Source organism: Fundulus heteroclitus, chromosome 23 (genome assembly GCF_011125445.2).
Source record: "Fundulus heteroclitus isolate FHET01 chromosome 23, MU-UCD_Fhet_4.1, whole genome shotgun sequence".
NCBI lineage: Eukaryota > Metazoa > Chordata > Actinopteri > Cyprinodontiformes > Fundulidae > Fundulus > Fundulus heteroclitus.
This window is the reverse complement of record NC_046383.1, coordinates 34,492,157-34,631,668: the sequence shown is the minus strand read 5'-3', so window position 1 is coordinate 34,631,668 and position 139,512 is coordinate 34,492,157. Positions and strand designations below refer to the sequence as shown.

General features: G+C 43.0%; 9 protein-coding genes and 2 non-coding genes across 19 annotated transcripts in view; 8 read left to right on the top strand and 3 right to left on the bottom strand.

Moving 5' to 3' along the window:
* Positions 1-729: 729 nt before the first annotated feature.
* LOC105924508 (P2Y purinoceptor 14-like) lies at positions 730-2,963 on the bottom strand. Its single transcript, XM_036127403.1, has 3 exons — positions 2,888-2,963; positions 2,529-2,788; positions 730-1,389 (listed from the first exon to the last, which is right to left on the bottom strand). Exons 1-3 carry the CDS (start codon positions 2,957-2,959, stop codon positions 774-776), a joined length of 948 nt encoding a protein of 315 aa, XP_035983296.1. The 5' UTR covers positions 2,960-2,963; the 3' UTR covers positions 730-773.
* Positions 2,964-13,589: 10,626 nt separating this feature from the next.
* Positions 13,590-19,564, bottom strand: LOC118557487. Its single transcript, XM_036127604.1, has 5 exons — positions 18,951-19,564; positions 18,396-18,497; positions 18,140-18,239; positions 16,258-16,362; positions 13,590-15,076 (listed from the first exon to the last, which is right to left on the bottom strand). The coding sequence occupies exons 1-5, from the start codon at positions 19,127-19,129 to the stop codon at positions 14,612-14,614; spliced, it is 951 nt and encodes a 316-aa protein (XP_035983497.1). The 5' UTR covers positions 19,130-19,564; the 3' UTR covers positions 13,590-14,611.
* Positions 19,565-20,679: 1,115 nt separating this feature from the next.
* LOC118557488 (coiled-coil domain-containing protein 106-like) lies at positions 20,680-25,199 on the top strand. Of its 2 annotated transcripts, XM_036127606.1 has the most exons (5): positions 20,680-20,773; positions 21,070-21,242; positions 22,815-23,006; positions 23,726-23,893; positions 24,766-25,199. In XM_036127606.1, exons 2-5 carry the CDS (start codon positions 21,074-21,076, stop codon positions 25,077-25,079), a joined length of 843 nt encoding a protein of 280 aa, XP_035983499.1. In that variant the 5' UTR covers positions 20,680-20,773; positions 21,070-21,073; the 3' UTR covers positions 25,080-25,199. The 2 variants fall into 2 exon arrangements, with proteins under 2 accessions (XP_035983499.1, XP_035983498.1); XM_036127605.1 differs by lacking the exon at positions 20,680-20,773 and having other exon boundaries at positions 21,026-21,242.
* Positions 25,200-35,538: 10,339 nt separating this feature from the next.
* On the bottom strand, positions 35,539-43,902 carry LOC105923628 (P2Y purinoceptor 14). Its single transcript, XM_012859604.3, has 3 exons — positions 43,662-43,902; positions 39,174-39,433; positions 35,539-37,144 (listed from the first exon to the last, which is right to left on the bottom strand). The coding sequence occupies exons 1-3, from the start codon at positions 43,755-43,757 to the stop codon at positions 36,532-36,534; spliced, it is 969 nt and encodes a 322-aa protein (XP_012715058.2). The 5' UTR covers positions 43,758-43,902; the 3' UTR covers positions 35,539-36,531.
* A 16,682-nt stretch (positions 43,903-60,584) lies between these two features.
* On the top strand, positions 60,585-71,820 carry LOC105922440 (kunitz-type serine protease inhibitor 6). Of its 2 annotated transcripts, XM_036127093.1 has the most exons (10): positions 60,585-61,105; positions 64,845-65,015; positions 67,359-67,428; positions 67,474-67,535; positions 67,700-67,723; positions 68,037-68,198; positions 68,286-68,501; positions 68,834-68,878; positions 69,769-69,877; positions 69,984-71,820. In XM_036127093.1, the coding sequence occupies exons 1-10, from the start codon at positions 60,685-60,687 to the stop codon at positions 70,069-70,071; spliced, it is 1,368 nt and encodes a 455-aa protein (XP_035982986.1). In that variant the 5' UTR covers positions 60,585-60,684; the 3' UTR covers positions 70,072-71,820. The 2 variants fall into 2 exon arrangements, with proteins under 2 accessions (XP_035982986.1, XP_012713786.2); XM_012858332.3 differs by having other exon boundaries at positions 67,359-67,535.
* Positions 71,821-78,499: 6,679 nt separating this feature from the next.
* atg16l1 (ATG16 autophagy related 16-like 1 (S. cerevisiae)) lies at positions 78,500-90,081 on the top strand. 4 transcript variants are annotated; one of them, XM_021314061.2, is made up of 20 exons: positions 78,500-78,650; positions 79,428-79,539; positions 79,624-79,717; positions 79,800-79,902; positions 82,384-82,457; positions 82,534-82,603; positions 84,303-84,484; positions 84,561-84,626; positions 84,701-84,787; positions 84,896-84,952; positions 85,168-85,270; positions 87,342-87,447; positions 88,134-88,204; positions 88,296-88,367; positions 88,483-88,603; positions 88,730-88,835; positions 88,936-89,085; positions 89,193-89,240; positions 89,319-89,420; positions 89,500-90,081. In XM_021314061.2, the coding sequence occupies exons 2-20, from the start codon at positions 79,434-79,436 to the stop codon at positions 89,591-89,593; spliced, it is 1,812 nt and encodes a 603-aa protein (XP_021169736.2). In that variant the 5' UTR covers positions 78,500-78,650; positions 79,428-79,433; the 3' UTR covers positions 89,594-90,081. The 4 variants fall into 4 exon arrangements, with proteins under 4 accessions (XP_021169736.2, XP_021169734.2, XP_012713787.2 ...); XM_021314059.2 differs by having other exon boundaries at positions 85,165-85,270; XM_012858333.3 differs by having other exon boundaries at positions 84,893-84,952; positions 85,165-85,270.
* LOC118557579 lies at positions 83,943-84,225 on the top strand. Its single transcript, XR_004927932.1, has one exon.
* On the top strand, positions 87,499-87,778 carry LOC118557580. The gene has a single exon (XR_004927933.1).
* A 5,796-nt stretch (positions 90,082-95,877) lies between the features above and the next one.
* On the top strand, positions 95,878-103,823 carry LOC105922443 (S-arrestin). Of its 2 annotated transcripts, none has more exons than XM_012858334.3 (16): positions 95,878-95,983; positions 97,164-97,231; positions 97,331-97,391; positions 98,867-98,911; positions 99,133-99,332; positions 99,655-99,714; positions 99,814-99,881; positions 99,958-100,093; positions 100,668-100,752; positions 101,909-101,981; positions 102,069-102,206; positions 102,289-102,366; positions 103,011-103,025; positions 103,104-103,156; positions 103,309-103,318; positions 103,452-103,823. In XM_012858334.3, exons 2-16 carry the CDS (start codon positions 97,184-97,186, stop codon positions 103,543-103,545), a joined length of 1,164 nt encoding a protein of 387 aa, XP_012713788.2. In that variant the 5' UTR covers positions 95,878-95,983; positions 97,164-97,183; the 3' UTR covers positions 103,546-103,823. The 2 variants fall into 2 exon arrangements, with proteins under 2 accessions (XP_012713788.2, XP_021169733.2); XM_021314058.2 differs by lacking the exon at positions 95,878-95,983 and adding an exon at positions 96,123-96,257.
* Positions 103,824-106,508: 2,685 nt separating this feature from the next.
* On the top strand, positions 106,509-133,873 carry LOC105921278 (diacylglycerol kinase delta). 3 transcript variants are annotated; one of them, XM_036127789.1, is made up of 31 exons: positions 106,509-106,689; positions 110,911-111,021; positions 111,129-111,209; positions 119,817-119,921; positions 119,996-120,128; positions 120,206-120,312; positions 121,276-121,401; positions 121,479-121,581; positions 121,670-121,832; positions 121,933-122,041; positions 122,113-122,252; positions 122,338-122,422; positions 123,338-123,432; positions 123,516-123,615; positions 124,366-124,666; positions 125,552-125,716; positions 125,789-125,917; positions 125,997-126,072; positions 126,147-126,257; positions 127,383-127,479; positions 127,558-127,665; positions 128,083-128,196; positions 129,059-129,193; positions 129,272-129,420; positions 130,681-130,786; positions 130,912-131,004; positions 131,080-131,199; positions 131,307-131,424; positions 131,553-131,683; positions 133,536-133,635; positions 133,749-133,873. In XM_036127789.1, the coding sequence occupies exons 1-30, from the start codon at positions 106,552-106,554 to the stop codon at positions 133,623-133,625; spliced, it is 3,639 nt and encodes a 1,212-aa protein (XP_035983682.1). In that variant the 5' UTR covers positions 106,509-106,551; the 3' UTR covers positions 133,626-133,635; positions 133,749-133,873. The 3 variants fall into 3 exon arrangements, with proteins under 3 accessions (XP_035983682.1, XP_035983681.1, XP_035983683.1); XM_036127788.1 differs by lacking the exons at positions 106,509-106,689; positions 110,911-111,021 and having other exon boundaries at positions 111,112-111,209; positions 131,083-131,199; XM_036127790.1 differs by lacking the exons at positions 106,509-106,689; positions 110,911-111,021; positions 111,129-111,209 and adding an exon at positions 112,945-113,047.
* A 3,663-nt stretch (positions 133,874-137,536) lies between these two features.
* Positions 137,537-139,512, top strand: part of LOC105921271 (coagulation factor IX) — a 10,157-nt gene continuing 8,181 nt past the window's right edge. The window contains exons 1-2 of the mRNA XM_012856976.3: positions 137,537-137,647; positions 137,864-138,036. Of these exons, the coding sequence (XP_012712430.2) occupies positions 137,581-137,647; positions 137,864-138,036 (240 nt within the window). The 5' untranslated portion in view covers positions 137,537-137,580. The remainder of the gene's footprint in view (positions 137,648-137,863; positions 138,037-139,512) is intronic.

Below are 139,512 nucleotides of genomic sequence, written 5' to 3'. Positions count from 1 at the left end.
TAGGGGTAGTTCACAATTCTCATAATTTTCAAAACTGAAAGTCTGATCATGAATAACTATGGGTTACTCAGTATGAGAGAAATATTAAATGATTGAACATTGATGTTGCTCTTGTATTATGCATAAAACACTGTCTACTAGGTAGAAAACAAACCTAAAATATTTTTGTTAGTAAATTTTTATATTTGTAGAAAAGCTGTCATTTATTCCATATATATGCATAGTTTTCTGTTAGAGCTCTTTCCCCTTGTTGTCCTAATATCAAATTCAAATTCGGCTTTATTAAATATTAAATGACTATACTGGAATTTAATTGCACAACACAGGAAATATTTTCATGCAGCAGTGACTAAGCTCAGAATTCTTCAGGAAGATGGCTGCTAGTCCTAAAAGTGTTTCTGTATGACTCTAGGCTGTGTTTGTGATTACACTTGTGATCGTTTAAGAAGGAAGTTGAACTCCCTCGTAGACTATAGCAAAGTCAGCTCAGACTGTATTTTTTTTTGGTCTTACATAGCGTCTGGATCCTATGGCTGCTGTTTGATGCATATTCCAGCATCGTATTGGAAGCACTTTGGCGCCACCTAACAGTCTGAGTTATGACCATTTATACTTAAGTACCTAAATCTGTATATATTGCGTGTACTGTTATGCAATGAACAGTCAAAAAGTCATGAGTTGAATCTGAATCAAACTGGACCGATGGTTCCCGTGGCTGTTGTGGAGGCCTCTAGGACCTGGGAGCTCACGCTGATCAGCTGATCCCGCCTACTCTACCTTGCATCTGAAGTAGAGGTGTTTCTGTTGCCTTTGGTGCTGAATATTTGTTTCAGGTTAAGCTGAGCCCTAAACTCCTTGCAAAGAAAAACGTAAATAAGAGGATCCAGACAGATATTAAACACTGATAAAAACGCAGCCACCTCCTTCCCATAGTACAAAACCACTGAACATCGTCCTCCCAATAAGTAGTATGGAAGTCGAATAACGTGATAAGGAACAAAGCAAAAGCAGAAGACGCTGACCAACACCAACATGTTCCTGCGAGACTTCACCAGCTTCTTGGAGTTGGAGGAGCCCAGCTGCCTCTGCTGGATCTGCTGCACCCTGCGTGAGGTGCTGTAGTAGAAGAAGACCAGAGAGCAGAGCACCAGCAGGAAGGAGATGGCAGCAGAAGCATGCATCACCCCATACAGTTTTTGTACGTGTTCATTTAGCAGAAGATAACAGGTGCTGTGATCAGGAAGAGCAGTTTTATGGGTGATCAGCATCAGGATGCTGTATGATGTCGTTATGGTCAGGAGAACAACCCAGGTGGTGATCGAGATGATGTGGCTGGCTTTGGCAGTCATCAGGAAGTGAGTTCCTGAAGAATAAAAGATCTTCATGTACCTGTGAGGAAGGACAAATGTTCAGCAAAAACTTGTTTCAATTATTTTCATCATCATTTCATGATTTCTTAACTGTCTGACGTTCTTCAGAATTAAATACATTAAGACTTAAAAAAGTAAATACAGTCTTTTATGCCTTGGCAGATGGTTGCCTATGCTGAGCGTTGCTCTGGCTCTGCTGGACATTTCTTCCTGTTAAAAGGGTGTTATTCCTTTCTACTGTTGCCACATGCTTCATCAGGAGGAAGATGGAGCCAAGGATGGACAGACTGGTTGAAACTTTGAAGTAATGAGGGAGCTGCTCTCATCTGCAATGGTGAAGAAGAAGCTAAGGTGGAGGGAGAGCTATCGGTGTACTGTTCCACATATATTCTGACCATCACCCCAAGATATAGATAATGATTCATAGAACCGGATCTTGGATGCAAGCAGCTGAAATGAACTTCCTCCATGGTTTAGCCTGTTACTGTGAGAGCAGTCTCAGTCAATGTGCTGTTGAAGATTCTCAGTCATCCAGATCATGATCAATCCAAAAAAGGTTACAAAATAAAACAACTGGACTCCTGAAGCTGAAGACATTTCACATCCCATCCAGGAAGTTTTCTTATTTCAAAATGTCTGGAGTAGCTTTATAGACCTGCTGACGAGGCCAAAATGTTCACATTTTGGACAGAGAAGACAGGTGGTTTGAGAGAGGGATGAAGGAAGCCATTTAGGGCTAAGGTCTCAACTTTCAAAAACTTACAACACAGCAAGAGGTTTGATTCCTGCCAAGTTTCATCCCAATTCACATCTCCATGCAGGTGAGCCAGGCTAACATGCAAATCTATGCTCTAACGAGGCCTCATGAGCCGGTCTATAAAGCTTTGTTTGGATTCCTAAACTAGACTTAAGGTAACCGAAGTGTGAGATTTGGCTCTAATAAAATCCTTGACATTTTACTTGGTTTTGTGTACATCTATGCTCCCAACTGACGGATACTCTCAATGCAATAAAACATGTTTTTTTAAGTCAATATCCTTGAACACACTCTTATTTTTTTATCCTTCCATCCAGTTTTATCAATTTCCAAATAATGTGGGACCTATGCTTTAAACTTAGTCTGAATTATTTGCCAGGCTGGTAATTGAGGTCTGGTACCTGTTAGCTGCGATGTAGCCCATAAACAGGATGCTGGCAAACATGTTGAGGAACCTTAGAGGAGCTCCAAAGCTGCAGTAGACCATATGAATGGTGAGCGATGTGCTGGTGTAGTGGATGATACGCAGCGGGAGGCTAAGACAGAGTAAAAAGTCTGCAGCTGTCAGATGTTTCAGGTAGATCATCCAGCTCTTGGAAACTTGTCCATGAGCTCCACGGCAGTGAAACCACAAGGTGAAGCTGTTGAGGATCAAGCCCACCTGCAGAGAAAATCATGGTGTGAGTAGATGATCAGACCAAAACTCTGAAAGTTTTTTTCCTGAAATCAGGACAGTACAACCTGAAGACTAGATGCTCACCAGAAACAGCAGACTGTAGCCCAGTACTAGGAAAGGGTGGGATTCTTTTTCCACTGGATTACATCTGGTCATGTTCTGGTCGTGTACTGAAGAATTAACATTATCCATGTTTCTGCAAGTTTATAATAATTAGGTCAGACAAATCACATGGATGGATGGATGGAGAGTGTCTTTTCTTGTCTTGCCATGAAATATCAGTTGGATTTAAGTCTGGACTATGACAAAGCCATTCTAACGCATGAAGATCTAAACCAGGGATTACCAACCTTTTTGAAACACGTGAGTGAAGTTGCCCCCCCCCCCCCCACACACATTCTTCAAATCTAACAAAATTAGTGTCAAACGTTTGTGCTACGTTTATGCAGCAGAAGATTCCGTTTCTAAGATATTTACAAAGGTTTCCAGGGGTCACCAAAGGTCAGCCAGCTTTTCTTGAAATCAGATTGGTGTCAATCAACTTTATTTTTGTGCAGCAATGTTAATTTTAATTATTTTATTTTAATTGTTTTCAGAGATCACTAAGTTATAAGATCATAAAACAAACCATTATGTGTGTGTGAGAGCAGAAAAGGTTTGCTTGCGTGGAAACAACATTTGCTTTATGAGAAACATGTTTCTATTGTAGTCCTAAGCATTTCCCAGGTTATTAAAAAAAAAAAACTAAAGCTGGAACCCATCGGCCGCAGGTACCTCACGGGCGCAAAAACTCAGGAGCGCAGGATCCCTTGTCGGCGCAGGAACCAAGAGGACGCGAGGAAGGCGTCGGAAACCATGAGCGCAGGACCCTTGAGAGTGCCAGAACCTTTAAGAGCGCCGGAACCAGACGAACCAGAGGTGGGCATCGCAGAACAGCGACCCCGGGGAGACAAACCAGAGGCGAGGCGTCGTAGCACAGCGACCCAGGCGAGAGGAATCCAGAGTCCTGCCAGCTCCTGCACCAAGCTCTGTGTGTGACTGAGTTCATCCTTTGACCGGTTCGTTCTGTCATGATTTGTCTTGGATGAACCCAGAACACAGCACACACAGAGCTAGTTTCCAGAGTTTATTGAAGCAGCAAGAAGTGGATTACGAAAGCCAGAGTCATTTACCAGACAGAGGTTGCAGGGATACAGGAACTGGCAGACAGGAACAGGACAGGCATTGCTGTTCAGAGGACTGGAGACGAACCAGTGACTATGGACAAACTGAGGTGAGTTCTTATAGAGGTGTGAGCAGGTGGAATAAGTCCAAGGTTGATTGCAGCCTGACAGGTGTTCCCAATCAGGGCTGCACTGGGGAAGGAGCAAGAAAAGTTCAGAATGCTGCCTTCAGGCTGCATCATGACATAAAGGATTTAATTTCTAGATTTTAATTTTCAGTTTGATAAACCATGGTTTTTGGACTTTTTTCAAAGCTAAAAATAATTTTGGTCAAATTTGCACAAACATTTTATACCAATTTTGTGTATATATATATATATATATAATTTCAGTCACCACCTTCCCTTTGATTATTTCCACCTGTCACTGGTTATTAGCACTCTGCTCTGTTCACCTCCTTACTTAAACCTGTTTGAGTTCACTCCACTTTGCCAGATCATTTTTCCGTGCCTTGGGGTAAGTCAGATCCTGCATGTTTTTCTGTTTGCCTGCTTGTCTGCCTGCCCGCCTGTAACCTATCCTGTTCTGAGTCTGACTGTTTCCTGGAAAATTTGACCTGTTCTGCCTTTTTGTTATTAAGCCAGCCTGACTCCTGACCAGTTTAATTTTAGGTTGTCAGCTGTGGACTGTTTTTGAGTTCTGGACTTTGACTTTCCATTTTTTGTCTTGGTGCCCATTTTTGGTTTCTGTCTGTCAAGCTTTTGTTAATAAATCGCCTTTTATTTCAACCTCTGCTTGTCTGGCTGAATTCAGGGTCCTCTGTGTCTGATTCCTGACAAAATCAGATTGAAAGATGGTTGCTAGTCCTGCTCCTCTTCCCATAGATCTGGGAATGTGAAAATTTAAATAATTGGAGGGAGTTGACGCATTTATACTAATGTAGTCATCTTGTAGCCAGGTTTCTGTGAGACAAAACAAATCAATCTGATTATCAGAAATCAATTCATTAACTAACAAAGTCTTTGGAGGGAGCGACCTTATATTTAATAAACCACATTTAATTGTTTTTATTTTTTGGTTCAAGTTGAGTCATATTGATTTTTATTAGATTTTTATGATTTGTTCCTTTTAGATCCGTTTTTGATCTGTTAAGTTTTGGCCGTGGGAAAGACACCGTCTCAATAAGATAATGGGTGGGTAACAGTACGGAAGCTGCAGAGAGGTGTGTTAAACTACGGCTCTGCTTCCTGGTCTGGACCCTGGGTTGTCAGCATTTAGGAGAACTAATAAATCCGGCCAGATTCCTAGAAAGAAGAGCTGCACCATCCAAAGTGGGATGGATGCCGTCTCTCCTGATCAGACCAGGTTTTCCCCAGAAAGTTTGCCAGTTATCAATATAGCCCACGTCGTTTTCAGGACACCACCTAGACAACCAGTGGTTGAATGACGACATGCGGCTAAACATGTCATCACTACTCAGATCAGGCAGGGGACCTGAGAAAATTACAGAGTCCGACATTGTTTTAGCAAACTCACACACCGAAGCAACACCAACTTTAGTGACCTCTGATCGGCGTGACCGCGTGTCATTACCGCCAGCGTGAATAACAATCTTACTGTATTTACGCTTATCCTTAGCCAGCAGTATCAGGTAGGATTTGATGTCGCCCGTTCTGGTCCCTGGTGTCTCTAGTGCCATGTTTCTGACTATAGAGCTGCCAAACGTGAAGTGCAGCAACAGCGAACATGTTTTAAACATGCGTATGAATCATTTCAAGACTTTTCTACTCATACCCACAAAGTTGAATTTGTGTCCACAGCACAGAATGTTTCAGATTTATACTCACATAAAAATAATCCTAGTCACACATATTACAGCATAATTTCTTCTTAGAATTTTTGTATGATATTTTTATTGACATACAAATATGAATGTGAATTGTTAAAATCATACATCGTTTTAACAGCGTTCTTACTCCATAGAACACCTAAAACAAGCAGGACAATTCCTGAGGACCAAGGTTAAAAATGCATAGCCACGTTATTTTACTTTTTGTTTATTTATACGTAAGAAGCTCACTCTGTTTGCATATAAAGTTTTTATGAAAGATTATTACATCCTGCTGGCATAGTTGTTATTTTTGTGTTTTATGCTTTGTTTTTGATCAAGTTGTTGGTAAATAATAACCTGACTCCGCCAGATAGATTTGCTCCGCATATCCATCTGGAAACCTTCCGTTGAAGTAATTTTGGGAAGGGGCGAAAATACTGGTTAGCTGATTGGCCTATGTTGGTGATAGACGGGCCAAATAAACCAATCAGATCAACGAAGCATATGACGTACTCGTCAACATGCTTCGTCGTCGCTCGTAACAGAGCGACGACGAAAACACAACCACAAGCCAAGCTACTCTTGCTGCTGCAGGTAAAGGCTCGTTAGCTCAGCAAAGAAATACTCTGTAATTCCGATAAAACTTGCTCGATAGCCACGCTAACGCTAGTTTCATCGGCTGAAGCCGCCATGTTCTTTAGACTGAGCTGTCGCGCTTCTCATTGCGTCACACCTCAACCCGCCTCAAAGCCAACGCTGATTGGACGTTCGTTTGGTGAACGGCTCCAAATTTTCCTTAACGGAGAGTAGCCAGACTGATCTGCGAGTGAAACCTTGAAAGCTCGCGAGATCAGAATGGTCTCACGAGGCTAGGTAAATAAAGCCTTTCGTGTTTATTTATCGTATTTATTTTAACGGAAGTACGTGCTGCGCCTGTGCAGCAGGGGTTAAAACAAGGAAGCGGGTAATGGCTGTCATCATCTCTTGGTGAAACAATGCAGAAAGATCCAGTATCCAGTGAAAAAACATGCAAAAAAACATTACCAAGAGGGAAAAGCCTAGAACGTCTCTGGAAATACATTCTGAACATTGGTGTTCACTGAAGCGGACGCTAAACCCAGTGTTGTATAGTAACGGAGTAAAAATACTTCACTACTCTACTTAAGTATATTTTGGAGTACTTTATACTTTCCTCGAGTATAAAATTTTTTGATAAATTTCACTTTTACTTCACTATATTTCTGAATTTAATTGCATACTTTTACTCCGATAAATTTTCAATGTTTGGTTTACTTACTCATTACAAAAAAAGCGAGAGGGAGAGAGAGAGAAACGCAAGTGTTTTGACCCCACCTACTGATAACGTCACAGGTGTATCTATTAGCAGGTTTACCACTTCCTGTAGGTTTACTAAGCCTGGTTTATCACTCAACTATGTTCGTAGTATACAACCCCTGGTCTAAATGTTGCCTGCACTTGGTTGTGTACAGTTTTAAAGTGCTTAGCACTGACCTTACTTGAAGAAGGAAAACTGAAGGCTTATATGAAGGTTTTATTTTCTGTCTAAACTTGGCCTACATTTCTCCTGCATTTAGTTGTGTATATTATTTTAAGTGAATTTGACCTTTTGCAAGTTTACCAAAAAATGAAAAATATAATTCAAACTGCATTTGCCTTGTTTTACTTTTTACTTATACATTTCATTACATTATTTGAGAGGTACCTATACTTTTACTTGACTCTGAGATTTCAGTACTTTTCACAACACTGGCTAAACCTGCCGAGGCTCAGATGTGACGCAGAGTTGACTGAGTAAATGTTCTGATATGAGACTGTTAAAGTTGCTGTAGATCGGTTTATTTATTTAATAACGTTCTTCATCACGCTGAGCTGCTGCTTTACTGTAAGGCATTGCAGAGTTTCAGGCTCGTTCTAGTATTATTTAATATTGTTTTATTAATTAAGCAAACCGGCATCATGATAGTTATGCAATACTACAAGTAAATGGCGCCACGTCTATTTACATTTGTTAATCGTGCAAATTATCTTTCGGCTCAAAAAGGACTATCAAAACACTATCAAGATGGAGGCTTGGTGTATATAACCTTATTTCATCACGCTCAAATGGATTTTGGTGTTTTTATAAGCATACTACATGGCTTTATACCTTTAGAGACCCCTGTTCTCTGTTATGTTCTCCTAGAACTCTTAGTCAGAGTGTGTTCTTTGGAGAGCTTCCTCAGCTTTTAAAGCAGATCAACAATGGTCTTGGAATAATGAATAATTAATGTTATAAAACTTATTCATACCCCCGTCAGATAAAATAATTAAATTATACATATAATAACTAATTACATACATCATTATCCATAATTTTTGTAAATGTTTAATGTATATTTTCACTGGATTGTATGAAATCAATTATTTATTCATTAATTCATTCATTCATTCATTTATAATCTTTAAACATTAAAAATACATCAAAGAAAATCTGGAAAACCTGAAGCAGGATCTATTTTTATCTGCAGGTACTTACAGCTGAGTTTGGTCTTTTACAGCTTTACAACCTGAAGCTTCATAGCTCTTCCCGTCGATACGAGGTCTCCTCAGGAGATAACAGTCTAGAGAAACTGTCTAACAAAGACGGGTGATTTTCAGACATATGTAATGAGGTCAGCTGGGTATTTTCACACTGCCCTTATATGTTCCCTTCTTCAGAAAACCTAAGCAATAACCACCCTCCCCTTTATTCCTCTGATTGGTTCGTGCGATCTGAGGCTTTTTTAAAGCTGATTTATAATTACAGCTACCATTATTGCTGCTACTTCTTCTTACTTTAAATGTAAAGTATTTACCAGCAGGGCAGTCAGAACCTGTCAAATGTGTTGAAGATGAAGTATTCTTATAACCTCTCATGTGCTCCTTTATTTAGCATAATTTAGATTTTGTAGTGTGTCTTACATCTTAATGCAAAACACTTTTTGAGTCCTTGTGACGTTTTTAAAATGTAACCATTGTTCCCTGACCAGATTATTGATCCCTAATTGGTTGCCTGATTACAGTCCTAGGCTGTGAATAAGCAGTCCATTTGCACAGTATGCTGTCAAGCAGGGCTAGAAGTGAACTTAAAGGTCCAGAAGGCAAAGCAAAGGTACAAGCAGCACATCAAGGACCACTTCAGCAGCAACAATCCATGTGACATGTGGAGAGGCATCAGAAACATCACAGACTACAAGCTCAGTAACGACCGGCTCTCCCTGACACCTTAAACAGCTTCTTTGACTCTTCAAGCTGCAGGGAGCCTAAACATCTCCCCCAGTCAGAGGAGCACCATCAGCCTCTCCTCCTGCAGCTCCACCAGGTGGCCTCTTCCCTGAAGAAGGTCAACACCAACAAGGCTGCAAGTCCAGACAAGGTGTCAGCTAGCAGGATTCTTTCTGGACATCTTCATCCTCTCCCTGCAGCTCTCCACGGTTCCTGCCTGTCTGAAATCCTCCGTTATCATTTCTGTCCCCAAGAAACCAACCATCTCCTGCCTCAGTGACTATCGTCCCATCGCTCTGACCACCGTCATCATGAAGAGCTTCCAGAGGAATTCTCGAGAGAAAGGATCTGATCCACTAGGTGGTGCCACCAGATTCCTTCATCAGATTTATTAGAAACATTTCTCTTTCTTTTTCAAATTATCATCAAATTATGAGGAAACTCTCACAGTTTGGTGCAAATAAATAAAACAACCCTTAGTGAGTTTAAATATTGTGCTTTGGGTAATGGCGTGGTGGTGGTGACAGGCGAGAGCCAGATGAGGATATATTCAGAGATGTGAGAAAAAACAAGCTGCTGAAAAGTTTTGAGGAACTGGGTAAAAACTATTTTTATCACAGATTAGTTTCCTGCAATGAGATGCAGGTGTTTTTCTTCTTGGAGATTAACCTCTGGTCACCATCGTTACACAGAACGTTTTAGGAACAGCGAGAACGTTTCCAGCCAAAACTCTGCACAGTCCAGGAGAGGAAGGACCTAGCACGGGTGTTGAGGACAGCACAGGGGATTGAGGGATGCCGTCTGCAGGATCTAGACTCGGTTTATGCAGAACGAGTCCAAAGAAGGGCCAGACACATCTCCACTGATCCCCCCACCCAGGAAATGTGCTGTTTGCCCCTCTCCAATCAGGTAAAAGCTGCAGATCCTCAAATCCAAAACAAATAAACTTAGAAACAGCTTCTTCCTCAGAGCTGTGAGGGCTCTGAGGAAGATGGGAGACGGCAGTCCAACGCTTTAAAATCACCCCACTGTAAATAGTCTGTCATACGCTAATGTTATTGCCTATTTGTGCATTATTTACTCAGAATATCTAAATGCACATTTCTGTAAATCATCATAAAGTCATCATTGTTCAATAAGAACATTATTACCTCATTATTTGTTAACTGTGACTCATGAAAGACAACTAGTTCATACAAACTTTTAAATCTTCATCTTTTAAAAAAAATATGTCTTTTGAACTCTATAATGGAGAAAAAACACTGTAACCTTGTTCATTGCCTGTTTGTTTGTCTTTTATGTGTACTCTTAGCCGGAGTGGCCAAAAAGAAATGTCACCACAGTAAGACGCGGTGACAATAAACAATCTTTGAATCTTTTTCTAGGTGGTGAGCTGTAACTGCCTTGCAGCCGTTGGAAACCAGAACAAACTAACAAAGTAAATCATAAGGAAACCGCCTCACAGCAGGATCCCTGGCAGTCGAAGGAATGCGACGAATGGCTGTGTTCCTTTGGCACATAAGGCTTCAGTCAACCCCCCCCTCCCCCCGTCCATCAAAATGATTGATTGATTGATTGATTGGTTGATTGATTTATGTTGTATTTATGTAATGAGTAGTGCTGCAGAAGCCGATAATCCGCCGAACACAGCATATGTTTTTAAAAGGTTTATTGAGAAGATGAGCTGTGGAAGAAAGAGGCACCTGTTCATCGCAGGCAGGTGAACAGGTGAGCGGAGTTGGCAGTAATTAGTGCAGCAGGTGGAGCTGATCAGGTGCCGAGTGGTGGCAGGTAGGTGACTGAGCTGACTGGGTGGTGACTAGGGGCTGAGGGGAATGGAAACAAATCAGTCAGGAAATGTACAAACAAAAACAAACAGAAACCTGAATCATGACAGTGTAGATAAACATAGATGTTACACTCACACACATTGTAAATGCTTCTGATGCCAATGCTGAAGACACAGTGGTTTTTGCCAGTGTTGTATTGTAATGAAGTAAAAATACTTCACTACTGTACTTAAGTATATTTTGGAGTACTTTATACTTTTCTCAAGTATAAATTTTTTTGATAAATTTTACTTTTACTTCACTATATTTCTGAACTTAATTGCATACTTTTACTCCAATACATTTTCAATGTTTGGTTTAGTTACTAAAGAGAGAGAGAGACTCACGCACGCAAGTATTTTGACACCACCTACTGATTGATTGCGACAAAGTCTGGACTTGCCTGGGCTTGTTCATCACCACCAACAGGATAAGAAGCTGGTTCAGTGGTAAAGCAGGTTAAATTAAGCTCGTGGTATAGGTAAAGCATCTAATAGCAGAGAGTCCTAATTTTCTTAACTAAATGATACCTGCAATCACAGGTGTATCTATCAGCAAGTTTACCACTTCCTGTAGGTTAACTATCACTTTATCACTTAACCATGTTCTTAGTATACACCCCATTTGCCTGCACTTGGTTGTGTACAATTTTAAAGTGCATAGCACTGACCTTACTTGAAGAAGGAAAACTGAAAGCTTACAAAAAGGTTGTATTTTCTGTCTAAACTTGGTCTAAATTTCTCCTGCACTTGGCTGTTTATATTATTTTAAGAGAGTTTGACTTTCAAAGTTTACCAAAATCTAAAAAATGTCATTCAAACAGCATTTGCTTTGTTTTACTTTTTACTTATACTTTTTTTTACATTACTTGAGTACATCTATATTTACAGTAATTTTCATACTTAAGTACAAGACATTTCAGATACTTTAAGACTTTAACTCAAGTACCATTTCAGTCAGTGTCTTGGACTTTTACCAAAGTCATGTTTTGGAGAGGTACCTATACTTTTACTTGACTCTGAGATTTCAGTACTTTATACAACACTGGTTTTTGCTGAGCGCTAACATTTGCCTGCTAGCATTTGTTGTTGTTTTTTTTGTTGTTTTTTTGTTTTTTTTTTTACTTTAGAGTTGAGCTGTATTTCAGATTTCTGGGTTACAGGCTGAAAATGAAGCAGAGAGAAAAAAGATCAACTTTGCAGTTTCATCAGCTTCAGATCAAAACTCCATGGAGCCACTAAATGCAGCTTAGTTTTCATTTGATCCTCATTGGTCCACAGAGACAAACAATATCCGACACTAAATCACGGACATGATCAGATAAACAGGATCAACATCTCTAAGGTCAGAGTTCATCATCAGGATCCAGTCTCTTTAAAGTCAAACTACTGCAGCTTCAACCTCTGGATCATCAGGACAGCTCAGCTTCTCTCTTCTACTAAGATCATCAGGTCCACCTCAGAGTTTTCAGTTAGTCTGGACTCTTTACAAGATCCTCCAGCTGCTGAACATCTGACTCCTTCAGGTTGTTGTACCACAGGTTCAGTTCTGTCAGATGGGATGGGTTGGACTTCAGCGCCGATACCAGATGATCACAGCTGATCTTTGACAAACTGCAGTTCCACAATCTCAGTGTCTGTAGTTTGCAGAGGGGAGTCTGGAGGAAACCACAGAGCTCCTTCACTCCACAATCTTTCAGGTGTTTGTTCTCACTCAGGTTCAGTTCTGTCAGATGGGACGGGTTGGACGTCAGCGCCGATACCAGATAATCACAGCTGATCTCTGACAAACTGCAGCTCCACAATCTCAGCTTCTTTACTTTACAGAATGGAGTCTCCAGGATCTCACAGAGACGCTTCATCTCAGAGTCTCCAGTGGTTCTTCGTTCATAGATCTGATCTATTTCCAGGTCAGTCATGGAGGAGTTGGACTTCAGAGCTGAGGCCACAACTTCACAGTCAGTGAGAGACTACAGCCCACTAGTCAAGCCTTTCTGCAGTTCCTCACAGCTGGAACCAGTCTCAGTCGTCCTGCTGCTGATGCGTTGTACTTCTCCAGGTCCAACTCATCCAGAACCTCCTTTGACATCTGCAGCATGTAGGCCAGAGCTGAGCACTGGATCTCTGAGAGCTTCTCTGATCTGTTCTCTGATTTCAGGAACTGTTGGATCTCCTGATAAACTGAGAGGTCCTTCATCTCCATCTGACAGTGGAAGATGTTGATGCTTCTGTCAGGAGAGATTTCATCAGTGTTCATCTTCTTCAGGTTGTTGATGACTTTCTGGATGGTTCCTGGACTGTTCTCTGTCTGACCCAGCAGGCCTCCTAAGAGTCTCTGGTTGGACTCCACAGAGAGGCCATGAAGAAAGCGAGCAAACAGGTCCAGGTGGCCATTTTCACTTCTGAGGGATTTCTCCATGATTCTCCTCAGGAAGTCCTCCAGAGATGGTTTACTGTATTTTTGTCCCAGGAAGTTCTTCATCACCTGTGTGTTCCTGCTGGTGAAGTAGTGGAACATGGGTAACACTTTATTTGAAGGGGTGTACATAAGACTGACATTACACTGTCATAAACATGACATAACACCTGTTATGAACATAAATGACTCTTTATGAATGTTAAGGACTGTTGTCATTAATTGTCATTCGGTAAATTATGACACTATTAAAGGAAAGTTGACATTGTTTAAAATGTCTTTGTTATGACAACTTGACATTAACAGAGACAAAAATGTCTTTGTTATGACAACTTTACATAAACCCAAAACTCATAACCCATCATAAATATGTCATGACAGATCTAATTATAAACCTTTAAAAAGTTATTGTTATGCATGTTTTTACATTAAATTACACTGTCATATGTGTTTGTTCTTAACTTTGGCTATCATGAGACCATTTAAATTGTTTTATAAAAATGTCTCCTTATAGGACTAGTTATAAAGATGTCATTAAGCATTTATATCCTGTCAAATGCCTTAATAAAATAGTCAAGAAAATGTTCCCTTACCTCAAGTAAAGTGAAACATATAGGACTAGTTATAAAGATGTCATTAAGTGTTTATATCCTGTCAAATGCCTTAATAAAATAGTCAAGAAAATGTTCCCTTACCTCAAGTAAAGTGAAACATATAGGACTAGTTATAAAGATGTCATTAAGTGTTTATATCCTGTCAAATGCCTTAATAAAATAGTCAAGAAAATGTTCCCTTACCTCAAGTAAAGTGAAACATATAGGACTAGTTATAAAGATGTCATTAAGTGTTTATATCCTGTCAAATGCCTTAATAAAATAGTCAAGAAAATGTTCCCTTACCTCAAGTAAAGTGAAACATATAGGACTAGTTATAAAGATGTCATTAAGCGTTATTATGCTGTCAAAAAGTTTAATAACATAGTGCAATACCTTCCTAGACCTTTAAAACTATTTATTACACTGATAAATGCTTTTAAATACTGTAATAAAACCAATCCACAAGTAAACACAAACACTTTCTTTTATTTGCTTTGAACAATACTATTATTTTTTCTTCCTCCAACAGAGAGTTCAATTTTTAGCAATGTTTCAGCACAAACTTCAGTACAAAAAAGAAAAAGTTGTTCTTCTTCAAACAGAAGGATCAACTTCTTGTTCAGTAAACTTTATTTCTGAAATACTAATTAAAACAACTGAAAAAACAATTACTTCTTTAACAAAGTTGTTTCAAAAGTCATAGTCTATATTTACTTGAGATATTGTTTAACATCATGGAAAATTCTGCCCAAGACACCATTATAATGACAGACACCTAACCAGTGGTGCCACTCTATCATTTTGAGGTGACTCTGTAGTGTCTCAGGAGTTCGATTGCCTCTATGACGCCATATTTCCAACTTGTAATTCTGCCATGCACGCTCAATGTGTTGAGTATGAGCACCAGTGACTGGGTCGACAAAGTTTTTTTTATGGCAGACAGAGTACTGGTGATATCCATACTGGGAAAGCTGACCCCTGTAGGCACGCCATTCATCTGTTAGGATAGATGTCCTAGGTCTGATATGTCGTCGTATTTGGCGTGTAAGGGTTTGCCTTGAGCGGTCCTTGACCAGTTTCAGAATGGGTTTTCTAGAATTTTCATCAACCTCCAGCATCCCGAAGACCCACTGGCGTTTGCGATGCCATGTTTTGCCACATCTGCCACGATGGTACTGAAAGGTAATGCAAAGGAGACAAATACTTAAAATTACATAAAAAGAGGGAACATCTCCCAATCCAGTGTTTATCCTACCATTTTATAAGGGGGCACCCTGCCAAAAAAATCGATGGCCACCCCCAAGAAGGTCAGGGAATATTGTAAATTAATATAGGTCTGTAGAGGAACATGGTTAATTTAATCATAATTAGCTGTTCTAAATTGTGCCAGATCGCATCCGGAGCAATTTCTATCTCTAGGCTCACACAAGGTAGACATTAATCCGCCAACAGGTACAAGGAGAGCTTAATTTTACAAGTGTATACCCAGTGCCAGGCACGGTGGTTACCTGCTGTAGAAAATTTAGGAATTTGTCACAAAAAAATTGAGTTGCGTAAAACTATCAAGGGTAAAACGTCTTGTGTTTGGGTTCAGAACATCCAGGTGTAAGGAAGCTTTGTGTTTCTCCTAAGCTAAGATGTCCCTCATACTTTCAGCTCAGTCACCTGGGTTTGCACGCAGGTAAAGTCACACTATCGCCATTGGAGACAACACACTGAGTTCCAAAAATGTTTTATCACTTGGGCTGGGAGCGCAGGATCCAAAAGGATAAATGTGTGCTTATCTACAACAGAAAAGGACACATTTGTGTATTTTATGTCGTTCCCCGGTTAACTCAATAAACTGAGAATATTTAATATAAGTATGACTCGATTATTATCAACATTAATGCTCAATACAGGACATTGTCAACAACTAAACGCCTCTATAGGCATGGTTCCACTGGCTCGAACTGGCCGTGCACAGCAGGAGTCCGCTCACTCCCAAGTATCTCAGGAGTGTTTTTTTTCCAGGCCTTTCTGCCTTGCTCAAGAGTGGGGTCAGTGTGTCCTGGCCTGAGAGAAGTTTTGAGTGAATGCCCTTTTTTTCAGAGATTGGCTGCAGGAAGTGGAGAAATTAGGTTTTCTCCACGGAAGTCCAGAAGAATTGAAGACCAACATATAATAATATGGACCACTATGAACAGAGTGGGGCAAATCCAAATATGTTTTTTTTTTTTATCATGAAAACCATGAACCATTCCTGAAGGGTAAAAATAAGCATTAGGAAATCGGAGTGTTTAAATTTATTTTCACAAAATGTATATCTGGTTATGTAAAAGGTTAAATTAGACCTGCATAAAGAATTACAATTTACCTTTCGTTTGTGAGCAAATTTGCTCTCATCAATAACAACGAAGCGATGACGACCACCAATTTTCATTCCTCTCTTCCTCAGGCGAACAACAGCAGCCATGCACACCTTCAAATGTAAAAAAAATACATCAACAAGTTGACTTGTAATATTGCCTAACAATGATATTTGATAAATATAATGTATTCACAGGTTTAGGGAAAAAGTGTCTTTGTATGTGCATTTCTACATACTAACTATCAATGTATGCCCAATACAAGTGTCACTGAGTGAACCTAGAACTGGGATATAAATTGATTTTAACGCTTAATTCAAATTTGCAAATTTGCCATTTATGAAGGTTTAATTTTTTGAAAATCAAGAGTCTTTTTTTTTTTTTTTTTTTTTTGCCAATCCACTCCATGGCCCTCCCTCCCTCCATCTACCGATAGATAGAAAGTGTAAATTGTTTTGGTAAAAGCTTGCATTGTTGAATATATGTTTAGGAAAGTATACTGTGGAAATAAGCCATCAGGAAGTCCACAAAATGCGGCAAAAGTCTTCAGCTAATCCAAAATGCTGCAGCAAGAGTTCTGATAAAAATCAACAAGAGGGATCATATTTCTCCAATTTAAGCTTCCCTTCATTGGCTTCCTGTTAAATCAAGAACAGATTTTAAAATTCTTCTTCTAAAGCCCTTAATAATCAAGCTCCATCATATATCAGAGCTCTGATTACCCCGTATGTTCCTAACAGAGCACTTCGCTCTCAGACTGCAGGTTTGCTGGTGGTTCCTAGAGTCTCTAAAAGTAGAATGGGAGGCAGATCCTTTAGCTATCAGGCTCCTCTCCTGTGGAACCAACTCCCATATTGGTCTGACGTTCTGTTAAACTGTGACATCATCCAGGGAAGACAGATCACCCGCTACTACCATCTAATGTAGATCAGATTACTGGATCAATGTGTGCTTCTGTGCTTTTTTGTCTCTCTTGTTGTGTCTCTGTTCTGTCTTCTGTAACCCCAGTCGGTCGAGGCAGATGACCGTTCATACTGAGCCCGGTTCTGCTGGAGGTTTTTCCTTCCCGTTAATGGGGAGTTTTTCTTTCCGCTGTTGCTTCATGCTTGCTCAGTATGAGGGATTGCTGCAAAGCCATGTACAATGTAGACGACTCTCCCTGTAGCTCTACGCTTCTCCAGGAGTGAATGATGCTTGTCGGGACTTTGAAGCAATCAACTGGTTCCCTTATATAGGAAATTTTTGACCAATAATATGATTGATTTTGATTTTGTAAAGTGAATTGGCGCTATATAAATAAAATCGAATTGAATTGAAAATACTCAAAAGATGAAACTTTTTTTACCCTAAACATTAGCAAACCTAAGGGTTTCTGCTGTATGTAATTGATCATGGCGCTGCCACACAAAAATAAAAGCTGCTTCACCTTCAGAATCAATTCAAAAATGTTAAAATAATGTAAAGCATAAGATATAGCATAACTATATCATATGGTGTAAGTTTTGTGAAGAGAAAAAATATTGCACTATTAGTCACAATGCAGGCACTTATCTTTGTTCAAGCAGAACCTTCTATTTATTTTAGCCTTATTTTAAGGTTTACTCTTCAAGCCCAATAGGGAAATCCATTTTGGTTTGTTAATGGGGTTTTTTGTCAGATAAATTATGTGACTGATTTCTTAGTTTTATCTACTTTTTAAGGAAAAAAATCTATTAAAATTATGTATCACAGATTTTATTTTTAAGCCATATCACTCAGCACTAAGTGAACTAAATACATGTGTAGTACTATTGAATTCAACTATACATTTTGACTTCAATCAATTAAATTAGATTTTTTTTAACATCAAATGAATAACAGTAACAGATGAATAATAATTAATGCAAAAACCTTTCTTAGAATTGTTGTCATTCTTGTGAGTGTCTTGGAACTTGCTGCTATTCCCTCTGAGATCATGGTTAGTTGTTTCAGTTGCAAACCTTGTGAAAACCTGAAGAAAAAGACATTAAGTAACATAAGTGAAATGGAAATGTACTATCTTAATGATAAAGACATGGCCTGCTATTGACTTAAGACTTACAAAAACGAATGTACATTTTTTTTCATTGTTTTATGTATTTTATTATCAATAAAATGTAAACTGTACCTTAACATGAACTCAAGCCATTTTGCCAAAGGGGTGTGAGACTTTGTGAATATGGACCCATTACGCACTGATAATGGGTTGCTTTTGTGATGCTTACATACCCTAATGGGAGAAAAAAGGAAAAACCCGGATCAAGGTTACATAACAGCTAACGTTTTGCTGTACGAGAAAGCCAAGTTAACTTTGCTAGAGCACTGATCATACAGTTTGTTTTGCGCTATTCCTTTTAAGCTGTATTACAAAATTTGTACCAACTAGCTAATTGCTAAGTTTACAGTTACTATAAACTCAGAAAGCCTGAGTTCTTTTAAATCAAGATTAAAAACACATTTGTTTAAAATTGCCTTCAACTGTCCTAGTTAACTGAATCACCACTTTTTTGTTCTATTTTCTTTCTATATTTTATTCCTACTTGCTCTTATTCTGTTTTATTTTGCTATATTTTAATCATGTAAAGCACTTTGCATTGTCTTTGTACTGAATTGTGCTATATAAATAAATTTGCCTTGCCTTGCCTTGCCTTGCCTATAATGTTAGATCAAAGCTTCTGCTTACCAACGCAGCCCATCGTTGCGATCGCATTTCATAAGTTTCATTCTTCGATTGCATTTTGCACAATTCATCTTCCTCTTCAGAATACCACATCGCTGCATCCATTTCACTATTCGTCTTTTGTTTTTCTTTGTATCAGGACGCCTAATATTTTTAAGAAGTCCGCGTAACAATCGTGTCATTTCTACAGCCTGCGATCATTCAGCCCGGTATTTTTATTTTTTTATTTTTTTTTTGTCAGCCCGGTATTTTGGGTTAGGACCCGAATAAACTTCTTCTGGGCGCTCTTTTACGTTGCCAGACAGTAAAGCGACCCCATCTGTTTATGTTAACATTACAGACAAACAACACATTAGACAATATTCAACATTTACCGTTACGATTATGTAAGAAAAAATTTAAAACAACACCAACAAAACTTTTTAAAGTATTTATAGGAAAAATGCATTTACAATTAAGAACAACTCAAATGGTAATACATTATTGTATATACTTAGCAGTGATCCAGATCAAACAACATTAGAGACTATAAAACCATGCTGGGAAAAATAAATAAAGCGAGGTTGGATAATCAATAAGAAGTTAAAAGAACACAAATAAGTAACGAAACCATAAATTCAATGGTAACATTAACACAGATTCCACTATGGATTTTAACAGATGCAAAAGTAGATTTAGCATTTATGGACCAAAAATAAATTAATAAAGATAAAAAGGAAAAAGAAGTCATATTCAATTCATATATACTGCAGGAATACATACAGTAAATTGTTGTAAAGATATTGACAGATACATCAGAAAACTCTGCTGGCAACATAGGAAAAGCAAGTGTTGTACCAAAAGTGCAAAGAAATCAAATCAATAAGGGACTATCAGTATACACGGGAGATTTTTTATCCATTCTATTAGCATTGCAGTGGATAGAGTCCTAAAACCATTAAAAGCATTGGTAAGTTTGGATTCAAGTTCAGCACTTATACGTTTAAAGCAAAGTCACTCAGAAAGCAGACAAGACATTTTAGTTTAAATACAGCATTCGTTGTTCAGAATTCAGATGATGGAATTATTTTTTTTAATGGGTACCAGCAGCCATTGAAGGCCAAAATGGCAACAACAAAGGAAAAATAATTTTAGTGTAATTACAAGAAAATCAGAGGCAAGAAGTGTAGTCAAACAAATAAATAAATAAAAAGTGACAAAATGAATGAAAAGAAGCAAAAAAGAGTAGATTGTATTATATGATTCAATATGATACAATCAAGAGAAATTAGTACAGGACAGAGAAACAGGAGGGAGGATAAATTAATAACATAATTAACGTTTGGTCACACAGGACTTAATTATATATTGCATATATTCATTTTAAAAAAGAAACATTATGGGAAGATGTCAACATTGTGCAGATATTGTTATATTAGCATGTGGGAGATATGAAAAAGAAAGAAGATGGATGATAGAAGACCTTGGAAAGATTCAAGAAAAAAATAATGTAATAATTATATTGCTGAAAGATTAAGACAGTAAAAGTATCATAATTTGATTACATTTTTTAAAGCCACAAAGGTGGGTAATGAAATTTGAGGATAGCAAGAAATTAAATAGAATTCACTGATAATCATTCTGTGCCCCACACCATGTCGGTAGATGGCGGTAGTGCGCACATGGTGTTTTTTTTGCAAACCGCCAAAAAAAAACTCCACGAAGAAGAACACCACCTTCGTCTTGTGTGCCTGCCTAATGTAAGCTAGAAGAAACGACTGGACCAGACCATATTTTACTTGCGGTGTAAAAGGGAATAGAGGTAACTCCCCAGATAAATATAAAAGGTAGGCTTATGCTTAATATTTAATTACATCTTTTAAGAAAAAACAGTTTTCGTTCTATGTAAAGTTGATTTCAGCTAGCTTTCAGTTAACGTTAGCTAAATTCAACTAACTCTTTATCTGGAACATTAGTCCTTAATATTGTACACATTCTAGAAATTCTGGCATTTATATTTTTTCTCAAATTTAAATCTAGCAAACAATAAACTAACAGGTCAAAGTTACGTTTTGTGTGTTTTACTAAAGCAACTTAACTGATGTCACATGCTGCTTGTGTTCTTTTTTTGTGCCAATTTTAGCGAGATGGAGACTCGTTTTGGCAAAAAGACACGCGATGGGGGGGTACAGGACTCTGTCGAAGAAGTGCAAGAGGTTGTGAAGGAGGCTTTCGTGGACAAGCCACAAGATTTAGAACTTGCCTCCGTTGGTCGAAAGCCAAAGAAGCAAATGAAATATTCCCCAAGGAAATTGTGTAAGTTACTTTTGGTGTACTATTTTCTCTGGAAGGGTGTGAAATTTACTCATCCCACCAGCCCAGTTAATACAAAAGTTAAATTTTAGGCTGCTAAAGGTTTTTAATTTGTCTGTAAACTATGTCATCTGATGTTCAATCTGTTTATTTAGTAACGCTTCAATGTCTTAAGGCCTTTTGAGAGCATATTTTTGCCTGAAGATTTTTTTTATTTCATAGTGGTGTTATAACACCATCTAAAATGTTTCAGTTAAGCATTATACATCCATTTTTCATTGATAAGCTTATTTGTCAGTATGTAGAAATGTACATATAAAGTCATTTCTGGTTCAGCGAATACTTTTGTGAAGTTAAATAAGTTAAATCTTATTGTGTAAATGTATCACTATCTGTGCAATTACGCACAATAAACCTTCATAAAGGACTGTTGCTTTGCTGATTTTTATCTTATTTATAGCCTTTTTCTTACAGATTCATGCTAGCGTATCAAGTTAAACCAAGCTAATATCTTGTCGTCTAACAGTTTTTTTAATCCGCATTCTGTACTCTGATTGGGGAACTTTGCGTCACATTACCAGGACGCATCGGTCACTGATTTTTATCCGTTTTCTATACGGTTTTGGAGGGCAAACCACTATGTTAATGGTATCAGTGGAAAATCTAAGATCTCACGTTTTGGATTAAAAAAAAGGAAATTAGTAGGTATTATGGATTAAGAGATACACCCAAAAATGTACAGTAGCCCTTGAAGGTTTAATAAGCCTCTTGCAAACATACGTAAGCCATTGTATTTGTTTTTAAATATTTTATGAAGGCATATTAAGTGACAAAAATACACATCTTGTAGGGCTGGAAGATATGGCTCAAAAATAAGATTGATTTTTATTCTCCCTTAAATTTCTTAATAAAAATTGAGAAGGCCATGAATTACCTTCAAAAGCTGACTTTTATTTGAATTCTAAGTGCAACTAAATCCAACCTGTGAAACATTGTGGAAAAACAATAATTTGTAGGCCCTGCCACTGAAAAGGATTAAACATAACACACTTAATGTGTACAGATAGTGTTATTATACATTAAGCTAGTTTTTTTAGTTATTAGTGTACATCTAAGAACAAAAAATCATGACCTGATCTTACTGTGAACTATGAAAGCCCAATAAGTACGATGATCAAAAAAGACAGATTTTCCTAAAAGCAAATCTTAAACAGAAAATTTCATTTTTCAGAAAATAAATATATCACCCAGCCCTACTTTCTTATAACCTCACGTGCCTTCGATCTAAACAATAAATGTTATCTTCTAAATAGAAGCATTAGTAGTCTATATCAACTTCAACAAATCTTTGATCAGAATAGTTTAATTCAGCTCCAGTAATCATGATACTTGTGCTAACAAAGACAGATTTAATTTTGATACTTATATTGTTTTTTTATGACAACCATTTAAGTTCTTACTGCCCATTTATTTGCATGTACAGTAAACAGCAAGGGGCATTTTTTAGATGGAATTTAAATAAAAAGTTTTAATTAATATTAAAATCAAATGTATTTACCCAATACATATTTCCAGGGTCACCAACGGGGGCAGTGGAGTTGACCAAACTGAAACAACAAGCAAAGATGGATAGACAGAAGATTGATCACCTTGAGGACCGCATTAAATACCTGGAGGAGGCCAACAGGGAGCTGAAAAAGGACAAAGACTTCCTTCTTACACAAATTAAGGAAGCCACTGTGGCACCTGCATCTAGCAGCAAGTCAGGTACAACGGTCATAAAATCAATAGAAAAATAGTATGGATTTTGAAGTGTAGAGTGACATGGTTATGCTCACTGTGAGACGTTGTACATAGTGCACCAAAAAGCTATTATTTTATAGTCATAGGAAACCAAGCATTTAAGGTGCAGACGTCCACCTCAAACCAAGATGACTCACATGTAATTTTAATAATACCCCTTTAAGTAACCTGGCTCTGGCCAGATGGATGTAGTTCCGCCGACCTTCACACGGCTCCACACATCCATCAGGACTTGCTGCTATTGTGATGGATTTCCATAACCCATGAAATGGATGGACCAATCATATTTGCCGCTTGGGATTTGTGACATATGTCTGAGTAGCAACCTTTTGGATTCAGGCAAAGGCGGCTCGCAGTTTACGGAATTTTCTGGATTGTCAGGCACACTTAAAATCATTACATTTTCTTCAAAAATTATGGTACACATTTTTAATCTTGTGCACCTTATGATTACCATAGTTCTTGTGCTTACTTACTGATATCGTGTGGTACAATGCACTCAAAATTCTGTCGAAATATGTAAGTACGGCTTTGTCTATTGTGTAACCAATGTTTCCAATGGCATGAGGTTCCAGTGGTATTCTGGTTTGATTTCAAAAGTAACCAAGGACTTACAGAATACTACAGTGTGAGCACCTTCTCTTAAACCTTTACTAATAGACCTCTCTCTTCTCCACCTCCAGGCTCTAGAGAGATTGCTCAGGTTCCTCTATCTTCAACATCTACTACCCCCTCCTCTTCTTCCACAGACTTAAGCTCCTCATCATCTTCAGAGGAAGAGGAAAAAAAGAAGAAGAAAAAGAAGACCAAAAAGTCCAAGAAACACTCTGATTCGTACAGCCGTTCAAGAAGTAAGCACAGCCAATTTGTGTAGCTTCAATATGTTTACATATCCGATATTTATACAATCCACACTCTGACTGGTCATGTTGCATTTTATCCATCTTTCACAACAATCTCATGGCTCCAACTACACATCCACACACAGTAGTAGAAGTTAGTGCTTCATAAAATACTGTTCATACAGCAGTATGATGAATTAATTTATTGGTAGTATGAATGGCCAACTAAAAAATTATTGATTTGAGCAAAAACAAAATCAAGCATCAAGACCTACAGTGTGAACGTAGCCTAATATGCCACTTTAAATTTTTTTTTAATTTTCCTTCCACAGGACATGTGTATAATGCATTGTCTGTTCTGGTCTCTTACTGGCTTCAATGTTTGCGATGCTGCTCTTTTGTCAAGATAAAATACAAAATTCTGTGCTCAGTTTTGGGAACCCTGGGAACTGTCATCTGATAGGCTCAGGAACCATGAAGTAAACAATGGCTAGGAGAAAAGGAGCAAACTTGACAAAAACATTGTGAATGGAGAGGACCAGTGTTTTTATTACTTCCATCCTAGGTCACAAATGAGAATGATTTAGGTTGATTTTATAGTAAATACTTACTTATAGCTTTTTTCACTGTCTAAAACTGAAGATACAGAGCAACTTTTTAAACAATGGTGCTCAGTAATATTGCCGTCAGTGGTATTGAGTAAAGGTTACTGGCCGGGCTGAGTGATATGGCCTAAAACCATTTTTGCAAAAATTGGATAATTTCCCAATTACCCCCAACCAACTGCTCCAAAAAAAAAAAAAAAACTCCAACAAACCATGCCTAAAGTGGATGCTGTTATTGTTTTTTTTGTTTATTTATTCATGTTTTTTTTTTTTAAGTGACCACAGTGGATGGAGTTATCAACCGCTATGAGAGTGCCCTGAAGAGATTCACTAAGTTTGGATCTATGAAAAAGGCCTTCAACAAGATTAAAGTTGACCGCAACACCATTGCGAGGACAGCTGTTATTGCTGAGCTTGCAATAACCTTTCCTGACACCTTCAAGGAGCTGCTCCCAGGAAACCACAATAATGAGAAGATCTCCCAGTTTGCAGAGCGTTGTAGGAATGCTATAACAAAAGAGATGGCTGAAACCATCACAGCAAAAAAAAGAAGTGGAAAACTCCTCCCAATAATGTACAAGTACACTTAGACTATTACTTTTAAACAACTTGTTTTTTTTTTGTTTTTTGTTTTGTTGAGTTGTGTGTTTAGTTTTTTTTATTTGTATTTCAGAAGTAAAATCTGCTGAACAAGAAGTTGCACCCTCTGTTTGGGGAAGTGTTATAAGAATTATTATTCTGAAGTCACTATGGCCTCACACCACTCGGACAGAGGAGGCCTGGAGACCTGATGTCTGTGTATAAGATCCACTGTTTTCTGATTGCAAGGCCAAATGCTGCAGCTGCTGAGGGATACTGATTGTTTACGATAGACTGTCTTTGTTTTGTCTCATGGGAACGCCACGGTGCAGTATTAGGGGAAGCCCGAAAGCGAGGCAGGAGAGACAGGGCAGACAGAGACTGCAGCGGAACCGTGGGGTGCGATTACTTTCCATCTATGTGAATCTGCTCTGTTTCTCAATAAAAGTGCTGGAACGTTATACCACCGTCTCGTCATTTAGTAAAGATGGGAACTCAGTTACTATTGTTTAATATTCCACCCAAAACTCCCACAACAATTTGGCGTAAACGAACAAGATCTCCGACCGACGAGCGAGGGAGTCCGGGGACAGGAGCTGCTTTGGCCGGCCCGGAGAGGTTATCCGGCCTCTGGTACCCCGAATGGATTTTCAAGGGATGTGGAGGAGCTCCTGGTCTCGGAGCGTCTCTGGGCGTCGGCGCGAAGATCCGAACCTTTCTTTCATGAGACGGTAAGGGGATTATTTTCCAGCTCTTTTAAAAACAAACGCAATTGGTCAAAAAATGCTTGCAAGCTTTTAAATTTTAAACCCCATTTTAAAGTATACCTCAAGAAATTTTGAAATTTAAAACTGTAAACCTAAAAGGTAGTAAGTAAAAGCCGGTAGAAATAATGAATTATATTTAATCCTTAAGGCAAATAAAACAGGGTTCGCAATACCGAACGGTGACTAAGGTTTAAACATTAAACTAAAATTCAAAATTTAATTAGAATACGTTTTCAGCTGAAATACGGACTTTCCCACAAGGGGGAAGGAGGGGCAGAGTGATTTTCACCTGGAGAACAGGTGACCGGCTGAGCAGTTTGCAGCTGGTCCATTAAAGTCCTCTTGTCTTGGGTTTGTGCAAGAGGCTGTCCACTTCTGTTGTGGATGAAAGCGGCAGGGATGCTTAAGTCCTTGACTGTTGCGAAGACGTTTGCAGCTTTGATAAGTGGGGACCCCGACCATTATACCAAAAAGGCGACCATCGGATGTGAGGCCTTTCATTTAGTTGGTCGATCGTGCTAAGGACGAGTAAAAAATAATAAAAAACACAAAAAAAGGATAAAATAAATAAAAACAAACAAAAAAAAAAGTCTGGAAGCGGAAGAGTCAGTGTAATGGGTCAAAGGCAGAGTTTTTCAGGGTCCAGCCTTGCCCCAGGGTGAGACGTTCGATTTCATGCTGAAAAACGTAGGGGCCCAGACGCATGACATGCATAAATGATTTGAAATGATTTGATTAAACATGCAGATTTCTCACATAGGGATTATTATTATTACTATTATTTTATTTTATTGCAGTACTGCTACTAAATAATAAAAATAAAATTAAGAGAAAAAAGAAAAGCGATAAAAACAAGGAAACGGAAACGAAACTAAAAAGGCGTTGCACCGGGGAAGCGTTTACGTGGGGACCGATTAGGCACTTCCGTTGTGGATAAAATTGGTCTGAACTGCTAATAGCGACGTATAACTTTCAAAAATGGGTAAGCGTCCAAGTGTCTGCGAGACACAGAGTTGTATCCTTGCGGGACTGAAGCGTAAAACCGCGTGTGGACGAAACATCGGGGGGTCGTAACCAGCGCACGCTCTCCACCTTTTAAACTAAGCGGGAACTTAACGCGTTGAAAACATCTTTCGGCGTTGACGTTTAAAAATTATGAAAAACTATTTAAGATGGTGAAAAAGCAGGCCTGCACGTGTTTGTCTGTCTGAATGTCATCGTTTGTATGTAACCGTACGTGTGTATGTATCTATGTAACTAAACGTTCGTCTGTGTGAATTAATTCGGGGTTAAAATTAATGTTCATGGTTTCAGAATGTTCATTTGTTTTGGGAGAACTGCAGCTCCGTAATTCAAATGACATTTTAAGCATGGACTATGTTAACAATAGAGGTACAGTAAAAGAGAGATTTAAATAACAAAGTTTGTTTTTTAACATTAAATATCAGGACCAAATTAAATTTATACACGGAGAGATTAACATGGCTTGAACGGAAATATTTCAGCTTTGTTAGAAATTGGAAATAAGCGTTACATAAGCTTGTTAAGTTTACTGTTTTACAAATTTAGGCTGAGATCCTATCACTTGTTTTTTAGCCCTAAAGTAATTTAAAATTACTGAGATCTCATTGCTTATAATAATAATGATTCATCACAAACCAGTCCAGTTGAAAGAAGTTTAGATATACAAGATTTTTGATTTAAATAGATGAGGGAAAACTGTGCTTTGAACAAACTGTATGGAACTAAATATGGTTGCTTTTCTAAGGGTTTTCTATTCATTTATTTTATTTATTTTTTACTTGGAATTTGAATGCAACTAATGAGAAATTTTTGAAAAGCGTCAAAATATCAGAAGGCCACGTTACACGCGTCAACAGTTACAAAATCATCTGATATTATTAGTTATGCTGAGCTGAGGCGAACCTCAGAGGGACAGTATAACCTGAGAAGGACAATAGATATGATAAACAAATCTGACCATGATGTAAACATCTGAATGTTTATGGCGAGGCTGGGTCTGTGTGTTCTGGCCTGGGGCACGAAAACTATGTCAGAGGGGAAAAAATAAAATAAAGCCAGTTTCTGTAGGGGTTAAATTTTAATTCTAATCTTGGTTTGTTTTGGGTAGCCTTCTCAATGTGCTGAATTATGGGAGAAAAAAAAATTATGGGGAAAACTCATTTATAGAGAAACACTAGAAGCTCAAAAACTAAAAGGGAACAATCATTTAAAGTTTCACCCTTGACCAATTAAGATTGAAAAGGTATATATGAATAAAAGTATTACTAACAGCAAATACACATGGTCAAAGGACCAGAAGGATATCAAAAAGGTTTGTAAGAAGTCAAAAACCTATGTCATATTGGAAAAGACATAATTGTGCTCCTTGGAAAACAATTTTGTTTTAGTTTTTTTGTTTTCTTTCTTTTGGAGGTGTTTTGAACAAAGTTTCAAGGGAAAGGGGAAGAATAGAAACCTTCCCAGGATCAGAAAAAAAAGGGAAAAACATCACGTTAAAGGGACACTAAGGGGACCAGGGTTTTAACTGCATGCTATTAACACTCTTGTTTTTTCTCTGAGTTATTGCTTTCAGATTAAAGGAGACGCCACCTTTTCTGCCAACAGAACACTCTGAAAAGACAGTGCTAGCAGTGCGGTAAGGAGTTATAATCAGATTTGGACACTAAATTATACTTACTTTTAACCAAGTTATGCCAGATCTTCCAGCAGGAAAGGTGGTGTCTTAAAAATGTTTGTTGCTTTCTGCTATTAACAGCTCTATCTTTCTGCTTCTTTTCTTTGCAAAGAAACCTGGTCAATATGATGGGATTGTGCTAACATAGAGATTTAGTCTCATTTTAGACATTCTCAGATGCGAGAGAATGCAGAAACAGTGCCGCAGTGCCATGGGGGCTGATCCTTGGGACAAGGACTAGAGGTGATGTCATTGACTTCAGCCTGATCCAGTTTTGAGTTTTATTTTGTCAGAGACAAAGTTTGATTTATTTTTTATCCTTTTGTTTCTTTTATGTTTGTCATGTTAGAGGGAACACTGTAGTTAAAATGTTTGTGACTGTTTTGCTGTAATTTCTTTTCAACCTATGGAGCGTTTTCTTTGGCAAAAAATGCTGGCAGAATTCATTCTGTTTGCAGGCGTGAGGACTGGAGGATGGACTGTTGAAGGGAAGGAGAATGTTGTGCTTAAGTCAGACATTGGACTGAAAATGGACAATGAAGGACTATGACTGAGGCATCGGACAACCTTCGACAACAAACACAGATGAGTTCTGCAGACACAACTTCATGCATTTCACTTCAGATTTTGTTGTACACAATTAAAACAAAACACACATTACAAAACATAAAGATTATGTAAAGGTGAAAACTTTTAAAGAAGCACCTTGATGGAATCATGGATCAACTTAATAAATTAAGTGGGTTTATATCAACAGTTAAATAAATAAATGAATTAATTAGTTTTCACTATATAAGTAGAGTAATCTGAACTTTTAAATAGCATTTCATTTAATGAACATCTTAGAGTAAGCTGATTTCTGCTATTCTGGCAGGCTTCAATAAAACGCAAAGAAAAGGTTACTGGCTAAAATGGGAAATTTTAATGACACATCCTACTAACTAACATGGGTAAATTTAGGATTAAAGCATCAGGGTACAATGGTTACAATATTTATGGGGATTTAATATCTTTCAACTAGAACACAAATAACTCAAAAGTCTTTTTAACCAGTTAACCTGTTAACCTGAGGGGTTTTAGATCAGGATAATTTAATGGTTATCGTCTTACATACAGAAAATAAGTAAGATTATTTTAATTAGATTAAATTATGGGGACATTTTGGATCTGGTCAGGATGGTTGGGGGGCTGTGATGATAAAAGGGTAACAGCTTGAAGGATATCAATGAATGAAGGTTTTCTCTGAGGAACATTAAAGCAGCAAAGACACCCCACATTGGAACTCCTGTTTTGAACGGGACATAAGGTGAGATCCTTACAATGAGAGACGTTCCACACAGGGGGGTGTGGAGACCCCTGGGGCATGGCACCCAGGGACGAGCTGCTGTGGACTTGACACAGCTGGTGGAACCAGAGAGACGACGAGGTGGTCCCACAGGTTACCTGACACCTAACACTGACTGTAAAGGGTTCTGGGTTTTCAGGGTTGCTGAAAACAGAAAGCTTCAGAGAACCTTAACCTTTCCTGACCAGGCACTCAGAATACATAGATCATAGATCAGATTGCAGAGGCCTAGACAAATAGGAACGCAGAGACGCGTTCATCCAACAACTTCTTAATCAAAGTTCTTAATCCTCAGTTTAAGAAAATAAATAATCACAATGTACACAATGTAAGGTTTACTTTATTTTAGGATTAATTTGGGAACTAATTCTGATTTGCTTAAGTAGCTTTAGTTGTTCTACAATGTTAGAGCGTTTTCAAAAGCTCCTGTTCTCTCTCATTGTTTTGTGTTGTAGAACCTTGGCATCCTTGAACAGTAGCAGCATGGTATAAATATTTTGTCTTTTCTGTGCAGAACAGCACCTCGCTTTCTTTAAAAAAAAAAAAAAAAAAAAAAGAGGGAGAGAGGGAAAAGGCTTTCACATGGAAAGGCTTTCTTTTTCTCAGTTGGGTTTTCAAAATAATTGGGAAATGACATGAAACGAATATGTTGATGAAATTGTGTTGCAGAGAACTTCAACTGTCAGACAACAACAGTTAAGACACACATTGAAAGCATTCTGTTAAGAATTATTATGAATTTACTGCAGATACATTTGAACTTAAAGATTACTCTTTTAACTAATAATTAAATTGCAGAATTCTGAAAGCTAAATAATTGTGCACAGAAATATCTTGAATGTGAAAGTGCTTGGAGAATGTATTAATAAATGACACATGAATGGGGTTTTGATAAGAACACTAATTACACCTTGTTTCTGTTCTCTAGTGGGAACAAGGACTCGTGTCTGCAGACCATCTTCACAAAGTGTTTTATTAGAGAGAAATGCAAAATAAAATGCTCAGTGCCCATCCAGAACTGAACACTTATTACCATCCAGCTCAATCGTCCAGCCTGCGTGGAGGAACCAGAAGAGGACTGGGGATGAAGAAGCCAGAGAACTCTGATTCCTTATTCTTCAACGGGAGGAGTTGCCTGAAGAGACCCTAAGCGCAATTAGATTATTTTCTGCCTTGTGCCTGAATGGCCTGAAGGCTTCTTAACTTTGCGTTCTTGACGTTTCAGACTCTTCTCATATTGTGTTGCTGTTTGTTTAACTGCTCTGTTCCACTGACTCACATGTTTGATTTTTTTGTGTTATGAGATCTACACTTTAATGTTACATCATGTTGATCAATATGGGGTAAAAAATGGAAACTGTTTGCTTCAGACACACAAGGATCTATGGTTTATGCACCTTTTGATTTGATATAGGAAGAACCAGGATCGGATTGGCTCTAAAGATCCTTTAATATTAGCTGGTAATGATAACACTTAGATTCAATACAGGGGTTTCAGGCTCAGATTGGCCGAGAGCGTGATTTCACCTGGGGTCACATCAGTTTTTATCATCTTTTAGATAGGATGAATTTTTCTGATGACAAAGACCCAGCCTGCCCTCTGATGCCCCTCAGTGGTACTCCTGGATTTGTAAGGTATGAAAGTCATGGATGATTGTCCATGGGAATGGTAAATGGAGAACCAAGTAAGGGGTTTTACAGGGTGGGTGAAGAGTAGACGGATTCGACCTTGGTTATTGAACAGGGTTTAGCTTACCATAGTCTAATGTAATTTTAAAATAATGTGCGCATAGGTACCTAAAACAGGCCTTACCTAATTAGATGAATCCTAAATTGTAGATGAAAGCTAAACCTTTGATCTTGTGTGTTAAAGCTCTATGAAGCATTCATGTTGATCTGTATTAAAAGTTCCAGCACTGCCCAGTTCCAACACGGGAACCCTTTGGGTCCCACTTTACGAGTTTACAGAAATGGTTCCTCTGTGCTTTGTTCACATTTTCAAGTGATGGGTCATCTTGTTTTGTCTTGATGCTGACGACGCCATCATCAAAAAAAAAAAAAAAAAAAAGAGAGGAATGTTATAAGAATTATTATTCTGAAGTCACTATGGCCTCACACCACTCGGACAGAGGAGGCCTGGAGAACTGATGTCTGTGTATAAGATCCACTGTTTTCTGATTGCAAGGCCAAATGCTGCAGCTGCTGAGGGATACTGATTGTTTACGATAGACTGTCTTTGTTTTGTCTCATGGGAACGCCACGGTGCAGTATTAGGGGAAGCCCGAAAGCGAGGCAGGAGAGACAGGGCAGACAGAGACTGCAGCGGAACCGTGGGGTGCGATTACTTTCCATCTATGTGAATCTGCTCTGTTTCTCAATAAAAGTGCTGGAACGTTATACCACCGTCTCGTCATTTAGTAAAGATGGGAACTCAGTTACTATTGTTTAATATTCCACCCAAAACTCCCACAACAGGAAGAACAACTTTTTCTTTTTTGTTAAAAGTACTGAAGGTTTGTGCTCAAACACGGCCAGAAATTGAACCCTCTGTTGGAGGAAGAAAAAAATTGTTCAAAGCAAATAAAAGAAAGTGTTTGTGTTTACTTGTGGATTGGTTTTATTATGGTATAATTTATTATGGTATAATATTAAAAGCATTTATGAGTGTAATAACTCAGGACATCCTTTTTTCAAGTGTAAGTAGTTTTAAAGGTCTAGGAAGAGATTACACTAACAATTTTATTAAACTTTTTGACAGCATAATAACGCTTAATGACATCTTTATAACTAGTCCTATATGTTTCACTTTACTTGAGGTAAGGGAACATTTTCTTGACTATTTTATTAAGGCATTTGACAGGATATAAACACTTAATGACATCTTTATAACTAGTCCTATATGTTTCACTTTACTTGAGGTAAGGGAACATTTTCTTGACTATTTTATTAAGGCATTTGACAGGATATAAATGCTTAATGACATCTGTATAACTAGTCCTATAAGGAGACATTTTTATAAAACAATTTAAATGGTCTCATGATAGCCAAAGTTAAGAACAAACACATATGACAGTGTAATTTAATGTAAAAACATGCATAACAATAACTTTTTAAAGGTTTATAATTAGATCTGTCATGACATATTTATGATGGGTTATGAGCTTTGGGTTTATGTAAAGTTGTCATAACAAAGACATTTTTGTCTCTGTTAATGTCAAGTTGTCATAACAAAGACATTTTTGTCTCTGTTAATGTCAAGTTGTCATAACAAAGACATTTTAAACAATGTCAACTTTCCTTTAATAGTGTCATAAATTACCGAATGACAATTAATGACAACAGTCCTTAACATTCATAAAGAGTCATTTATGTTCATAACAGGTGTTATGTCATGTTTATGACAGTGTAATGTCAGTCTTATGTACACCCCTTCAAATAAAGTGTTACCGGAACATGTAGACTGCAGCCAGAAACTCCTGAATGCTCAGATGAACAAAGCAGTAGACTGCTTTTTGGAAGATCATGCTCTCTCTCTCTTGAAGATCTCTGTACAAACTCCTGAGTACACCGATGCCTCTGTGACATCCAAACCACACTGCTGCAGGTCTTCTTGGTAGAACATGATGTTTCCTTTCTCCAGATGTTCCAACGCCAGCCTCCCCAGCTTCAGGAGAACTTCCCTGTCAGCCTCCATCAGCTCCTGTGGACTCCTCCCATGTCCTTCATGGTACTTGTTCTTCTTCCGCCTGGTCTGGACCAGCAGGAATGAGAGTACATGTCAATCATGGTCTTGGGCAGCTCTCCTCTCTGCTCTGTGGTCAACATGTTCTCCAGAACCGTAGCAGTGATCCAGCAGAAGACTGGGATTCCACACATGATGTGGAGGCTCCTGGAGGTCTTGATGTGGGAGATGATTCTGCTGGACAGCTCTTCATCACTGAACCTCCTCCTGAAGTACTCCTCCTTCTGGGCGTCAGTGAAGCCTCGTACCTCTGTTACCCTGGCAACACATGAAGGAGGGATCTGATTGGCCGCTGCAGGTCTGAAAGTGATCCAGACCAGAGTCGAGGGAAGCAGGTTCCCCTTGATGAGGTTTGTCAGCAGAACGTTGACTGATGACTTCTGTGTGAAGTCCAGAGAAAGTCTGCTTTCATCCAGGCTATCAAAGATGAAGAGAAGTTTGTGGCGAGCCAGCTGCTCGGCTGGGAGCTTCTGGAGGGTTGGATGGAGAACATGGAGCAGCATTTGTAGCTTTAATAATTTCAGTGGCTACGTATTACAGTAGGTTGAGTAAGGGACTAGAATAAACAGAAGCTGGCTGAACATGACGGAGATGTCTTTATCCGGGTACAAACTGAACCACTGAAAGGTGCATGAAAGCAGCGCTGGCAGCGGAGCGATGAGCTGCAGGTTGTGAAACTGTTGCTGTTGCTTTATCTTTAACCACCATGAGCTCCGCTGTGTCTTCCTGTGGTCTGTCTGTTCAGCACTTTACTCTAAAATAAAACAAGGTGCCATGACATCACTGTATAAACTTTTTCATTTAGTTGATATGTATGCATATGTAAATTCTCTAAATAATTGTATAAAAAAGAATAACATCAGCTTGTCGTTTTGTCAGGCCAAATGTTCCTCCTCAGTTGGTTGGATGTGCAGCTCTACCAAGTTGACTTCAGTCTGATTGGCTACAACCATTGTAACTACCACACCTCTGTTTCTACATGTTTTATCTGTATTTGTAGATTATTTTTGTGAAGGTTCATTAGAGAGCACTGGGGTGTCAGAGTGTGCTTGTGTTGGATTAGCGATAAATCTATCCAGCACAAGTGTAGGAGAAAATAGAAAGAAAAGAGCATGGACACAAAGGTTTAAGAAAAGAAGCAAAACCAAGAGGAAAATAAGTATTTTCCTAATTCCTTACTTTGTACTTAGCCAATGAGGAATTTCGTATGGTTTTATGTTTTAGAAATAAATTTATTTGCTAACTGTCTTTATTTTAATCAAGCTAATTTTTGTATTGTCTGTATTTTTAGTTTTACCGGTGTGTTTAAATCTACTGTATACCAATATGGATTCAATAAATTCATCAGTTGAGAAAGCCACATGTGTCTGTCGGTACCTGGAGGAGCTATCACCACATTTCAAACATTTGTCGTCATGGCCCCTTTAACAGAAAACTATGGTGAATAAACAGGTAAGGCCAAATGAACAGAACTAAGAACAGTCAGGTCAGAAAATAAGACTAAACTACTTAAATCACAATGAACAGAAAACTGACTAAGGACAGGAACTGAGTCTACAGATACTAAACAATACTAAAAATGTGCAAAACATAAACACAACTGTACGATCCCCAGGAATGTAAAAGTGATCCTGACATTTTATGGAATAGATATAATAGAACAGAATTACCTTTATTGTCTCACAATGTGGAACTCTGCATGGCATGAATGTGGCAAAAAACAGTAAACAGAAGATACCATACACACACACACAAGATTAATATGAAAAAAGCAAAATTTAATTTAAGGTATGCTGTACAGTAGAAGAGAAAGCCTTATCAGACGGGTGGGATACTGTGGAATTGTTAATATATAATAAGGCATATTCAAATAAATATGAACCTGATGGAGTGAAAGAGGCATGACGGTTATTATAAGTTTATTTGATAGGGACAGAACAAAAACATTGTAGGTTTCTGATGTGAGAGAAGATGCAGAGGATAAGGTTTGATGGAGACAGATGAGTCTCATTAAAGTGTCTCCAGTCCCACGGTAAGACAAGGAAATAACTCTAACTCGTTTGAATGTTTTCCCTAAATGTCATCCCTTTCCCACGCATGTTCAAAATAACAGCATTGTGTTTTAAAAAGTGATTAAAATGAGGAGTTTTTATTTCCATAAACGCATTAGGAACTCAGCACACCCTGTTCCAAATTTAAAACATGAAGGTTTGTATCATGTTTGTTCTCACTCAACATAAAGAGAGGAAAATGAAATATAATAGTAGCATATTCGTTTACATTCGTTGACAAGATCAAGCATTGACTGTATGAACTGAAAAGTTCACAGTCAGGCCGACCGTAACGGGTCTGGACAAATAGACTCAGCTTCTTTCCGATCGCTCTATCCATTAATCACAAAACAAAATTAATCATTAATATATTGAACATATTTATTCCTGTGCAATAAATGAAGAAGGTTCTGTGCAATTAACCAAACACACTAAGTGAAATTAATTGCTTCGCATCATGTTTACAATCATAACTGCACCTGCACTGATGCTGCTACTGTGTGTATATATCTGTTTATATGATTGTTTTTGAGGTTTAATTTATGACAGTATTTCTTTTTATGCTTGTTGTAATTTGCACCAAAGGGAGTAGCATCCTGTACAATGACAATAAGGCCTATTCTATTATATTCTATTTCTGTTAACAGCTTCAAGAATAATTTCAGTCGATCATCCTCCCATTGTCTGCAATCTTTCTATGTCGACTTTAGGCCTCCAGCCTTAAAGAAGCGCAGCCTGTTTGTTCACAGAACGACTGAGCTGCTCTACCGCTGTTTTCAACGCGTCCGCTTTTAATTCACGACTTAATTAAGGAGGATGAGCAGATGTACGTCAGCCCTGCTGGGTCCGTCGGGTTTCTTCTACATCACTTCTGATGAGATGCTTGAGCTGTCTTTTGGGGTGGAGAACATCTGCAGCAGGTTCAGCTGCGCTCTGAAGTCCTTGCAAAGAAAAACGTAAATAAGAGGATCCAGACAGATGTTAAAAACTGATATTAAGACAGTCGCCTCCTTCAAGTAGTACAGCACCACTGAGCACTGTCCTCGCAGTACGATGTATGGAAGTCGAACCAGGTGATAAGGAACAAAGCAAACGCAGAAGACGCCGCCCAGGACCAGCATGTTCCTGCGAGACTTCAGCAGCTTGTTGGAGTTGGAGGAGCCCAGCCGCCTCTGCTGGACCTGCTGCACCCTGCGAGAGGTGCTGTAGTAGAAGAAGACCAGAGAGCCGAGCACCAGCAGGAAGATGACAAAAGCAGAGGCGTGAATGACCGTGTAGAACAGTTTGGCCGGTCCGCTGAGCAGAACATCACAGGTGGTGGAAGCAGGAGGAGGTTTGCTGGTGTCCAGCGTCAGAATGATGTAAACAATTATGGGGAGCAGGAAGAAACCCCACGTGATGGCCGAGATGAGACGGGCGGCTGGCACGGTCATCAGGAAGGAAGCCCTCGAAGGTTGAAAGATCCTCATGTACCTGATGAATACAGAAGTAGTCAGATATGTTTCATTTGAAAGGTTTTAACAACGTGAACCTCTTCTAATTATAGTAAAAGTCACGCTAACACAGTATCTTATTAACCTGCTGTGACATTGTTTCTCCAAGCAAACGTTTTACACTCTCCAGTGTTTTCTGATTCTAAATAAGGACCACTAAATTGCATGGACAGTGGGTAAGACGTGTAAAATGGATTTGAATGAGTTAAGTGTGTCCACCACTGGCAGTCTGGAAGCTGCTGGAGGAGGAAGATCAAATCCTTCACATGATCTTTCCAGACACCCAGGATGCACAAAACAGCTTTTAATCAATGGAGAATTTCAGCCATTAAACTTTTTCTTAGGGCCAATATTAATTAGTAGAAAAACTAACTAATCAGATTAATCCCCGTTTATTATTAGTCTACGGTGGTCATGTCAAATGTGAAAGCTGAGCAGAGCTTCTCCAGCCCTCTTGACAAATCAGCACATTCCTTAAAGCCTCGCTCCGTTACTAATCTGGGGTCTGCTAGTTAGCAATCTCTACTTCCTGCTTATTACAGCAACGTCACGGTATGACGGCCCAACGCTTTGTTGCACCAAATTTGCTCGGAATTTGCAGGAGAATTGGATGAAAACACAGCTAGTAACAGCATATCGTAGCTAACCTTTCTTAGTATGCGTTTCAGTTCTTCATTTTCACATTTAAATAATTCAGCTGGGGTCTATATAAAGTGTTATTGGAACGCTTTGGTCTGAATTCCTCGTTATTGTTGCCGTCTATTTAAATGCAGGTGAGGCACTTCATACCCCCCCACCCCCACCCCCCGGGTCTAAAAGAGCTTCTTCTATTCTTGTTTCTGTCAGATTCTGTTCCTGTTTTAGTCAGCTTCTGTTCATTATGATTATGGCCGCTCTGTTAGACCTTTATTGTCTGCCTGTCCTTAGTTTAGTTTGGCTATTCCCTCCTGTCTGGCTGTTTTTGTTTTCCTGTTAGATTCAGTCCTCCCTCTCCCACTTTCAGTTCATGGCCTTCCTCTCCTGCCTAATTGCTTACCCCTCTCACCTGTGTAATTTACTCCATCGACCGTCTCCTCCCTGATGTATTCTGTCTGCTTACCCAGTTGTCCTCCATCACACTACCAGGTTCTGGCTGCTCTCCTGTCTGTCGTGTTCCTGTGTTTCTTGCCTACCTGTAATCTTCATTTCTTATTTAAACAGACTACCATTCTCTAGAAGATGCAGCAAACCCATCAAACTGGACGGTAAGCGATCACCCCGTGGTCCAGCCACTTCTACTGAACGGCCGCATCGCCTCAGCCTGCAGTCGGCTTTTACTGAGCCGTGCTGAGGACCTGTTTTACCCAGGTATGATTGGGCGGCGGGAGGAAGTTGGGGTAGCTGGAGAGGATTTACACATGCACAACCAGAACATGAAAACTCTTGGCAAATATTTCCCTGGCTGGGATTTAAACCCAGGAGCTTCTTCGCCAAGGCAACAATGCTAACAATGCTAACAGCTGAGCCACCACACAATCCCAGGGCTGAATACGATTCTTGTGAATTAGTGTAAAGTTGTTTCTTTGCACCTTTCCAGAGAACCAGCTGATAATCAACTACAGAACACCTATGATTAATGGTTGCATATGTTCCTCAGCTTTCTGCTACAGTCTGCATCCTTTCCATCCCACCTTCACTCCTGCATAAGTGTTGATCTAGTTTAACTCCTGCAGCTGAGGAAGCAGCTGATCTGGAGCTGGAAATCCAGTCCCTCAGCTCAGGTCTACATTTCACTCAGAGAATCTGAAGTAATAACCCGTTTTGTTCTAAATGCCTGAAAAAGGGTTTCCTGAACGGCTCTACCTGTGTCTGAGCTCATGAAGTTTTGGTTAAAACCTTCTCTGAAACAGACATACTGGAAGGAGATGAGGTTTTGGAGGTCTTCTGGGTTTTTTAAGGAATTAGGGGCCAGGTTTTAGCCAGAATTTTCTACGGGCTGGGTTTTAAAATGGTCATGGAAGGTTTTGTACCTGCTGGCGGCGATGTAGCCCATGAGCAGGATGCTGGTGTACATGTTGAGGTAGAAGATGGCCGCTCCAAAGGTGCAGTAGAACTGGTGGACAGTGTCGTGGCTGCCTGCGTAGTCAGCGATGCGGAGGGGGAGTCCAAGGCACAGCAGGAAGTCAGCAATGGTCAGGTTCTTCAGGTAGATCATCCAGCTCTTAGAGTTGTTTATTTCAGCTCGACAGAAGTGGAACCACAAGGTGAAGCTGTTGAGGATCATACCCGCCTACATGGGGAACATCAGGAGATCAAACGTTACGTTCCCGGTCAGACCAATGCACCTTCCTCAGGAACTAATAACCTCTGTGCTCCATCAGCAGTGTGTCATACTTTGTGATTACATATTCTGTAAAGTAGTGTTAAAAAAATCAAGAAAATTATCTCTGGAACCAAATAAAGAGATTTATTTTCAGCGCTGATGAGCCTGTTTTGCAGTAACTTCATTTTAGCTAAACTCCATTTCGGATCCAGCAGGGCTCCATAGTAGATCCTCCAATGCTGACTATAAACGAGTGAGGCCTTTGCTCAGATGAGCATCTGTATTTTCTCTCGACCACGTCTTCAGCTATTGTTCTTCTATATGCACTACAAAAAAAGAACTAAAAGTAAGTATTATTTTCTTGAAATTAGCGTATTTTACCTTGATTTGAGCACTTAAATAACTCTATTTGCCAATGGAATGAGTATATTTACCCCTAAAATAAGTTAGTTAAATACCTTGCACCTGAAATAAGATAATGGAGAATAATTGTTCCTATTTTTAGTGCAAAAATGTTTATTCTATTGGCAAATAGTCGTATATACCTGCTTAAATCAAGGAAAAATACACTAATTTCAAGAAATTTGTACTTACTTCTGGTTCCCTTTTTTCAGTGTGTTCTTTAGTACAGGCTGTTCTGCTGGAGAACATCCCCTGAAACCAGCTGACACAACCGCCAGTGACTCATTCCTGATGGTGATAATGCAGCTTAAAGAAAGGTGGAAACTAACCACTTCCTCAATGTGGACAAAACCAAGGAGGTGATTTTAGCCCCAGATGGGGCCAACACTTTTAAGTTCATCACCCAGCAGGTCAGCACCATCGTATCGCTCTACAGATACTCAGCCTGCTGGACATAAATGAGAACATCTACAGCAGCATCGTCTACGGCAGTATGTATAAAAAATTAAATTACATTTAGCATATACAAAATTGATTTTCTAGTGTGATGGTTTATGCTAATTCATCTGTTTAGGGACGATGTGGCACAGAGGTTTGGGAGTTTGTCTTGCAATTGGCGGGTTGCTGGTTCAATCCCCTGCACTGACTGTCTCTGTCGTTGTGTCCTTGGGCAAGACACTTCACCCACATTGCCTTCTGGCGGTGGTCAGAGGGCCTGGTGGCGCCGGTGCATAGCAGCCTCGCCTCTGTCAGTCTGCCGCAGGGCAGCTGTAGTTACTAACATAGCTCCCCACCGTGAATGTGTGACTGAACTGAAGTGTGAAGCGCTTTAGAGGTCGTCAAGACTAGTTAAAGCGCTGTACAAGCCCTTTACCATGTTTTATTAAAATTGATCAAATGAAAAAAAATACAAAAACTGATCAAAGTCAAGTTGTATGCATCACAAAAAAGTTAGTTGCTGCTAACAGGTGTTGAGTTAACTTATCTTATTGTGCCAGAGACTCCGCTGCTCCTACTCGATGCCTCGTGTCAGCTGACCAGCTGCTCTTAGAGGCACCGAGCTCTAAAAGGAAGCTCAAAGAGGACAGAGCTTTTAGTGTAGCTGCTCTAAGTCTATGGAATGATTTTCCTCTCAAAATTAGATGAGTCCCTTCTCTGTCCATTTTTAAAACTCTTAAAATGCATTTTTATTCCTTGGCCTTTGACACAACATGAGACTAGTTTTTACTCTGTTTTATTGATTCTATTATTGTTTTTAACATTTCATCTTTTTATGTGTGCAGCACTTTGTCACAGCTGTGGTTGTTTTACAGTGCTTTATAAATAAATAAAGTACATCTCTCCCAGAGTTATCGGTATGTGACCATTGGAGATGTGAGCGCTTCTCTCATCTACCAATTCTTCGACAAAGAGCCCAACCCGCATCAGTCTTTGTCCGAGGATCCTGGACGCAGCACATTTTAATGTTCGTGTTTGCTTCATGGTGAACATGGATTGATCTGTTCAGCTGCTCGGTGAAATCACTTTTGCAGGAACCAATCATAGAGACCCACATCAGTCAAGAAACGCAGTCCGGTGGGGTCTTACACTTACAGCCCCAGGGCCTCTACTCTTCTTTGCTCTCTACCATTATCTTGTTGTTTTTTTAAGTACTGCTGCATCTCTCTATCGGTGAACTTTTGAAAACACTTCAAGCTTTACCTGTATGGCCAAGATTGGATCAAGGACACCTGGACAGAACCGGCCACCCAGCAGCTGAAGACAATCAGGATGACAGAGACTGCTGAGATAAAAGCCGAGCCTTCACTCTGGGCTGCTGTACTGCGGGTGCTGTATGCCTCTGCCTGTGAACTTTGCTGACAGGACATTTTGCCTGTGACTGATTTGAATTGCCGTGTCTTGACTTGGACTTTGCTTATGATCTTTAGGGAACTTTTTTTTTACTTGTGTTGAAGACTTGTTGGCTTACACCTTTAAGGAGAGACTTTTTGTTGTACTTAAAGCGTTTGCAAACTTCTGAGCGTTTCTGTATTGTTTTATTTTCGAGAATAAAATGTAAACTTATTATTTTTAAACAATCTTTCTTTTTTCCTTGTCTTTTATGTTGCACCTTTTAATGAGCCGGGTGTAAGTCCCACTGTGGAACGAATTCTAAACAATAACTGGCTTCCTAGAGTTATTGAATAAGGAAACGGTGCAGTGCTGAAATTCCAACACTTTGAGAAACAGAGCAGAGATCACATAGATGGAAAGTAATCGCACCCCACTGTCCTGTTGCAGTCTGCATCTGCCTGTTTCTGCCCCTCCTCGCTTTCAGCTCTCCCTAATACTACACAGTGGCCTTGGCATGAGACCAGTGGCGGCTGGCCCATAGGGGGCGGTCGGGCGCTGCCCTCCCTAGATGTGGAGGGGAAAAGTCGAAATATATATAGATTTTAAAAGTATTATTAATGTCAGTTTTCACTTAATAGTACGTGGCTACATGTAATAAGAATTATTAAAACACTTATACTGATTGACTCTATTATTTAACAGTGCATTTCCACCAACAGAACGTATCATTTCTCTTCTTCTACACTTGTGGGGCTGTCACTCAAGGAGCCCTACAAGTGTAGCGAAATAACCAATCGTATACTGTTGCTAGGGAAGATTTATAAATATTTGGCCAATAAGCATCGCCAAAATGAATGGGTTTGGGGCTACTGCAGTCGTAGCCCTAGCTGCACAGTGACAGGTGCACTTCACGCGTGACGTCACGAGCTACATCCGCGCTAAATCCGGGTCACGGTGGTCGGCAAACACAGCACTGTTTTCGCTTACCAGCGTGACAAAACGGGTGCATTAGAACGTACTTTTAGTTTATTTTTGGAATCTAAACAATGCCTACGACTTGCTGTGCTGCCGGTTGCACACAGAGGCATTCCAAATCGTCGGATGTACGTTTCTGTCGTTTAGGACGAAGAAAGAAGAAAGAAATGGATAATTTCAACGAAAAGATGCAGGCAGACAATCGCAATCGACTGTGGGAGCCATCATACCATGACAGAATTTGCAGTCTACACTTCATCTCCGGTAAATACAACTTAATTTTGCTCTAGTCATTGTTCTACTTAAATCATTATATAAATAAAAAATGAGGATATATATTTAAGTCAAGACGTAAATGTTCGTTTTGTAATAATATACGTAAATGTACAATGTATGCAAACCCTCTGGCATGAGTCTGAAAAGGATTAATAAGACAAAACCACCAAAATAATCCTCTGTGAACAATGTTTTTTACTAATTAAATGCTTATTGTGGAATCGTTGTAATTTTCCGACTTTTAATTTAAATGCATGTACTGGGTTAGGCAGGGAAATCTATTGGCCAGCCCCACCAAGATTTTTTTTCACCAGCCGCCACTGCATGAGACAAAACAAAGACAATCTATCCTAGACAATCATCATCCCGCATAGTAGCTACACAGCATTTGGCTTTGCAATCAGCAGGCCCGAGTGGCATAAGGCCATAGTGACTTCAGAATAATATTCCCATAACACCCACCAACAGATAAAATGTTTTCGCTGGTATGAAGATCTGTCCATCTGAAGAGAGAGACGGTCAACTCTGGCTAGGAGTACTACTGGTATGCAGTCATGTGGAAAACAAGGTTCCTGTGTGGTCTAAACTACTTTCTTATTTAGAGTGAGATTTGTCTGGAAAGAGTGAGAAGATGAGAAAGAAAGGGAAGGGCATGACACTTAAGCCGGATGTGTGAGAATTTTACCCCCTGCAGAGTTGAGAGACTCACCAGAAACACCAGGCTGTAGATAAATATGAAGCCAGGAAGAGAGGACCTGCTGATCGGATCACAGAGCGTCTGGTTGGTGGAGCCATTGGACGTCATCGTTGATTATTCTGGTTCAGATATGTTTAATCCAACCACGCTGAGCAGAAACGAAATATCATCATGTCCTTCTCGCCGCTCTAGCTTCTGGGTTCTAATGCCAAAGATAAGCACAGATGTGAGATAGAACAGCCAGCCTGCAGCAAGCCAGTTGCTTCCTGTGCGTGATAACAAAGTGAGTCTGCAAAAGATGAGCAGCAAGACTGCCCAGCAGTGTTTGTCATTATCACAGTTTATACAAGATCTTCCGCATCGGCTATTTTTGTTCAATAGGTTGAAACCACAGAACAAGCTTCTACCCACAGCAGGACGCCAAACAGTACCCACTGCATGGGCGTGTTTAGCTGTCAGACAGAGGGACACTGATGGCTTTATTTTGTTTACAGATGAACTATTCAAATGATCCAAACCCAACGCACCATAAAAAAAATGAAACACGGCTCAGGTGATGTTCCTGCTAGTGTACAGAGCTGATCCCAGCTCAGCTTCGTCACATCCAAACTGTCTGCAGAACCTTCACAAAACTCACAGTACATGCATGTCGACCCAAGGAGCTGAAACTCCTGGAAAATAAAAATCCCCAATGACTAAAACTGAAGCTGGAAACAGCGACACGCTCACCTGAATCTGCAGGGAACCCTACCTGCAGCACTCACCTGCCTGCCAGCCTCAGGCGTTCTCCAACTGTCCTTCAGTCTCTGGCTCCATCAGCAGATGCTCTCTGCAGCATTTGCAAGTCAAACTCAAAACCAGCCGACAGGAACCAAATCTAAAAGCCCTCATTAAAACACGCTGAGTTTGACTCTATATTAACCAGAATATGGGATGTTCCCACGTCCAAGAACATTGAGGAAGGCAGACCACTAAAGCCATTTGAAATTTGATATCAGCTCTAGATGACAAAAATAAAATTTTTAAATGATGATTTAATTTCTGAAGAGAAAAATCAACCAGACCCTTTGAGAGAAAGCGTCCGCTTCCTTTTTTAAAAAATCATAAATTTATAGTAATTAGGCAAAACGCTGAATGAGTTAAAAGTTGTCAGAAACATTCATATTCCATTTGTTCATTTAAACCCCTGAACTCACGGGAAATAGTTGTCAACTTGCTATCATCAATCCTGCTTTTCAGCCTCTGTTGATGACTTTGTAAAATAATTTTTGTTTTTACTAGTGTTGCGCCGATGCCATTTTTTGGCCCCGATACCGATACCTGGCTGTGCAGTATCGGCCGATACCAATTCCATCTGTTTGAAACTGATGGGTGTGCATATATGAAGAACTGCATACTACTTAGGGTAGTAGAACTTTTTATTGCCTACCTGGAATGGGTGACAATAGTTGGATAAACATTTGGCTCTCAAAGGCCAAAATAGTGCAACATTCATGAGCTTATATAACATGTATTTTACTAGTCGGGAGAGAGAAGGCTGCGTTCAAGTGACATACAAACATCAAAATGGTAACGGTGCCTATTTGTTGGTACTCGCCAATACCGATACCACCATTTTAGTGCTGGATCGGAGCCCCACCCCATACTGGTATCGGTATCGTTGCAACACTAGTTTTTACTTGCAGGGTTGAAATTGACCAGAGACAGACCACAGTTCTGTCTGGGAGAAGATACAGGTGGAGCAAAAACTCCAGGTTCACTGTGGGAAAAAGGAGATTCTTCACACTTGTGATCCTGATGGAAAGAAATCTCACTTTCTTTGACTTTTCTTTTTCCTTCATTCAATTCAATTCAATTCAATTTTATTTATATAGCGCCAAATCATGAAACATGTCATCTCAAGGCACTTTACAAAGTCAAGTTCAATCATATTATACAGATTTGGTCAGATTATACAGATTGGTCAAAAATGTCCTATATAAGGAAACCAGTTGATTGCATCAAAGTCCCGACAAGCAGCAGTCACTCCTGGGGAACCGTAGAGCCACAGGGAGAGTCATCTGCATTGTCCATGGCTTTGCTGCAATCCCTCATACTGAGCAAGCATGAAGCGACAGTGGGAAGAAAAACCACCCATTAACGGGAAGGAAAAACCTCCGGCAGAACCGGGCTCAGTATGAACGGTCATCTACCTCGACCGACTGGGGGTTACAGAAGACAGAACAGAGACACAACAAGAGAAACAAAAAAGCACAGAAGCACACATTGATCTAGTAATCTGTTCTACATTAGATGGAAGTAGCGGGTGAGCCGTCTTCTCTGGATGATGTCACAGTTAACAGAACGCCAGACCAGGTGTACCTACTATGAAGAAAAAGAGAGAGAGCAAAAGTTAAAAGCTGAAATTACGACAGTCATTTCAATGTAATACAATGCAAAACTGGAGAACAGTAGAAATCAGTAGAGTGAGAAAATTAGACCCTGATGTCCTCCAGCAGCCTAGGCCTATCACAGCACAACTATAGAGATAGCTCAGGGTATGAGCCACTCTAACTATAAGCTTTGTCAAAAAGGAAAGTTTTAACATTAGTCTTAAAGATAGATTCTCATCCATCAAGTCCTGCAAAGACTGCAGATTTGTTTTGTGATTTTTACAAATAAAATTCACAGAATAAGAACTGTTTTCTTACTATTTGGCTCCGCTTCTAGTAGCCTTATGTAAAAAATCTTGCTGTTATTTTTGACTAAGACATGTAATTTAAATCCCATAATAAACAGGTTTCCAGAGTTTCCTTTTTTCCCTTCCATAATATTGCCAAAATTATAAACATTCTGTCCCGGGGTGATGCTGAAAAGCTAGTCCGCCTCCTGTACTAGTCCTCTCCTGTGGAAATAACTATGGAGCCAGAAGGGTCTCAATATGTGATTCATACATCCACAGCTCTGGACTTTAAACTTCACTGCATTTGTCTGATTTTTCAGACTCTTCCTGCCGTCTCAGGATTCACACAAGCATTTTTTTAAACTGAGAATGCTTTGCAACCAATCAGAAGCCTCCCTTGTATAAGCCAATCACAGGAAAGTACTCCACGTGGGGTGACTTACTCATAAGCCAATCACATTCAACCTGTTCAGGAAGCGCGTAGTGTGAGCACAATGCGCTTTCAGACCTCAGCACAGATTCTGACAACGTCAGTGGAGCGGTAGGTAAAACATATAACTTGATATGCTTAGCTTGTTTTCTGCTTGCTATGATACTTTGTTTTATTATTAATTTTAATTGGTTTATTAGTGCAACTGCAGCATAGTTCCTAAGGGATTCAGAGAAAGAGTTTATTGTCAGGCTTCAGCGGGCAGCAGCCGTTTTTCTCCCTCTCTCTCTGCAGGTGGTTCCTAATGAGCAGCAGGTCTCCGCCTTCACCCTCCGGCCTCGAAAGCCGCCTCTCTGCTCCCTTCAAGTCGCTCTGGATCCGCCCGCAGCGCTCCTTGGTCTCTGAGCTCCCAACGTCCTAACTCCGCGGGCTTCTTCCGTCTGACCTCCAGCCGGCCAGCAGTGATTCCCTCTGAGCTCTCATCGACCTCGCCGTTACCTTCTTCCTATGTGTCCTGACGATTCGCCTCTGGCGCCCCTGTCCCGCAAGCCAGTATCTCTCTGGCGGATAGCGCGGTGAAGTTGGATATTAAAGCTCCGCGTAATCAGTGGGATCTCGCTGATCCGGCTGAGGGACCCCGATTTCGGCCAGTGTCTCTCAGCTGCTCCCAACTGAGAGACACTCCCAACTTTTGTCTTGTGTGTGTGTGGATTTTTTTTGTGCATTTGTGGATTTTTGTGTGCTTGCATGAATCGAGCTGTGCATGCGTGGATCTTGTCTTGAACATCTTGTCCTGTGCATGTATGAATCAAATATTGTAACGTTTCTGGCACTGGAGCTGCTGATTGCAATCAGCACACCTGTGTTTTTCTCCACCCTGGCTGCTTAAAAGCTCTGCTCCTCGCAGCCTCCAGTGCCAGAACGTCTCTAGCCATACTGTGAGCGCTTCCAGCCTTCTTTTGAATTCCTGTCTGCCTCTCGACCTGTTTTTGCCTCTGTTTTTGGAAACCTGTCTGCCCCTTTGGATTTGTCTGCCTGCCTGGGTCCTGCCTGTCAGCCTCAGAGAACTGGACTGCCTCTCCGTGTTTCTGACCCCAGCCTGTCCGTGAGTAAACGAGTTCGCCTGCCCCCTGTCTGTCTGTGCTTTCTGGATTTTGACCTGGACCTGGACCTGGACGCTATGTTGGATTCTCCCTTGGAAACCGCTGCCTGGATTAAACGGATTTCCCCTTGACAAGACCCGGACCGGACCTGGACAAAGAGCCCTGGATAACCCCCTCTCGGACGCCATCGACATAAGGAGTCAGAGTTCTGCCCTCAGCACGTCCAGGTTAGTGACCCTACTTCTCTCTCACCTACCTGTCAATATCTGCTGGTCACTAACCTGCGACTCTGCCTTCAGGAGCGGCCAGTCGCAGAGTGCGAGCCGAGCCAGGGGACCGCGCCGCCAGCGTCAAATAAAGACTGTTAAAGTTTTGTACTCACTTGTTTTCGGGTATTTCTTGGGTCCTCCTAAATCCATTACAAATATGTGTATTTGTGAATATTGAGACCCTTCTGGCTCCATACCAACTCCCAGTTTTGGTCCGTGAGGCAGACACCCCGTCTACTTTTAAGACTAATCTTAAAACGTTCCTTTGACAAAGCTTCTAGTCAGAGTGGCTCATGTTGCCCTGAGCTACCTCTGTAGTTATGCTGCTATAGGCTTAGGCTGCTGGAGGACATCAGGGTCTATTTCTCTCACTCTGCTGAGTTCTCCTACTGCTCTCCAATTTGCATTGTTTGTTGTTATTCCAGATTTTAACTTTTTGTTCTCTGTCATCTTTCTCTTCATAGAAGGTACACCTGGTCTGGTGTTCTGTTAGCTGTGACATCATCAGGGGAGGCAGATCATCCTCTATTACCATCTAACATAGAAAGTACTCCTGGGTCAAAGTGAGCTTCTGAGCTTTCTGTGTCTCTGCTCTGTCTTCTCTAACATAGAAAGTACTCCTAGGTCAATGTGAGCTTCTGTGCTTTCTGTGTCTCTGCTCTGTCTTCTCTAAGCCCCAGTGGGTGGAGGCAGATGAGCGTTCACACTGAGCCTGGTTCTGGTTCTGCTGGAGGTTCTCCTCCCTGTTAAAGGGGAGTTTTCCTCTCCACTGTCGCTTCATGCATGCTCAGTATGAGGGATTGCTGCAAAGCCATCAACAATGCAGACGACTGTCCACTGTGGCTCTACGCTCTTTCAGGAGGAGTGAATGCTGCTTGGAGAGACTTGATGCAACCTGCTGGGTTTCCTTAGAGAGGAAACTTTCTCACCAACCTGGAGGATCTGATGGAAGCTGACTTTGGAAAGAGACTTGAGATGACATGTATCATGATTAGGCGTTTATATAAATAAAATTCAATTGAATTATTTCTTCTGTGCCTCCAGAATTATTAGTGCATCTACATAAGGAGTCTTCAGCCCTGGTGCTCAGGACCCACTGTCCAGCATGTTTGAGGTGTTTCCCTTTCTCCACACACCTGACCTGAATTAATGGGTGATTAACAGGCCTCTTTAGCTTTTAATGGCTGCTGAGGGGGTTGTGGAATGACTTGATTCAGGTGCAGCTCCATTGTCTCTCTGTTTCAGTTTGAACGTCCGGTGGAAAGGAAATATGAACAAAGAAAACCCTTTGAGAAAGTCACTGATTGATGCTGACTATGATGAAACCTTACAGGAAGTAACAAAATTAGACCAAATCAAGAAGTGTCATAGCATAACACACCTTAATGAATCTGGCATGCTTTGATTTGGATAGACGTTCTTCTGGATTCTGTTTTCCTCTGAGTCCTCCTTTGTTTCGGTCCGAGTCAGCAGAACTTTCCGGGAGGTGAACACCGGATCAGGTCCTCTTTTTAGATGTCAGTCATTATGAAAAGTGGATTTAAATCATGGATGTTTTAAACTCAGAGAGCGAGGACCTGATCATCTGAGCATGCTAGCAGGTGCAAAGGTTCAAGTGGTTTTGGGTCTGAATAGTTAACAGAACCAAGTTGAGACTGATTTTTGTGAACGTGAGCTGCAGGTTATGAAACTTCATCATTTGCATCCACCTTTAGCTCTGATGCGGTCTCGCTGCTCTCTTGGTCTTTTTCTAAATGAAGAGGCTGCTGTAACACTGATGGTTTGTAGCTTTTACTCCTGAGCGGCCTCAACTTGTTCGCTCATAACGTCGGGTAGTAAAATGACTCGTAACTAATTTAATATCATGCTACAACATCCAGACTCACATCTGCACCCCCGCCCTCCTGCATGCTGGCAGATGTCAGCTAGTGGTTATACAACTACAGCCGCTTGTGATCGTCTCACCTCAGATGTAAAGAACGTTTTTTTGTTTGTTGTTTTTTTAGTCCAGAACTGCGTACAAAGAAAAACAACCAGAAAACAGGATCAGGTGATGAGGAACAAAGCAAAAGCAGAACGTACTGACCTGCGTTACTTCTCAAGGTTCTCAGAGTTGGAGGAGCCCATCTGCTTGTGTGGCATGATAAGGAGGTGTGTGTGTGTAGGGGGGGGGGGGTTACAGGAAGTGGAACGACTTGCATGACCTAAAAAAGGCACCTGAGAGAGAAAGTGGTTTGATGATGGAGCTGATGACATTTACTTTGATTCATGCAACTGCTTCACATGAGCTTGGGTCCTTATTTCTAACAGAGACAGGTTGCAGGACTGAAACGACCTGAACTTTATTACATGTGTAGTAAGTCGTTGTTTAACTGGAAAGTAAAAAATAAAATCAGGACGACAATTAGAGGATTTAATTAATAGTGAAGTATCTGAGACTGGTTTACCTGTAGTGTTTTAGTGTCATTTGAGTGCTAGTCCAATTGATTAGGTTATGTTTAATGGCATTTTGTCTGTTTGAAACACAGATTTTATCCATTCACTAATTTATTCATAATTAGACTCATAAATTGATGCTGGACTGCCACCTGATGTAAGTCTGCCTTCACAGAACCACAAACAGATCCGCAGCAGAAGGTGATGATTTCCAGGTGCAATGATTTCTGTCGTCTTTATTTAATGAACAAAAACTATATTTCAACCACTGTTTGACACAATAAATCCTGGCTGCACTGGTACTGAGACGTCCATTTCACAAGGAAATCATAAAAAAGAAACGGGAAAGTTATAATGAAAGGGACTCGTGTCCCAAAGGTAACACGAGTGATGAAAAAAAAATAAGTAATGGACCCCTGAGGTACACCAAAACAAAGGGGGGCTGAAGGAGAAGACCATTTCCTGATAGATACACAGAAATATCTCTTTCTGTGTGTCTATGGGTTTAAAGACTTAAACTACTACAAGTTTACAGAATGGGCTGAAGTTGATTAAAATACAACATTTCCAACATTTTGTAACCTGTTATTATTCTGGTGTTTCTTATACAACACGGTGTGCAGCACAATACAGGCAAATGTTAAGGGCACCATAGTCTACAGGGGTGCCACAAAATCAGGGGGAAATAACTAATTTATTACTTAAAATAGAAAAGCTAAGATTCAAATGTAAAGCAATGCACACTTATATTGCTTCGGTGTTGTCATATGGTGTCATCGATGATTTAAGTTGGAGAAAATGTAGAAAAGTACAACTGCTGCAGGAGTAGGAGGAAGCTTGTTTTATGGCACCAGTGGCTGCAGTGTTAAAAAATCACCACTAGATGTCGCTAGAATACCTTGCATAGACGTGTTTAAGAATTTTATTTAGTTTCTGTATATTATCTTATTATGTTATTGCATAGTGTAAATCTAGCTAATTGTGTGCAAATCGTGTGGTTATTTAAATATTATGTTTGATGCTGATTGTAATATCTGTAATAATAATAATTATTATTATAATAATAATAATAATAATTATTATTATTATTATTATTCACTACTTCTGGAATTTTTCTTTCATTATAAAAGGTATTTATATTGTTTTATTTATTTTTTTAGAATTTATTAAATATGTAAATTGGGTGACATGTTAGCTTATAAATCAAAGACGGTGGTAAAAACAACGGTTTTAAATTTTCTTTTGTACGCCTCCTTTATTCTCCGTGTCCTTGTGCTAATAGGCGTGGTCTGCACTAGTCTGTAGGAGTGGAGGATGTCCTATGAAAATAGACAGTCTAAAATGTTAAAATACTTCCTTTCAATCTGATGATGGAACAGGCCGAAACTGATGAGGAACAAAACAGCACATTTATGGAAAAGAGACTAAAACAAGTTGTGTATTCCAACCTGCATGACATAATCTTTCAAGACTCTTTGCGCTATATTAATATAGTTTAATTAAATTGAAATCATTGACAGTTATTATTGTAGGTAAGAGCTCACAGTAACAACCACAGGAATCTAACTGACAACATCTGAACATGCGTCAAGGTATCTGATAAGTGCTATAGACAGGAGTTTATGTTATAAGAGAAATGAAGAGAAACTCCATTCTGCAGCATAAAGTGATGAAGACAAGAGCAGAACGACAGAAGAAGCACAAAAAGATTCAAAGATTCTTTATTGTTGGTGCGCGTTTTTGGCCACTCCAGCTAAGAGAACACATGAGAAGGACAAGCAAACAAACAAAACAGGCAAAGAACAAGGGTTACAGTAGGAGCCTGAATTTATATCTTGTGATTTTCTTGGTAGGCATTATGATTAATGTTATGTTTTTGTTTTTCTTGCTAAATTTACTTTTCTTCAAATTATTGGATATTATTGGTAATTCGTATTAATTTTGGGAATTTGTATATCTAGCTATTGTGGTTATTTTGTTATTATTTTCATTACTTCTTTGGTTTAAGGCTCTATACGTGTCACTTTTTATGGATGTCATGGGAGTTTTATTGTGGGTAGCCCACAGAGTAGAGCCAAATGTTTTTTTTTAACTCTGTCGCCCTTATCCTTTGTTTGTATGTATGGCACCTTTTTCTATCTACTCACTAAAAGTTTTAAAAATGCATTAACGTCTCCATGGATTTTTTTTGGATGAATCATCTGGACAAATTGTGTTGGAAATGTTGAGCGCGTAGCGAGTCAGGTTCACTTATTTTTGAACTCTACAGTAACAGTGCTTAAAAAATATTAAATAATGAAAAAGATGAAGTTTCAAAAGTTTATATGAACTAGTTGTCCTTCATGAGTCACAGATAACAGATAATAACGTAATAAAGTGCTTATTGTGCAATGATGATTTGAGGCTTCATTTATAGAAATGTGCATTTAGATATTCTGAGATAATAGTCTGCAATTAGGCAATAGCATTAAAGTGATTGTAACGTATGATAGCAAAATGAGACATTAAGTCTTATTTTGTTACGTCTGTACCTAATGATAATGATTGCATTTTGCTCAGCTGCTGGTGTGGCTCCTGATATTTTCACTAAACCTGCTCAAAAAAGCTGAAACTTGACAAGCCTGTGGGATATAAAACAAATCTTATTAAAGTTAGACGTTAAAAACGGGGGGGAAATGTTAAATATATGTTGACCCTAATTAGTACAGTAAAAGATCCTGCTAGGGTGTCAATGTTAACATTTAGCTGTGTTGTTTCTCTGCTGGTGTGTGTGCCCTGACGTCGTCATTTTGAAAGTATTTAGGCTGCGGGTCAGGCTCAGTGCTGAGACGACAATATTAATCACAACGTGACTTTTCCTCGTGGTTCACTGAGTAATGGAGCTGCGTGCATATTTCTCTGACTTTCCAGCCCTTGTGACGGCAGCGCAACACCGTGGCGTTTGGGTGGTTTACAAATGACAAAGTTCTGACTGTTCTAGAGTCGCACACTGATAAGAATGTAGATTTTATTTGAAAATGTATTGAAATATTGTTGCTCTGGCAATATATAGAATAATAGTGCCAAAGATGTTGAAAGTGCATTTCAATCCCTATTTAAAATGTTTGTTAAAACCGACATATATTAGCGACTCATAAATACTGGACTTAATTGATCATTTTCAAATGAATATAAAATTATTCTGTGTTATCCATTTCCACATAAAGTGTTGATGTCCATTCATAATGACAAAATGAGTTCTGACCAAATGTGTTTTGTTAGCAAAATTGGTGTCATGTGGTAGAACACTATGTATATAATGTATATTTTTGATCAGGCAATAATTTGGACAAGCTGGGGATGTAATGGACCAATCCCAACTGGGGATTTACAGAAGAATCTCTGAAGAGATTCACCTTTTTGTTTATTTGTAAAAAAAACTATGACTCTGACATCACCGAAAGCGCTCAATGTTTGATGTTTTACAATGTTACTAATTACGATTAAATATGTCTTACAGAATTTACTTATTCTAAAAAAAAATCCTTCCTACCATGTAGCTAATTACGAGCTAACTACAGGCTAAGCTAGCTGTTTAATTTTGCTAATTATCTTAACGGATCAGAATGACATATTTCTAAGTCACACATATGAACCACCTTTAAATCGTGTCCCATTTACTCCATTTTACACTCGATCATTATGTGGTCATACTGTAATTATTCTTGGCAGAAACGTCCAACAAGGAGAAGATACACAAGCACGGGGGGGAAACTGAGCGTAGAACCTGTCAGGAGAGATGAAGTGCTTAGAAAAAGTAAAACAGTTTTCACAGGACAGACATGGCAATATGAGAGGTTCACAGTCTGGGCCACAGCAGCATCATGATATGATGACTACTGGTGCTGCTGTTACTTTTGATGGTAAAGCTCGAAAGTCTTTAACAGCTGTGAATATCCCTCCTTCTAAGCAGACAATGCTGAGAAACGCACAAAATGCAGAAAAATAAATCATGCCGCTGCAAAACCCAGCAGGGACGGTTCTGAAGCAGCTTTCAGATTACTAGTTCTGTTTACTTCACAAGACACCAGAATGTTCCCCTTATCTCACCTAACGTCTGCGTCCTGAACATGTCGAGCTGGCCTGAGAGCAGACGTCTGCTATCTGGTGAGCAAGAACCGATTCTGTGTGATATCTGACCAACATGATACCAATATCTGCTCTGGAAAGATTATTAGGCCTGTTCCACTTAAAATCTGACGTTGAATTTCTGCCTCAAAAACATGTTAAACCAACTTCAAGGAAATACTTTTTTTTTCTACTCAGAAAGGAAAACTGCTCAAGGTACTGGATTTGTTAATATTTATTGTTTGAACTCGACACTTTCATAATTGAGGTAACCCAATTTTATTTATAAGCACAAATATAGACAGCATTGATGATAAACACAGAAAAGAACCTACAAGGAACTTGAGTAAAACATAATATAAAAAGCATAAAAGATGTTTTGAGAAACTTGAAAAAACGAATAAGGTGAGCTCTCATGCTCCGTCTAAAGCTAATTAGATTTAAAAATAGACAGTAGGAAGCCTGTCTGATGTGAAGCCTTCTGCTGCGTCCTCGGCACGTCCAGGAGAAGCTGGTCCTCAGACCTGAGCGAGTGGGAGGGGCGATGCACCTACTGAAGCTCAGAGAGGTTGGGCCAGACCATTTAAAGATTGAAAAACATATAAAATAATCTTAAAATGAACAGGTAGTCTGTGCAATGAAGCTAAAACAGGAGTTATGTGTTCTCTCTTTCGTGTGCCAGTTAAAATGCGGGTAGCTGCTTTCTGCACCAGCTGGAGACGAGAAGATTGTCTGTGAGACTCCATAGTATAGAAAGTTGCAGTAATTGAGGCGGGTTGTGATAAAAGTATTCAAAGCACCATTTTTACCCCAGAATTGGTGATTATGGGTTTTATAATGATCAAGAGCGTAAAGCTTTATGGTTTATGACCCACTGGAGACCCTGGGACTCCAGACTTTCCAAAGTCAGCTTCCATCAGATCCTCCAGGTTGGTGAGAAAGTTTCCTCTCTAAGGAAACCCAGCAGGTTGCATCAAGTCTCTCCAAGCAGCATTCACTCCTCCTGAAAGAGCGTAGAGCCACAGTGGACAGTCGTCTGCATTGTTGATGGCTTTGCAGCAATCCCTCATACTGAGCATGCATGAGGCAACATGTTTTGTCATTAACATTAAGGAAGTAAATAATCATCCAGGCTCTTACTTCCTCAAAACACTCAAACAGTGATTGTGCAGAGTAGGTTCCCTCATGTTTCATGGGAACATAAACCTGGCAGTCATCAGCATAAAGATGGAATGCACAGCTGTGCTTCCTGAAACTAGAGCCCAGGGGAAGGAGGAATAATGAAAAAAGAAGCCCTAGAACTGAGCCTTGTGGGACTCCACAAGAAAGGGAGGCAGAAGAAGATTTTAAATCTGACACAGAAAGTCCTTTCAGTCATGTAGGACCTGAACGCGTCAAGGGCAGTTCTCCGAATGCCGACGAAGTACTCTAAGCGAGAAATTAAAACGCTGCGATTAGCAGCATCAAAATTTGGCTGCACATAGACTATTTTCTCCAACATTTTTCAAAGAAAAGGCAGCTTGGAGACTGGCCTAAGATTTTACAGTACAGTTGGATCTAGGCTGACTTTTTCATCAAATCCTGCACTGTGACGAGTTTCCAATCGTTTGGAATAACATCCGAGGACAGACTACTGTTAACAGCAAGAAGAGGAGGCCCCAAAGTAGAAGTTACTTCTTTAAACCACCTCCGTAGGGCGCATCTATGGGAGAACCAACGGGCTTAGGATTATCAGTAAACTCCTTTAAATACTTAAAAGTCAACAGCTATGACTGAGAAACAGGATAGGAGAAGGGATTACCTGAGCCCGAGCATTTGACACTTTATCCACATAAAAAGTGTAAAAACTCTTCACAGGCCTGTGAGGAAGGTTTGGTGTAAACAGTCTGTGGAACATTAAGAACATTATCAATAGTTTTAAAGAGTCTGCAACGTTTCTGACAGTTAGACAGGATAAGGTTTGAAAAGTATTTCCTTTTTGTGTGAACACAGGCAGCGTGAAGAGAAGAGGCAATGGGGTTTAAAAAGTCCTTCATCAAAGGTTTTTCAACTAATATGTATGTTAAAATCCCCAATAATAAGAACTATCATGTTTAGACATTATTTCAGCTAACAATCTGGGAAAATCCTTGGAACATTCGTCTAATCAAATTGTATTTTCATATAAAGAAAATGTATTGTACTCTGAGTTGAAGAAGCGGACTAAATAAAGTTAATGCCTTGGAGAAAATGTTCCTTTCCTTTGTCAAAAGCACATACAATTAATTATAAATCCTTTCAACTTTCTGAGTTATGATAACCAACTAGATCCCACAAGTTAAACTTATCCAGATTTCCTGCCACAGACTGACGGACCAAAGGCTGTCGGTGTTTTCCTCGGCACGTGCATCAGAAGACGTTTATCAGCAGAAAAGGTCTTAGCAGCAGACCGCTGAGCAGAAGCCAGGAAGAGTTGATCTGCAGACTGGATCACTGACCTTCTGGTTGCTGGAGGAGGAAATGAAAGTCTTCTGGGTCAGCGTTGTTCACTCCGACAGAGCAACTGGATTATAGTGAATTATAGTAAAAATGTATCAGATATAAACTGAAGCTCAGATGTGAAATGTGACCTTCAGGCTCGACCGTCTGGTCTCTGATAACAGAGAACGTCTGAAGAGTCGCACCTGAGGCTGAGCTGCAGGAAAACTCAGCAGCACCTCTGGATTTTACTGCAGTTATTAAGATTTTTTATACAACCGCTGTTTTAATGATGTAGAAACCAGAGAAACGTATTTTAACATTTTAACTATCTTTTTAATACCGTCAAATCAGGCTCTGGTTCTCGTTCGTCTCGGGTATTTTTAGGGTCCTCAGTGGGCGGGTCTTCTCAGGTTTACGGGTCGGTGGGAATGAAGCTGGACTATCGATGGCGGAGTAACTTCTGTAAATCATTCTGCATGATGATTTTTTTTTCTGGTCACCCTGATGACGCTGACGAGATTAAATCTGAGCCGCAGATGGAAAGATGCGACCAAATGGTTGATTTCATCGAGCTAGTAAACATCAGCGCTGTTTTTATTTCAGTCTTAACTCTATAAAACGTACCACTGAACCCCACAAGCTTCCAAACTCACGTTTCCATCCAGAAAAGTCACAAAGGAATGAACTAAACTGGAGGCACACTGGGAAGGAAATAAAAGACAATCAGACAAAATGGATCACGGGGACTATTAAATATTTTAATGTAAAAATGTTTTTAATTAAGTGTATTTGCAGAGTAGTAAAAACCTTAAACTTTGTTTTGTGTTGCCCAACGACACAGGAAATCTCAAACCCAACTGCAACAGGAAACCTCACAGCAGTTTCCTCACTGTGGGCCTCAGATCGTGGCTCCATCAACCAGAACACAAAACAACGGCTGTTGCTGCCGTTAGCTGACTTGGTTTGGGCTTCTGGTACAGATCCATTAGCTGTGTATATCAGACTGGGCCCAATCAAAGGAAAACACAACAGGTATTAACAACATGTGAATTTTTTAGTTAACTGCTGGCACGTCTGCACAGTGGAGAGTCGGTAGCACCGTCGTCTGGCACCAAAAAGATCCAAGTTTTCATAACCCAGCTTTTCTCTTTTATTTATTTCTGCGTATTCTCCATGTGCGTGGGGGGGGGGGGGGTTCTCTCTGGGTACTCCAGCTTCCTCCCACAGTAAAAAACAAAAACTGTTTAGTTAATTGGCCTTTCTGAATTGCCTTTAAGTGTGTGTGTACTTGCAGCTGGGCGTGAACGTTTTCTTGCTCATTTTACTTGTAAAGTGAGGACTTTGATGTAAAGTGAGAAGCTTTTATTGTGGTTCTGACTTTTTTCTGGGCTGGGGGTTAGGTTTAGCACTTATGTGCCAATCAGGTTTAGGTATACACTCATAAAGGTTTAGGGTCAGGGTTACGCCGTAGAAAGGCTTGAAAATGAATGGAAGTCTATGGAAGTCAGGGCACGGTCCTCACTTTGTCTTTTAAACAAGGATGTGTGTTTGTGTTATGAAGTTATGAAAATAGACACCCATCTCACGCCTGTATAAAGTGTTATCTGTAGTCGTAGACCTCGATCTAGCCCAAGGACTGGCCTGGTGATGTCTGAAACAAACAGGAACCCAACCTTCCTCCAGGAAAACAGACGAGCTGATATGAAATGATATGAGCAGACATATCATGTAATTATGTAAATCCTCCAGATTATGACAACCAGGCTGTCTTTGTCTTCATAATCCCTCAGTTTATTCATCCAGATCTCTGTTAGGCCCCTTAAATTAGAGGATTTTTGTTCAGCTCTCTGGTTCTGAGAGCCGCGGTTCACAGCAGCTCAGAAACGTGACTTTGTGAAGAAGGAGCGTCATTTTGTTGTGTTGCTCCAGCGTGGCCACGCTGCTTCTGGAGTCAGCTGTCATGCAAAAACCCTGTCACCAAGACAGGAAGTAGAACAGGGTTTCAAGTCGCTTCCTTCGTATAGAGGACTGTGAAAAACTGATTTAGATCACCTAATTCACCGCTGGGTTGGGCTTTATCAGACAGACAGGAACATAGGAGGTCTTTCAAGATCTCACCAAACCCTAATTAGTCATAATTATTTGGATATTTTGAGACCCATAGATGTAGATCTAGATGTGATAAAATGCAAATACAATGGATCTGCTGTCTATTTGGGCATTTTAAAATAGTTATTAATGGATTTTGTGCCTGACAGTGATCCTCATTGGGCCTCACAAGACAGGAAGTACTGTTTAAATACTTTTTACCTGCTTTGTGGTTTTAAATTCAGTTTGGAAAATGAAGTTTTAGCAAGAAGTCAAGGCAACGATCAGATCTCATCATGTAAGAAGAGCAGCAGCTCTCTGTAACTTGGCTTGGAGCACTTTAACACTGCATTGGTGGGAAAGCTCTTACATGAGTGTAAAAGATCCAGAACCAGTAATCTTGGGTCGATCTGCTGAAGGAATAACCCGCTTCAAAGTTTACAGTCCTGGTTTCTTAGCCAAACAATATGGCAAACACAGGCTGGGCTGCATCTCTGCTGAGGGGCGAAGCTTCAGAGTCCAGGTACCCTGCTGGACGTGCGGTCCAGATTCTGGTTCTGATTGTGTTTGGATGTTTTTGCAGGTTGTTAAATAGAGACAGCAGATCAGTGAAGATGATCGGCTGGAAGCTGCAGCAGCCTCCCTCTCCTCACTTTAAGTTTCATCCTTTTATTTTATCGCTGTAGCCCAGATATTTACACAAAATGCTTTTATTTTGTCAAACTGAACTTGTTTAAATCATATTATACCTGTCTGTAGACGGCACACCTGTGGTGGAATTAGAAAAAAGCCCGCCTCAGTAGGTTGCAACTGGCTTTTAATGATGCACTGAGACTTTTGTTTGGAATACGCAGCTGGTCCTCAGCTTTCAGCTCATTGATGGCTATTTCAAAATCAATGATGGACAAGTTTATTTGTTGATTGAATACATTGAACAACAGGATCATTATGATACTAACACTAAATATATTGCCTTACGCTGTTATTTAGTGCTTTGGAAAAACTGGTATGGCTGCTTGCTAAAAGATTAGAGGTCTTTCTTTTTCATCCTATTGTTCCTTTTATTTTATTATATATATTTTTTATTTATTTTGATGCTTGCCTTATTTCCCTTATTTTATATTTCAACTTAAAAAGGTAGAAACAATATTTTTGAATTTCTTTGTTTTTGTTGCAAACTTCCCGACCAAAGCTGTTTCTGAATAAATATTTTTATAAGATCCGTCCAGATTTTAGAAAATAAACTGAATTTATTTCAGAACCAAACAGCCGGTTCTGGTTCTGAGAAATAAGATTAACAAAAGGTCTCTACTAGCCAGGAAGTTCTGACTGGTTACTCGTGTTGAAAGGGGCGTGGTCTCGGTGACTGCACCTGTCGCAGGTAAAGTGAAGTGCGACACAAAACGCTGTCAGACACGGAAGTTAGCAGCTGGTGCTTGGAACAAAGACGCGCTATCAGGTTCGGTTCGGTTCTTCCAAAATGTTTTTCCAGGGGCTGTTCGTGCTATCCCTCATGCTCCAGACCGGGCTCGCTCAGAACTGTGACTGGGACCCGTCCACGGATCCGAACCAGGGCCTCCACCCGGACTCGCTGGGAGCGGGAGCGCGCTACCTGGGCCAGATGCAGGAGGTGTCGAACCCGGAGATCTGCCGGGGCGCCTGCTGCCAGGAGGCGGACTGTGACCTGGCTGTGGTCGGGCAGCCGGCGGACGGAGGGTTGCAGTGCATGCTGGTGAGCTGCGGGTCCGGCGGCTGCACGCTGCAGCACAGCTCCCAGTTCCAGGTGTTCCGCAGGACGGGCCGGAGCGAGGCCGGCCAACAAGCAGCCACACCCGGGAAGAAGCTGCACGTCGTCCCGCTGCTGGAGGCGGAAGAGCCGAGGAGCAACGAGACTAACAGCGGTGAGAGCCCCAAAGCAGAGCCGGTGGCCAATTACCGGTCAATAATTAATAAACCCGCTTAGGAATTAACCCTGGCTGAGCTGGGGGGGCGTTAATTAACTAAACAACCAGCGGATTTGTTTAATCACGGCTTGACGCGTCATGCGCGTTCGGAAGTGAGGAAAAGCGATCAAATGGCAGAAACCTTCCACCCAGCTTCTAAAGTGGCGCAGTAAGGTGGGTCTCACTTCCGGTCTGCTGTCTTCCCCAGGTCTCAGGTAAACAGGTGTTTTTTCCCTTCAGGAAAACCACTTCCTGTTTGTCCTGATCTGCTGCTCCAGACCTGCTTTGTTGTAAAAGGTCACAAAGCTCTGGGTTCTGGTCTAGCTGTTACTCTAATAAATAAATAAAAGAACATGTGATGTAATCATCAGAACTGGATCATTCTTCTGAGGTCCAGCTGTAGAGTCCAGAAAAATTATTGGATCCAGATTTGTGGTGTCGTTTCCTCCGATAGGCTTTATCATTATTTTGAGGACTTGTTTGATTCTGTGTTCCTCAAAAGTCTGGATTTTATTGGATCGAAGTTTAGGATTGGCTTAGGGTAAATTCATAGTCCAAACAAGCAGCTGACCATCTTCAGAACCATTTTTTTTTGTCTGAGGAACTGAGCGAAACTGAAATCGGGGAGAAGTGGCCAATAAACAATCAGACCAGACAGAACGACTCGGCCTGGCAACGTTTGGGTTCTGGTAGAAACCGCTCTGAATGTCAAACCACGAAGGATTTCAATCTGAAAACTACAGGACCGGTTCTGGTCATCGCTGAGCTAACTCAACAGGCTTTACTTCCTCTGTGCTCCACCAAAGAATCTGCGGTAAACTTAAAACTTTTCCTCCAGCAGACCCATAAATGAAGCTCATGAATGAAGTGAACCGACTCGTTCTTCATGTTCTGTCCTGGTTCAGGGTCCAGTTCAGAGTCTGGTTACATCAGAGAACTGGTTTAAGATTTAAACTGATCCCAGTCTACTTTTAGTTGATTCTGGCTGGTAATGGGACGTGATGGGTCAGAACCGGGTTAGAGACAACTTCATCTACCAACCAGAACCGTTTCTGACATAATTTCTGATCCTGATTCGATAATCGTCACATTTGACACCCTCTCCATAAAGGCAGCCTGGTGTTCTGATTAAACTGGGTCAGGCTTTGTTGATGTGAGACGGGTTCAACCTGCTGATGGTTACCTGATGGGGGCAGGACTGAACTCACCTGGAGGACCCACATCAAACACTGTGACGGTAGAGTTACTTGTTGTTGTCGGCTCACCTGTACGGACAGCTGCTGCTGAGGATCAGCTCAGGTATGAGAGCCGATCTGGTTCAGGTCCGACCAGTTTATCTGGTTCCAGCAGGTTGGCTGTTTACCACAAAGCCCGCAGGGACAGAGGCACAGCTGAGAGACGTCTCGCCTGTCCTCCCCTTTGTGTTCATTCAGATCAGATTAGGTTGTTCTCTGGTGGGGGAGGAACTTCAGGTGAGCCTCAGGTGAATCAAAAGGTATGTCTTGCCTCACTTCCTGTTCATTTTTCCAAGAATCAAAATGTTTCCTCTGAAGTCACTGGGTGTGTTCATGCCTGTTTGAACTCAAGAATATTTGTCACCATGTTACCATAGGACAGACACCGACTCAGGATGCACACAGACTACATATAACACACAGACACAACAAGAGATAATATTTTCACAATTTTATTTCATAAATTAAATCTGTTTAGTGTCTGTAATGTAGGATTAGAAACCAACAATAAAGTTAGCTTATACTTCGGTAGATCTCGGGGCTCCGTGGTTGGCCCTTGTTATCGATTTTTAAGCTGAGGGACATTAAAGTGGCCGTTTTCCCTCTGGAAACGATACAACCAGTCTGCCTCGCTGCTAACTGGACAGAGAAGGCAAATAAAAAAGGTAATGGTCATAAAAGGAAGACAGAAACATTCAGGAATCATGTTTGTAGTGAGAACAGCAGGACTTTGAGATAATTGTATGTTGCTGCATCATCTTATGTCTTAGTTACATAGATGTAAAATGATAGATATTTTCTAGCATCGTCTAATTCACCGATGACTCTCAGGACACATGGAAACGTTATAATTTAGTTAATTCACACAGTAATGGAGTACGGTGGTGGTGCAGGGCAGTGTGACCCATGTTCAGAGGCCTGAGTACCGCCACACAACTTTCCACCCATTTCCTGTCAGCCTGTTTTCAAATGAAAAACAACCAGTGCCACAAAAATAAAAACGTACAAACTAATTAACTGAAATATTTTTTGTTGGATATTTATTCACTGTGTGATCGCTGCGTTTTATATCTTCACTTTTCACTGGTTAGATGGGAGAAATTGAGAAACCATTTTAGATGTATAGTAAAAAGATAAAATGATTTTTTTATATCAGATATGTCTTGTGATTCACTGTCGGTCTGGATCAGCTCAGAGTCCAGACTTGGAAACATAATAATCAGTTTAAATGAAGGGGTGCTGATTACCGGGCAGCTCGTCTTCGCTGCTCCACCTGAGCCGGTTTCACTTCTCCACCCTCTGATTCAGCAGCTGCTTTGGGTCTGACGTCTAACAACCATCAGCACATACAGGACGGTCACAGCTAGAACCTAACTACTAGAACCTAACTAGCAAGCAAGAACGTATACTTGGCTAACATGACCTGTACTGCAGTGGGTGAGATCAGGTGTGGAAGGAAGCTGGCTCTCTTTACGACCCGTACGTTTAACAGATTCAACACATTTTATTCACTCAACCAAAAGCAGACGAAAAAAGCCGTTATAAACCCTCGCTGTTGTTTTGGTTTGAGATTAAAATAGCAATTTGTTCTCTCTCCCAGGGTGGCAGGGGAAAAAGAAAACACATCCTTCGGTTCTCGCAGCTTTTTTATTTCTCTTGTGTTCAACAGATATTTTATGAAACCTGATTACTGCATGGATAAAAGCTGCAGTGGGACGCACTGATGAGAACTTCCCAGAGTTTCTGTGGTTTGGTCTTAAAACGTCCTGTCACAGAGAAACTTGTGCTGGTTCTTGTCTCTTCTGGTAAAATACCACCTGTCATGTGTTTGGCTGGATCTGGGCGTTCTGTGTTGTTGGAGTAAAGTAGCTGGTAATTATGGAGGTTAATTCAAGAAATGTTGAGGGGACCCACTTTACTTCCTGTTTGGTAAAAGATGTCGAGCCAAGTGGCCCCAGTCTGCCAGTGATTAATTTAAATTCCCAAGTGTGTTTGGATTTCATCAAGTGTAAAGTCAGTAAATTGTGGACTCAAGTCTTCTGGTAAATATTTAAAATCCTTCCAACAGGACATGAAGGAGCTCCGGAGTTTAATTGGAACATAAAAGTTAAGGAATCTGTTTTTGCTGCTGCGAAAAGTAAAATTTCCTTGAAATTGGTATATTTTTCCTTGATTTGAGCAGCTAAATAAGAGTATTTGCCAATGGAATGAGTATTTTTACCCCTAAAATAAAACGATTAGATATCCTGCACTCAAAATAAGATGGAGTTGAATTGTTCGTATTTTAAATGCAAAAATCTAATTCCAATGGCAAATAGTCTTATTTAGCTGCTCATATCAAGAAAAATTTTATTTTAGTTCCATTTTTGCATTGGCTTCCGCTGGTTCCTTTAAACAGGCAGGAGTGAGAGTTTCCTCACTGGGAATGGTTCGTTCTAATATCAAGGTCATCTCTTTCGTAGATCTTTGCCGTCTGGAGAAGAAGACAGGACCATGTCGGGCGGCGTTCCCCAGATTCTTCTACAACGTGACGAGTCAGACCTGCAGCAGCTTCATCTTTGGCGGCTGCGAACCCAATGGCAACAACTTCGCATCCCAGGAAGACTGCGAGGCCGCCTGCAGCGGAGTCACCGGTAAGATCCACTCACCGAGCTGCTGGTGGCGAGGTTTTCATGGTGGCTTCACCAGGAAGGTCTCCTAGGAACAACCAGCGGGAACACAGGCATGGGCGTCGCAATAATTGTGTGCAAGCTTTTCTCTCACATTTACAAAATTGGCTTCCCCTTGCGCTGTTTGTTTCTGTTTTTTTGCTTCCCAAAAGAATTCATTCCACATTATTGATGGAATAGTAAAGTAATGCTTCTCCAAGCATAAATTAGTTAAAAACTGGACAGGTTGTTTCCACCCAGTGTGATGCTGGTGCAGTTAGCTAGGCTTGTCACCCGTCCTGTAAAACACAGAATCATCCTTTATTTGGTCAGAACAGTTGTGAAGTTTTCTGACCGCGGCCAGCTGTGACCTAGATATGGAGTCTGGACTTTGTTCGCTTTCTGATTCAAATGCTTATAGTTTTAAGTAGTAATGGTTTCTGTGAGCATTTGAACAAGATTTCAGAATTTCTGTGGATACATGTCTGTTTTACTATCGACTTACTTAAAGCAGATAAAATGGTTAAATCCCTCCCTTGGTACCGGAGGTTGGTGCTACTATACTCATGGTTCGGTTGAAGTAACCGTAAAGATGATTGAACTTCCGACGTGTCAAACAGATGTGGTAGAAGTTTGTGTTTTTCAGAATAAAATGCTCTACTCACTGTAGTTAAAATTAGAACCTTGACAGACCCATTAAAGTCGGCGTGAACTGCATGGAGATAAAAGCTGCATGCAGCTGGTGAACGGCACTTAAGCCACGCCTCCCCTTACCATTGCCCCCCCCCCCCCCCCCCATTTCAAATGCTTCAGAACTCAGGTGTGGTTCAGCACCTGAGACGGGTGAACAGACCCGTCTGAAGCAATCGAAGTAAATGCACTGATTGGTAGGCAGCTTAGGGTCAACTGCCTTGCTCAAGAGAACATTAACTAGTGGCATGGAGTCAAACCCACGACTTTTCAGTGGCAAGACGACGACAACACTCAATCGGCCTGAAATAAAATGGGGAAACCCCAAAATCGAGCGGTCAGCGCGTCTGACAGCACTTTGGTGAACCCAGAACCGATCCACTGCAGGACGGTTTGGGTTCTGGGTCATTCCTGAGAATGCAGCTGAAGCTAAAGAGGTGAGCTGCTGAAACATCAGAGGAGTTGTCATGTTTCCCATTTAACTTCAGGAGGTTTGACTTAACCTGAAACATGAAACCTGCCAACTTTAAAGTTTGTATTTTTGATGAGTTTAAAGTTGGGGCTTGATGCTAAAGGTGGCATTTGGTTCCTGATCTCAGTCCAAGGTTTCGGACCTATGGTGGCTTCTTCCTTGGAGTCTCCAGGTTCTGGTTTAAAGCTTCAGATCGAGGGTCTGATTCAGATGCTATTTCTGTTCTGTTTTGTTTTGGATTACCACATTTTCTCTGAAACCAGATGCCAAACTGAGATATCCGCTGCCGCTCCCAGTTCAGATAACCAACAACAACAGCCAGAGGGCGGAGCTGCAGGCTAAAGCTGCTGTGTTAGCTCTGCAGAGAAAACAGGCTTTAAGAGCTGAGAGGAAATGTGTTAAAGTTCAGCGGCTCCTCTTTGTTCTGTCCGTCTCAGAAGTATTTGTTCTGAAACACAACACTTTAAATCTGGGAGGAACCTGAATAATCGTCCTGCGGGAGATCTGAAGTGAAGCCGTTGTGGTTTTAGGAGTCAGGTGGATCTGACCTGTGACGAGGCGTCCTCTCAATCTCCCTGTCTCATTCACTGAGGCCCGGTTCGTAGATTAGGCAGCAAAGGAAGAAAACAATTATCAAACAAAATCCTTGGAATACACATGTATTTAATTACAATTGGAATTCCAAGGGGAGGCGCGCACTTCCAACTCTATCCTAAAGCCCCTATCTTCTATCTGTGCTTGTCGTCTGACAAACTAAACAGATCCACACTCCAGTGTCAAATAAGGGGTTGGCTTCTTGATACATTTACCAGATGTTTCTAGGAATCTACCAAGATAACTATTGAAGAACAATATAAAGCTTTTAAACCATAAACCTTCTTGAAGGTTACCCACCGTAAAACCTCAGGTGACTCTTACTTGCTCTGAATCCCGCAAGAAGGTTGTGAATTTATAGCCTTGAGTGACCCTGCAGACTCCATACTATGTAGACTCCAGGCCACAAAGTTTAGCAATAGTAACTCAAACTTAGGTAACTCTTACGGCTTTAATAAAACCACACGATTAATGCAAAAACTGATTATATATTTCCCTAACACCTGCTAATGTTTCAATGCATAGCCTGTCTATGACCCCATCACCTGTTTGAAACCTGCATGTATGTTCAGGTTCAGTGCTGGTTGAGAGCCCGACTACTTCTGCTCCTCCTCCGCCGGCTCCCAAAGCTCCTCGGATGGCCCCGGCAGAGTCCGGCCCGGCAGAGTCCGGCCCGGCAGAGTCCGGCCCGGCAGAGTCCGGCCCGGCAGAGTCCGGCCCGGCAGAGTCCGCCCCGCTGCAGAAGGCCGGTAAGTCCTCTCAAACTCCCTAATCAAAGCAGTCAACCATCTATCTGTGAAGGATTTTTTTCTTTTTCCGGACTGCAGTTTGTTGTTGTGCCGTAAGCTGAGAGGTTAAAATTGAAGTCATGTGATCGTGAGCTTTGACTCGTCTAACGTTTTGTTTCCTGCAGACATCCAAGCTGATGAGTACGCAGGTACGTTTCACTTACTCATCACACTGGTGCTGATTGTGAAGCGGCTAAGGTACACCTGTGGTGGTTCTGGATGTTTGGGGTTCCTCAGGGTTTCTTTGGGGATCTTTTAATTTTCCTGGCTGATGGTTTTTGGGAGGGGGGGTTTCTGTTGGGTTCCTGTGGCTTTCCTTTAAACTTCCACATGTTTTTCCTTTACCTCCATTAAAACTCAGCCGAACTCTTTGTCTTGACTGGCCACTAAGTTTCTGAGACGCATGGAACCTGGTGAGCAGGCCAGGTGGAGTTTCTCACCTGTGTGTTGTTGTCCAATCAGAGCTCTGCGAAGCCGAGTATCAGACGGGTCCATGCAGAGCCGCCATGAAGCGCTGGTTCTACAACAAGGAGAAGGGCAGCTGTCAAACCTTCATCTATGGCGGCTGCAAAGGAAACAAGAACAACTACCGCAGCGAGGAGAGCTGCAAGTCTACCTGTACAGGTGACGTATCGAGTCCGGCTCTACCTGAAGGCTGGACCGATGCAGGTGAGACTGGAAGTAATCCCCCGTTGTTGTTGACTGGTGTAGGTGTCAAAGTCCTGCCATCCTCCAAGAAGAACCCAGAAGATGACAAAAGTCGCTGCAGTTTGAGTCCTGAGTCTGGAATGTGCCGCGCCGCCTTTCCTAAGTTCTACTACGACCCGTCCTCTGCGTCCTGCCAGACCTTCGTGTACGGTGGTTGTGGGGGCAACGGCAACAAGTTCGACTCTCTAGAGGAGTGCATGACTGCTTGCAGCGGGGATGGTAAGGACTGGGTTACTACCAGACTGTTTATCATCTGCAGCTTTCTATAAAGGCAGGTTTTATCAGCTACCAGCCTGAATAAAGCCCGTCTGGACCACATTTCTGTGCAAGACCCACAGAAACGTGGTCCAAGTCTTTGAGGATTTTTATCCAAGACTTTTTCTCTGATCTGCAACAGCTCACTAGATCTGTTCCTCACGCTGGGAAACATGTTTTAGGATTTGTTTTAAAAACATCTGACCTGTGCTGGTCATGAGAAGACTGAACATCGTCCACTTGCCTCACCCGTTTGTTTCTCCCGGTGTTTTCTGACCCGTTCCTTGTCTTTTTAGGTTCCTACGAAAGTCATGGCAAGAGCAGAAACCGATGGACTGCAGGTGAGATCCTCTGGATTCCTCTCATAGTATGTTCTGAAGTAGCTAGATGTTCAGGCTTCTCTCCGAAGAAAGGTGAATTGGCCATAGCCACCTCCATGATCAGAGTTCTTACTGGTTCAGTTACTGAAGAGGCGATTCTTTTTAATAGCCAATTCAAGACTTTGCCATTTGGGATCAAGGTTTTTGTCTTTCAATAGTATAGCATCAAGCCAGATTCTGAGATACTTAAAGCTTTAGACAAGATCACTTTAAGCATCATCCAAGGATGAAATTTAACAGAACATTTAATCTTTGACAAGTTTCTATTAAACCACCCATCTAAACCTACACGTGGAGCAGAGAAATAATTTCAACATTTTTACATGTTGAAATTATCACGCAAAGAGAACTCATTTGTCCGGTACCAGATGGATAAATAATGGTGTCATCAGCATATAAATGGATATCAAAAATTTGGTCTGTGCTCTTCTATAATAGTAAAACATATTGGACCCAGTTTGGATCCTTATAGAAGACAATAGCTCATGGCAGAGGATTTGAAAGTTAAACCCTCGACCTTCAATAATTGTAGCTCAAATGCAGCTTTATAATCTTTATTTTATTGTTGGCAGATGTTCTGTCATTTAGGACTGAGTGTAAAACTGGTGCAGCTTTGTCTGGATCTGAACACAGATGGTGCCTGGTTACTGAAAGTGATTATAGATGGTTACGTACTGTGAGTTACAGGTCAGGAGATTTTATCCAGACTTATTGTTCTGCAGACAAGATAAAGGTCGTAAGTCTTGAGTTCTGGGTCAGTGATACCCTGAATTTGATCTAAACGAGCTTCCTGTGAGGTGTTTTCAGAATAAAATCAGAAGTTTGATTTTAATCCTCTCTCTTTCCTGAAGCCTTCTTCCTCTTTGTCACTCTGGCTGTCATCTCCGCTCTGTTGCTCGCCACGGTCATCATCATCACGCTGAGACGCCACCGCCGGCCCAGACGTTACTCCTCTGTTAGGTAAGCTTAGGGTGCGGCGGCGCCCCCTGCAGGCTAATGGCTGCAGCACTCGGATGGTCATCTGTTGATGGTGTCGAACTGAAACACTTTGTGTCTCCGTGTTTAGTGACAAGCGGGGGCTGATCCCAGATTCAGACGAGATGTCATCTCAGGACTCACTCAGCATCCCGGAGAGCCCCACACCAAAGGCCTAAGGGATCCTGGATCCGCCTGAGCTCTGCCTCAGAATTTATCCTCTCTCACTTCTTACAGGGATTCATCAGGGTGACACAAATCTGATCCAAGGTTGGATCAATTAACCTATAATCAGATCATTGGCAGGGCAACTGAAGGGTGCGGAGCCTCAGGTCTGAGGCCGATATTAGAGCATCAATAAAATATTTTCTTCTATTTGTAGTATCAGAGCTCTGGGTTATTTGTCATTGATCATCTCATTAAAGGAGTCGTTTGATTCACTTCAAAATTCAGCCCAAATTACAACTGGTCCTCAGCCCGGTATCATGGTAGTAACCGGTACCTAAGTGACTTTTTCCCTAAGGGCCTGAGTTACTTTCATGATCCTCTGAATATTTAATTATTGATTACATCTGCTGAAAATGAGCAATTTAAATCCAGAAGTTTTTCTGTTTCCAGTCTTGATCTGTCCCTGGTTTCCTGTCCGAAACGTCGTCATTTATTACCATTGATGATTTGTCAGGAGGAACCGTCTGAATCTGTTCTGTCGGGTTCTGCCGGGCTTCTTTGTGCTCCTGATCTTTATTGATCATTTGATCTCCATTCATAGGGAAACATTTAAACTTCCCGTCTGAAGTCAGCAATCAGTAACTTCCCTGGTCATCTATCTCTCTGTAAGCATGGATGCTCTGTGGTTCTCCACAGGTTCTGGGTGGTTCTGCTTGTATTTCCTCATCTCTGTGGTGCTGGACATCAATCATGTTTCTCTAGAAATCAGGATGTTTCTCTGCGGCCTTAAATATTTTCTGCACCAAACGGACTCTAACAGGTCCAGCTTCTAATCCGGTGTTGGAGCGATCCGACATCTGTCAGCAACTATTGAGGTGAAGAAACTTTTCAACCAAGCAGGACCACCCAGAACCTACAGAGTTCTGGGTTACTGACAAAGATTACAGCAGATTAACGCCTCTTAATGGGCTGTTTGGACTTTTCCTGGTTCTGTTTCCTGGTTGTGCTCAGAGCAGAGTCTCTGATTGGCTGTCAGCTGGAAGATATTCCATTAAATTTGATGCGATTTGATTATTGATCAGTGAACTGATTAGCTGATGGATCAGAGCTCAGGTGGTTTTAATTAAAAGTTTAATTCTTCAAATTACACTTGTTCTGTTTTTAAATCAATTAATGAAAGAATTCTTTAATCAGTTTAAGTAATTATTGATTAGTTGGGATGTAGTTGTAAATGTTTCTCAGGAGTTTTCCTGGTTACTGTTATTAATCTGTTATCAGTGTGTGCATATAGGGTTATTGAAGGTAATCATTGATTCTGTGTATTGATCAATCAGGAGCTGACGGAATCAGCCTGCAGGTTATGAACCATGAAAATTAATTATTACTGTTGCTGTTAAACTCAAATTCCCATGATGCACCTGCTCAAACTGGTTCCCCCTGCAGGCTGAGGTCTGAACATCAGCTTTGCCAATATTGATCTGAGAATCTGTTGCTCTGCTGTTGAATTAATTTATTGATGATTGAATTGTTTTCTTTGAAAGTTTTACTGTAATAAATCTGATCGATAATCTTATCAATCTGAAAAGGGCCATGCTCGAGCTTATTGAGCTGTTGCTTTTAACTTTTATACATGGAACATTTTGTAAAATACTGATTAAAGTTAATGATCATATTATTGCATCACGGGTCCTGTTGTGATCAATATTCTGAACTATAATCTGATCACTATCCACCGAAACAATAAATTAAGTTTAACCATTTCTGTCTGAACCAGCTCTTTGTTTCTACATAGTTATTGATCAGTTGAGAGGGTCAGCTGCAAGAAAAAACCTTTTCGATGTCAGGATTGTCTCCCCCTGGGGAGAGCTGCAGATTAATGTTGCCACAGCGCTCGCTCAGGATTAGCAGCTGTTTTCTGTGAGAGGATTTACATAAAGCCAGCTATATGAAATAAAACCACCAAGGATAGACTGGAATACCACAGGGAGTACAATCACATTCAATAAGTTAGCATATGCATTTCTAATGCTTGTTTGTCTGATTAAAAGGACCTTTTGAAAATAAACCTTTCATTAAGTCCCCATTTCTACATGAAAAATATTGCTTTTTATCGGTCTGATGTAAAAGTCTAATCTCAAATGCTGTTTTTTTTTTATTAGCAAGAGGTGGAACAAAAATAAATGTTTTAAAACCTCAGTCTGTTAATTTAAGTTTCCCTTAGTGAAATTAGTTACTAAAATAAATGAGCTTTTCAATATTCTAATTTATTGAATATTACTGTACAACAATGGACTGTAGAACGCTGGTTCTTCGACAAATCCTTTTGATTTGCACATCTGGAGAAGAGCTGAGATCTACCATGAGTCCTGTGTGGTGCCAACACTGAAACATCTGGATCAGGTCCATGAGCAAAGACGCTTCCTCCTCCCAATTCTGTTCAAGACTACCACCATTGGATGAAAATCCAGGCAGGATCTAGCTTTCCAGATCTTAATCTCATCCTGAACCTGTGCTCAGTTCTCAAGCTGGGCTCCACTCCAAGTAGTAATAAGACTAGATGGAGGTACAGTCAGGATTTGATCCAGAAGTTCATATCTAGCCTGTTGCTGGGTAACAGAAGTTGGGCCGACGGATCAACGCTGGTAATATTGCCTCTGAGCAGAAAGGTGATGGGTTTACAGAGAAGCCTGCTCTGCAGGAACAGAGACTTTACAGCCTTTCAGGACCTGTCTGAACTTCCAACAGTACCAGATCATCAGAAACAGAACAGGTAGACAGCAGCACAGCTCTCTGCCTCAAGCTGAACTGTTTGTTATAATATAGCAATGAGTTTGTTTTTTAATTGACCTTTGACATAAATTTTGTTCTGACAGAACTAGACAATGAGCAGAAACCTTAAACCTACAGAAACCTGCATGTTTCTGAAGAAGCCGCTCCTGCTGCACAGGAACAAATTAGAATGTGTTCAAACTAATCTGTCAGGAATAAAAGTAAAACGCTCACTGCCGGACGGCCCAAGGCAAAGCAAACTAAGCGGCTGCTTAGGACCCCAGGGTCACTAGAGCAATTTATTTTCTTTTTTCCATGTACAATGATTTCGCTATGATCATAGGAACAAAAAGCACAATTTCATGATTTTTTGTTTTGTTTTGTTTTTTTAACGGTAATACATTTTAGAAATGATAACATATATGTGCAAAAATGTTTTTTTTATTTGTCCTGGGGAGGGCGCGCCGTAGTGGCTGTAGTGGTTCATGCTGCACGGGTAATATGAGATTCCCACTGTGCAATGTGCTGCGAGCATCAGGTGGAAGACCAGCAGGAAAAACAAAGAGGAAGAGGAAAAAAATGCTAACATAAAGGAATGTTTATCAAATGTTCAATTAAACATAATAAAATCATGTATATTAATATAATCTTACATTATACATAACCTTTGTATGAGTTTATTTCACTGTATTGTCTGAAATAAATTATTAATTAATTCAAGGAGATTGTGTGGTCGTTAATAAAAGATTAACTTTCAAGTTAACTTTAATGGTATGATTAAAAAAAGCCAAATATGTACGCTAACCTGTTTGTATTTGTGTAAAACCAAGCTTTAACTTTGAATTAGTTCTTAGGGCTGGGCCAAAGTATTTGAGCTTATTTGCTTCAAAACAAAGTTTTTGCTGATGTTTTATAGCAAACAATAATTAAAACATCACAATGTTTGACACTTGCTAGCAAAATGTTTTGCATCAGGCTACACGGCTACTAGCTATATTGTAGTTTGAGATATGTTGTTTGTTGCAGAGCATGGTATATTTGTTATGTACCATAGTACATTTGCTTTTTAACCATTTATTACCTGGTTTAAGGTCATTTTATTCAAATGAATTTTATTTATATAGCGCCAATTCACTGGGGCTTAGAGAAGACAGAGCAGAGACACAGAAAGCACAGAAGCTCACATTGAACCAGGAGTACTTTCTATGTTAAATGGTAATAGAGGATGATCTGCCTCCCCTGATGATGTCACAGCTAACAGAACGCCAGACCAGGTGTACCTTCTATGAAGAGAGAAATGAGAACAAAAAGTTAAAAGCTGAAATAACAAACAATGCAGATTGGAGAGCAGTAGGAGAACTCAGCAGAGTGAGAGAAATAGACCCTGATGTCCTCCAGCAGCCTAAGCCTATAGCAGCATAACTATAGAGGTAGCTCAGCATGAGCCACTCTGACTAGAAGCTTTGTGAAAAAGGAAAGTTTTAAGATTAGTCTTAAAAGTAGACGGGGTGTCTGCCTCATGGACCAAAACTGGGAGTTGGTTCCACAGGAGAGGAGCCTGATAGCTAAAGGATCTGCCTCCCATTCTACTTTTAGAGACTCTAGGAACCACCAGCAGACCTGCAGTCTGAGAGCGAAGTGCTCTGTTAGGAACATACGGGGTAATCAGAGCTCTGATATATGATGAAGCTTGATTATTAAGGGCTTATACGTAACTGTTCATTTACATTATTTCAGTGTTTGTTTGATACTTTGTTTAGCTTATAACATTTTGTATGATTGATTTTAGTTCTACACATGAAAGTTATGTTTTATTGCGTGCTGTAGTTCCTGCACTACAGATTGTTTTTGCACATTGCAGTTTTTGCAACTTAAAATAATTAAGTATGTAACACTTTGTTTTACCATAAATACTAGTTTCTTTTATTACTTAACACTAGATGATATGTGCATATGGTGTAATGTAAACAGCACTGCCAGAGCTGCAGTGAGTTTATAGTAGGTGTGTGAATGATCTGATCATTTGACCATAAAACTTTAGACTTTACTTTATTAGGTCCCCAAAGGGCAATTCGTTTGCAGCAAGTAATAATAATAGCAGCCATCACACAAACAATGTAGACAAAAGACAAGAAAGAAGGATAAGAAGCGACTTTTAAAAGTTAAAGGAGATCAACACATGAATTTGAAAAAGTTAAAGACTGGAGCTAAGACTTGAATGAAAGATTAATGATAAAAGCTGAAGTTAAAATTGAAGACAAAGTGCAGCAATTAGATAGCAGGACCTAATTTAAGTTCCTGACCCTAAAGTTTGTTTAATAAGCCAGTGACTGTAGGGACAAAAGAGTTTTTCAGTCTCTTGGTTCGACACCGCCCTGCGACAGACTGGCGACCTGTCCAGGGTGTACCCCGCCTCTCGCCCAGTAAACAGTGGAGATAGGCACCAGCAACGCCCGCGACCCCATGAGGGATTAAGCGGGCCAGAAAATGGATGGATGGATGGATGGATGGATGGTTCGACACCTTGGCAGGGCGTATCTCCTACCTGAATGGAGGGGCTTAAACTCTGTACAGGGGGTGCGTGGGGTCTGTCAACACAGACGTTAATTGAAGCAATCCATATTATTGGCAGAAGTAGAAGCCCCAAAAATCAAATTTATCTTGGTAATCCAAGGAGGCTTGGCCTTGGCCAAGGTCGGTGCAGTCCCATTCACCCAGAATAATCCACTTTAGCCGTGGTGCTGCTCAACCCATGTTCAGCATGGAAAAGATGCTCAGGAGTACAAGTCAGCTCACCCTGAAGGTCCAGAGAGATCCAGAACAGCCTCTCTGGTTTCTGTAGAACATCTCAATCAGACAGGGGTTCTGATGATTATCAAGAATCTTTATTATTACCATGTTGAAATCTTTTTGAGACAGACACCTGCTCAGGATGTGCACAGATAACATGTGACATGCAAACAAACAGACATTCCACACTTTTTATGAATAGAAAGGGGTGTTAAAGCTTGATCCCTATTATTAAGGCAGTCTGGAGTTTGACACACTGGTGGCGTATAAGTTATTATAACTAAATAAGGAGCACAGCCCTAAAAGTAAGGTGACCAGATTTCTAAAATCAAATCTGGGGACATTTCTTGCTCGTGGATAAAAATCAATACATCTAATCAAGATGAAATTAGGAAACGGGGACAGTAATGGTTTCATTTATTTTTACATGTTTATAAATATTTAAACAATACAAATCAAGTGTAAAAGACAGGAATGTGCCTCTCCAGACCTTTAGTGCATCCTAAGATTAATAAAATCAATAAATAGTGTTACTGTTATTAATAGAAACTAGAACTGTGTCTCTAGGTTCGGGCAAAGTGGTGGGAGTGGAGGGGTCCAGAGTGGTTAGCAGGGTTTTCCAATTTTGTGGGACTCTGCCACCCCCTAAGGGGAGAGTGACATGAGGAAAAGAAAAACCAGTAAATACAAACATTTAGCCTGTGGCTGTCTGTGGAGACAGAGTTCCCCCAAATTTAAAAAAACTGCAACAAATACTCATTCTGTTCACGTCTACATACCTATGAGAAATAGGTTTTTCTGCGTTAACATCAAAAAGTAGTAGTCAAGCCCACTGGTAAAGGATGATACATGTTTCTTACTGTCAACTGACCACATAAGGGTTCTGTGCATCACAAAGCAGATTAATTTCTCCCATAATGGGCTATAAGCACATAGAGCACATAGTGCATAGAGCCTGTTTGGGACAAGACATTTTACAATGGATTGTGGTGATGTGAGGTGAAACAAAGGCACAGACTTTGAAAACCCCTTGACATGAATGCAAGTGATTGTGTGTGTAGTGCAGTATGAGCATGTATAAACTTACATAAAGTGTGAATAACTACATTATGTGTATGTGTATGGTAGTAGCTGATGTGTGAGTATATTGTTTGATCCTTTAAGGTGAGTTAACTTCGGTCAGTGAGTCAGCTAACATGAGATCATCTCTGGTTTCTTCAAGGCATTCTGTGTCTGAAGAGCCATCAGCCACGGTATCCAAAGGTCTGGATAAAATAAGAGGAGAAGAGGATATATTATGTGCAGAACTGAAATTTTTAGAACACAAGAAAAAAATAAAAACTAAACTGCCTCTTCTTTCTGCCCCAGCTAGGGAAGTGCAGTGAAACTCATGTTCAGTGCAGAGACTCAGAAAGAGGTTATATCCTCAGACAATCGGGCTTCTCAGCTCAAACCTGAGTATATCATGTCAGAGCTTTATCACTTGAACTTTATTAATACTCTAAGTAAATATTTCTCACTTCTCGTCAATCATTCTTTACATCAATATTCCTATTTTCCTCCACTCTCATTTAATCTCCTTTCTGTCTTCCTATCTTCTTCCTCTCTCCTCTTGTATCAATCTTACATTATTCTAAAACAGAGACATATATTTAAAATCACTTCCAAAAACATTAGATTGTACAACATGAAAACGTCCTCTTATTATTATTATTATTTCCTCTGATTAAATACAAAAAATGCTAATTACCACAATACTAGGAGCTACAGGCAAAAACAACATAATAAATGAACCTTAAACAGGCAGTTATCTCTTCCTCCATCGTTCTCAGATCATGTAAATATTTTCTCATTCAGTTTTCCTGTTACTGACTCCCATTTTTTCATGAGGAACTTTCATATATCCAAACAGTAGCAGTAGAAAAGCTAAACCTAAGCCTGGAAGTCTATGCTCATAAATCCCAACCATAAATCAGCAAAACAACTTGTAATAACTCTACTAATAACTAACTATCTGAAATATAAACTAAAGGTCACCAATCAGTTCTAAAACATCTTTAGACGAACCCTTGTTGATCCATGGAGAACCAGCGTACCAGTTTAGCGCTTTACAAAGAGTTTTCAATCATTCTGTTACATTTTATCTGAGTGTCTTTTACTGATGTGAGCAGCAACTCGTGGTCTTGTCTTACTTTTTATTGATTATTTTTTTAACCTGGAAAAAAAAAAACATTTCTCACAGGATCAGCTTGATCCAAATAAGATGAATCGATTAACATGCTTACCATAATAACACAGCAGCTCCCCATCAGTTGCCACCAGTTGACGACTTTTCACTTCTTCTTCTTTTGTTTTAAAAGTGGTGCGCTCGTCTTCTTCTTCTTCTTCCTCTTCGTGTTTTAATGGCATCTGACATCCAAAAGGATCATTACCGCCATCTAGTGGTGCGCTCTGTTCCTCGTCTTTATATTATCAGCAGCGCAACCAGCTACCGCAACACATTTTCCCCTTCGGTAAAATCGGGGACATTTCCGGGGACAGCTTTAGCCGGGGACAGGTGGTCCAAAACGGGGACAGTCCCCGGAAAACGGGGACGTCTGGTCACCCTACCTAAAAGGTGCTGCTGGAGAGTAAAACTCTGGCACTGAAACGAGTTTTACACTCTTTAAAAAATCTGCTAGTTAATAATAAAAAACTATCAAAATTTCTTTTAAAACAGAAAAAAGGAAAAAGTAATTAACCATTCACAAAACTAACTTATTGACTTGTTAAATAAGTCGATAAACAGAAAGCCATAATAAGGCAAAAGATCGTCCTGACGCTTATCGTTCTGACGTCATCTTTCTGCGCCTCTCCCGGAAACAACAGTTAGAGCCAAAATGGCGCAGGAGCAGCACTTGTTGGTTTTGGTTTTGGTTCGGGACACAAACGTCGTAGCCGTTAAACACCCGGAACCGTGATCGGACCGCAGTGACGTAACCGGGCTGATCACAGCGCAACCAGCCGCGCACCAGGGAGGCGCGTGCGGGCGGTGAGTGCCGTGATTGTACCGCTCGGAGCCGCGCGGAGCTCCGCGGCTAGCATAATGCTAACGTGTTGAGTCACCGTGATTCACCGGGAATTCACGGTGATTTAACCGGACACCGGGTCCGAACCCAGCTGCAGCTCTCCCCTTGTTTCTGTCCGGGCGGAACAAACTGGTTCCGCCCACCTGCCTCTGGGTACCAGTGTGTCTGGGTTCCAGCTGCGGGCAACCTGGTTCCGGTTCTGGTTGGGTCTCCGCTGGTCAGTGTTCCTCATTTGTCAAAACTGGCTATGGGAAGCTTTTAACGGGCGCAGAACTCGTCGGCCTCCGTAGGTCCCCCCCCCCCCCCCCCCCCCCCCGAGGAACCTGGACCGGAAGGTAACAAACCGGATCGGTTCATTTTTTGATATTTGGCATTTGGTCCGTCATCCAGACCGTTACTGGACCGGTGCTGCTGCCGCGCAGTTATCCAGTGAACCTCAGGTCCAGTTCAGGATAACCGGTTCCTTACTGGTTCTGGTGTCATGGCTGCAGTGCTCCTTCATGGACTGACAGCCTGGGTGTGTGGACTCTGTCTGCAGACCCGACTCAGTGGACCTCTCCAGAACCAGGAGCTGGTGTCGTTTGTTAAAAGGTGCAGCGGCTCCGAGGACCCACCGTCCTCCAGGGTTCTGTCCCAGGTTTAGATCACAGTGGTCGTTCGGTGGATCAGAACCCAACGAACGTCTCGGTTCTGCCCAGAGCTGCCGGTTAACGTCTGCCGGGTCGGTGTCTGTGTTGCAGGTGGTGATGGCGGAGCGGCGGGCCGAGTGCACCTGGAAGAGGCACATCTCAGAGCAGCTGAAGCTCAGAGACCGGGTCCAGAGACACACCTTCGAGGAGATCGTCCAGCAGTGTGAGTGGGCAGGTTCTGAGGACCCGCCATGTCCCCCTCTGGACGCTCTGAGACAGGAAGTCATCAGCGCTGTTTGTGTTTCAGACAACCGTCTCCTGGAGAAGTCTGACCTGCAGACCGTCCTCACAGAGAGATACCAGACGGACAAGTACGACGTCCAGAGGGGACATGAGGCCGGGTGAGGACATCACCTCCTAACGTTCTTCCTCGTCTCTGCTTCTCCTCATCCTCTCTCCCTGCTGTCCCCCGTCCCGTCCCAGCTCCCTGGACTCGTCCCGCAGCGACTCCCTGCAGCAGGAGATGGCTCAGATGAGGATCCGCCACCAGGAGGAGCTGACAGAGCTGCACAAGAAGCGGGGCGAGGTGAGCGCGACCTGTCACAGGAAGTGATGTCGCCGTCCTCTCCCTCAGAGACCGCTAAACCTTTCCGCCTGCGGCCCCCAAAATAACGGAGACGGCGGGACGGGTTCTGGTTCCTCCTGTTTTTAAAATGAGGAACGTAGCGCATCTTGTGAAGTTATACTTTAGTATTATTATTATTATCATGACTTTGAAACTATTTACACACAAAAAAAGTGTTGTTTGTAGGGCTGAACAATTAATCGCATTTTCAATATAATCGCAATTTTAAAAAAACGCAATTTCCAAATCGCAGAGTCTGCAATTTTTGGCTATGTAACAATCAGGGAATTAGACGCGTCCATTAGGTGTTGGTAAAATGTTTAAAGTGGGTTTGCTCCACATGGAAGGGAAGACAGTTGCAGCAGTGAGATAATCTAATTTTATTACTTGTTTTAGAGTTTATATAATCATACATAGCATTAAGTACAGGTCAATCAGTTTAATACATAGACTTGCTTGTTGGTTGGACTTTATGTTCAAGAAGGATTGATGTCCAAATCAATTAAAAGCTGGTCTCTTGAACAATATTCTGATTAATAGAATGATTAAAAGTTCTTGTTTTGAATAGTCCTTGTTTACAAACATCTTTATTTAGAGGCCATTTTTGTTTCTTGTGGTTAATGCAGAGAAAAGTCAAAATTGCAATTTTGGTTGAAATATATTGTAGGCAGAACGCAATCATTTCTGCTCTGAGTTTAGATGCTGTGGGTCTTTTAGCAACTAATCTGCACAGCGAGGAAACAAATTGATTTGTTGTTTGTATATGTTTAAAAAGACATTATAAATTAAACTGGAAAAAAAATCGCAATTAGATTATTTTCCAAAATCGTTCAGCCCTAGTTGTTTGTGAGGGGGGAAAAATTGGATATTCTCTGACGTGGGAAAGTCGTACATTTTTGAGACAAAAAAAGATTTTCCACGATTAAAGTCTATCTTAAAACAAGCGTACCTCTGACAGTGTGAGGTCAGAGACGTGGATCATCCTGCCCCCCCCCAACCCCCCTCAGTGTGGGACTCGAATGTGAAGCAATCCCTCAGACCTCATTCTGATTCATGTTACCAGCTTTCACTTCCCCAGACAGAGAATCCGCTTCCTGCTGGCTCTGCCGTGTCCACCAGCGTCCTTTCAGATGAGCGTGTAGCGCCGGTCTTATGCTGCGTTCACACCCAACGCATTTTGAGCATCAAAAAGGCGCCAAACGCCTCAACTTGGCCGCTTGTGCACATAAGAGTCTAGTAGGGCTGGACGATGTAGAAAAAATCAGATTGATAATTATCAACAAATTCAAAACATATATTTTAAGCGCAGCCCTGGCCATTTTATGCTGTTGCTTAGCAACCTATTTTTAGATAAGGACACAAACACTGAATTCAAACTCAACCTTTTATTAAACCAACTTTTTACCAAAACTACAAGTTTATAAAAAACAAAAATAACGCGTGCTCTCTGAAGTCTTTGAAGGGGGCGGGGCTTGGTTCCTGGGTCTGCGTTGTGATTGGTTGGCAGGATGTAATGATGTAATAATAACCTACATGATAGAATGCAAAAGGAAGGAAAACTGTTATTCTATTGAACTTTTTATTTACCCTTTTTTCTATCATCGATATACGTCTATAGATCGATAAATATTGTCACTGAATTATCGTCCAGCCTTATGTGGACAGATGAGTCTGACATTCGTGGGCAGAAGCAACCTTGTTCCTTTAACCTTATACAATAAATAAAGCTTGGCTTTATTTATTGTATACTGTGACGACGTTCTCTAGCTTTATTCAGTGAATAAAGCTAGAGAACGTCTGGAATCACCAGATAACTCAGAGGCGTTTCACCACCTGCTGCAGGAGCTGCGCGTAGACCAGGGTCGTTCAGCTGGTAGCTGGGCCACTAATCGATTTTATTGATTAATTCAAATTTGCTACTACTGAAGATTTAATTATGCAAAATCAAGAGTTGTTTTTTTTTTGTTTTTTGCCAATCCTTCCTCCTGGGCTTCCATGAAACTTTTCACTATCAGTCCTGAAAGGGGGAAGTGTTTTGGTAACGGCATGCAATGTTTAATATATGTTTAGAAAATTATATTCTCACAAAACCTCCAAAGGGGAAAGCTTTTTATACTAAGACGACACACTTTATTCATTTAGTTCTTTTTTAAGTTGGTGTGAAGTTACACAAGCGAAGTGAGGCCTGTTATATTATTCATCCAGACATTCATAACTACGTTAGCTCAATGCTGTAAATAGCACTTGGTATTACCCAGAATCCCTTGCCACTCATACTACAGACTGCAGGGACAGACCAAACAGCAGGTGGTGCTGTAGTCCCACTCGGCAGCATTTACCTGCCGGTTATTAGCACGTCTAATTCTACCTGTCAGAGTGTTTAAAGCGGACCCCTGGTACGGTCTGATGTAGGGTGTCTGAAATGTGCCTGTTTTCCTGCAGCTGGCCCAGAATGTGATCGAACTCAACAACCAAATCCAGCAGAAGGACCGAGAGATCCAGAACAACGAGGCCAGGTGAGTGGCCACGCCCACCAGCACACCTGATCAGAGTCTGATCACCTGCAGCTGCTGATGGTTTGTCTCATTTCAGGATGTTGGAGTATCAGCAGCAGATCACCAGCCTGGAGGGAGACTGCCGGGAGCTGAGGAGCAGCCTGCAGGTACGTCAGCTATCATGAAACATTAAAAAGTTGCTTATATACTTTAAACCAGGGATTACCAACCTTTATGAAACTGAGAGCTGCTTAATTGGTACTGTCGTACAAAGGGCTGCCTGTACTGACGAGTCCAAGCTCACCTTAACTTTATTTAATTTAAATGTGTTCTTATTTTAAAATCTATGTTAATACAAGTATGGTTAAAAATGTCTGATCTGATGCTTATTTAATATACCAGTTAGTAGTTTACTTCAGTGAATCACAGCTAAACTTATTGATTTGACTTAAATGGGGACATATCATGCATTTCAGTTCTTCCTCATTCAGTTGTAGCCGATATAAAACGGAACTACAATGTTTTGGTCTGAATTCCCTCAACATTTTCACTGATCTATTTGTTGCTTCGGCATTATCCAGCTTGGACTACAAAACAGTCAGAGCAATAAAAATGTTGGAATTAAGCCAGAAGTCCATGACCTCGTTTAGCAGCTAACAATGTGACATCATTATTCTAACAGGGGAGAGAAAACTGAATGGATTGAAACATGTCTAGAATGTTTGTCATTATGTCACCACAATGAAGTCTTGGACTTCATTATGCTGACATAATGAAGTTCATTATCCCTGGGCGGGGGTATGGAGCTAAAACAGTGACAACCTGTAGCGACATTAAAGAGATTTGTCATTGAAAAGTCAAACATTGTTAGAAAGTAAAAACTTATGATATTCTCATTTTATGCTGCAGCTTTTTTAAAGACATGTTTTCAGTGTCACTGCAGAGCTATGATGTCACTACAAGCTGGCTCTGTTTTACTGTCACGGCTAAACTGAAGGCCTCTTCGGGGACTCTGTTTTTCCAGGTAATCCTCTTCATTTACCTGCTGTCACTGGTTTAGCTCCATGTCACTACAATCATTAGCTCTATAAGCTAATGAAGATAATATTAATGAAAATAATTCCCTTTTTTCTGGTCGAGCAGCGGTACTTGACCGGAGCTTTCCATAAGTTCACTGCAGGTAGATGAGTACCAGAAAAACAGAGGGTCCCTAAAGGGGCCTTCAGTTTAGCCCCGCCCCCAACGCTAAAACAGAGCCAGCTTGTAGTGACACTGAGAACATTTAATAGAAAAGCTGCAGCGTAAAATGAGAAAATCATAAGATGTTTGACTTTTCAATGTTGCTGCAAGTTGTCACTTTTTTAGCTCCATAGCGTGGGGGGGGGGGGGGTTGTAAAGACAACTAAAAGGTTCCTACTAGGTTCTGCCCACACCAGCTTTAATCAGAGGGCTCAGGTCCAGAGTTCTGGTTCAGTCCAGTCTGACGTCTGAACACGGAGCCCCGAAGGTCAGTGATGAACTGTAAAAGGTCTGATTCCCACAATCCTTTGCTGCCTCCGGCTCCCAGCAGCTCGCTCTCTGCTCCCGTCCTGCTCCAGTCGTGCAGCCACGGGTCCAGCAGCTGCTGACACACAGGATGTGACATCACACCCCGGTGTGACATCACTGAGAGGCTGACCTGAGAACCTGCAGCCTCTCAGTGATGCTGATCCAACAGAACCAATCAGCACGGAGCATCAGGAGGAGGAGGAGGAGGAGGGAGCTGATCTCAAGTTTTCAAGCTGAGACCTTCATCGCTCTCAGCGCGGTGACCTGGTGACTCCGTCTCCCGCCATGTGACCGCAGTGAGCGCCTGTTTCCCTGCAGGAGCTGGAATCGGCCAATCAGACGCTGAAGGACGAGTACGACGCCCTGCAGATCACCTTCTCTGCCCTGGAGGAGAAGCTGAGGAAGACCACCGAGGACAACCAGGAGCTGGTGTCCCGCTGGATGGCCGAGAAGGCTCTCGAGGCCAACCGGCTCAACGCTGAGAACGAGAAGGACACCAGGTGGGCGGGGCATCGGTGGTGGGGAAGGGGGCGGAGCCTCTGAGCTCTGATGTCATTGCTGCTGTTGGCGTTTCAGGCGCAGACAGGCCAAACTGCAGAAGGATCTGGCGGACGCCGCCAAGGAGCCGCTGCCCATCGAACAGTCAGTGACGTTATTAAACCTTCGATCTGATCCCGGGTCCTGTTGACAAACCCCAGTCTCCGTGTCCTCCTCAGGGAGGACGACATCGAGGTCCTGGCGGAGGACGGAGGGAAGGGAGCAGGAGAGACGTCCCCTACCCGACCAAACAGCAGAACGCCCAGGTGAGACTGGAGCCTGCAGGTGAATCATCAGAGCGAAAACCCGCTGAGCGTTTGGGACGGCGGCGCAGACACGGCCGCTCTGACGCCTCTTGTTTCTGTCCACAGCAGGAAAATGTCCCAGCAGCCTCCTGGTGGTCTGCTGGACTCCATCTCCAACATCTTTGGGTATGTAGCTCAGGTCTCACATCGGTGACGGCTCCGCGTCGGTCGATCAGACTTAAAGGTTGAGCCGTCTCAGCTGATGACGGTGCTCCTGCTCTCTCCTGCTCCCTGTGCTCCTCCTCTGTCTCCTCCTCTGTCTCCTCCTCCTGTCTCCTCCTCCTGTCTCCTCCTCCTGTCTCCTCCTCTGTCTCCTCTGTCTCCTCCTGTCTCCTCAGCAGGCGTCGGTCAGCCAACTCCTTCGGCACGTCTCCAGATACGGCAGAGACTCCTTCAGGAGTGTGCGCAGAGGTCCGGGTGCCGTCCACAGCGCTGCATGTCTTCGTGAGTATGTGGCGCCGCTCTGAGGAGAGCCTGGTTCTGATCCTGGTTCTGATCCTGGTTCTGGATCTCCTCGGTTTACAGCAGCGATCTTTAAAGATGCAGGGATTCCCAAGGTCAGGGCATGCAGTAAATTATTATACGTCAGAGTGTTCTCGGTAAATTTGATTAAAATTAGCCTTTCTAAACGGCGCCACCCTGAGTTATTTCTGTCTGTAGGCTCCCATGAAATGAAGCAGAATGAGTCCAGACAGGTACGTGCAGAGCTGAGGTTTAGGAGCGCACCGTCACTAATCTGCTCAGCAGGACCACGGACTGACAGGTTTGCTGTGGGAAATGTAGGAATTTGTCTCAAATGTCGCCAATAAGTGCACTTAGCTATGAGGTGTGAAATGTACGGGGAGTCGGCGCGGTGCCGCCTCCCTTTAATGTTTCTCCTAGGCTGAGTCGTCACTCCTTTTATTTTAAGCTCAGTCACCTGAGTTCAGACACACAGGTAAACCAACACTCCCACCAGGTGAGAGCTCAGTCGCATCGTTTCTGAGGACGGCTGCACTAAAAACAGAGTCAGGACAGGTGAGCGTCTGCTGGCCGTGAAGACGTCAGTGTTTGTTCTGACGGGGATCATGGAGCGTTCCTTAAAGAGAGAAACACTTAAATGACCAAAAACTATCCCCACAGAATTAGGAGAGCTTATCAGGAGACCAGGATCCAACGGGATAAACGCGTCCTTTACAACTGAATAAAGGATATTTGTTTATTCCAACCGGGGCCTCGTGATTACTTCAACACACCGAGAACGTTTGCCTGATACAACTGAGGACCATCACACTGTTTAAACTCTATTATAAACACCAACGCTCAGTGCAGCACGTTCTCAACAACTAAACGGCTTTATGGTAATTCTCAGAAGTCCTACAAAAACATTGTTTGCTTTGATGCAAATCACCAAAAAGTCTGTTGGAAACAAAATTCCACCTTCCTGAGTCCATCGACGACATAAGATGCTGCTTTTATTCTTGGAAAACACATTTTTGTTGCTAGATAGACTCCATGAATGGATCAGGAACGGATCCCGACTGCAATAAAATTTAAAATGGAAAATACTCATTTATTCTAAAATATTCTAAACTAAGGCAGATCTAGATTTTTAAAGAGATTTTCATTTAATTAAGAAGCAGTAGGGGAGAAAGGCTGGTAGCCTTCAAAATATTACCATATATAAATTTACATGATGGAGACAGAATGATGGCTGCTCATATAAAACTGTATTCTGTTATATTAATGGAAAGCCATGTAGAAGACCACCCCCCACCCCCCCCCACGACATAATTTATTATTTTTATTTTTTTTTATATTTTTATGTGTCCTGTCTGGCAATAATTATTGTCTTAATGCCAAGAAGAGCCCAACAGGTTTTACCTTCACCAGTGGATCCTTACTGCTTTCACCATAGAGCTCCACTTGATTTATACATGCAGGAAGCTTTATTAGATTTTATGCAGGAACCATTTCATGTTATATGGACACTGAAACAAGAAGGTAGAAGAGAAGAAAGAGAAAGAGGAGAGAGCTATATAACATCCTCAGAGTCGGCTTCTACACCTGCAAAGAGAGATAAAAAGAACTGATAACTATTACAGGTACAAACAACCAACGCCTTGATACCATCACTGAAGAATATACAGGATTAATTAATATGTAATGTATGAAATGACATCTGAAGATAATAAAAGGGGTTTTCTGTATAGAAGTGAATCTGTAAGTGAAACATAATTTCTTGGGGAACCTGATTTTCATTGTTTACCACGGCAGGGCGGCAATCTTCTTTTACAAGCATGGGTCACAGCTTGTGTTTAGTTGCACTTTAAATTCTGACAAAATGCTTGAAATAAAAGCCTTTTTTTTTTTTCTCAAACAAAAAGTAGGGAAAAATCTATTTGAAAATTTTAAAAATCGATTAATTGGATTTGGTAAATACATAATTTAATTTTTTTAAGTCATATCACCCTCCTATACTGAAGTCACATGATCTGGGCTCAGAGGAAACGCCAAACCCGTGTCTGTCTCTCAGGACGCTCATGACGGCGAGGTGAACACCGTCAGGTTCAGCCCCGGCTCTCGGCTCCTCGCAACCGGCGGGATGGACCGCAGGGTGAAGCTCTGGGAGGTGGTTGCAGGTGAGCGTCACACAGAAACACCTGAACACGGAGCCCCGCCCAGCAGCCCAAGGTCAGTGATGAACTGTAAAAGGTCTGATTCCCACAATCCTTTGCTGCCTCCGGCTCCCAGCAGCTCGCTCTCTGCTCCCGTCCTGCTCCAGTCGTGCAGCCACGGGTCCAGCAGCTGCTGACACACAGGATGTGACATCACACCCGGGTGTGACATCACTGAGAGGCTGACCTGAGAACCCGCAGCCTCTCAGTGATGCTGATCCAACAGAACCAATCAGCACGGAGCATCAGGAGGAGGAGGAGGAGGGAGCTGATCTCAAGTTTTCAAGCTGAGACCTTCATCGCCGCACTAATCAGATTACAGTCAGAAAGTAATCAGATTACAGGACCGGGAGTTCTGGCAGTGGAAGAACCATCAGTTTCTCTCCACCTCCAGAACCTCTTTGATCAGAGGGTCATTAACGCTTCAGTGGGTTAATTAGAAGCACACGGGGCCCCTGGGGGCCACAGCAGTCCGCCCATTAACAGTAAATTCAGGAACAATTACTGGTTTATGTGATTTTTTTAGCTTGTGGAAGGCATTCTGCGTCTGTTCCCCGAGAAGAACCAGAACCTGAGCTGTGACCGTCCAATCAGAGCGCGGTTTACTGCCGTCCAATCAGAACGCGGTGTTGCTGTGTGTGTGTGTTCAGGTCGCTGTGAGGCTAAGGGAGCTCTGACCGGCAGCAACGCGGGGATCACTAGCATCGAGTTCGACAGCACCGTAAGTCCCCGGGGTCCTGCTGGTGGTTGTTGCCGTGGTTACCTTGTTCACCTGCTCTGTTTACCTGTGTGTGTGTGTGTGTGTGTGTCAGGGCTCCTACCTGCTTGCTGCGTCCAACGACTTTGCCAGTCGAATCTGGACTGTGGACGACTACAGACTGAGGGTGAGTCCGACCCGGGGCGCTCGCTCCTGATTGGCTCCAGCGAGCCTCCGTACGTCAGGTGTTTGTGTTCAGTGAGACCCTGTCCTCACCTGCCTGATGTGTACCTGTCCCTCAGCACACCTTGACGGGTCACAGCGGGAAGGTGCTGTCCGCCCGCTTCCTGCTGGACAACGCCCGCATCGTGTCCGGGAGCTACGACCGCACGCTCAAGCTGTGGGACCTGCGCAGCAAAGTCTGTACGTGATTGGCCGGCTGCTGCAGGTGTTGGTGACTCTGTCCACACCTGTGTTCACTCCTGACCTCGCCCCTGTACACCTGCTTCCTCATTTGACCCCTCCCTCCCCCCGTGCTCACCTGCACAGGTATGAAGACGGTGTTCGCCGGCTCCAGCTGCAACGACATCGTGTGCACGGAGCAGTGTGTCATGAGCGGCCATTTTGATAAGAAGGTCCGGTTCTGGGACATCAGGTGGGTTCTGGTCAGCCGCCGAGGCTCTGATTGGTTAACGAGTCGGGCTGTTTCCTCCTGAGCGAACAGGAAGTTCATGCGTGTCCCGGTTTCCCGCCAGGGCGGAGAGCATCGTGCGTGAGATGGAGCTGATGGGTCGCGTGACGTCGCTGGACCTGAACCACGACCGCAGCGAGCTGCTCACCTGCTCCAGAGACGACGTGCTGAAGATCATCGACCTGCGCACCAACGCCGTCCGACAGACGTTCAGGTGAGCCCGCCTGGTTCTGGGCGTCATGTGACCCCAAGTTAAAAACTGGCAGCGCCTTCGTCACAGCCGGCACCGTAGTCATCGTCGTGTCTGGTGTGTGTTCTCAGTGCTCAGGGCTTCAAGTGCGGCGCTGATTGGACCAGAGTGACCTTCAGGTGAGCCGCTCTCCGTGAAACATCAGAACTGTTCTGAAACCAGAGCGCCGGCTAACCCGCCTGCTTCTCTCTGCTCAGTCCCGACGGCAGCTATGTGGCCGGAGGCTCGGCGGACGGCGCTCTCTACATCTGGAACGTCCTGACGAGGAAACTGGACCGCACTCTGGACCGGAACCACAGGTAGGAGCAGAACCGAGGCGGGTTCTGCTGGGTCAGAACCCTTTTACCCGCTCACGCTGACCGTGTCGTCGTTCCACAGCTCCGCCATCAACTCGGTGTCGTGGTCGCCGTCGGGAACGTACGTCGCCAGCGTGGAGAAGGGCAGCCGAGCCATCCTGTGGTCCGACATGTGATTGGCCGGCGCTCAGGGGGCGGAGCCACGGCGGGCGGGAGCTGGAGGACTCGATCTGTGATGAAGCTGCTGAGGAGCTTTTAATGTTCAGTCGTTTTAACTGTGACGGAGGAGGAGCCGGCTCTGCGCTCCGCCTGCTGGTTGACGGTTGTAAGGACGGCTGACTGCGTGATGAAGCCTGAGGAAGAGGAGGCGACGGTTTGGTTTGAAGATGAAGATTAAAGACTCTGAGAGTGAATGTTGGTCTATTTTGATCTGACTCACACATGCGCGCAGAGCTGCTGAAGTGCCTCTGAGCTATCCGAGAGCTGCCGGTTCCCCTGACGAGCAGCTGCTGGAACGCTGGCATGGAAACGGCCTGGTGGTCGTTGGGTTTCAGACGCGTAAACGCTGATCAGTGTGTTGTTTTTGTTGTTTCTGTTCATGTTTTCAGTTCGCTGCTCCTCCCACGGCGCGGGAGACATTAAACCAAAAACCCCTGAAAACGTGCAGCTGGTGTCTGGGAATGATGCTTCAACCAGGTTTACAGAAAAATTTTCCCACAATCTGACGGGCTGATCAGTTCACCTTCAGTCTGAGGACCGACAGGTGGCGCCTTAACACACCTTCACAGGGAGGATCTGACGGCTTCTGATTGGTTGAAAGTCATCCAGCCTCTACGTGGTTTTTAATACGGCCAAGAGGCGAAAACTGTATTTTCCACGTTGGAATTACTGTGAAATATAAAGAAATTACCCAAGTAACACCTGCTGTGGCCTCAGACTCGTTTTGATGGATCAAACCTGCTGATCTGGTGTAGATTCAGTCATCCGTGATGTCATAGTCCTAAATGCTTCAGCACATTAAGGCAACCGGACCTCCAACTTAAACATCTCTCATCCAAAAGGCTCATTCAGTTCTAAACGTTGGTGGAACTTAAAAGCCTTTTAAGCTGCAGTCGCACTAATTGGGTCGTTAACGTCAGTAAGACACAAGTCTCTGAGGGGGGAAAAGGGCTTCTAAACTTAAGAAAGGTTTATTGTGTAAAAATAGTGAGCATGGATCATTTCCACAGACGCTATATTGCTAAAATTTCATCCAAATAACCTGATAGAGGTTCAGTATCCCTGGTTGGAAAAAGTCTGCTTCATAATCACCTGTTAAAAGTCTCCATTACTATTTTAATCTACTGCAAGGTAAATGCAGGTTCTCTCCCTTTATAGACATATTCTATAAAAATATTTATTCTCAGGACCATAAATGTGACACTTCAGCTAAAATTAAAGAAAAATCATACTAATATCTTTCAGTAATTAAATAAACTAAAACCAGCAGCTTTGAATCAGAACCATAAATCTCAGCTGCAGTTTTACATTCAGTGTTCAAGACGCTCCACCTGCAGTTGTTCTGAAAACCTGAGAGAAAACAGGAACCGAAGAGAACCAGGACGTTCTCGCTCTCCAGATGAAGAAAGGACGGATGAAAGAGCCCCAGGGGGTTCTGCTACGGATCCTCCTGAGTCCAAATGATGTCACGCCACGGTCCAAGAACCGGAGAAACGTTAACCAGAGGCAGCCTAAAAAATCCCCCAAAATAAAACGTTTTTATGTTGAAACAAGTCAAGACCTTCATATGAAATGGTTCTGATGCAGCCAAGATCACCTGTATTCACTAGAGATGCAGGTACAGGTATCGGATCGGTGCATCTATTTCAGCCGTTTCATTTAAAACCATCCGAGGTGGTGCAGGAAACAAAAGTAATAAAATAAAATAAAAAAATGCGTGTTACTGCAGCGGTTCTGATCTGTGCATCAAAGAACCAGCAGATTGCAGTTCTGAGTTTCCGCCAACAGATGGCGCTGCAGTTCAGGAGGACATCTTCAAACTCAGAGGAACCTGGAGCTGGAAACCCAGAGCTGCAGCCTCCTGGTTCCATGAAGGTCAAGGTCAGATTAGTTTAGGCAGCACCTAAAATGCAGCGATTCCTATAAAAGTGGATAAACTGTTAGAGGCGGAAAACACCAGCGTGTAAAAATGACCTGAACTGGAACCAATGAGTCTTTAGAAGCAGACCGAGCCTTCGGTGTGGAGAGGTCCATAAAACTGGATCAGTGACCTGGACTGAGCATCTGGGTCGACCTGAGGGTCTTACAGGGATGTGAGAAAGTCCATTTCAGAACCACGTTCAGAACTGCACTACGCCTGACTGATGATTGGACCTGAACTGAATGTCATGATCCTTTGTGTCTGGCAGAATTTCTAAACTAATTTGACTTGAAGTGTCTCTGCTGGACGAGAGACTATAACGTTCCAGAACCGGCTGGTACCGCTCTAACGTTCCAGAACCAGCTGGTACTGCTCTAACGTTCCAGAACCGGCTGGTACTGCTCTAACGTTCCAGAACCGGCTGGTACTGCTCTGATGCTCTGGAACCAGCTGGTACCGCTCTAACGTTCCAGAACCAGCTGGTACCGCTCTAACGTTCCAGAACCAGCTGGTACCGCTCTAACGTTCCAAAACCAGCTGGTACCGCTCTGACGTTCCAGAACCGGCTGGTACCGCTCTGACGTTTCAGAACCGGCTGGTACCGCTCTGATGTTCCAAAACCGGCTGGTACTGCTCTGACGTTCCAGGACCGGCTGGTACCGCTCTAACGTTCCAGAACCAGCTGGTACCGCTCTAACGTTCCAAAACCAGCTGGTACTGCTCTGACGTTCCAGAACCGGCTGGTACCGCTCTGACGTTCCAGAACTGGCTGGTACCGCTCTAACATTCCAGAACCGGCTGGTACCGCTCTAACGTTCCAGAACCGGCTGGTACTGCTCTGATGCTCTGGAACCAGCTGGTACCGCTCTAACGTTCCAGAACCAGCTGGTACCGCTCTAACGTTCCAGAACCGGCTGGTACCGCTCTGACGTTTCAGAACCGGCTGGTACTGCTCTGACGTTTCAGAACCGGCTGGTACCGCTCTGATGCTCTGGAACAAGTTGGTACCACTCTGACGTTCCAGAACCAGCTGGTCTGGGATGAGGGCTTTCTTCCTGTTATTTTAATCCACTGGGTTCACGTCTGGAAGGTTCTGCTGTCCGTGGTCCTGAAACTCAGCAGTTTAAATAAATTTCCAAGTCAAACATCGGGTTCAGTGGAACAACAACGTTGCTTTGGGAGCTGTTGAGCGGCGTGCCGACAACCAGAACATTCTCCCTCCCCATAAAATGGACCCGAACAAATGAAGACGACATGTTGGTTCTGATAGAGGAGACCCGTGTTGAGTGACTATGATCCAGTTCTGAGACCAAACGTTTCCTAAAGCTGAGTGATGATTGTATCACTGCATAGATCATGGACTTTACAGGGTTCCCTGAATGCACCACGATGCCATTCGTAGAGGTGTGAGATATTTCGCAGACAGGTGACCCAAAGCCCAGTTCTGAAGAATCAGAGGGTGTCCTCCAAGTTCTGGTTTGGTTCTGGCAGACCCAGCTTACTGTAAAGGCCTGATAAGGACAACAGCTGAAGGAGAATGTGTGTAACTTGTACTTGCAGCAGAGTGAGAACATCTTTTTCATATTTTACCACAAAAGTGAGAACTTCCTTTGGGGGGCGGGGCTATTGGTTGAGTTTAGGACTAAACTGTAGATTTAGGTTCAGAGTCAGGCCAGAGGAAGGGAGGGAAATTAATGGAAGTCAAGGCAAGGTCCTCAGTGAGCATCTAAAACGAGTGTGTGTGTGTGTGTTTAGCTGCTGTAAGCACTCAGACTGCTGACTCCGTCTCAGCTGATCAGCTCAGCACAGACTCACACGTGTTGACGCGTTACAAACATGTTCCTCCTCTGAGCGTGCCCCAGAAGCTGGTTCTGATCCAAGATGGCCGCTGCGCTGGAAGTTCAGAACTGTCTGAGTAGCTGAATGAAACAGAAACACGACAGACAGCCTGAAGGGTCTGTGTTTGTCCTCCTGCATCAAATACAGAGCCGGCCCAAGGCAGAGGCGAACCTAGCTGCTGCTGACTTCTAAAAAAAAAAGTAAATTTCAGGAGAAATAAAGTTTGTCAGGTAAATCTGGGTTCATCTGGGATGAACCAGTTTTTGTTATTAAGTTTGAAACTTACTGGAATGTTGTGTTTGGAGAAGATTCTCCTGAGTTTCTCAGAAACTCCTGACGCATATGGAACGACAAGGTTTCTGCGTGTCTCTTCATCCCGGTAACTCAGAGTTCTGATAACAGAGAGTTTATTCCAGTGGGTGATGGGAATTGTGATTTATTTATTATTGGCCTAATCCTGCTTCGCTACTAAAGGCCCATTTTTACCCCGGTTTAAGATTTGACAATAAAATAAGGAATCATTGATCAGAGGTAGAACGGTTTAAATACATATTTAATTCATTGAAATTAAATATGGAGACAGAGTACATACCATTTACAAGATGTTCTCACCACGGTGGATAAATCTGTCTGTCTGAAGTAAGTTTTACCAAGACATTCCTTTTATCAACTTTAAAACTCCTCCTGCAAGCTCAGAGGGAGGATGACTGACCCCCTCTCCTGCTGACCACCCCCTCGGGGCAATAAAACTCCATGTTTATCTTACGCTGGAGCAGGAAAGGACAGACCCCCCTCTGCTTTCCTCAGTAACCCCAACTAAGATATATTTTTAATTCTCAACAGAATCAAAATGCAGATATTGGTCTGTGTGTGTGGCTTTCTGGTAAACCTCAGTTTTGAGACTCTTATCATCCTCAATGTTGTCAGAAAAAGCAATATGTTGTTCCTGACACCCTGTCTGGTAAACCTTATGTTGATTTCCACTGAGGTGATGTGGTTGGTGAAAGCCTCAACTTCTTTGGTTTGGACTTTGGTTTGGACTTTGACCGGACTTTCACCACCAACTCCAAGCAGTGAGTTGGTGGTGATCCTTGTAAGCAGTGCTCTGCTCGCCACCTCCTTCAGGTACAAATCAGCCACAATGGGTGACACTGGGGACACCCATGTTTCTGTCAGCAGAAACTGTCTCTGGATTTGAAATATATGCTTGAGAGACAGAGGTCCAACAAGTCACAAATCTGGTTTGGTGTTAAATTTGTTCTTTTAGCGACTTATTGTGTTCCAGCTGAGTCCTGACGGTGTTTACTGCCTCTGATGTCAGGATACAGGTGAAAAGAGAAACAACGGCTTCCCCTGGTGCCACTCTCAGGTGTCGGGCTTTGGAAATGAAGTCTGTGGATTTTTGTAGTTTTCCAGCTGCTAGAATTGACCAAGACTCCTGGATAGGTGTCGAAACATTTTCAGAAAGAACTGAAGGGAAGTCCAGTTGCCTCCGATTTAAGCCTGTTTCTGGTGGATTTTATAAATATTGCATTTGTGTCATCCAACTAAGCAGCCTTATTGATTACTCATATTGCTAATTTTTGCAGTGGTAGCAAAGACGGAAGTGAGCTCTTTTAATTATCGCCCCATGACTCTGCACAGGAACGCAAACAGGGTAAAACTAGAGAACAGCGAAGAGCGCTCTCTCTCCTCTGGGACGCGCTTGGCTGCTTCCATTCATGGCTGTTTCCTGTTACACAACAGTGTTAGAAAGTGATGACCGTTTGGAGAAAACAGACTGGTAAAGCATGAGTGTTAATGCTGGTCAGAACTGGAGCAAAAAATTAGGTTTACCTGAATGCTGCTATTTCAGGGTCATAGTTTCCAAGCTCACCACAGATCTGTGTGTCGCTATATGAATGTAATGTATTCCTCTTCACATTATGAACTCACGTTAGCGAGCTACATATCCGGACAGAAGATGTAAAACAACGAAAGCTGCTCCTAAAGTCTCATGAAGCTGAAGCAAAGACACATCTGAGCGCTGCAGGACACAAACTCCCGTAAACAGGACCTGTTTCTACAGAAAGAAACGTCAAGGACAGCAATAACGTCAGATTATAATTATAATACAACAACAATAAACGGAGAGCAGCAGCAGGATTGTACCAGGGTGGTAAATGGTCAGCATATTTGGTCCTGATGGTGGAGGATGGGTTGGTTCCGTTCAGCTGATTCCCTGCAGCCACGATGACGGAGCTCATGTTCAACTGTTATACAGAAGAAAATGTTTGCAGGGACTTTGACAAGTTAAGACTTATGTTACAGTTCTGAAGTTCCTCAGACATCCTGGAACTGACCCAGGGTTTAGACGTGGAGTTTCCTCTGAGGCTGTGCGTGTAAGCGTGCACGGGCGATGCAGTAAACAGAGCTGCAGATCTCCCGGCAGGATTATGGTGTAATTATCAGCATGCTGACCACGCTGTGTGCGGAGATTATAAATACATGTGATCAGCTGCTGCCCAGGCTTCTCCATCACGGTCTTCATCTTCAGAGTCCTCCCTGTCGCCGTGCTTTTTCTTCCTCATCTCTACTGCTGCTTCAGGTGAGTTTTCTATTCAGTTCAATTCAATTTTATTTATATAGCTCCAATTCATGATACACATCATCTCAAGCTTCTCTCCAAAGTCAGACTCCATCAGATCCTCCAGGTTGGTGAGAAAGTTTCCTCTCTAAGGAAACCCAGCAGGTTGCATCAAGTCTCTCCAAGCAGCATTCACTCCTCCTGAAAGAGCGTAGAGCCACAGTGGACAGTCGTCTACATTGAGTCGTTGACTTTGGAGCAAAGTAGGAGGAGACACTCCAGGATTGTCTGGCAGGTCTGAACTTTTACCTGAAAACGGAGCAACAGGCAGCGTGATCTCAGACACAGAACACCGTTCCCACTGAGGTCTTCCTGCAAAAGGAACCTCTGCATGGTGGAATTACAGAGAGCACAGTACAGTAGGACAATACTGCCCCCTAGAGGGACATGATTGCACAACACTTACTCCTGTGTGGAAACATTAACGCCATGACAGGGTGTGAGGCCTAATTGGATTGTGTGTGTGTAGTTCTTTAAACACTCTAGGGCAAGGGGTCACCCTTTGGAAATTGGGTTTGTCTCTGAATCCTGGTTTCTTTGCAGACCATACGGTCTCTGTGGTTCCTGGTTCTCTGTCCGTCCTGCTGCGCTCTAAATCCTGCTCCTTTGTGGTCTGGTCACTCTGGGGATTGTAGGATTTATGTGAATCCTGCTATCTGTTTAGTTCTTGGCCACCAAAGACTCCAACATGTCTGGGGACCGTAGGATCTCCATGGGCTGAGAGATGAACGCAGTTTTTTCGGCTTAAGAATTGTTCATGAATTCCAGATAAAGACCATTCGTCGCCTTTTCTGTTGGTGGGCCTTGCGTTTTAGCGCCGTGGTCGAGGCGGAGACCACAGGAGCTGCTGTGATGCGTTAAAGCTGGATAGAGACCGGTTTAAACGTTGCTATGAAATGTCTCTGCAACGATGACTCTGATATTCAGTGCAGCTAAAGTTCAGGTGCTGCCATGTTGAGAGGGTGGAAGGTGTTGATGTGACGGTGACGTACAAGCCTACGATCTGGTCGCTAAGTTGCTTTATTTACAGGAGAACACGATTTAACCAGCAGGGGGCGCTCCACACACACACACACACACACACACACACAGAAAGAAAGAAGGGACGCTTGTTTCTGCAAATTAAATATTTCTGTTTCAGTTTAAAACCAGCCGGTCAGCATGAGTCCAAAACACGTCGTCTTCAAGAAGGTGTCCAAAGACAAGTCGGTGAGTCCTGGAGAGAACCCCCCCCCCCCCCCCCCAGCCACCCTTGTGCTCTTGAGCCAGGCAGCCATCCTGATGTGCATCCCTCTTCTTGTCTGACAGGTGGCCATCTACATGGCTAAGAGAGATTTCGTGGACCACTGTGACTTTGTGGACCCAGTCGGTGAGTTCTGACGCAATGGTTCTGATGAGCTGCAACGTTCAGAATCAGAATCAGACATACTTTAATAATCCCAGAGGGAAATTGCTGTTTCAATACCATCACCATAACATAAACATCACAAACATTTCAGGGGGGAGACGGTTCACTGAGGCCGTGCTGCCAAGGACAATACTGTGTCCACAAGGCGCTGCCCTTGGATCTGTTGAAGGAAGATTACAACAACATGAGGGAAGTGGAGGGAGAGAAAAAAAAGACAGATGCTTGACAATTTATGCTCTCACGAATAAAGAGTAAAGCATCCGACAAAAAACCTCATTGCACGAGAAGCACAAATAACACGAGACACATATATGCAGAAGGTCAACATTTGAGACTGGTTGGGTGAAGTTCATCTTTATTTGTGAGCATCAGTTATGTGTGTCTGTATGGGTGAAAATGTTTATATTTCCGTGGAGCTCTCCAGAGGCCATTTGTCCTTGGTCTTATCCAGCAGCCAACAGTTCAGAAAAACATCCACAGATGTCAGCAGGGAAGGTGGGGGGGGGGGGGGGGCAGGGGATTTGTGCGATGTCGCCATAACAACTCATGGGAGAATTTGATGGTGGGAAGTCTGATTTGAAAAAAAAATGAATTTGTTATGAGAAACAAGCTGAAACCAACTTTTCCTTCAGTTTTGTGTGCAGCAGCAAACAGACGCGCTTCCATCAGCGGAGATTGGAGAACATGTCCTCCTTACATAACCAGATTCTTCTCTGTGGACAAATGATGTCCATTTCTGTAGTGAAAACATTTTTTCTAGAAAATGTTAAGTGGGGCTGGAAGATAATTCAATAACAATATATATCAATTGATATAAATAAAAAGGGTCAATAAAAAGTTCAATAGAATAACAATTGTCTCTCATTTTGTATTCTAGCCATAGGTAAATATTACATCATTACATCCTCCCAACCAATCACAACGCAGACCCAGGAACCAAGCTCAGCCCTCTTCAGAGAGTTCAGAGAGCACATGTTATTTTTTACTGTTTTACTTAGTTTTGGTAAAAAGTTGGTTGAATAAAGGGATGAGTCTGAATTTAGTGTTTGTGTTCTGTATATAAAAATAACTTGCTAAGCATAAAATGGCCAGTGCTGCACTTATATATTTAGAATTTGTTGATAATTATTGATATTAATCAATATGATTTCTATTTTATTGATATTTTTCTTTCAAATATCGACCAGCCCTAGTTTAACGGGTGGCTGTCAAAAACAGAAACACAAGCTACCAATGACAGCTTCATCGTGGCTCCTCCTCTACATCGACAGGAATTAGCAACTAGTCATTAGACTAATAACTTTATTTGTCATTTTGTATGTACAGAGTGCCTACAGAACGAAAATTTGTTGCATCCAGCTTGTAAATTGCTGCTGCTGCTGTGTTTTTTGCGTAGAACGTTGCATTGCGTGATGTGGACTCTTTCTGTCTCACAGATGGCGTAATCGTGATCGACCCAGTGCAGCTGAAAGGAAAGAAAGGTGAGCTTTTATCTTCGCTCTCCTTGGAAATCCTCAGCGGTGGAAACAGATAACATGTTTGGGGTCCTCTGTGTCAGCATACGGATACTTTCATTGTGTTCATTTGATCAGGTTTTCTCTCCCTCTGTAAGGCCAGTCTACTCCAGGATAAAACGGGTCCTTTGGCGCACACTGGTGCCTCTTTTGCCGATGTAAGCCTCTACTTTTTCTTTCTCCGGCAGTTTATGTGATGCTGTCGTGCACGTTTCGATACGGTCGGCAGGATATGGATGTGATGGGCGTGGCCTTCAGGAGGGATCTGTTCGTGGTGACCCGACAGGTTTACCCAGAGATGCAGGACAAAGAAAAGCTGACCCACACCAAGGTCCAGCAAAAGCTGCTGCACAAGCTGGGCGACAACGCCTATCCTTTCTTCTTTGAGGTGAGGACAAAAGTGACTGACTACTGAGTCTGATCCAGGACTGTAGTGTGGTCAAGAAATTAGGTCTAAATTAGGACAGCGGCCTGATCCTGGGCTCAGGTATGACTCTGGACCAAAGTATTTAAGAGTACTGTGGTCTGAAGAGGGGCGACGCCTTTGGTAAGACTAACGCCCGGACAAGCACGGAGATTTGAGCTCAGATCAGACCTAGGATCAGATCTGACCCAGAATTGAGATCGTGTTGCTCCTCATTTAAACTCCTGAAACATTTTCAAACGTATATCAGATGAATTCTTGTTGACTTTCCTTTTTCTTTTTTCAGTTTCCTGACAACCTGCCATGCTCCATCAGTCTGCAGCCCAGTCCAAATGACGTAGGAAAGGTAGCAGCTCCTCCTCTCCGCCATCCATCTGTTTATCCATACGTCTCCATCCCGCTGTAGGAACGGAGGACTCACCTGTTGTGCGCTTGTGTTGGGCAGAAATGTGCGGTGGAGTTTGAGGTGAAGGCGTTCTGTGGGGAGACTCAGGACGAGAAGATCGACAAACAGTGAGTGTCGCTCAGTTTGACGGACCTGGATCCGGCCCTTCGGATCAGAACTAAGCGTCTCTGCTCTTTTCTGCAGGAGCTCCGTTCGTCTCACCATCCGGAAGATCCAGTTCAGCCCAGAGAACACTGAAGTGGCTCCATTCGCAGACATGACCTTTGAGTTTGTGATGTCTGAGAAACCTCTGCACGTCAAGCTCAGCCTTCCCAAAGAGGTTACAGTCGACCCGGTTCTGAAATTACTCGGTTTGAGACAAAATATCCATGGTTTAGGCCAAAGTTCAGTCAGTCGGATGAACCCATGGTCCACAAGAAGCACTGAAATGGATAGTACCTGTAGTAGACCAGCGATGGTACCGAGGGGGATTTATGACCCTTAGGTGCCGTTTTCTAATCTTTATTTAAAGCGCTGGACCTCAGGGATGATCTTCCAGCCCCCATTTTTCACATGTCTTGTGGGTTTAATAAATATTTTATCTCTTTGTGGACCAACTATACGAGGTTGCAGAACTTTGTGGCGTTAAGGGAAGTTATCCCTGAAGAGTCTCACACATTTCTATCTGTGTCTCCTACTGTCTACGTGGGACAAAACTGCGTGGCAAACAGCTTTAGCTGTTCAATGGCTTTACGTCTGCTAGAATCCGAAGCTTTCACTGGTTTTAACGTCTCAGTGACTTCCTCTTTCACTTCCTTTCCCAGACTGTAAAGTTTACACATGCATTAAAATCCCGCATCGTGTCTGTTCAACACGGTAACGGCACACCTGTCCGTCTGTTTCGTTGTCTGCAGACGTTTTACCACGGAGAACCGGTCAAAGCCAACGTTGAAATCACTAACTCGTCTAGCAGGAACATCAAAGACATCAGTTTGTCAGGTGACGTCTTCTTCCTTCACATCCAAACACCTTCCACACCTTCACACGTCTGTCGGCTACACTCACCTGTCCTCACGTTTACTCACCTGTCCTCACGTTTACCCATCTCACCTGTCCTCACGTTTACTCACCTGTCCTCACGTTTAATCACCTGTCCTCATGTTTACTCACCTGTCCTCAAGTTTACTCAACTGTCCTCACGTTTACTCATCTCACCTGTCCTCATGTTTACTCATCTCACCAGTCCTCACGTTTACTCACCTGTCCTCACGTTTACTCACCTGTCCTCATGTTTACTCACCTGTCCTCAAGTTTACTCAACTGTCCTCACGTTTACCCATCTCACCTGTCCTCATGTTTACTCATCTCACCAGTCCTCCCGTTTACCCACCTGTCCTCACGTTTACTCACCTGTCCTCACGTTTACTCACCTGTCCTCACGTTTACTCACCTGTCCTCATGTTTACTCATCTCACCTGTCCTCACGTTTACTCACCTGTCCTCACGTTTACTCACCTGTCCTCACGTTTACTCACCTGTCCTCACGTTTACTCACCTGTCCTCACGTTTACCCATCTCACCTGTCCTCATGTTTACTCATCTCACCTGTCCTCACGTTTACTCACCTGTCCTCACGTTTACTCACCTGTCCTCATGTTTACTCACCTGTCCTCAAGTTTACTCAACTGTCCTCACGTTTACCCATCTCACCTGTCCTCATGTTTACTAATCTCACCAGTCCTCACGTTTACTCACCTGTCCTCACATTTACTCACCTGTCCTCATGTTTACTCACCTGTCCTCCCGTTTACCCACCTGTCCTCCCATTTACCTTACTCACCTGTCCTCACGTTTACTCATCTCACCTGTCCTCTCGTTTACTCACCTGTCCTCACGTTTACCCACCTGTCCTCACGTCTACCAATCTCACCTGTCCTGTAACTGACATAACGAGCTGCTCCTCAGCATCATGACCAGATCATGAGTTTAATAGCTTCTCAGAGGAAACTCATGAACTGGACAACCTGTCATGGTGTGTCGTGGATGTACCTTTCATACATACAACCGTGTGAAGATGTACCATGTGACCACTTGTATACGAAGTTGTCACTTCCTGTCTGTTCTGATTGGTGTTTTTTTTCTTTACTGTGTTTAGTGGAGCAGGTAACCAATGTGGTGCTTTACTCCAACGACAAATACGTGAAATCTGTGGCCAAAGAAGAGACCGAGTAAGTGTTTGTGTCTCCGATGTCCCGCGACAGTTCTGGCCAACTTTAAGAGTCGTGTTGTTCATGCGGTTCTGATCCGTGTCCCAGTGATTCAGTTCCCTCCGGTACCACACTGAAGAAGGAGTACACCCTCTACCCTCTGCTGGCGTACAACAAGGACCGCAGAGGAATCGCTCTTGACGGACGACTCAAACACGAGGACACCAACCTGGCTTCGTCCAGCATGTAGGGTCCCCGCAGCGCAGGATCTGCCGTGGTTGTCTGTAGAAAGCTGGATCTAGCTCTCATTCTTGTCTCTGTGTCGCAGCGTGAAGCAGGAGGTGCTGAAGGAGGTTCAGGGGATGCTGGTCTCCTACAAGGTGGTACTGAAGATGATGGCCTCCGGGTGAGCGAACTGTTGCTGGTCTCAGATCAGCCGTAGTTCACATCTCAGCGTGTTTGGAGAAATCATCTACAGTCCAATGTCCTCTTGGTCACGTGACCCATTGTTCCTACTAATCAAACCCTCTGAACGTCAAATTAACTGATCGATTATTCTTTGGTAAAATAAGTTTTTAAATGTGTTAATAACTTTGCTCCGGAAGTTGTATGTAACATGATAGAAACATATAGAACCAGAGGTGTCGCTACCAGCGGTGGCTGCAGACCAGCCAGACGTAGAGCCACATCTGCACGGAGCTCATTCACAGTGAAAGGGCCTCAGATCTGGAACCTGCCCAATTAAAAACCCTCACAGACCTAAAACATTTCAACAACAAAGCAAAACAATGGCTCAACTCTACTCAGACCTGTGAACATTAGAGCAACTTTTGTATACAGTCTGTATTACATGTTCTGTATGTTTTTCATGTTTGTGTATTTGTCTTGTCTCAGGGACCTGGTCTGCAAATTAGCTATTAGCTAGATGACCAATGAGCATCGGTTGCACTTCAAATTGCAGCAATGGTTTTATTTTGTTCTGTCCCTATCAAAAAACTTAATAATAAAATAAATTGTGTCTCTGCTCCTTGTGCTGCTGCTCTCCATCAGGGCGGTGGGATCCAGGTAAGAACACGCTTTGACATCATCAGTGTGTGCGTCTCCTCCGACCTGAACGCTCACAACTATGTGTCTGTTTTACAGTGAGGTCTCTGTGGAGGTTCCCTTCAAACTGATGAATCCAAAATCAGAACCAGGTAAAGTCTGGGAGCCCCTAAAATCCCCTCTGTAGCCCAGATCCTTCAGATCCTCTATAGCCAAACTGGACTCATTTCTCCACCGTAAAACAAAGCCTCATTTTAAATTCACAAACTCTTTTCCTTCTTCTTCTTCTGCTGTCATCCATCAGCCAAGGAGAGGTAAGATGTCCGCTTGATCACAAGGCGTCTCACTCTTCGAAATAAAAAGATCTGTTCCGGGAATGGAAACCAATAAAACCTTATTTTGGTTGTTTTGTGTGGCTATCCCGTGACTTCTCTCTGACCTTTGCAGTGAACCCGATGACATGGTGTTCGAAGAATTTAAGAGGGTCTACCTGAAGGGCGTGGTCTACGGAGATGACGACGAGTCTCCAACTGAGGCCTGAACTACAAAGATGGCTGCCGGCATTGACGGTTCAGTTCTCCCTCTGCAGATGAATAGCCCTTCAGAACCGCACACGATGACCCCGGGAGATGTTTGTCGTTAAGAGTCTGATGGCGCCCGTAGTTGTTCACCTCTGACAGGTCCCCTGTGGAGATGGAGGTGTCATAGCTGAAGTGCGTAGAATCGGTTCTGTAGCTGCTAGCGAGTCAGCAACAAACCACAGAGTTCATTTTGTGGTTTTCAACTGTTCTCTTATTAAAAAAAAAAAAAATTCCTAAACCCAAAAGCTTCTGTGTTTGATTCCAACCAACCACCCAGAAGATGCAGCGCAGGTGTCAACCACTGAGCTATATAATACACTGGAGTGCTGATTTTGCAGAAAAACTGAAGTCACTGGCCGCCATCTTGCTCCTCCCTACTCTCACAGAATCCCACAGGATTTGGTTGCAACAACAAGCAGTTTTCTGGCTGAGTGAAAACGTTTCACAGGTAATTCTACAGTCAGTGGATGTACTAACACTATCAACTACTAGGAAATTAGGTGCTGAAATATTTTACATGTTATTCATATTAAATATATATATATGTGTATGTGTATATGTATATATTTATATATATGTATACACATATGTAAATATGTTTTTGTATATTGTTATTTATATATTTATAAATGTTAAACATATATATTTAAATGAATAAAATGCAAAATATTTCAGCACATGACTTTCTCAGTACTTGATATTTTTAGAACATAACATAAAAGTATATGGCATTTGACATTAAAAGTCTTAAGCCCCCCCTGAACATGAGAAAATCCTCGTTATTCGATGCTGTAGCGCACATATTCCCTAGTTACTGGGGGGAAATAGGGAGTACCAATATGGCGGCTGGTGGCTTCAAAGCGACTCGTTCAAACAGACGGTGATTAGCACTCCAGTGTATTATATAGCTCAGTGGTGTCAACAGATACAAACGTCTGTGGGGACGTCATAGATAAATCCTACTAAACGGGCCAACAGCACCATCTGCTGGTTGGTCTGTTCCTGCAGTCAGTAGTATGAGTAGCAAGGGATTCTGGGTAATCCTCAGAGCACCGGCTTCACTGCGCTGAGCTAACATAGCTATAAATGAGTATAAAACCTAATGTAGCTGTAGCCTGTCTTTAATTTTAATGGCTAGTTGATATGTTAGCCATATTTTCAGCTTGTCTCTGTATTTGATTGATGATGAGATTGATGGCTAGCTTTCCAGAGAAAGAAGGTTCTGCATTCACAGGCAGTGAACGTTGTTGTATTTTATCCTTTCTTCTGACTAGGGATGTGTCCAGGCTCCAAACTTCTATACGTTAATATTAGTTAATATTATGTAGATTATAAAACATGATGCTAAAAAATATTCTAGTTAGAAACCGTTGATATAATATATACAATAGATAGGATATTTGCATTTGAGCTGTTTGCTTGTTATTTTTCAGTATGATTCATCTAAGTTTCTATTCGGAGAAAAGATTATTCCTTCATGTTTTATGTATAAAATGAAAAAAATTAATTCAGATGAGTTTAATTGAGTTTAACTGAAGGTTTATTCAGAGTGCCAGGTCTTTCTCTTACTCTAGTTGAGGTGATGAAAAGGTTTGATTCTGTTTACATGCAGATTAATTCAGACATAAACTGGATGTTGTGGTTCCAAATATATTTAGACTCCAAAAGACAAATAACCTCTTTATCTCACTTTCTCACATTGAATGAGGCGGACATTTTCCCATTTTAGATCAATTGACAAAATAATTGTATGTACTATATGCCAGAATAATGACAATGTTATTTAATCTTTTTGACTAAGTCAGACCTTTACCCACACTAAGATACAATGGTTTTAAACCTGATATCATAGATTTGTAGTTGTAGTCAACTTTATAAGTACTTTAAAACAGCGTTCCTGACCAAAATGCTAAAGGATAAAGAGCCTGAAAATGTCCAGCCAATCTGAGGGAGGATTCTGTATCCCAAAGATATTTTGGGGCTAAATTTGCAAATCAACCTCAAACTGAAAGCTAAATTTGGTGGCAGGAGCTAATAAGTCTCATTTTGTTCTGAGGTGAGCGTAAAGGCCACTCAGGAAGGAAGAAGCCGTTACGCCTGAAGCTACACAGAAAGCCACATTACGATGTGTAAATGCACCGCAGGATTACAGACTTTCCCTTTCGAAGACATGTCCTTTGGTGTGATAAGGTTCTAATTAAAGTGTCTGGACATAGTGACTATGTGAAGTACAGAGGTGATAGCATTATGCAGGGGGGTTGTTTTGCTGCACACAAAATAGATGCTTTTATAAAGGAAAGAACATTCTGAGGAAACACTGGAACAACATCTCCAAACATCAGCCACACAGTTTAAGTTGAGTTGTGCGCAAATGCATCTTCCAAATGGACATTAACCCCACATCTTACCCCCAAGTCACAAAGTGGCTTAAAGGCAACAAGGCAGTCGCCGTCATAAAACCACGATCACGGACCCAAAGAAAATGTTTGTGCAATCAACGTGGCCTGCTAACCTGATGCAGTACTACACTAGTACTGACAGACAAAATGGGCCATAATTCAAGCAACCTATAATGAAACGCTTGTTGAAGGATACCCAAAACGTTTGAGGCAATTCAGACGATTAAAAAGCTTTTTTTTTTATCAAATGTTAAAACGTTTATAGTCATCTCACTTTGAAGTAAGGAAGATATATTTACAGGAATACTTTTTACTTCGGGATTTTACAAATGCAAATTATGTTGTTTATCCAACTGACCTAAAGGATGGACAGGTTTAGTCAGTAGTTTTTTTATTTTTTTTATTTTTTTTGTGCGTCGACGCCTGCTGTTTTCCTTGTAGTGTGTAGGATTGACCAGCAGAGGGCAGTGTACGCTCCTCTCTGGCCATCCGCTGCGCTGTCCACTGCCCGCCGCTAGGGGGAGGTGTTTCTCCGCTGCTCGTCGGGGGCTTGATGATGATGACAGGATGGCGGAGGCAGGGGAACCGGAGTCCACTGCGGTCCGGTGTCCGGACGAGTCTTCGGATAGTGAGCCGGAGCAGGAGCCCGGATCTCCGCAGAAACTAATCCGGAAAGTGTCCACATCCGGTCAGATCCGCAGCAAGGTATGATACGTTCACGCCTGGGGGGTTTATGGTGGTCATTCAGCGGAGTGGGCCCCGCACAGCCCCGGGCTGCTCTGCCCTGTCCGATGGAGCACTGGTGCGCCAAACCCCCGGAGAAAAACGTGCACTTTTACAGCTCCAGCCCTGAAGAAGTTATTTCAGAGAGTTTTAGAAAATATATATGATGACTCTCCGATTACATAAGTATTGTTCTCGGATTCGTCGCTGGTTTCAAAATAATCTGTATGTTGTACTGAAACTTTTACTCCGCCGTTGCCCGCTATAGGCAGCCGCAGCCAGCCTGCTTGGGCTAAAATAAAGGCTGCTAGAATCAAAATCTGGACAAATGTCCCGTTTTAATTAACGCCGAATTAAAGAGTGGGGTTTATTCGTGTTCTATAATTGCTTTAAGATCTGGGTTTGAACATGTTTATGTTTTTAAGGCTCTGTTCATATTTAAGTTCAGTGGATTTTAAATGGAGTTTGGTCCGACTGCTAAGTTCCGGTGCCGACGGAACTGTTGGCTGCTGGTGAGTTCTAATGATGCCGAATTAAAGAAGGCTTTTGTTTTTATCCCCCGGCTGGTCCATGGTTCAATTTGTTCATCGGTTTAATTTTATTCTAGAGACTTAATCGGAATGTAGATGCTAACGCTTTGAAATGGAGTTCGGGTGTCGTTTATTTACCCAGAAAGAACGGAATCCTGAGCTGCTGAGTTGTAATGATGCCGATTTAAGGACAGAACGCATCTTCCATTAAAACGCGTTAGGAATCGGTTTATTGTGCCGAGAATAAGATCCGCGAAGAGATTATCTGGAAATGTGACGGATTTTTGGGTTAAATTCGGTCCGGGCGTTCTTGCATCTGATGTTTGTGGGTCGGAACCTGTTGTTTCTCCAAACTGTGCCGGTGTTGCGTATCACCTGCAGCTTCGAGTTAACTCCCGTTTAACGGGATTTAGATCTTTAAAAAACGGAGGAAGTTAAAATTATTCTGTAGAAACAGCGAGGAAAGATCTTAAACCCGGGTTCTGCTCTGGGAAGGGACCCATCTGTGCAGATCATGGCTGATAGATGTGAGCACCTGGTAACGATTAATTGATTAATTGCTTTATTTACCTGCTGCTGCATTCAGGGATACCCTCAAAACTCACTCAGCAAACCTTCTGAGACAATAAGTACAAATAGTTTTTATAAAACCATCTTATTTTTAGTATAAATCACAGTAATTATAACAAGATGATGTTGTTGTTCAAATCAAACTGTGTGTTTAATCAAAGCAGTTTGATGGCTGTTATTGTTGAATTGATATTCATAGAATGACTCCGTAAAGCTGTGAGTTCCTACCACGCCTGAAGGCAGCGGTGGCTGAGTTCAGGAGGTTTGACTGGAGCCAGCTTTCTATTTAAAGCTGCCTTTTTTTTCCTGGTTGGAGTTAAACACGTGGAGAATGAGTGATGTGGGAATAACAAGGAAAAGCTCAGTGGTTGTTTTTTTTTTTATCCACAGCGTTCCCTCTGAACACGTCAGACATCAACATCAAACTGATCTGCCGTCTCATTTACAAAACACAGCGTAGGAAAGTTTGCAAAAGCCGTAAACTTAAAAAAAATCCCTTTATAAAACCATGCGCACACACAACAGCAAACGGTTTTCCTTTCTAGGTCACGGCGGCGTCTAAATGTTTGGTACCTGGTTCCTCCTCATGGTCCGTTTGGAGGGCTAAAAGGGACCTAATATAACATGAAATAAATAAATGGCCCATTAAATAACAAAATGATCATTTAAAAACAAAGCATACATTTAAATATGTAATTATTTCACTCTGTTTTTATTTATTTCATGGCTTCAAATTTAACCGGAATGGCCCCTAAAGGCGGTGAAACAGGACGGTACCAGACTTCTGCATTCATGATGGCCGCTACTCGCAGCAGCATCGAGGAAAACCTCAAACTTTGTCTGTTTTTAGCATCTCTCTATTATTTATGTAACATTTAGTCGGTCGTACAGGTGCTGCCTCTCAGCGCTCATCAGATGGGATGTATCAGCTCCATTTATCTGCACGAAATACTGCCTAGAACAGCGTTATAGTCATTGTTACTGTTTTAACAAACAGTGCAGGCGTCCATGTTTTATCCTGCTGTCCAACGGAGGCAAACTGGAAACGCAAAAAGGCAAAGACGACCTAATCTGCGATTCGTTTATCCCGCCCACTCAGTTTGATAGGAGAGGCATCCTGCTGCAGGCAGGCGGCGCCATTTTTATAATCAATGCCGGAACCGAGAGAAAGATAAGAAACCCTAAACCTGCAGTTTATCCCCAAACAGACTGGATTTAATACGACTTTTTGACGTCAGGTTGGAACGTACTTCCTGCGATTCTGTTTATTTATCTAGTATTTAATTATTTAATGTCACCCTTTAAAACATATCCTCAATAGTTCACTGGCACATTTAACTATTTAACTGTCCGTTTAATAGTTTAAATGTGCCGGGGTGACTGGCTCAGTGAGTAGAGTAGTAGTCTTGCAATTGACAATTAAATGGTACATTTCATTATCTAATGGGACCATTTAATGGTGCATTTAATTATTTAATGGTAGATTTATTTGTTTCATGACATATTCCTTTAATTTTATCTATTTTAATTGTTCTGTCCTCTACACACCAACGTTGAACAATAAATGGTCAATGCAATCCTCAGGTATGTTAATATTTAAATGAGCCAGCTGATCATTGTTATTTCCTATTTGGCTATGGCAACCACAGAGAACAGAGCAAAAAAACTGAAAACATGTCCCAGAAAGACATTTATTAAATGTGTAAAAGCACAGATGTTGTCAGCAATAAAATAACTGGTTAGAAAGTGACTTTTAAAGGACCTATAAGCGTATTTTCACCACTGGCTGCGCCGTTGAGCGCTGTCTGCAGAGTCTCCCAGAGAAAGAAAGCACATAAACAATAAAACATCCCAACTCCCAGTGACAGGTGGTATTGGTGGAAATAAAGTTATTAAAAACCATTTCTGATGTTCATTGGTGTTAAAGATTGAGGTAATTAAGAAAACAGGAGCTTCAATGGAAGGAAGCTGAGGAGGACGATGGTGTTCTTCATCCTGTCCTTATAGAGACACAAAAAAACATCAAATTAAAAGTCGTCCAGGTTTTTATTCCTTTGAGACAAGCTTGTAGTCTTTACGGATAAATATAGCCGAGTAACAACAGCATAACTATGGAAATTTCTCCCATGTTGTCTGATAATTTTTGCAGTTTAAAAGAAGGGACCCAAACACTGAACCCTGTGGTACTCCATGATCAGGGTTTCCCGCAGCGCTCTCTTGGCGAGGCGGCCGCCTCGGCAACATAAAAAAAAAAAAAACGAACTCGATATGCTGTTTATTTGACGGTAACAGGCGTTTTTTTGTTGTTGCTTTCGTGCGTGCATATAGTGAATGGCAGGAAAAAACACAGGCGCTCTGCTCCGGTGTTGTGCGCAATTCTGTTCCCCCGTGAAATTCTGTTTCCCCCGTGTCGGGAGCGCGCTTTGCAGCCGTTTTCCCGGCGCTTCTAGTTGATTTCTCGGTAAAACAACTCCTATAATCATGTTGAGTTTAATTTAATTTCAGTTTAATCGGCAGCTGTTTACAAAATTGTAAAATAAAAATAAATAAACGAGGTCTTTCAGACATCTCCCGAAAACTTTGGGAAATAAAGAGCAAATGTTTCTAAATTCTCAAATTATGTGTGATAGCATGTAGTATACTAGACATTTCCTTAATCCAGTAAACTGTCATATTTTATATTACAAAGGGATGTACTGGGAAGTCTAAACTCTTGTGTTTTCATGAAGTCTTAGGCTGTTTCTCAATTCACGTTCTCGCGTTCTCGTGAATTGAGAAACAGCCATAATGTTTCTGTCCTGCTATCAGCCATCCTCCTCTTTCAGCAATGTAAAATCATAAATACACACTACGTGCTGGAATAGTGTTTGGTGGCTTACTTTTATTTGTCAGGTTAAAGTGACAAAAGTTGGAAGAAGACCGTTTATCTTGCCATTTAAAATAACACAAAACAGCGTAAGAAGACCTCGTTTATTTATTTTTATTTTACAATTTTGTAAACAGCTGTCGATTAAACTGACTGTTACAACTTTGTTGTAACCCCCCCCCCCCCATCATTGATGATGATGATGATGATCTTAAGGCTCCGCCCCCTTTCTTACAGACCGTCCTGAAGGAAGGAACGCTCCTCAAACAAACCAACTCATTCCAGCGCTGGAAGAGACGATACTTCAAGCTCAGAGGGAGGACTTTGTACTACGCCCAGACCAGCAAGGTGAGCTGTCAGGTAGACGGGCAGTGGGCGGAGCCTGCGTTTGATCGTCATGCATCTGATTGGTTAGCACTGGATAAGCCGTAACAGGCCTTCGTGTCTGTCTGTAGTCGATCATCTTCGATGAGGTGGACCTGACGGACGCCAGCGTGGCCGAGTCCAGCACCAAGAACGTCAACAACAGCTTCACCGTGAGTCCAAACAGAATCACTCCCAGATCCTTCCACCGCTGAAAGTAGTCCCTGCAGCATCGCTCTGCTGAACTCTGCCAAAGATGCTCTCCAAGAGAAGATGCTTCACTCTGCATGCCACATACACAGTCGATTATCCACAGCCTGATCAGAACGTCAATTAACAAGAAGCTTTGATGGTTCAAAGAGAACTCAAATACAGTTTATTTAAATTCTAAATAAAGAAGTGGAAGGATAAATGCAGCAGACTAAAACCAGCAGTACTGTAGTTTGGGTTGAATGTAGAACTACAGATCTTTCAGCTTCAGCAGTTTGTTCTCTTGGATTGACTGACTGCTTAAGATGTAAAAAGGAAGATAAACTCAAGAGTGATAAAAGGGATATAAATTAATCTAGTGGAGAAGTTACATACTTTAAAAGAAATTTCAGTGTAACATTCTCTAATTATGAGCCATTTTGTACACCACTATTCTTTTTAAACACGCGTTTAATATTTGTTTGGATTACAAAAAAATACAACTAACATTTTATGGCCTTTATGAATAACAGTAGGGAGGGAGACGTGTAGCAAAGGTACCGAGGTCAGGACTAGAACTGTACGTCTGTTCGCCGCCTAGAAATCATCTGAATTTTGTTCCATTATTGTGGCAAAGAACCCGTTTTATAAATGAAAATTTGAAAAATGTGCAATCCAAAAGTTACACTTTGCAAAACTTTGTTTTTTTTTAGTTATTTTATTGTTTTCTAAGTTTTTTTATTTTTTAAGAATAAAAAAAATCTTATTTTATATTTTCAAATATAATTTTTTTTTTCAGATTTTATATTTTCAAACTTATTTTTCTTCAGATTTCTCTTTTGCAGATCGAATTTTACAAATTGCATTATTTTCAAACTGCCTTTTACGATAACATTCTCTTCACGTCTCGCTCTTGACACACGTTGACCAATAAAAACGTTGCTAATATCCCTGCAGACCAATAGGAATGCGTCTTCGCTCCTCACGCCAGAGGAAAGCCCGCCCCCAGGCGTGACGAGAACGTGATCCGTAAAACGCAATTTGAAAATGATGCAATTTGTAAAGCTCGATCTGAAAAAGAGAAATTTGAAGAAAAAATTTGAAAATATAAAATCTGTAAAAAAAATTAAATAAAAAAAGAAAATTAAACATGACAAAATGTTTTTTTCAACTTTCCATTTACAAAACATGTTCTTTGCTTGCAGCAATAATGGAACAAAATTCACTCCATATTTCTGTAAATACCAAAAACACACAGGTCTATTCTTTCTTGAATATAATTTTATTTTATTCCCAAATTCTGTGTTTTTGTGAGACTTTCCACATTCCCAACAAAGTTAACAAACTCCTTGATCCCTCGGCCCGACTCAGACTCTCTTAGGACCGGACCTGGTTCCCCTCAGAGGAACTTTTCAGCCTCAGCACCAGCAGGAACCCAGACCCGGTTCATGAACGTCACATAATCCCAGCGTCAGACCTGCAGCCACTGACCCTGGATCAGATCCACACTACTGCTCTGAGACCTGCTGGAAGTGATGTCACTTCCTGTTGTGAGGCTGTAAATGTGGGGCGGCGTGTGTTTGTGTGACGGATCATGTGGTGGAGTGTATTTATAGCCCGCTGGGTGTGTGTGTGTGAGGCAGAGAGAGAGACGTCAGACAGGAAGTGGGCATGAGCTGTTTTAAGGGAGGTGGGAGGGGCGAGGGAAGCGAGATCCAGTCGGATGATCAAAGAGCAGAGCCTCAGACCCAGTTCAGAGTCAGACCAGCATCTGGACCAGAACCAGGCCCGTAAGCAGCACTTTCAGGAGGACCTGGAGTCGGTAAGACAGCTGATTGGTCCATCGGGTTGAGGTTGTCTCTCTGTCCTTGCGCTCAGCTCGCTGCTCTGTTGATGCTCCGGTTCACATTGATGAGGATGGTTGTTCCTCTCGCTCAGCCTCCTGCGGGTTTTTATCCCGTCCTCGGTTCTGAAGCCTTCCTGCTGATTCATGCTGATCCGCTCCAAGTCCAGCTCTTGCTCTGCTGTGTGTTGTTTATCGTGTCCTGCAGAGTTCTGGTGCTTCCTTTTCTCTGCGCATTCTCTCAGAAATCATGTGACCAACTTTTTAAAGCTCAGATGAGTCCGATGATCATCCTGATCAGTTCCCATCAGACCCGACATTAGTCAGAACTAACAACTGTTACACCCTCCAGGAAGCACTCTGGGACCAGGTTCGGGTCCGATTGGGTTTTCTGACTCCAGTCGTGTCCAGGGTCGCAGTTCTCTTCCCGTTTGATGGAAATTCTTCACCTTAGGAACATTTAAATGTTTCTGATCCAAGCGGATCGGTCGGATGGTTCCTGAGCTGAATGCCGATGCCTCGGGGTCGGCAGTCAGAGCCGCTGTGGCGTCGGTCCATCTGCGCGGATCGGGCCGGCAGCCTGATCCGTCGCACTGAGCTAGACGTTTGGGTCGGTGTCTGTGCTGCAGCCAACAGAGGTAGAAGCTCTGTGTAAACTTCCTTTTTGTAGTTAGTTAACTTTATTTATATACATATAGCAACTTCCACAGTAAAAAAAAAAAAAAACCCTCATAAAAACAAGCTTAAGATAAGAAGATAAAAGAAAAGATAAATCAGGACACACGTAGCATCATGGAGCCTAAAAGTAGTTAAAAACCAGTCTGAATAAATTAGTCTTCAGCTGCTTCTTGGAAGAATCAACAGATGGTGCAAAGATGGAGGCAACGCCTCCCACAATCTGGGGGCCACGGCTCTAAAGGATTTATCCCCCCGGTCTTAAAATGTTTATGGAGCCGCTAACAGTGTTTGGCTGGAAGATCCCAGACGGTGATTAACGCTGTAGGACTCTGGAGATGGAGGCAGAGGATCGACCACACTGGGCTCCATAAGTAGAGACTAACCTTTTAAAATAAATCCTAAAATGTGGCAGTAGTCGAAGTAAAGACATTAAAACTGGAGCTATGGGCCGTCTCTTTCTTGTGTTGATTTTAAGGCTCGCAGCAGCATGATGAGCTGACAGGAGACGGTCAGGATCTTTCGTATTCAGTCACATGAAAACACTGTTACATAAGATTAGATAAAAACATGAATAATTATCTCTAATTGAAGTCAGTTTATTTATATAGCACCAATTCATGAAACACGTCACTTCAAGGCTCTTTCCAAAGTCAGACTCCATCAGATCCTCCAGGTTGGTGAGAAAGTTTCCTCTCTAAGGAAACCCAGCAGGTTGCATCAAGTCTCTCCAAGCAGCATTCACTCCTCCTGAAAGAGCGTAGAGCCACAGTGGACAGTCGTCTGCATTGTTGATGGCTTTGCAGCAATCCCTCATACTGAGCATGCATGAAGCGACAGTGGAGAGGAAAACTCCCCTTTAACAGGGAGGAGAACCTCCAGCAGAACCAGAACCAGGCTCAGTGTGAACGCTCATCTGCCTCCACCCACTGGGGCTTAGAGAAGACAGAGCAGAGACACAGAAAGCTCAGAAGCTCACATTGACCCAGGAGTACTTTCTATGTTAGAGAAGACAGAGCAGAGACACAGAAAGCACAGAAGCTCACATTGACCTAGGAGTACTTTCTATGTTAGATGGTAATAGAGGATGATCTGCCTCCCCTGATGATGTCACAGCTACATGAGAGGAAAGGAAAAGGGTAATGGCAGCAGTAGCTCCTTCAGTGGCTTAATGTAGGAGAGAAACGGTTAAGCAGATAGTTTTTTTTAGGTCTAGAGGATGAAAGAGAGAACAAAGAGTTAGTCACAGTATAAGATCAACCAGCAGCTACGTGTAGGAGTGAAACAGACTCTGAGAGGCAGGACCCGCTGAACCATCTAGAAGAAGCTGTTGACGCAGGATGGCGTCACAGCTGAACAGAGCGCCAGGCCAGATGGAGCTACTCTGAAGAGAATAAACAGAGAGAACGTTGTTAGAAACTGAAATGACAGCAAATAATTCAAAACTGTTGAGCAGTAGGAGAATGCAGCAGAGTGATGGAATGTGGTAATTTTGTCATTACAGTAGTTTAAAATACTTCAGCGTTGAAGAAACAAATAGATGGAATTGTTTTCCATTATCTGAGGCCATAAGAATATCATTAGTGACCTTCACCAGAGCTGTTTCAGTGCTATGATGAGCTCTGAAGCCTGACTGAAACTCTTCAAATAGGTCATTACTTTGTAAATGTTCACAAAGTTGATTAGCAACTACTTTCTCAAGAATTTTAGATAAGAAAAGAAGATTAGATATAGGTCTGTAATTTACTAACTCATCTTGATCAAGAGAAGGTTTCTTAAGTAAAGGTTTAACAGCTACTTTAAAAACCTGTGGTACATATGCATTTACCAAGGATAGATTAATCATGTCTACAATAGGACCACTGATCAAAGGGAATACCTCCTTAAACAACTTGGTTGGGATGGGTCTAACATACAGGTAGAAGGTTTAGATGAAGCTAAAATTTTAGATAGCTCAGAAAGCTCTACTGCTTTTAAACAGTTCAGACACTGCGCAGGTTCTAAGGATTCCTCCAACGCTGCCTCACTTACTGAGGACAAGGTAATCATGTTTGGGAGGATGCCAATTATTTTATTTTTAATGGCATCAATTTTATTTATGAAGAATCCCATAAAGTCGTTACTTTTAAGAGCTAAGGGAATGGATGGATCAACAGAGCTGTGGCTCTGGGTAAGTTTGGCAACTGTACTGAAGAGAAATCTTGGATTATTTTTATTCTCTTCAATTATTGATGAAAAATATGCTGCTCTAACTCTGCGAAGGGTCTTGTTATACAACAATAGTCTGTCCCTCCAGATTAAGTAGGATTCCTCTTGGTGTGTAGAGCGCCATTTTTTCTCCAATTTCCTAACATTGTGCTTCAAAGAACGCAGCTCTGAATTAAACCAGGGAGCCAGCTTCCTGTGAATAATCACCTTCTTTTTCAAGGGAGCTACATTGTCTAATGCAGAACGCAATGACGAAGTCACACCGTTAACAAAGACATCTATTTGTGAATGGGAAGAAACAGCATTGCTGCCATCTACAGGGTATTTCTGCAATACTGACGATATTGAAAGGGGGACTGAATCTTTTATAGTTTGACACAGCATTATCTGGTAAAAATCTACTATAATGAAACCTTCTTTTGGGATGTGGAGAACTCAGTTAAATTGAACTCAAAGGTTATTAAAAATGGTGAGATAGGACAGGGTTGTGAGAAAATACTGTTAATTCTTCGCAATCAATGCAATATGTCAGCACAAGGTCTAAAGTATGGAGCCAAGAGTGCGACGGTTTATGCACAGCTTCCTGTGAATAATCACCTGCATGAATAAACCAGCTTTTGACACCAGATTCAAAACTCTAAAATATTTCTTAGCTGAAAAAAACACATTTATGATTGATTCACGAGGCACTCCAATAATCTGGCAGAATCAAAAATGATACCAAGCTTTCTGGGGTTTGGTTTGACATAATAGGCCAATACATAGACATTGCTTGATTTCAGTTAATTGGTAATTGGTGTTTCAGTTTAATCAGAGTTTATCTGCAAGTGGTTGATACAACTGACGCAGTTTTATGAAGGAGGACAAGTGACATAAAATAGGTTTTGCAGATAAATTCTGTAGAATCCAAGTTGTCCTTTTTTAATAACTGCTCAACAACGGCATGCTTTAAAGAACTGGGAACCAGAACCGTTAAAAGTGAAGAAGAAGGTCGTTTGGACAGGTAGGTCTTTATCAAAGATAAAATGTTAGATAGTGTTACTGGATCAAACAGAGACTGAGAAGCGCCTGAAACAAAGTTATGACACATTGATGGAAAAATCCTTCCTCACAAAGAAATTAGCATCAGCTTTAGAGGAAACAAGAGACTATTGTAACAGAATTTGAGAAATATTCCAGTTTTTATGATTTCATCTAAAGAGATCCAAGGTTCTCTGGAGTGGAGTCTGTGAACCGTGAGTTTAATGGATTTCTTTAAAGAGGTACAGAAGCAGATTTCAGTGGTACCGCTACATTACAGATATGTGAATAATTATTATTAAACCCATCGTGTGGCAACATCAACATCAGGGAACTGCCTCAGCAAAGATGGATTAAACAAACAATCAAGGACTTGCCTTTGGGTCTGAGAGCATTCCAGAGCAGCTTTAGTTTATCCATGTTTGGTACTGAAACGGTCCCTAAAAGGTAGAAGAAATGCTTTTATTCTCAGAGCTGCTGATGATGTGAGGCGACATTAACATCAGAGATCCATTGGCCTGATCCAGAGGAACGGACCATAATGCACCTGGCCTCCAGCAAGGCTGCAGGAGCTTCTAAACTGGGATGGTGCAATGAAGCCAGGAAATAGTTTGGAAACAGCGACTAAGGAAGATCAAGGAGAGGAGCAGCTTTCCTCTCCGGATAAACGAACAAACAGACACATGATGGTCAGGGAGCTGGAACAGCAGTTTCTCCTTTTTTTACTGGGTCTATTTCTGTCGCTGTGGGAACAGAGGCTTCATTGTTGAACATCTGACAGGAAGCGGACGTCTACGTCACGCACGCGCCTGCCGGGTTCAATTCCAGTGAGATAATCAGAATAAAAATACAGGAATTCGCCAGAATACTGAGACTGGAAACATTTTCCGTGGAAACCGTGGATAATTTCTGATGTTCAGATGACGGAAGGTCAGAGTGTCCCTGAAGGCAGCATGGAGTCGTCGTCATAACGCAGAAGCTTTCTGAAAGCTGCCATAAGATAAAAACAGTAAAAAAAAAAAAAAAAGGTTTAGATTGTTTCCAGCTTCTAGGACAGATGACACCGCGATGAGAGTTAAACTTTTTACAAGGTCCAAATGAGGTCTCATTGAGTTCTGAACAAGGTCCTGCTGTGGCTTAAACAGGGTTCTAATAAGATACTGAGAGCTCTTAGGCTACGTTTACTGCAGGTCTATTCTGACTTTTTGCTGAAATCTGATTTTTTTTAAGATGGCCATTCATACTACTATTAAATGCGACCGCCAACAGACATACCGTACTTTTCGGACTATAAGTCGCTCTGAAATCTAAGTTGCATCAGTCTAAAAATGCGTAATAAAGAGGATAAAAACATATAAAGGTCGCACCGGACTATACGCATCATCAAAGTTGTAACCCAGCCGGATAACAGAGCCGTAAGCTAGCGCTAGCTGTTATCAACTTCACTCACAGCCCAAAAACGGGGTTCTGTTGCTGTCTGGGTCCTTCGAGCTGCACCACGCAACTCTCCGCTGTATGAATACAGACTGAAACAGTGAAACAACATTCAAACATGTGTTCTTTGTTGTCTAAGTCAATGTTTCAATTAATTTTTAACTTAAGGTGACCAGGTTTCTTTAACGAAAACCGGGGATGTCTCTGATTTTGTTGAGAAGCTCTTTCTGGGGTAGCATATCGATAAAATAGAAATCATATTGATTATCGATATTGATAATTATCAACAAATTCTATATATTTTAAGTGCAGCCCTAGTCTTTTTGTTTCGCATAATTGCAACACCGACTGGGTGGGGAAGGAGCGTTCAACTCAGCTCTTCTGCTACGTCGGGACAGCGGCAGGACCGCTGCACAAAGCTTTTTTCCTCCATCATGATACATTGAATATTTATACTATAGACAGTAATGTTTACTCCTTGATTCATGCTGGTCAAGATGAATTGCCATTTAAATTTGATATATAAGTCGCACCTGAATATAAGTCGCAGGATCGGCCAAACGCGCTGATAAGAGAAGGAGACGTCACACATCAGTGCGCTGTTGACAGAAGTAACTGTGAATGTAATTGTTTCTAGAAGTGTTCAATAAAGTTTTGTTGAGCAACGGGAGCCGACAATCAATTTTTTTTTTGGATCGCTAGCTGCTACAGCTGTGTGTGGATGTGTAACGAGAGACAGGAGAGACGTGAAAGACGGATAAAATGTGACATGACCGTTCAGGCTGCCGACGCTTTGAAAATATCCGATATGTATCCGAATTAGTACCACATATGGAAGAGGCACACATCCGATTTTTTGAGAAGATCAGAATTGGGCCGTTCACACTGCCGTCAAAAAGTCGGATATGGGTCACATTTCCCTGCAGTGTGAACGTAGCCTTAATGTCAGCCTGGCAAGGTCTTAAAGACGTCTTTCATGAGGTCTGAACAAGGTTTTAATGATCTCTTAACAATGTCCTAGCAAGGTCTTAGTGACGTCATACTGGGGTCCTACCGAGGTCCTGTTGATGTCCTACTGAGGTGTTGTTGAGGTCCTACTGAGGTCCTGTTGATGTCCTACTGAGGTTTTGTTGAGGTCCTACTGAGGTTTTGTTGAGGTCCTACTGAGGTTTTGTTGAGGTCCTACTGAGGTCCTGTTGAGGTCCCACTGAGGTCCTGTTGATGTCCTACTGAGGTCCTGTCGAGGTCCTACTGAGGTCCTGTTGAGGGCTTATTGAGATATTGAGTAGAGTAGACCTGGGCTCAGGTCAGCATTTCTAGTCTGACCATCCTCTCCAAGTCAACCAGAGGATAATTTTCCAGTTTTTGTTCCTAACTCTGACCTGACCTTTGTCCCGTATCTGTCCTCCAGGTCATCACCCCCTGCAGGCGCCTTATTCTGTGTGCTGAGAACAGGAAGGAGATGGAGGAGTGGATGGCTGCGCTGCGTAGCGTCCAGAACAGGCAAAACTATGAGGTCAGAACGGTTTGCTCACCAGGACAGGTGTTTTCCCCCCAGCTGGCGCCGCTCACCGTGTCTCTGTCTCCCAGTCCACCCAGTACAGCATGGACCACTTCAGCGGGATGCACAACTGGTACGCCTGCTCCCACGCCAGGCCCACGTACTGCAACGTGTGCAGGGAGGCGCTGTCAGGAGTCACCTCCCACGGCCTGTCCTGTGAAGGTAAGCTAACGCTACCGCAGCACAATAAACAGGCAGCAGCGCCGCCGCTAACAGTGATGCATGTTCCCACGCTGCAGTGTGCAAGTTCAAGGCTCACAAACGCTGCGCGGTGCGAGCGACCAACAACTGCAAGTGGACAACTCTGGCTTCCATCGGGAAGGACATCATTGAGGATGAGGACGGGGTGAGACAGAACAAGACACAACGATCTCTGACACATGCCCTCTTCCCTGTCCTCTCACCTGTCCTCCCGCCTGTCCTCTTACCTGTCCTCCTCACCTGTCTTCCTCACCTGTCCTCCTCACCTGTCTTCTCACCTGTCTTCCTCACCTGTCCTCTTGCCTGTCCTCCTCACCTGTCCTCCTCGCCTGTCCTCTCACCTGGTCTCCTCACCTGTCCTATCGCCTGTCCTCCTCACCCGTCGTCTCACCTTTCCTCCTCACCTGTCTTCATCACCTGTCCTCCTCACCTTTCGTCTCACCTGTCCTCCTCACCTGTCCTCTCACCTGGTCTCCTCACCTGTCCTCTTACCTGTCATCCTCACCTGTCGTCTCACCTGTCCTCTCACCTGTCTTCATCACCTGTCCTCCTCACCTTTCGTCTCACCTGTCCTCCTCACCTGTCCTCTCACCTGGTCTCCTCACCTGTCCTATCGCCTGTCCTCCTCACCTGTCGTCTCATCTGTCCTCCTCACCTGTCCTCTCACATGTCCTCCTCACATGTCCTCCTCACATGTCCTCTCACCTGTCCTCCTCACCTGTCCTCTCACATGTCCTCCTCTCCTGTTCTCTCACCTGTCCTCGTCACCTGTCCTCTTCACCTGTCCTCTTCACCTGTCCTCTTCACCTGTCCTCCTCACCTGTCTTCATCACCTGTCCTCCTCACCTTTCGTCTCACCTGTCCTCCTCACCTGTCCTCTCACCTGGTCTCCTCACCTGTCCTATCGCCTGTCCTCCTCACCTGTCCTCCTCACCTGTCGTCTCACCTGTCCTCCTCACCTGTCGTCTCACCTGTCCTCCTCACCTGTCGTCTCACCTGTCATCCTCACCTGTCTTCTCACCTGTCCTCCTCACCTGTCGTCTCATCTGTCCTCCTCACCTGTCGTCTCACCTGTCGTCTCACCTGTCCTCCTCACCTGTCTCTTCAGGTGTCGATGCCTCATCAGTGGTTGGAGGGGAACCTTCCCGTCTCGGCTAAGTGTAGTGTCTGTGATAAGACATGCGGCAGCGTCCTCCGGCTGCAGGACTGGAGGTGTCTCTGGTGTAAAGCCATGGTCAGACACACACACACACACCTGATCAAATGTGCTGCCAGCAGATGTGCTGAACCTCAGGTGTGTTTCATCTCCAGGTGCACTCAGGCTGTAAGGAGCAGCTGTCATCCAAGTGTCCTCTGGGTCAGTGCAAAGTGTCCGTGATTCCTCCAACGGCGCTCAACAGCATCGACTCTGATGGTGAGGAATGCTCTGCTGCCCTCCGGTGGTCAAACGCAGTCACTGCATGACTAACAGTGGTTCATCCTCTACCTGTGTGTGTAACCAGGGTTCTGGAAGGCGTCCTGTCCCCCGTCCTGCACCAGTCCTCTGCTGGTCTTTGTAAACTCTAAGAGCGGAGACAACCAGGGCGTGAAGTTCCTGCGGCGGTTCAAGCAGCTGCTGAACCCGGCACAGGTGTTTGACCTGATGAATGGAGGACCTCACCTGGGGTGAGACACACACACACACACACACACACACACACACGCAGTTTAACGACGTGTTTTACGTGGACCGCGTGAAGAAACTATAAACCCGTTTCTCTGGCAGTCTGCGACTCTTCCAGAAGTTTGACACGTTCAGGATCCTGGTGTGTGGAGGAGATGGCAGCGTTGGCTGGGTTCTGTCTGAGATCGACGCGCTGACGCTGCACAAACAGGTACCCAGCGCACAGAACTGCCCGACAGCCGGGCTCAGGTGCTCTGAGGTTTAACCGTCTCTGTGTCTCAGTGTCAGCTGGGCGTTCTTCCACTCGGAACCGGGAACGACCTGGCTCGAGTTCTGGGCTGGGGGTCGGCCTGCGACGACGACACGCAGCTACCTCAGATACTGGAGAAGCTGGAGCGAGCCAGCACCAAGATGCTGGACAGGTGAGGGATGGGGCTGTCAGACAGGTGTGTGCGCTGTTCTCCTGGTGAGACCATTAGCACTCATGTGCGCGTCCTTAATCTTCAGGTGGAGCATCATGGTGTATGAGACCAAGTTTCCCCGGCAACACTCCGCCTCCACGGTCACAGAGGACTGCAGTGACGACTCTGAGGTAACGTGACTTCCTGCTGCAGACTGGAAACGTGACCGCCATGTTTGTTAATAGGCTTTAGGGACAGAACCTCGTGTGCCGTATTTTTCTAATGCAAAACGCAATGAGGAAGTGACACCGTTAACAAAAGCGTCAATTTGTTAATGGGAAGAAACTACATTTCTGCAATACTGAGGATATTAAAAGGGGGACAGACTCTTTATAGTTTGATACAGCAAACTATAAAGAGTCAGACTATAAGTCACGCTTTTTTCATATTTTGGCCAATCCTGCAACTTATGTTTAACTTGTATATCAAATTTAAATGGTAATTCATCTTGACCTGCATGAATCAAGGAGTAAACATCTATAGTCGATACCAGGGATTCCCAAAGTGTGGTGCGCGCACCCCTGGGGTTTGACAGTGTTTTCCCCAAACCATAAAGACGTGTAAATAAACATTTCCTTTGTAAAAATTAAATGAATAAATTGTTTTCACATTAAAATCTATTAATTTAGAAGAAGTCTTCTTCTAAGGACCCAGACTGAGACAGAACCTGTTACTGGACTGTCAGTGAAGCTAGTAGCAGCTAGCGCTAGCTTACACCTCTGTTATCTGGGCGTTTTACAACTTCACTGACGTGTAAATAAACATTTCCTAAAAATTTAATAAATAAAATGTTTTCACATTAACTGATGCGTACAGTCCAGTGCGACTTAAATATGTTTTTTTCCTCTTTATGTCGCATTGTTTGACTGATGCAACTTATAATCCGAAAAATACGGTATGTTGAGTTCACTCAACACACCCAGATGTGCTTCAGGACCTGCAGCAGGTTCCTGATCAAAGGCTTCACATGTTAAAAACTGTGGGCCAGACTGATAACATTAGGAGTTCTGCTGCAGGTTGTTTACATGCTTCATCCTCGGTTGCAGGTGCAGCAGATTCTCACCTACGAGGACTCTGTGGCTGCTCACCTGACCAAGATCCTGACCTCAGACCAGCACTCCGTCGTCATCTCCTCGGCCAAGTAGGACCGTCTCTCTCTAGAGGACCCATAACCACCAGGTGTGTCGTGCTGTTCTCTAACTCTGTCTGTCTGCTTCGACCCAGAGTTCTGTGTGAAACCGTGAAGGACTTTGTGGCCCGTGTTGGTAAAGCTTATGAGAAGAACACCGAGAATTCAGAGGAGTCGGAGGCCATGGCCAAGAAGGTACGCCTTTAGTTCAGCTTATCAGTGAGATTGCTATACAGCATTCTCACTTATTGTTTTCCTGTTTTTCTTTATTATTATTATTCCGTCTGCATCTAACTACTCCCGTATACATCAACCGATTTCAACAATTTTGGTATCAAAATGTTCGGCTCGTTGCCGGCATGACTGCTATATCTCATGGTTATCCTAACTTTTACACTTTTTAATATATATCACTGTTTGTGCGATTTTATTTATTTTATTTTGGCTGTTCCCATTGAAATCAATGCAAATTGATACAAATTCCTTCAAATTCTTCACATTCTTCCAATTCTGTAAATTGTTCTAATTCTTCAAGTTTTTCTATTTTTTCAAATTTTTTCAGATTCTTAAAATTTTTTCAAGTTCTTCAACTTTTTCACATTGCTTTACATTTTTCACATTCTTCAAATTTCTTCAAATTTTTCAAATTCTTTACATTCGTCTTTCTTCTAATTCTTCAATTTTTTTCAAATTCTTGGGAAAAAAAATGTTTTTTTCAAATTCTTTAAATCTGATTTCAATGTTTTTCAGCTACTTTTTCTCTTCTGCATCTTCTGCTCAAATCATTCTGCAGATTAGCATTCTCACTCGCTGTTACGCAGAAACAGCCTTTTCTAGTTTTAGTTGGCTCTTCAGAAAAGGGAACCGGCTGCCCTGAGCTGTGTTTCCATTTTTGTCGAGTCATGACGAAGACGATGTGTTTATTGTGTCATGTTTGTGATGCAGTGCGGCGTTCTGAAGGAGAAACTCGACTCCCTGCTGAAGACTCTGAACGATGAGTCCCAGGCGTCGTCCGTGCTCCCCCCGGCTCCGCCCCCGACCATTGCTGAGGAGCAGGAGGAGCCGGAGGCAGTCAGTCTGCCTCCTACCCTTCATCCCGCTCCTCCTTCTCACCCCACCTGTTCGCCGCGGGCCACGCCCCCTCCATCAGCAGCGGCCGCCATTTTCAAACCTCGAGAGCAGCTGATGTTGAGAGCCAACAGCCTGAAGAAAGCAATCCGACAGATCATTGAGCACACAGAGAAAGGTAGGTCACCTGCAAAGGAGGAGACCTCTGCAGTTTAGTTTATCTCCAGGTGTTTAGGAGCTGTTTAAAAGTGTGATGTTGGAGGGTCCAGGTGTGACTGATGTGTGTCCAGGTGTGACTGATGTGTGTCCAGGTGTGACTTATGTGTGTCCAGGTGTGACCTATGTTTGTCCAGGTGTGACAGGTGTGTGTCCAGGTGTGACTTATGTTTGTCCAGGTGTGACTGATGTGTGTCCAGGTGTGACTTATATGTGTCCAGGTGTGACCTATGTTTGTCCAGGTGTGACAGGTGTGTGTCCAGGTGTGACTTATGTTTGTCCAGGTGTGACCTATGTTTGTCCAGGTGTGACAGGTGTGTGTCCAGGTGTGACTTATGTTTGTCCAGGTGTGACAGGTGTGTGTCCAGGTGTGACTTATGTTTGTCCAGGTGTGACTGATGTTTGTCCAGGTGTGACCTATGTTTGTCCAGGTGTGACAGGTGTGTGTCCAGGTGTGACTTATGTTTGTCCAGGTGTGACAGGTGTGTGTCCAGGTGTGACTTATGTTTGTCCAGGTGTGACCTATGTTTGTCCAGGTGTGACAGGTGTGTGTCCAGGTGTGACTTATGTTTGTCCAGGTGTGACTGATGTTTGTCCAGGTGTGACTGATGTGTGTCCAGGTGTGACAGGTGTGTGTCCAGGTGTGACTTATGTTTGTCCAGGTGTGACTTATGTTTGTTCAGGTGTGACAGGTGTGTGTCCAGGTGTGACAGGTGTGTATCCAGGTGTAAGTGGTGTGTGTCCAGGTGTGACAGGTGTGTATCCAGGTGTAAGTGGTGTGTGTCCAGGTGTGACAGGTGTGTGTCCAGGTGTGACTGATGTATGCATGTATGTTTCTGTGTTGCAGCTGTGGACGAGCAGAACGCTCAGACCCAGCAGCAGCACATGTTCTCTGTGGGTCGGGCTGAGCAGCAGGTGGGTCTGGTGGAAGAAGAGGAGGAGGAAGATGGCGAAGAGGACAAGACGTCCCTGCAGTCGTCCTTCAGCTCCAAACAGCGCAGCAGCCGCAGAGGTGATGGTGGGTCCTGAGGACAGGTGAGCTCATCCTGGACCTGTGCTCACCTGTTTGTCTCTCTGTTCTCAGTGAGCAAGACACCCTGTGAGAAGCTGATCCATAAAGGCAGCTTGTCACTGGGGAGCTCCGCTTCACTTCCTGTCCATACAGGAAGTAGAGACAACATGCCCATGCTGAACACAAAGATCCTGTATCCAGGTGAGATGCTCTCTCTGTGCTCCCACCTGCTTCACCTGTATGAGTCCAAATGAGGTCTTAGAGCCTGTGTGTGTTTCAGGCTCGCTGTCGAGCAGCTCGGTGATCAGCCGGCTGCTGGTCAACGCCGACCCGTTCAGCTGCGACGCCGACAACATGTGAGGCTGCTGACTGCACGCACCTTTACCTTTAGGCTGAGCACACAGGTAACACAGCCGTGTGTCTGTTTCAGGGACTGCTACACGGAGAAGTGCGTCATGAACAACTACTTTGGCATCGGACTGGACGCTAAAATCTCTCTGGACTTCAACAACAAGAGAGACGAGCACCCGGAGAAGTGCAGGTACAGCACCTGCAGGCTTAATGGGTCCGAATATAAAAACAAACCTTTTATTTGTCTTAGCAAATTTTAGAAAGCCACACAGATCCAGATTTATGCTTAAAATAACTCTGAACTTGAACTAACTTGTTTAATATATTTAAAAAAGTAGGCGGGTAGAGTAGCAAAAAACTGTACTCAAGTAAGAGTAGCACTACTTCAACATATTTTTACTCAAGTCAAAGTAAAAAGTAGTTAGACAAGAAATTACTCCAGTAAGATTAAAAAGTATTTGGTAAGAAGGCTACTCAAGTACTGAGTAAATATTTATAACAACTGATTTAATATTTTGAAATGATGTAATCAGTCAGACAAAATATTAAATTATGTACAAATTCTGGTATTTTTACAACCAACATAAAAACATTTTTTACAAACAGTAACAATCACAAATTACCAAATTCAGGCAGAAGAAACACATAGCTAAACAATATATTTTTTTTTTAACATAAAACTTATGAAACCAAGCAGATAATGTACATGCAGTAAGTTAGGACAGTGCAAACTACTTGCAATATCTACTGTTTACTGTGGTTACTTGACCTGTAAATGGCTCCATGAGGTCATAAAATAAAAAAACATTAAAACAACATCTGGAACTACTTTGGTTCAGAGTGCAGCTCGTGTTTACTTCCTGGTTCCTGGGCCAATCATATGAGAGTTCTCAGGGTTTGGTATTTTACCAACCACGACACCTACCGACAGGATTACCCCATTTTCTGGGGGGAACCCTGTATACCCGTCCTGTGGAAGTAAAAATTCACAACAGCAACACACCGTTTAAAAACGGCATATTAGATTGTTGTGATTGGCAAGCTGTAGTACCGATTAGAGCCACAAGGTGTCAGTACTACTCACAGCTCCTTTAAATAACCAACATCTGGTCTAAATTAATCTTCTAATGGTCTGCATATATGGGAAAAACTAGGAAGATGAGAGTCTGGCTGTCGGACACGGTGAGGGTTTCGTCATGCTACGGGTCCGAAGTTTTAGGATTTGTTAAAACAGAATAATTTTGGCAGATTGATGACATCCTGACCTACAGGAGCTGAGCCTGCAACCCTCATACGCCTGATTCTGTCTGTTCAGAAGTCGCACGAAGAACTTGATGTGGTACGGAGTGTTGGGGACCAAAGAGCTGCTGCACAGGACCTACAAGAACCTGGAACAGAGAGTCCTGCTGGAGGTCAGAACCAGAACCACAGTAAGGCGTGACGGCGGGCTGCAGTCGTTTCACTCTGTGTGTTCTCCGTGTCTGCTGCAGTGTGACGGGCGGCCCATCCCCCTCCCCAGTCTGCAGGGAATCGCTGTGCTCAACATCCCCAGTTACGCCGGAGGAACCAACTTCTGGGGCGGAACCAAGGAGGACGACGTAAGAACCCAGCCACGTCTGTCTGTCCCTGTGTGCTGTGATTGGTCAGTCTCATGTCGGTATATGAAGCATTTGTTTCCACGGTGAAGGTTTGGTCCGACCACACAGATCTATCACAGTCTTAGTACCGTCATCTGGATCAGAACCTGTACAGCAGCAGTCCCTAGGTCCGGTTCTGAGAGTCCACGGTCTCTCTGCAAGTTTCACATGTGACCTGAGATGATTGGATGGCCTTTAACGCGTCCCACTGATTGGCCGATTTGAGTTATATTGAATCAGGCGGCGCCTCCAGGGGTCCAGTTAAGGGACCCACAGCTAGGAATGTCCTCAGCAGCTGTTTTTTAAACACGGCCCAAACTGGACCATGTGTGGGTGGTCAGCTGACCAGTGATGTCACAGTGTCTCTTTGTCTGTCAGACTTTCACAGCGCCGTCCTTCGACGATAAGATTCTGGAGGTGGTGGCCGTGTTCGGCAGCATGCAGATGGCCGTGTCCAGAGTCATCAACCTGCAGCATCACCGCATCGCCCAGGTACCTGCTTACCTGTCTGCCTGCTTACCTGCCTGCCTGCTTACCTGTCTGCCTGCTTACCTGCCTACCTGCTTACCTGTCTGCCTGCTTACCTGTCTGTCTGCTTACCTGTCTGCCTGCTTACCTGCCTGCCTGCTTACCTGCCTACCTGCTTACCTGTCTGCCTGCTTGCCTGCCTACCTGCTTACCTGTCTGCCTGCTTACCTGCCTACCTGCTTACCTGTCTGCCTGCTTACCTGTCTGTCTGCTTACCTGTCTGCCTGCTTACCTGTCTGTCTGCTTACCTGTCTGCCTGCTTACCTGCCTGTCTGCCTGCTTACCTGTCTGCCTGCTTACCTGTCTGCCTGCTTACCTGCCTACCTGCTTACCTGCCTACCTGCTTACCTGTCTGCCTGCTTACCTGTCTGCCTGCTTACCTGTCTGCCTGCTTACTTGTCTGCCTGCTTACCTGTCTGCCTGCTTACCTGCCTACCTGCTTACCTGCCTGCCTGCTTACCTGCCTGCCTGCTTACCTGTCTGCCTGCTTGCCTGCCTACCTGCTTACCTGTCTGCCTGCTTACCTGTCTGCCTGCCTACCTGTCTGCCTGCTTACCTGCCTACCTGCTTACCTGTCTGCCTGCTTACCTGCCTGCCTGCTTACCTGCCTGCCTGCTTACCTGCCTACCTGCTTACCTGTCTGCCTGCTTACCTGCCTACCTGCTTACCTGCTTACCTGCTTACCTGTCTGCCTGCTTACCTGCCTACCTGCTTACCTGTCTGCCTGCTTACCTGTCTGCCTGACCCTCCACCCTCCTCTCTTCATCTGTTTCTTTGCTCTCCCTCTTCCTGCCCTGTGTCTCTTACTGTGTCTCCCTGTCCTCAGTGTCGGACCGTAAAGATCACCATCCTGGGGGACGAGGGTGTCCCGGTTCAGGTGGACGGGGAAGCCTGGATCCAGCCTCCCGGATACATTAAGATCATACACAAGAACCGGACCCAGACCCTGACCAGAGACCGGGTGCGTCCCTCTGCTGGCTGTTGGGCCCTGCCGTTCAGGTCCAGGCCCAGCAGTGGTTTTCATCTGTGTGTCTTACAGGCTTTTGAGAACACCCTGAAGTCCTGGGAGGAGAAACAGAAGTGTGAGTTCCCCCAGCCCTCCCTGCCCCCCCAGCCAGAGACCGTCTCTGAGGAAGAGGCTCTGCTGGTCAGTGACTTCGGCCAGGCAGCCGGAGCCCTCATCCACAGGTAGGTCGTCCGTTTGCTCGGTGATTAACGAACTCCTGCTTCCATCTGTGATGTGGGATGGATGGATGCTGGATGGATGAGGTTGGATGGTGGATGGATGGATGTGGTTGGATGTGGTTTAATGTTTGTTGGATGTAGTTGGATAGTGGTTGGATGCTGGATGGACGTGGATGGATGTGGTTGGATGCTGGATGGATGGTGGTTGGATGCTGGATGGATGGTGGATGGATGGATGTGGTTGGATGTAGTTGGATGGTGGTTGGATGCTGTTTGGACGTGGATGGACACGTATGTGTGTTGGGTGTTGGTTGGATGTGGTTCGATTCTGGTTGGATGTTGGTCGGTCGTGGTTGGATGTGGTTGGATGAGGTTGGATGCTGGATGATGAGGTTGGATGCTGGTTGGATGTTGGTTGGATGTGATTGGATGCTAGTTGTATATTGGTTGTATGTGGTTGGATGAGGTTGGATGCTGGATGGATGCTGGTTGGACGTGGTTGGATGAGGTTGGATGTGGTTGGATGCTGGATGGATGCTGGTTGGACATGGTTGGATGTAGTTGGATGCTGGATGGATGCTGGTTGGACATGGTTGTATGTTGATGATGAGGTTGGATGCTGGTTGGATGTTGGTTGGACATGGTTGGATGCTGGTTGTTTATTGGTTGGATGTTGGATGGACAAGGTTGTATATTGATTGGACATGGTTGGATGTGGTTGGATGTTGGTTGGATGCTGGTTGTATATTGGTTGGACGAGGTTGGATGAGGTTGGATGCTGGTTGGATGAGGTTGGATGCTGGTTGGATGTGGGATGCTGGTTGGATGCTGGTTGGATGTGGTTGGACATGGTTGGATGTGGTTGGATGCTGGAGCCTGACACCTCTCTGCGCCCCCAGCATACGGGAGGTGGCCCAGTTCCACCACAGCATGGTTAGATGTTGGTTGGATGTGGTTGGATGCTGGTTGGATGCTGGTTGGATGTGATTGTATATTGGTTGGATGAGGTTGGATGTGGTTGTATATTGGTTGGATGTGGTTGGATGTGGGAGCCTGACGCCTCTCTGCGCCCCCAGCATACGGGAGGTGGCCCAGTTCCACCACAGCATGGTTATATGTTGGTTGGATGTGGTTGGATGCTGGTTGGATGCTGGTTGGATGTGATTGTATATTGGTTGGATGAGGTTGGATGTGGTTGTATATTGGTTGGATGTGGTTGGATGTGGTTGGATGTGGGAGCCTGACGCCTCTCTGCGCCCCCAGCATACGGGAGGTGGCCCAGTTCCACCACAGCATGGAGCAGGAACTGGCCCACGCTGTCAACGCCAGCTCCAAGGCCATGGACGTGGTCTACGCCAAGACCCCAGAGGTACGTGTTCTCCGCTCAGAACGCCGGTCCTGCCCAGGAGCCCATGAGCAAGAGCATTCAGCTCCACCCTGCTGACTCCTGGTGGGGTTCTGATGGACTAACCAGAACCTTCTGTGTGTCTTCAGGCTCTCAGCTGCAGCTCTGTGGTCCACATGGTGAGCGACGTCAAAGCTCTGCTCAGCGAGACCGAGCTGCTCCTGGCTGGGAAGATGTCCATGGTAAATGTTCTCCCAGCGTTCCCATCACTGGGCACGGTTCTGGTTCTGACGGTGGTTCTGTGTGTGTCTGTCCAGCAGTTGGATCCTCCTCAGCAGGACCAGCTCAACGCAGCTCTGGGTTCTGTGGCTCAGGAGCTCCGTCGGCTGTCCGACGTTCCCTGGTTGTGTCCAATCATCGACCCGTTGGACCAGGAGGTGAGCCTCCTCCTCTGAGCCCTAGGTTCTGTGTTGGTACCCCAGAACCTGTGACTGGGTTCTTTCTGCGCTCGGCTGAGTCGGGTTTGGGTTCTTCTGCTCTTCAGGGTCCTCTGGCAGATTTCTCCAAGCGGAGTCAGAGCGGTAAATTTCGTCTCGTCTCAAAGTTCAAGAAGGACAAAAACAACAAGAACAAAGAGATGTGCGCCACGCTGTCCCTGCCAGGTGAGCTGTGGACCTCCTGGCTGCCTCGGTCTGTCCGTGTCCACTGGGCCTGGTAGCACAGAACCACAGCATAAAGGTGTCTCTCTCTCTCTCTGTTCTGTCTGGACCACTTCCTGTGGGTGTTTCAGTTCACCAGTGGGGCACCGAGGAAGTGGGGGCTTGGCTGGATTTCCTCTGTCTGTCTGAGTATAAGGACATATTTACCGGCCACGATGTCCGTGGAGCTGAGCTGATCCACCTGGAGAGGCGGGACCTGAAGGTAGAGGAGAGGATGAGGGAGAGTCTGAATAATGTTCAGGTGGTGGAAGCATCTCTGCAGGTTTATCAACTGTTAGGATGATGGACAGAGATCTGAGAGAACTTTGGATGTATGCTGGTTGGATGTTGGATGGATGCTGGATGGATGCTTAGATGATGGATGGATGTGGTTGGATGTTAGTTGGATGCGGTTGGATGTTGGTTGGATGCGGTTGGATGTTGGATGGATGCTGGATGGATGCTTAGATGATGGATGGATGTGGTTGGATGTTAGTTGGATGCGGTTGGATGTTGGTTGGATGCGGTTGGATGTTGGTTGGATCCGGTTGGATGTTAGTTGGATGCGGTTGGATGTTAGTTGGATGTTGGTTTGATGCGGTTGGATGTTAGTTGGATGTTGGTTTGATGCGGTTGGATGTTAGTTGGATGTTGGTTGGATGCGGTTGGATGTTGGTTGGATGCGGTTGGATGTTAGTTAGATGTAGTTGGATGTGGTTGGATGCGGTTGGATGTCGGTGGATGCGGTTGGATGTTAGATGGATGTGGTTGGATGTGGGATTGATGCGGTTGGATGTTGGTTGGATGTGGTTGGATGTTGGTTGGATGTGGTTGGATGTTGGTTGGATGCTGGTTGGATGTGGTTGGAAGTTGGTTGGATGTTAGTCGGATGTCGTTGGATGTGGGTGGATGCGGCTGGATGTTAGTCGGATGTCGTTGGATGGGGTATGATGTGATTGGATGTTGGATGGATGTGGGAGGGTGTGATTGGATGTTGGTTGGATGCAGTTGGATGTTAGCTGGATGTTGGTTGGATGTTAGCTGGATGTTAGTTGGATGCGGTTGGATGTTGGTTGGATGTTAGTTGGATGTTACTCGGATGTTGGATGGATGTGGTTGGATATTGGATGGATGTGGTTGGATGTTGGTTGGATGTGGTTGGATGTTGGTTGAATGTGGTTGGATGTTGGTTGAATGTGGTTGGATGTTGGTTGGATGTTGTTGGATGGATGTGGTTGGATGTGGGATGTTGGTTGGATGCGGTTGGATGTGGTTGGATGCGGTGGGATGTTGGTTGGATGTTGGTTGGATGCGGTTGGATGTTGGTTGGATGGATGCGGTTGGATGTTGGTTGGATGTTGGATGGATGCGGTGGGATGTTGGTTGGATGCGGTGGGATGTTGGTTGGATGCGGTTGGATGCGGTGGGATGTTGGTTGGATGCAGTTGGATGTTGGATGGATGTGGTTGGATGTTGGTTGGATGCGGTGGGATGTTGGTTGGATGTTGGATGGATGCGGTGGGATGTTGGTTGGATGCGGTGGGATGTTGGTTGGATGTGGTTGGATGTTGGTTGGATGCGGTTGGATGTGGTTGGGTGTGGATAGATGTTGGTTGGATGCGGTGGGATGTTGGTTGGATGTGGTTGGATGTGGTTGGATGGATGTGGTTGGATGTTGGTTGGATGCGGTTGGATGTGGTTGGGTGTGGATAGATGTTGGATGGATGTGGTTGGATGTTGGTTGGGCTTGGTTGCATGTGGTTGGATGTGGTTGGATGTGGTTGGATGCGGTGGGATGTTGGTTGGATGTGGTTGGATGTGGTTGGATGGATGTGGTTGGATGTGGTTGGATGCGGTTGGATGTTGGATGTGGTTGGATGTTGGTGGATGCGGTTGGATGTTAGTTGGATGCTGGTTGTATGTGGTTGTATGTTGGTTGGATGTTGGATGGATGTGGTTGGATGTGGGAGGGTGTGGATAGATGTTGGATGGATGTTGGTTGGATGTGGTTGGATGCGGTTGGATGTGGGAGGGTCTCCAGAGAAGGCGGGGTCTCAGGCTGCTCGTCTCTCCAGGATCTGGGCGTGACCAAGGTGGGCCACATCAAGCGGATCCTGCAGGGCATCAAGGAGCTGATGAGGAGCAGCAGCGCCAGCGAGGCCTAGCCGCCTCCAGGTGGGTTCTGATGGTCCAGGTGGGTTCTGATGGTCCGGGTGGACCAGATGGATCCGGTCCTGGTTCTGTTCGTGTTCAACACCTCTGAGTCTTTGCTGTCGTGTCTTGTTTAGGAACCTGCTGTCCTGCTACCTCTGCTGCCTTTCTCCACCTCAACCAGAATCCTCCTGAACCGACCCGGGTCCAAAACCCGACGGTTCTGCCCACAATCTGGACCTGTGGTCAGAACATTTTAACAGAATGGACCTCCAGGTTCTCACCTGGAGAAAGAACCACTCAGATGATCCATGAGTGCCTTCTCATTCCAACCAGAACCAACCGACCCAATCTGGAGTCTCAGGCCTCAGGTTGGCTGAATCTGATGAACTCCTTGTGTTGAGTTCAGGTACCGTTGGATTTCTCACTGAGCTCCACACAGATTTCCCACAGTCCCTGAAGTGAACAGAACTCCTCCAAACACAGCACCACAGGCTGGTTCTGAACTCTACTACAGTCTGAGATGGTGTAGATCTGTCACACACAGAACCAGAACCCTGACCGGGTTCTAGCCGAGCCAGAACCAAAGCCTTGAACTGTGACACAAGATGCATCAGTTACTCGGGTCGTCCACCGTCGGTCAGAACCAGTTCTCAGAACGCCGTCACCCGGCTGACCCATCAGAACCTCCTCCTGTTTGCCCTTTTGGACCAGGATGCAGCAGAACCCTTTAATCATGAACCAAATGTTCACCAGCATCTGGACCGGAACACAACGCTGTGGGTCAAAGGATGGAACGTCCTGGAGTAACAGACCCGCAGATCCAGCCCGGTGGACCGGAACCGGGACGGACCGACAGCTGTGTCTGTGTTTCTGGGCGGTACCAGCTCAGTGGAGAAATCGGGTTTTACAGTGACTGTGGTTCTGATGACAAACGGAACATATTAGAGTATTTTTGGTCTTATCCGAGGTTTTGGGTCCAAAACTGAAACGACCCGTCAGATGAAAGAACCTGGAGCCGGTGTCAGGAGCTGGTCATGAGTCTCTGATGTCCCACGGTCCTCTAACGCACCAGCAGATCGCAGCCTGAACGCTTCTGATCAATCTGACGGAGATTTAGAGATTTTAGCTAAAGACGTATCAATCGGTGCCTTAAAGACGCGGCAGCTGATCCGAGGTCAGCCTCAGTGACGTGAAACCGAAGCCTGCAGGGGGTTCCGGTCCGATCTGGGGCTCCTGGTCCTGGCGGTTCTGGAGCGGTGAAGCATTTTTACTGTTCCAGCTGGTTCTGAGTGCGGCTGTTTGCCATTTTGGCCCCAGAGTTTTGTATGTGGTTCCAGTTCTAATCTGGAGCCCGACGTTTTAAAGGACGGACCCGGACCTTTTCAGAACCTGGTCCAGATACCTCAGGGTTCTGGAAGGGTTTTACTGTCTCATATTACGGATCCAGACCTTTATGTCTGGTTGTAGACTTTTCAGAACCTTCATCAAAGCATTTCATGGTCCAGAACCAGACCCAGAGTCCTTCCCCTTATCCTGATGTGTGCAGGTTTAGACCCGGATGCCAGTCTAGATGTTTTGGACCTCGGTCGTTTTTCTTTGGTCCCACATATTTCTAGGTCTGGATTTAAACATTTCATGTTTTTACGAGTTGTCTTTTAAACATTTCTAACTCTAGATCCAAATCCGAGTCCGGAGATCTCCTGGTTTGTATCCACTGGGTCCCATTACAGATGTTTTCACCTTTAGATGCAGATGTTTTAGAATCTGGCCCAAAATATTCAAAGTCCAGTTTCAGATATATTTCATCACACATGTTTTACCTCTAGATCCAGATGTTTAGGTCTGGTCCCAGATGTTTGTGAATCATAGTCTAGACTCAGAGTACAGAACAGAGTCCGGCTCCGGGTGTTCCAGGTCTGGATCTGGATTTTCCAGATGTGTGAGTCCTGTTACTCATTGTCCAGACGGTCCAGATTCTGGATATCTGGGCCATGCTTTAGATGTTTTCCAGATGTGTCACATTCCTGATCCAGGTGTTCCTGAATCTTCGTCCAGTAACTTCGTACTGTAGACCCAGATGTTTCTTTGTTCTACTCTTGGTCCGGACGTAGATGTTTCAATGTTTTTGGTGTCTAGAAGTTTCAGATTCTGGATCTAGATGTTTGTGTCTGGTTCCCCACGTTTCTGGTCCCGAATTTAAACTTTGAAATGTCTAGAATCAGAGATTTCTGAGTCTAGATAGGTACAGTTCTGGGTTATAATGTTCCAGATTTGTTTTCCTAACATCTGGATCCAGATCCCTAAACATCCAGATCCAGATGTGTCCACCCCAGGCGTCCTGCTTCTCCTCAGTGCCTTGCTGAAGGGCACGTTGGCCATGTTGCTGGACTAGTCTGATGATGCATCTATTTATTGTGTAATTTATGACTGAACGCTGACACTGTTCCGGTTGTAGGAGCGCCCCCTGCAGGGCTGTGGCTGTAAATACAGAGAACCAGTGAAACCTGTGGATAATAAACTTCATGTCTCCTGTGAAACGCTGTCGGGTTTTCTTTAAGCTCCTCTGGGTAAAACTTCAGGTTTAAAACGGCAAACATCTGCAGTCCTGTCTGGTCCTGGAAATCATCACCAACCAATTATCTGGGACTAAACCAACGGGTCCGCTCAATTAGAACCTGAAAAATCAAACTACAGATGATGATTTATTAGTGAAGTCAACTCAAGAGTCCCAGTTTCCGACGGTAAGTGAATGCATCCCAATCATCATTAACGTTATTTATAATTTTGCTTTACCACCAGCTACAGCTGACGCAAAATGCTGAACATTAAAAACAATAAAGTGATACCAAGGGATAAAATGGAAAAACTAAGCACTCAATAATAAATTAATAAACTTACCTCTACCTGATGTAAAGTGGTAGTTTGGTGGAGATTAAAGGGAGAAGCTGGATGATTCTCGTCTAAAACTAAAAGAGTTTCTATTAAAACCGTCTTCATGTCCAGCTTGAGTTTGATTAATGTGTTATTAATGGAAACCAGATTTTGCAGCTGGTTGGCAGATCTTATGCCGACGCCTTGAAGATGCCGTTCTTGTGATGACCAGATCTTCTCCTAATAAAATAAAAAATATAAAAACAGAACCAGGACTTGTTGCAAGTTAGAAAGCAATCACTAGAAAGTAAAATCCCCTACCATCGACGCCTGGATATACATGAAATATGCGTGATTGAAAATTTGCCTTTCTAAACCCTCAGGATGCAAACGGGCGTGTTTTACTAAATCTGGTCTAAATGGAGCGAGCACTAAACCCTCTCAGTCGGACTTTCTGTAAGAATGCAGCTCAGGACTCTGAGTTTTTGTCTTGTGATTGAAGGCGTGCTTCCTATCAGGTGTTGATGTGCCATGGAGTTCATAAACTGAAAATAAATGTAATAAAAATAAAAACAGTGCATTATGAACTGATGAAGTTGGAAAACACAAACCAGGAACCAGAAGCTGATAAATATCTAATGAATCTTTGCTGGAGAAGAAACGGCAGCTAAAAGTGAAGTCAGATCAAATAAACCTTTATTTTCTGACTATTTGGTGACCAGTTTGACGCAGTTCTGAAAGAAAATTTCCAGGTTCTGATTCAAACAGGCATGTTTTTGCTGCTGACGTTAAAGAGGAAAGTGCCTGGTGTTGAAATCCCGCTGGGCTCCGTGTTCCCTGCAGGATGTCGGGTTCTCTACACCAATCAACAACAACCACTGTTCTCCTGAACCACGGGTATTTTCCCTCAGAGGGTGACCTCTGACCTCCTCCCTTCAAAGGTGAGTGATGAAAAAAAGAAAGTTTTCCAGAAATCGCGTTGGACTTTTATCCCTAGTTGTCCTCTGGTCTGCTGAGTAAATGTTTGAACTGTGGCTAAATGTGGATCGATCAGCCAGACCTTCATTTCACCGGTGGACAGATGAGGAGGCAGACATGTTGTCGTCCAGGCTGTGGACTCTAGGCTTCCTGCTGAGCTGCTCCTTGTGGGTCCAGTGTTCAGGTGAGACTAACCGAGACATCCATCTGTTTACCAGATCCATATAAATATATATAAATAAGATAAACGATAACCACAGCGGATTGTGAGATCGTTGCCTTCTGACTCTGGGCTCTTTGAAACGAGACTGTTGAATTGCTGATGGCTGCCGTTACTGTTTAATAATTAAACAGAGCAGAAGTCAATGTTAAGTTGAGTAAAGGTTTATTTGCCTCTCAGTCTTCCTGGACCAGCCGACTGCTGTGCAGATCCTGCAATCCTCCGCCAGACGGCGGCGTGCCAACTCCTTCGCCCTGGAGGAGATGCTGCCGGGAAACCTGGAGAGGGAGTGCTATGAAGAGCGCTGCTCCAAAGAGGAGGCCGCCGAGATCTTCCAGACCCAAGAAACCACAGTAGGACTCAGTCTGGGGCCTTATCAGGCAGCAAAGCGTCTTTCATTAAGTCATTTTAGTGTTCTTTGGTTTCTTGTCCTGGCTATTTAGAATAACAACATGGGGATCTGGTTGCCTTGCAGTGACAGGTAACTTTGTTAAATTAGTGTCTGGAGAGGCTGTGTTTGGTTCTGGCCGCAGAATGGACAGGCCATGAAAACTGTGAAAAGACAGGAATGAGAGGACAGAGGAAAAAACAGAGAAGGTGGGGAAAAAAACAAAGAAATGGCGACAATGAACCAACAGAACTAAAATAGTAAAATCAAGGACAATAAAAAAAGACACGTATAACTCAGTGCCTTCTAAATCCATAGCAAAACCAGTAGCACATTTAATACCCAATGTATTTGGTGCATGGGATTGTGGGATTGTGTCTTCCTCCGTCTGTACATACAGAAACTGTAAATCGTTTGCATGTAAGTTTGTCCAAAAGTGTAAAGAGTTGAAGTGCGGGTGAAGGACACCCCCAGGGACCAGTTTCTCGGCACTCTGTACCGGAATCTGCCACATTGAATCCGGTAACCAATAGGCCACCAACAGACCCCAAACCCTCGCAGAGTCTAGTAGACACAATCCCACCTAAAGAACACAAGAGCCTGGTGAAACCATCCATGCTGTCAATCCCCTCCACAGCAGAACACCCAACACACACCCTTACTGGACCTGGTCCCATTACTCCTCAATTCAATGACCCTGAATCCCCTTGAGCAAGATACGGACACTGGCCAACCAAACTTCATAACAAGGGGAAACGGCAAAGCACTAGGGTCTACCTACCCATCCACCCTCACACAACCACGAAAGAGAAACCATCCAAACAACAGACAATGTCCCAAAATGATACAAAGATGTCACCAGACGTGCCATCAACACTGTCCCAACCCAAAACCCCCAACACCGTCTTTGCTGTCAAGACTCCCACACTTAGAGGGCCTCTTGATAACGCTGCCAGCAGCAGACACCAGTACCATATACAACGGCATGCGGCAGTGCAGTAGATCCCTCAAGAAACATAAACAAGAAAGAAAATGAATCTATGTCGCCATTGAAAGGGTCCATTATGGCAAATCCCGGGGAGACTTCACGTGGTACACAGCGTTCACGGCAGAATACCAAGAGAGCATGAATCAAGCCAGACGTAGGGCCCACAGCAGTGGCGGTTCTAGACCAAATTTACCAGGGGGGCCAAGGTGGGGCCAGTGTTTTTTCACAGGGGCACAGAACAAAAAAATAATAAAAAAAAACAATAAAATGGCAATATTTAAATGTGTAATAATATTAAGTAAACCACTTGTGGCTCTGGAACTGCAGGTTTCGGACCCCTGATCTAGCAGTTGAAAACTTTGCCCCCAGCTCAATACGGCTAAAGCTAAACATGGAACATCTTAAGTTTTAAATTATTTTTAGTGTAAAACTGCATAGGTAAAAAATAATATT

What these genes read in the sequence shown, in the direction of transcription:
- LOC118557487 (XM_036127604.1), bottom strand. Translation starts at nt 19,129, where the DNA reads ATGACACGATTGTTACGCGGACTTCTTAAAAATATTAGGCGTCCTGAT. An exon ending in CGCAACGATGGGCTGCGTTG is followed by an intron (nt 18,498 to 18,950) that starts GTAAGCAGAAGC and finishes TTCTCCCATTAG; the next exon opens with GGTATGTAAGCATCACAAAA. An exon ending in TGACAACAATTCTAAGAAAG is followed by an intron (nt 16,363 to 18,139) that starts GTTTTTGCATTA and finishes TTACATTTGAAG; the next exon opens with GTGTGCATGGCTGCTGTTGT.
- LOC105924508 (XM_036127403.1), bottom strand. Translation starts at nt 2,959, where the DNA reads ATGACCAGATGTAATCCAGTGGAAAAAGAATCCCACCCTTTCCTAGTA. An exon ending in GCTACAGTCTGCTGTTTCTG is followed by an intron (nt 2,789 to 2,887) that starts GTGAGCATCTAG and finishes TTTTCTCTGCAG; the next exon opens with GTGGGCTTGATCCTCAACAG. An exon ending in GGCTACATCGCAGCTAACAG is followed by an intron (nt 1,390 to 2,528) that starts GTACCAGACCTC and finishes CCTTCCTCACAG; the next exon opens with GTACATGAAGATCTTTTATT.
- LOC118557488 (XM_036127605.1), top strand. Translation starts at nt 21,035, where the DNA reads ATGCTGCTTGTGTTCTTTTTTTGTGCCAATTTTAGCGAGATGGAGACT. An exon ending in TGCATCTAGCAGCAAGTCAG is followed by an intron (nt 23,007 to 23,725) that starts GTACAACGGTCA and finishes CTCCACCTCCAG; the next exon opens with GCTCTAGAGAGATTGCTCAG. An exon ending in TTCGTACAGCCGTTCAAGAA is followed by an intron (nt 23,894 to 24,765) that starts GTAAGCACAGCC and finishes TTTTTTTTTAAG; the next exon opens with TGACCACAGTGGATGGAGTT.
- atg16l1 (XM_012858333.3), top strand. Translation starts at nt 79,434, where the DNA reads ATGGCGGAGCGGCGGGCCGAGTGCACCTGGAAGAGGCACATCTCAGAG. An exon ending in CGAGGAGATCGTCCAGCAGT is followed by an intron (nt 79,540 to 79,623) that starts GTGAGTGGGCAG and finishes TTTGTGTTTCAG; the next exon opens with ACAACCGTCTCCTGGAGAAG. An exon ending in GGACCTGCGCAGCAAAGTCT is followed by an intron (nt 88,604 to 88,729) that starts GTACGTGATTGG and finishes TCACCTGCACAG; the next exon opens with GTATGAAGACGGTGTTCGCC.
- LOC105923628 (XM_012859604.3), bottom strand. Translation starts at nt 43,757, where the DNA reads ATGACGTCCAATGGCTCCACCAACCAGACGCTCTGTGATCCGATCAGC. An exon ending in TCTACAGCCTGGTGTTTCTG is followed by an intron (nt 39,434 to 43,661) that starts GTGAGTCTCTCA and finishes TTCCCCATGTAG; the next exon opens with GCGGGTATGATCCTCAACAG. An exon ending in GGCTACATCGCCGCCAGCAG is followed by an intron (nt 37,145 to 39,173) that starts GTACAAAACCTT and finishes TGTATTCATCAG; the next exon opens with GTACATGAGGATCTTTCAAC.
- LOC105921278 (XM_036127789.1), top strand. Translation starts at nt 106,552, where the DNA reads ATGGCGGAGGCAGGGGAACCGGAGTCCACTGCGGTCCGGTGTCCGGAC. An exon ending in CGGAGGCCATGGCCAAGAAG is followed by an intron (nt 123,616 to 124,365) that starts GTACGCCTTTAG and finishes TTTGTGATGCAG; the next exon opens with TGCGGCGTTCTGAAGGAGAA. An exon ending in CGCCACGCTGTCCCTGCCAG is followed by an intron (nt 131,425 to 131,552) that starts GTGAGCTGTGGA and finishes TGGGTGTTTCAG; the next exon opens with TTCACCAGTGGGGCACCGAG.
- LOC105922440 (XM_012858332.3), top strand. Translation starts at nt 60,685, where the DNA reads ATGTTTTTCCAGGGGCTGTTCGTGCTATCCCTCATGCTCCAGACCGGG. An exon ending in CGCCCCGCTGCAGAAGGCCG is followed by an intron (nt 67,536 to 67,699) that starts GTAAGTCCTCTC and finishes TGTTTCCTGCAG; the next exon opens with ACATCCAAGCTGATGAGTAC. An exon ending in AGACGTTACTCCTCTGTTAG is followed by an intron (nt 69,878 to 69,983) that starts GTAAGCTTAGGG and finishes CTCCGTGTTTAG; the next exon opens with TGACAAGCGGGGGCTGATCC.
- LOC105922443 (XM_012858334.3), top strand. Translation starts at nt 97,184, where the DNA reads ATGAGTCCAAAACACGTCGTCTTCAAGAAGGTGTCCAAAGACAAGTCG. An exon ending in GTCCAAATGACGTAGGAAAG is followed by an intron (nt 99,715 to 99,813) that starts GTAGCAGCTCCT and finishes TGTGTTGGGCAG; the next exon opens with AAATGTGCGGTGGAGTTTGA. An exon ending in GTGGCCAAAGAAGAGACCGA is followed by an intron (nt 101,982 to 102,068) that starts GTAAGTGTTTGT and finishes TCCGTGTCCCAG; the next exon opens with TGATTCAGTTCCCTCCGGTA.